This window comes from Equus caballus, chromosome 1 (assembly GCF_041296265.1).
Source record: "Equus caballus isolate H_3958 breed thoroughbred chromosome 1, TB-T2T, whole genome shotgun sequence".
NCBI classification, from domain to species: domain Eukaryota; kingdom Metazoa; phylum Chordata; class Mammalia; order Perissodactyla; family Equidae; genus Equus; species Equus caballus.
In genome coordinates, this window is record NC_091684.1 from 199,365,188 (window position 1) to 199,509,366 (window position 144,179).

General features: G+C 45.0%; 2 protein-coding genes and 3 long non-coding RNA genes across 15 annotated transcripts; 3 read left to right on the plus strand and 2 right to left on the minus strand.

Annotated features, from left to right (window-relative positions):
• Window positions 1–51,285: 51,285 nt before the first annotated feature.
• PTGDR (prostaglandin D2 receptor) lies at window positions 51,286–61,014 on the plus strand. Of its 11 annotated transcripts, none has more exons than XR_011441224.1 (4): window positions 51,715–52,675; window positions 58,060–58,218; window positions 58,579–59,129; window positions 59,208–61,014. XR_011441224.1 is itself a non-coding variant. In XM_023625261.2 (3 exons), the coding sequence occupies exons 1-2, from the start codon at window positions 51,839–51,841 to the stop codon at window positions 58,189–58,191; spliced, it is 969 nt and encodes a 322-aa protein (XP_023481029.1). In that variant the 5' UTR covers window positions 51,715–51,838; the 3' UTR covers window positions 58,192–58,218; window positions 59,208–61,014. The 11 variants fall into 11 exon arrangements, 4 of the variants coding, with proteins under 4 accessions (XP_001496196.3, XP_023481029.1, XP_070131143.1 ...); XR_011441222.1 differs by having other exon boundaries at window positions 58,579–59,124; XR_011441229.1 differs by having other exon boundaries at window positions 58,913–59,129.
• A 2,288-nt stretch (window positions 61,015–63,302) lies between these two features.
• Window positions 63,303–66,114, plus strand: LOC138925304 (uncharacterized). Its single transcript, XR_011441239.1, has 2 exons — window positions 63,303–64,109; window positions 64,254–66,114. It is a non-coding gene; the product is annotated as an uncharacterized lncRNA (long non-coding RNA).
• Window positions 66,115–83,786: 17,672 nt separating this feature from the next.
• On the minus strand, window positions 83,787–91,558 carry LOC106782230 (uncharacterized). The gene is made up of 4 exons (XR_011441238.1): window positions 91,419–91,558; window positions 89,887–90,245; window positions 89,581–89,720; window positions 83,787–86,306 (listed from the first exon to the last, which is right to left on the minus strand). It is a non-coding gene; the product is annotated as an uncharacterized lncRNA (long non-coding RNA).
• PTGER2 (prostaglandin E receptor 2) lies at window positions 90,831–102,013 on the plus strand. The gene is given in 2 exon segments (NM_001127352.1): window positions 90,831–91,673; window positions 101,500–102,013. Coding segments are annotated over 2 exon segments (1,062 nt in total). The 3' UTR covers window positions 101,719–102,013.
• LOC111769597 (uncharacterized) lies at window positions 101,231–113,073 on the minus strand. The gene is made up of 3 exons (XR_002802394.2): window positions 112,922–113,073; window positions 109,832–109,963; window positions 101,231–101,789 (listed from the first exon to the last, which is right to left on the minus strand). It is a non-coding gene; the product is annotated as an uncharacterized lncRNA (long non-coding RNA).
• Between the last annotated feature and the right edge of the window lie 31,106 nt (window positions 113,074–144,179).

Sequence of the window (144,179 nt, forward strand, 5' to 3'; positions counted from 1 at the left end):
ATTTGTTCTCCGGCCAGACGAACCCACATTGGATAGAGGAAAAGTCTTCCTCCCCTACAGTATAAACCTAATTCAGCCTGACTTTGTTTTTTCCAAAAGGACCTGACTGTGGCCATTGAGCATGCATTGTATATCTGCTTAGACATTTCCTATGACAAGAACAAAAGCCCTTGAGATAAAGGTGCAACTTCCCTCCCCCTCCAAACGTTGGCATTTCCTTAAAGATTAAGCACCTTTCCTTAGGCTAGGAACTGTTTGCAGTACTCACCTGTGACCACCCAGCCGGAGACAACAGACTGGCCACCTTGCTGTGTTCACCGAGACAGCAGACCTCCCTGCTATTTCCATCAATTGCTGTGCCAACAGAGCAGTCTCGGGGCTATTGTAAAAGGGACATTTCAATCCTATGTGCAACATCCTCTCTGGGGGTATATAACCACCCTGTATACCCCCACTTCTTTGGAGTGCTCTGTTCCTTTGTGGAAAGACTCTCCCGGGTTATAATCCACACATTTTAGCTCAGAATAAACTCACCCAAATTTTCATTTATAGATTGGTTATGGATTATTTTCGTCAACAATCCTACTACTGTTGCTACACTACCATTGCTCCTACCATTACTATTACCATTACTGCTATTGCTGCTGCGGCTGCTGCTAGGGGATTTTGTGTGTGCTTGACTCTGTCCTAGGGAGTTTGCAGTACACATTCACTTCATCCTCACAGAAGCCTTCTCTTAGCAGGTGCTACTGTGATCCTCATTATCAGGGAAAGAAGCAATGACACCGAGGGTTAGGCTCATGACCACATGGCAACAAATCAGTGTGAGGACACCACTGCTTGTTTGTCCGTCCTCCTGTTGATGGACATCCGTGTTTGGATGGACATCCAGTTATCTGCTGTTACAAATAACGCTTCAGAGAGCATCCTGCGCGTGCCTCCGTGTGCACCCGTGAAGAGTTTCGGGGGCACACATCTTGAAGCAGAATGGCAGCATTACAGGGAATGCGCATTCTCAACCTTACTGAATTTTGCCAAATTGCTCTAAGCGATGATTTCAATTCCCAGCCCTCTGCCCCGGCCCAGCAGTGATGATCCATATTGTCTCCACGGACTCAGGGGGTCAGACTCCTAACTTCTTACCAATATGGTAGGCTTGAGTTGGTACCTCGCTGTGGTTTTCATTTGCATCTCCTTGTTTACCCTCAGGGTTAAACCCTCATTGCTCCATGAATTGTCTGTCCATATCCTTTGCTACTTTTATTGTGATCTCTTTTTCTTTGTTTTCTTTTAGGAATCCTTTACGTGTTAAATACTAACCCTTTGTCCACGGTCTGCTCTGCAAACACCTTCTCCTAGTCTGTGGCTTCTCATTTCCTCCGTGCTATCTTTTGTAATACAGAACTTTAAAAAATATATAGTTAAATTTACTAATCTTTCCTTTATAATTTGGGCTTATGTTATTTTTTAAAAACATATTTTTGTGCTCTGACATAAAGAAATTCTCTTAAAACTTTCTCCAAGAGTATTTGTCTTGCTTTGAACGTTAAGGTCTCCTTCAGCTGGAGTCAGCTTGCGTGTGTGGTGAGATGTGGAATTCTAGTTTTATTTTCCTCCACGTGGTTAACTGTTTTCCCCAAGACCGTCTGCTGCATCCTCCGTCTTCTCCTGCTGGCCCGTGTTGCCATCTCTTTTACTTATTTAGCAAGTTGTCTCATGTGCTCCTGGTCTCTCTAATCTGTCCTGTTATTCCGTTTGTCTATGTCTGCACTTACTTCACACTGTTTTAATTACTTAACTTCATGATAAATTTTGATATCTGATAAGGCATGTTGCCCTGGTTGCTCATCTTTAAAACTTTTCTTGGGTCTTCTTGATCCTTTGCTGTTTTATATAAATTTTGGAGTCAACTTATTAACTTAAAAAACATGGAATTTTTATTGTACTAACATTTATTAATTCAATACTTACTGTATTAACATATTGATTAATTTGGCAAAAATCCACCTTTTTATATTGAGTCTATCTATCCAAGAAAGATAGAAACTTTTCCATTTACTTAGGTCTTTAATATCTTTTGAAAAAATTTCAAAACACTTCAAAGATCTTGTACATATTTGGTTAGATTTGTTGCTCAGTGCTTTGTGTTTCTTATTGCTCTTAAAAATGATGTTTGCTAAAAAATTGCTTTGACCTAATATTATAATAATTTTCTCTGGTGACAGATGGTAACTAGACTTACGATGGTGGTGATTTCATAATGCGTATAAATGTTGAATCACTGTGATGCACACCTGAAACTAACAGGATATTGTACGTCAATTATACTTTAAAAAGAAAAAAAAGAATTGGAGGAAGAAGATAGAGTACCAGCTGTTTCTGTGTGTGGGCATCAATAAAATATCCAAAAAAATTACATTGACCTAACTTATTGATGTAAAGAAATGTAACTGACTTTTGTATACGGATCTTTCATCAAGTAACCCAGATGAATTCCACTATTAACTCTAATAATGTGTCTGTCAATTATCCTGGACTCTCTTCGTACAGAATTCTTTAATGTCCATTAGCAACCTTTTTCTATCTTTCTAATTCTCATATATTTCATTTGATCGATTGATCAATTGATTGATTGATTAACTTACTGCAGTGGCCAGGACACCTATTACTGTGGCAAAAGAATAATGGTAAAGTGATGATCCCTGTTTTTTTGTTTATTGATCTAAAAAAAAGGAATGTGTCTGACTTTTCCCCGTTTGAAAGATGATTATCATTAGGTTCTGATACATAGACTTCATGAAATTCAGGAAGTTCTCATTTACTCCTAGTTTCCTTAGGCTTTATTTGTTTATTCTTTTAGGTGTTAGATTTGATCAAAATGCTTTTCTACATCTATTGAAAGGGTCGTGTGGTTTTTCTCTTTTATTGCATTGAAGTGAAGAATAACATTGATAGATTTCTCAGATATTGGAGCATCCTTGCATTCTTGGGAGAAACTGCTTGATTACAATGTATTTAAATATATTATTGGGTTTGATTAACTAATGGTTTACTTACGATTTTTGCATCTATGTTAATAAGTGAAAATGGTCCTGTAACTTTCTTTGCTTCTCCTTTCCTTATTCAACTTTGGAAACAAGATTAAACCAGCCTCATGAAAAGAGATGGCGCATCTTTTTCTCCTACCTTTTGAAACAACTTGCATTAGACAGGTATCACCTATTCTCTGAAAGTTTAGAGGAATTCACCTATAAAACTGTCTGAGCCTGGAGCTTTGAGGGTGATTCGGAGAGATCTCTGATGAATACTATTTTAATTTCTTTAATGATTATTGGCCTGTCAAGTTATCTTCTTGTGGCAATGTTAGTATTTTACATTTTTCACAGAAACTCACTTTTAGAGATTTCAAATGTATTAGCATATAGTTGTTAAAAATATTCTTTGCCATATGGATGTATTTAGCTGCAAAGGAAGCTGGGAAATACAGTTTTGTTCTGGGAAATAATGCGTCTAGCTAAAAAATGGATAATTTTTTTCAACTCAGAAAAATTGAGAATGGGGATCAGTAGACAATCTGCAGTCATTTCCACAGCTGCCTTGATTGGCAACATGCTCCAAGAGATGGGCTGACGCCAGGGCCTTCACCAGCGCCCTCCTGGCAGGTTTTAGAGGCAGGAGGGAGGGCAGGCCCAGAGCCTGCAGCACCACAGGCAGAATTACCACTCCCATTTCTCCCCTTCCCCAGGCAGTTGGGCCCCTCAGGAGCGCACTCGCCTCTTCTACCCTAGGGCTGTTCTATTTAACGTTTTCTCCCTTGACAGAGGATCCTGGGTCTCAGATGGAGAAAGAGGGTCAGTCAGGGGCTGGATGTCTGCCTGCACCCAACTGCACCCCCTGCATACCGGCTACATCCCCTATAGCTCTCCTGAGGGTTCTGCTCAGATCTCCCGTTCATGTAGTTGCTTGTGTCAGCTCCACAGCATCCCCCTCCCTCTGAGTTCCTCCAGGAATGGGCTTGGAAGAGGGAACCGACGCCCAAGCTGGTCTCCGACTTGTCGAGAACCACAAGAGCCTTGTTTGTGTTTTAATTTGAGGCCTAGAGAAAGCTGCTTGTGTCCCTTTGGGGAGAGGTGCATGGTAATATCAGAGCTGTTTCCCCTCCCGAAAGGAGAAGAGGATTCAACCAGCAGCTGACAAGGGAGATGGAACAAGGACGTGAGCTGAGATGCCGGGTTTCCGAGAAGAGCCGGGAGCAGGCTGCTTCCCTTTCAGGCTGAGTCCCAGAGTCGCCGGGTTGGTGGAACTTTCTCATGAGTCGGGGGCCTCCAGAGCAGCTGCGGCCTGAGAAAGCTGAGAGAAGGGCCCTAGAGAAGCTTGACACACAGCCAAGCCCAAAGGGAGGAGGCCAGCGAGGGCAGAGGCCTCCTCCCCCGGGGTCAGGACACCGACAGTCCCTGGAGGCTCAGGCCCCCAAGAAGCAGAGGGCAGGGGACGGGGACGGGGACGGGGACGCCGCCTAACAGAGCAACAGGCAAAAGCGACTATGTTTAAACCAGAAGGTACTGAAAGGAATCTGCAAGCTTAAGTTTTCTACCGTCAGCAATGCCTGAGCTGAGCCTAGTTACACAAACAGAAAGAAACTCCCAGTTTGTTTGCACGGTCAAACTGAAATGGTGAATTTCACACCAGCGACAACCTGCACTTCGGTTTTTACTTTGTTGGTTTAAACAGTTTTTTACCATTTTAACTTTCTCATTCTGTCCACTTTGTTGTTCAGTTTATTCATCACTAAATTATTTCCTTTTTAAGCTTCTCTGCCTTTCCCACTTTGTCCTCTATTTTACTATTGATTCATCTTTATTTTATCTTCCCTTTTATTAAATGTTTATTAAAATATCACCTACTTATGTTTTGAGGGTTACATATTCTGCAATGAGTAGCAAATACTAAAAAGGCAGTGTCTTCAACCATCAATTCAATACTTTTAAAAATGAAGTGGTGTAAAAATATTTAAAACAGAAGACAAGCCAGGCAAGTCAAGACAGATCTGTATAGCTGAACTGGCAAACAAAATAGTTTGATCCTTTATTTTTTACAGTAAACTTAAACATCCAATATAAAATTTAATGTACAGCAGTAATACTTGACATTTGGAAGTTAATATACAGAGAGAGAGATTGCATTTTACAGAAAAGAGAGTATTTGTTATGACTTAAAATTTATATATTAGAGCAAGTCTTGTTTTACTTGCAGAATACCAGATCAGTGAAGTCGCAGTGGCGTGGTTAGTCATCACAAATTGGTGAGTGAGAACAACGCCCTGTGGAACACAGTTCACGGGTTTAAGTGAACACATGCGGTTTCTACAGCTTGCCTGCAACCACTGTGCTAGCAAACCTCGGTCTCTGCGCGGTCCTGACGCTGCCCACACAGCTCTCAGCAGCGAAGGAAGCTCCGCGCCCTCTCAGCAAACAGCCGTAGCAAAGATACACGTTTGGGATAAGAAGCAGAGTGACTTCAGACTTAACTTACATCTTATGGTGAATCGTGTTGTAAAAATTCACTCACCATCTTCCTTTTCTATCGAAATAAAGGCTAATTCTTAAGTGCTTTCAATGCTTTCTGTTTACAAAAGCACTTAGATCAATGGCTTCTTAAAGTTTTCCTACCACTTCCTGTTTCAAAACAATCTGCCTCTGATGTTAACGTTAATTTTAAATCAAGGCTGAATCAAAAACACTGAGGTGGATAATAATTTATTTCTACATGCACAGTCTTTAAAACAGTTTACCAACACACTATTAATTTCATTAGTTGTGTCTCTAAATCAAAGAGTAGATCACACAAGATTGTGTGTATTTTACCCTGTCCCTGTCATTACACACACACCTTAGGAGAACTCAAACATTGATATTGTAACCCTATCATCTCTAGTGGCCTTGAAAATGAGGAAGATACAAGGAGATACAGACGTAACAAAATGAAGAGACTAAGTAAAATTCCCAGTGTCCTGAATTTGAAGCAGAAGTATCGTTATAAACACATGAGGTATTTTTTCTTTATATTATATATCTGATGTCTCAAAAGTTTTAGGGCAATTTTAAAGCTTAAAATTTCAGAAGTATAAACGTTGTGAGTTCACAAAGCGTATCATTTAAAAGTTGAATGATTTAAGTGTATTTTACACTTGTTTGGTTTTGTGAATTTTGATTAATGAATTTGCCATCTTCAATGACAGGAACTCTTGACAAAGGAAAAAAGTGCCCGCTGTGGCCTTGCCAAGGGTTTGAACCTGAGTCGTATCAGCCTCTGGGTCCACCTGCCCATTTGCAGGACACACAGAGGACCAGGGACATGCGAAGCTTCCCTGTGAGAGCATCAGTGAAGCCCAGGCTGTAAAACGCTGCACGTCCGACGGCCCAGGCTCCACAAGGGGCAAACTGTCAGGAGGAGAACGGCACAGAGGAGACTTACATGAGACTCGAAAGAAACAAACTTCAAAAATGAGCAAGTCTGAATTATGGGGCTAGGGACGCATGCTTGAGTGATAAAACTACACAGAAAGACCAGGAGGCGATAATCGTAAAGGTCAGGGAGGCGTTGCCGGTGGCAGGAGGAGGGCCTGCCCTCGGATGGGGCCCTGGGGAACTCTGTCTTGACCTGTTGTGGTCACGAGGATTTCATCTCAAGATGACTCATTAAGCCACGCATCTGTTCCATGTGGCTTTATGCATCTGTGTTTTATTTCATAATAAACATAATACAGCAGATATGGGGATAATTTAAAACATAACATTAAAAAAGGAAAAGAATACCCACGTATACTATCTGTCTTATAGGTTGTATTCTCACAGGTTTCTAATTTTACTCCTTTTCTAGCTTTGGGCTTTTATTTTTTTGAATTTGCATTTTAATTTACATACAGTCAAATTTATTCTTCTTGGCTTAGAGTTCTATCAGTTCTCACAAATGCCTAGAGTTGAGCAACCACGGCCAGAATCAAGACCAGGTCACTCCCATCAGCCCAAATTCCCTGCGTCACACTCAGTGGTCAATCCTGCTCCCCTCACCCCCCAGAAGCACCGATCTTTCTGTTCCTGTCATTCTGCCTCTTCCAGAGGGTAGTATAAATGGAATAACAGTGCCTGGCCTTTTCAGTCTGGATTTCTTTGCCAGCACGTGCGTTTGAGGTGCATCCCTGCTGCTGTGTGTATCATTTTTCTTCACCACGGAGGAGAATGCTTATCCATCTGCCGGTTGAAAGACTTCGGCTTATTTCCAGTTTCTGGTGATTATTAACAAAGCTACTCCAAATGTTCACATATAGTCTTTCATGTGAACGTATATTTTCATTTCTCTTGAGCAAATTTTAGTAATTTTTAAAAAATTGTGTTATTCTTAAATTTTTGTCCTTTAGTTTATCAGGTGAAATGCAGAATGCTCAGAGATAAGGGGACACTAGTGAGGACAACTCAGGCCCTTCAGACAGAAACCTCTTTCGTCTCTCCTGTGGCAAGCTTTTTAGGCACCCCATAATTGACGTGCAATTCCTTTAGGGTTAAATCCACTGTCTCTTTTGGAAATAGAAAATTATAAGACACACATTTTAAAATTCAGCCTTGGCTAGAAATTATAGCTGAAGCCAGAGGATATGAGCCTCAATAGGCAGTTTATCGAAGAACTGAGATCGTTGACCCTGTAGACAGTTGCTCTGAGGAGACAAGACTGAGCCCATCCTGTCTTACTCAGTAAGAGTGAAAACCGGGGAACACTTAGAGACTTTCGCATTGAGAACATCATAAATATACATATTAAACCACATTGGGGTAACGATCCCATCTTGTCAGATGTGTACATATTCTGTACATTGCGTTCGTACGTTTTTTCTATTTAGTTATGATTGCGAGAGTTCCCTTTAAAGCTTGACTTCTGAGTAATTACTGTGCTCTCAGTAATTCTTGGTCTTGTGGCTAAGCTACACTCAGTTCTTTGCTACGGAACCATTAAGTTTACTCACTATATGTTTGTTATAGGAAATCAAATTTGTTAAAGCATGTTTTTGTAGTATATTTAATTGAAATAAGCTGCCATAAGAAAGTGGCCCTGCTGTGCAGTGGCTCAAACAAGAGGGAAGTTTATTTTCCTCTTGGCTCACAGTCCAGGATGGGCAGACAACTGAGACAAACGCGAGCCTCCATCCCACGGGGTCCCTCAGGGAACCACGATCCTTCTCTCTTGTCCCATAGTCACCCAGACAGGGGTCAGCAAACCCCTCTGCAACAGTCCAGATAGCAAATCTTTCAGGCTTTGTGGGCCATACATTCTCTGTCACAACTTCTCAAGCCTGCGAGCAGCCAAAGTCAATATATTAATGACTGGGCGAGGCTTTACACCAATAAAACTTTATTTACAAAAACAGGTGGCAGACCAGGTCGGGCTGGAGTCATAGTTTGATGTCTTCTGTCCTCGAGCGGTCCTCATGGTTAACGCTCCTTTCGTCCTCTGATTTGTGGGAAGAAATGAAGAGGCAGCGGAAGGCCAGATGTTACTCAGACCTGGGCACATCACTTCTGCTAACGTTCTGGTGACCAAAACTTAGTCACACGGCTACATCCATCTAGTTCCAATAGAGGCCTGGAAAGGTCTCTAGCTGGGCGATCAGGTGCCTGGGTAAAAAGTGGGGGTTGGTTATCAAAGGAAGCAGGAGAGAGTGGACACTGGGGAACAGGTGTTAGCCTCTGCCGCTCCCTCTAAGTCTATACACAGACTAGCACTGTGAGCTTTGACTTACAATTTACGGCCTTCCTGAATTGTTCTGGAACTTAACCTGCTGTTTGTCTTACATCTTAGTCAGAAGGTATCAAGAACCTCCTTGATTTTCTCCCTGTCAGCCTCAGGAGAGTCAGATCCCACCTAGCCGGGGTCTGAACAGAGACTGAAAGACTCGCAGAAGCAGTCTGCACTGAGAGGAGAACGGAGAAGTGCAGAGAGAGACCAGGGCTCCAGAAAGGGAAGAGAAAGATGGGGAGGGTCGTGGCTGATGACCAGTTCCCACGAGGCCTGAAGGGGCTCCCTGCTTCACGCTCTGCGCATTTCCATGAACTCCCTTACACTTGAGCATCCTCGGGGGTATTTCTGTTCCTCACAACCAAAGAAGCTTTAAGAAGCACACATCAACCTGTTCCAATGTATTTGACACCAACTAGAAACATTTCAGCTTCCAGCAGGATTACAAGAAGTTTGTCTCATTTTGTGTGGAAATTTTCCCAAATACCTCTCTCTACAATGAAAGCTAGGTGGCTTAATTTTGGATTATAGAAATTAGGGTTTTGTTTACGACTAAGTAAACAGGATTTATTGTTGAGCTACTTACAGAACATGATTACATTTCCGTTCTTGTACAACATTTTGCCTTTCCTGAGTTAACTGCTTGATTTTTCATTTTCTATGTTTTTCATCTATCTGTCAGTCAGTCCATTGCTGACCCTCCAACGGAAGTGGCCAGTGTTGCTTCGTTCTCTTGAGCCGCTTCCCCTGCATGTGGTCCTGGCTCCTTTCAGGCACAGTTGGCTCCAGAGAACCTCCGATTGTTCCTCTCCATCATCCTGGGAGTCCTGTGACCTTTTCTTGTTTTGGAGTGCCTCTGTTCTGTGTCCTGTGCCTTCTTTCTGCTTTCCTGCCTCGTGTTACTGACATACACCCTCCAGTAGCTTCCTCAGAAGGTAAAATTTTTGAAAAATTGCACATCTAAAACTTCTTGTTCTACACTCATGCCTGATTGATAGTTTGGGGCTGAAATTCATTTTCACTTGGAATGTTGAAGGCATTGCTCCATTTTCATCTAATTTCCAATGTCGAAGTCAAGAAGTCAAAAGCTACTATAGCAAAGCTTTATCTGTATCCTTACTGATCTAAAATTTCATAAGAATAGGCCCTGATGTGGTCTTTTTTCAACCATTTTGCTGCGTTCTCAATGGGCTCTTTAAATTTGAAAACTTGCCTTCTTCCATTCTGGAAAATTGTCTTGTATTTTTTCTCTGATGGTTTCTCCAGTCTGTTTTCTCTGTTCTCTCTGCTTAAGTGCCTTAGACTGATGTTGGACCTCCATGTTGGTCTTTAATTTTGTTTTCTTTTCTCTCTTATTGTCCATTGCTTGATCTTTTTGCTTTGCTCTCAATTTAAAGTGGATGGTATCTTCAACTTTAAATTCCAAATCTTTAAATTTTTATTTGTGTTCTGATTTTTAATTTCTAAAGGCTCCTTTTTTTTTTTTTTTTTTTTCTGTTTCTAGATTTTCCCTCATCCTCTGACATCTCAATTGTTTGATTATGGATAGCACAGCTTCTCTGATCTGAGGTTTTCTGCTGCATTGTCTCTGTTTCCTCCAGGAGGTTTCTCTGAGATTATTTTGTTCTCTGTCTTGAATGTTGGAAGATTTCCTCAAATGTCAGGATGAACCGTGGTGGATGACCTCTTATACTTCAGAGCAAGGCAATAAAAGAAGAGGGACAGGAAGCTCTGTGAGCACGGCCAGGCCTGTCTGGGGAGGGGCTGCTGCCTGAGGAGTGACCAGAGAAGCTGCTTTTACTGCAGAGGATGACTGTGTGTCCTGCCAGCAGGTCTCTGATTGCAGAGTATGACTGCGTGTCTGCATCGGCAGGTTTTGGATGCAGAGGATGACCACGTGTCCGTGTCTACAGGTCCTTTTTTTTTGAGGAATATTAGCCCTGAGCTAACATCTGCTGCTAATCCTCCTTTTTTTGCTCAGGAACACTGGCCCTGAGCTAACATCTGTGCCCATCTTCCTCTCCTTTATGTGGGATGCCTGCCACAACATGGCTTGCCAAGTGGTGCCATGTCCACACCTGGGATCCGAACCAGCGAACCCTGGGCCGCCGAAGCGGACCGTGCACACTTAACCGTTGTGCCACCAGGCTGGCCCCTCTCTAGGTCTTTGATGCAGAGGATGACTGTGTGTCCTGCCTGCAGAGCTTTGATTACCGAGGATGACCGCGTGTCCATGTCTGCAGGTCTTTGACTGCAGAGGATGACCACGTGTCCACGTCTGCAGGTCTTTGATGCAGAGGATGACCGTGTGTCCACATTTGCAAGTCTTTGATTACCGAGGATGATTGTGTGTCCACATCTGCAGGTCTTTGATGCAGAGGATGACCAGGTGTCTGTGGGGGTGGGAATATGGGGAAGAAGGGACAGGAGGTAATAAATCTGACAGCCAACTCTTTGGATCCAAGAGGAGAAAGGGACTAGCAAGAGATCTCACCATTCAGTATGCAACCTTTCACTCAATCCCCTGATTTCAGTAAGGAACATCACTTGCGCTTGCCTTTTAAATTTATTCACTGTCATCCTATTGGAGTTTTGGGAGAAAGCAGAAATAAGTCTGTATTCCGTCTAACATACTTAATTGGTAATCCTGATACATTTCTTTGGAAATAGGAAGCACCTTACTAATTACTTATGGGAATAAAAAACAGATTTCCTGCTTAAGTATTCACAGTTTCAAGAAAACGGAAGCATCACAGTTGTAGAACTCTGCACCGACTCTGATGGGCTCAGTTCCATCTTAATAGCTATTCCACCCTGTTCCTTAAGAACTCTGATTTTTTTCAGTTTTATTGAGACATAATTGATACAACAGTGTATAAATTTAAGGTGTATGGCATAATTACTTGACATACTTATATTGTGAAATTATTACTACAATAAGTTTGGTTAACATCCATCACTTTATACAGCTACAAAAAGTTTTTTTTTATGATGAGAACTTTTAGGATCTACTCTCTTAGCAACTTTCAAATGCGTCATACAGCAGTGCTAACCATAGTCATCATGCTGTACATTACATCCCCAGTATTTATTTTATAACTAGAAGTTTGTACCAGAATTCTAACTTTAATTGAGTGTCTTGACATTCAGCTAAAAGATGGATTTCCCAGCCTCCTTTAGAGCTATGTTTAGCCATGTGAATAAGTTTTGGCCAATGAAAAGGAAACAGAAGTGAGATATGGAATGAAAGCCCTTGCTTTATCTCTTCCAAACATCCAGGCTGCGTCTTAGAGAGGTTTAACTCCCCTCCTCACTCCCAGCGCGTCCCTCTTCCTGGTCGATTCTCTGAAGACGCCCGCCTCTGCAGGCAACCTGATCTAGTGATGTCGGATCCCAGGTACAGCTCAGTCCCACGGTGCTCAGGTCAGACAAGTTAGGCCCAGCAGTGCTGTCACTCAAACACTGACTCCAGACCCATCAGCTGCTAAGCTGCACCTACTGGGTTTTCCTTTAGCCAAAACTCACTAGCCTGTGCCTTTTGGTGACTCATATTCTTCTCCTGGAGTATGGAAAATGCTGTTAGCCACCTACCCACAGCTATTCCTTCTTCATTCTTGATCACAGAATCTCAATTTTGTTTAAGAGGTATATTAGTTTCCTATTGCACCATAACAAATCATCACAAACTTAGTGGCTTAAAACAACACAAATTGATTCTTTTGTGATTCCAAAGGTCAGAAGTCTAAGATGGGTCACCAGGCTGCATTCCTTTGGGAGGTTCCACGGCAGAACCCATTTTCTTGATTTTTCTAGCTTCTAGAAGCTGCCTGCATTCCTTAGTTTGTGGCCCCACATCACTCCAACTTCTGCTTCCATCATCTCTGTCTCTGACTTTGACCTTCCTGTCTCTTTCTCATAAAGACCCTTGTGACTTCATTGGGCCCACCTGATAATCCAGAGTCATCTCCCCACCTCAAGATCTCTAACATAATCACATCTGCAAAGTCCCTTTTTCCATGTGAGGTAACATGTTCACAGGTTCCTCGGAGGCTGCTCTTCTGCCTACCTCATGAGGCACTGAACCCAGTCCCAAAGACTTAATCACGGCTGCTCTAGGCTGTGGCAATCCTGTTTGTCTCCCTTTGACAGTGATGCATCTGTGAGAGGGCATGTGACCCACTCTGTCTGATGAGACGTAAGGAGAAGTCTCAGGTGTCTGGACACGATTTTCCTCCTGACTGGAGAAGGGCAAAAGGAGAGCCCCACTTTTCCGGCCACCTCCCTTCTCATCTTTCTGATGTTACTGTGTGATGACATGATAGTTAAAGCTATTTCAACCACCTCATGACCCTGAAGAAAAGGCCAAGACAACTGTAGAGACACTGACTTGACAGCCTGACATAGTTGAGCCACTGATCTCACTCTGGGTCACTTATCCTCAGACTTCTCACTAAACAGAAGACTCACAAGTTTTTAGTTTCAGCTACTGCTAGCAGGACATTTTGTTATTTGCAGCTGAAGGCATTCCAACTAATACATAGTTCAGATGGAAAACTCTCAGTTGAATATCACTTGGACTCTGTTACTTGCTTGCAGGAATCCTGGCTCGTAGGAAATGACTTAATTTCCAGCCATAGAGGAAAAAAATCAAGATAACCAAAGATGGGTGTATTAGAGATTTTAATCTCAGAGGAATTGTGTTTGGGCTTTCAGATTCCCGTAAAAACGAGCCATCTTCTTTTTATCTTGTTGCCTATTCTTCCCACCAAAGGCACATAGTTGGGGTCTATGTCTGGTTTCAATTACACAATCTATTGGATGGTAAATAAAACAAGATAAGACCTGTAAAGTACATAGAATAGAGCCATATATAGCAGGTGTTCAGTAAATTGTAGCTGCTATTATCATACATTCTTCATGCTTGATGGCTAGCATTTTATTTTGGCAGACTGAATCCCATGATTAATAACAGTGCCACCAAAGCCCCACCTTGAGACAGACTGGACTGAGAAGATGCCTCCTCTATACGCTGATCCTCTCTTGGAGGATTGACAATCATACCCAATATTGAAGAAGTTAATCTCTGAGGAGAGTCTGAGAAACTTCAGTTATTTTCCTATTAGGGGTCCATGTTATAAATTAATAACAGATAGTTTGCTTAACACTAATTTAAAGATGGGTATTTTCCATAATGTTGAGGCCAGGCGTCTCCCTCTAATTCTGATCCTCAAGCAGATCTGGGTGAGTGCATGCTGACACCCTTAGCCAAACTATCCCTACACTAAGACAGAGCGAGTGGGCCCTTGACTCCAGAAGAACCCACGTTATCTGGGGATCTAATGCTCTTCTAAAGACCCTTCTTGAGAGAGGCTTTCCCAGCCTTTCACGCCCACAGACTATTGAAGACTGTCCTCCCTGGGCAAACTTGGGCTTGTCCTTACAATTCCAAGTTGAATAAAGACTGTTGAGGAGAATCCATGATCCTGTATGAACTGGGCAAGCATGCACACAGAACAGCACCAGAGGAATGGCGGCTCCAGGCCACGCACAGAAGACCAGTGGGTTTGGTTTCACAGAACAACATAGAACATTTGGGTATTGTTCCATGAACACTGACCAAGAAAAGGGATGTCAGCCTGTTTCGCGAGCTACTTCCAGTCAGTTATAGCTCTCATGGCTGCACCGCCACTGCCTAGAATGGTGACAGGCTCATGACCAGAAGTAATATTTTAAAACTGAAAGTATGTCCCAGAGGAATATGAGGGGAACGTTTCTATTCCCACGGTGCGCTTCTCCATGCAGCCTCCTGAGTGGGAGACAGAAGAATGCACACTGGCCCTCTGTGGGCTGGCCTCCAGTGAGAGGAAAATGCCCTGAGGGGAATGGCACCTCGCTAAACAGCCTGGACCTGACTTTCATTTTGTACTTAGGAACCGTTTAGTCAGGGATGGGAAATGGCTTTCTTCTCTTAGTGGAAGCAACTGCCCTGTGCAGCCAGCACTGGGCTGAGAAGGGTCTTTAAGCTCTAGTTTTGATGCTGTTACCAACTAGGTCTTGTTGGCAGGTCCAACAAGGAAAGTGGGAAATCGAGCTTCCAAAAGCCAACCAGTTCCCGAATGGACAGCCTCATCTCTGAACGCCGGCTGGCTTCATGCTGTGACTTGCAAGTGCTTAACGAAATAGGGATAGCTGTTAATGGCTGGCAAGATGACCTGGGATAATTTGAAATTATAGCAGCCACCATGGGCTCCTTTTTAAGAGCCAGATAACAGGGAGATTTTTAGAGTCAAGCTCACCAACTTCCAGCACAATGGTTCAAACTAAAGGTTCTGGAAGCTGTGAATATTTACAAAGAACAGCAAAAAAAGTATCTTACCAAGCTTGTTTCATGTCCTGAGGGCTTGGCTTAATAATCATCATGGTAGAGGTCCTGAAATATGGTCAGATGACACGCACTGCACCCCATTTTGCGGTCAGAGATAGTCAGAGAGAAATGTAGGTTGCAGTCCATTCACAGCTAAGAGTCCTACCAAGCTGCTGCCAGGGGAATTCCATTGGCCATTAGAAGGAACGTTCTGATTAGATAAGGTCATTTAAGGTGCACTTAAAAAAAAAAGGCAAAAACTTCAGCTTTCCAATATAATCTTGTTTTGTTGCAAAAACCTAACAGAAAATTAAGTTATAAATAGTGCTTAAAAGAATATATTAGGCCATGACTTTACAGACACTCCCACAATCTACTCTCTGAGCTAATGAAACGCTAGGAGATTTTCTGGGAAACTGCTACGCTAAAGATCGCTGGAACTGTTCAATACAGCCAGGTAGTTACTGTTTGTCCTGGCTGAAACCAACAAGGTATTCAAAAGGATTTAGCAATTTAGGATCAGAAATCTGGCCAAACTGGAAGCTGATAGTCAGAGTCTGATAGGAATTTTCTTCCCAGGTCGTCTTCCCTAAGTTAGGGGGAAAAAAAAGCAAATTAGGGTGATGTGGTTGGACAGGTGTCCTCAACTTACAAATCCCTGTGAGACTGGAAAAGCAGTTCTAGAGGCAGTTCAGATTCCACCCACTTCCTTTATCTTAAAAACAATTATGGCCTCATCTCTCTCCGGGAACTGTTATCTAGCTCATCACCAATTCCAAAAACTGAAGGAAAAAAAAGAAACAAAGGCCAGAAAAACGGCCATAAGGGCACCCTCGCCCAAAATCTAGCATCTTGAGTGTCTTCCTAAAAATATTAGTGAAAAGGCTTAAAACAAAATTTGGATTCATAACTAGGGAGCTTTATGTTACTGTACCTGATTCATGGCAGTAATTTTAAAACAACAGCTGTGGAGACTCTGTGCATGGGTGTCTGTGTGTATGTTACATATGTGTGATATTTCATCTCCAGACGGTATGGACAAAAGAGCTCTGTTTAATTGGCTTAAAGTAGGTATTTACATAAATTCTAAGTGTAATAGAAATTAACCCAATGTCGTTCAGGTTAACATGAGATAAATTAATCTTTGGTAAATGAGAGCTTGTTTAAGTTTGTTGGTTTGATTAAAGTAGGCATGTGCTCAGCGTTATCAGCACTGGGTATGATGCAGACACGGACACGCAGCCTTTATGTTTATTGGTCAAATAAGCTGATGTTACCTCTTACAAAACTGGCTAACAAAAATAATAGCTTTAAATGTCGGCTAACTTTGTCTAATGCCTCACGTAATTTTGTGGGCAATCTAAATAATTACTGAGAATGAGTAAACTAAATTGATGTAAAAAAGAAAAGTGCTGGGTGAACTTTTTAAAATTATGTGTTATGGCATGTATATTTAAATAATTTCAAATTGTAACTTGAAATCTTTAGAGTTTTATTAAATTAGGTTAAATGATAGAAATTTATTGAGTAGGTCATTTTCAAATAAGATAAAATGCTGAAATATTATTGCTAAACATATCTAAGTTTATGTACCTTTGGCTTCTTATTACAGAGAAACTAAAGTGTTTGTGTCTATTAGTGAACACGCCTTGTGTTTTACTACTGTGAAGTAGCATGTTTCTAGAAATTATGAAAAGTGTTTAGAATGCCAATATAAAAGACATTTCATAGTTGCTTACTTTTTAGTTTTTACTAGGGTCTGTAAGGGTTAAAAGTTCTAATTAACATGTAATTAAAGTTACTGGAAATTAATAAGGCAAGCATCTTTGTATACAAGGAAAGTAAAGAAGGTATATGTTTTCAGTAAAGAAGATATGAAGAATGGAAGTATTTTTGTTTGTTGGGTTAAGAAAGATAAATTTGTCTTAAAGGACTAGAAGGGAAGAAAGAAAGCCTAGGACAAATTCTGAATGTAAAAAAAGTTATAGAAGGTTTCTGAAAGAGAAGTTCTGAAAGGAGTTTTATGCCTGGTCAAGTTGGCTAAGATTAATGTAAATCCAATTGAGTAAATGGTTTTAATGTCAAAAATGAGCTGGTGCAAAAATTAAAACTTGGTTTTCTCTCTCAAAGGGATAATTTTCTTGAATTTTGATCTGCTCTTGATAAAGAGGTTATAAAAGAGTTGTCTTTCCTTTTGAGTAAGTCTACCTAAAAGTCAGAAAATCTGTTTTGTTAAAACAATTTCCTATGTTCAGAAGGACTGAGGTCTCTCTATCGAGACTTTTTTACTGTTTTAACTCACTGTTTGCCCTTGACTGTTTTGTTGTCACTTTGAGTGTTGTTTCCTATTTGAACAAGTGTTACCTTTTGGTATTTTTGACAAACTTTCCCCAAAAATATTCAAATCCTGAACAAAGGCTTTCTTTTGACCTAGAAGAAGGAAGAGAATTTCTCTGAGGATTTTCAGAGGGCCCTGGGAGTTCTCAAAGAAATCTGTTCTCTTCCTATAAAGGGAGTGATGCTAATCAGGTTTGTTTGGTGCTAAACTGCGTGGAAAGCATTGTGAAATACATGATGATAAACCTTCTTAGCTTATATTGTGCAGGTAGATATTATTCGCTATTTTAACCTTGCCACCTTGCTTCGAACATCACAAGGGGATAAGACCATGACTGTGTTCTATTATTTAATTGGTTTATAGATGGGCCTTACTTAAATGATAAGCAAGGATGTTATCAAGCTGGATATGCTGTCCAGCCTGCTACTTTGTATTAACTCTGCTAACCCAGTAAAAAGATTTCCTTCTATAGGATCAGGAAATCGCCATGGAAGAGAACAAATAAAGGTGACCACAAAAGGGGGAAAACAATACTTTTGGAAACTTTCTCCCACAGTGGCTCATAAAGCCTATACTTATTGTGCTATATGCCCAAAATATAATCTAGGGAGACTATTTCATGAATCACAAGGCCGCTTTCCCCTTCCTAAGGGATCCTTTGAGGTATGGTAATTGGACTTTGTCCAAAGGCCACCATCTCAAGGATAAATATCTTGTAATGATCTGTGTGTTCCCACGTTGGGTTGAGGCCTTTCCTTCAGAAGAGCAACGGCTTTAGGTAAATTACTACTGAAAAGGATAATTCCCGTTTGAGGAATTCCTAGTGAGTTACACAGTGACCAGGGAACTCATTTTACCATACAAATAACTAAATCTATTTGTAACATTTGGCCAATAATGCAGCATTTCCAGTGCGCTACCATCCCCGAGCCTCAGGATTGGTGGAAAGAACTAATGGCACAATCAAAATTTAATTGGCAAAGCTTTCAGAAGCATTTACTCTCTCATGGCCAAAAGCTCTTCTGCTAGTGCTCCTTAATCTTAGATCTACACCCTATAGTAAACATCCGCTGTCTCGAGGTAATAACTGGATGGCCTATGCAGTTAGATGAGGAAATAAATGGGCCAACTTTGCTTAAGGGAGATATACCCCATTGTTGTCAGGGTTTTATTGAGATGCTTAAAAGAAGTGAAAGGTTGGTAGCTGATTCTTTTTGCAGAGAGCCCCTAGACCTTAAGGATCATGGACTATAACCTGGAGAATTTATTTATCAAAAGAGGCATCAAACAAAATACTCTTTGCAGCCTGTTGGAAAGGACCACACTGGGATGAGAAGAAGACGGTGTCTGTTATAGACAGCTGTCCCAAGACTCCGGACCAGTCCTGTATTCCCAACTTTGTATCTGCATTTAAACCTTTGTTATGCTTAAACTGTATACCTATTTTATAATTGTTCCATTTAAGCTTTCAAAATACCATTATACTTAAAGAAAGTGACTGATTTGGAACAGACTGGTCTTGAAGGCCAGGCATTTATTGGGTGGTTCATAACGGAACTTAGATGTTATGTGGCACAAATCTCTGGCCTTGGCTATTGCCTGGATGGCTAAAACACTGCACCCTGAGTTTCCCTTGGATGCAGGAAGGATTCAGACTGAGCTGACATCTGATGCCTATCTCCCTCTCCTTAAGGCTGGATGAGTTCATTCAGTGTTCCACGGGTATAATTACTGAGCAACTGGCTATAGCTGTTCCTCCTTTGGGGCTAGAGGATGTCGTATCACACACAGAAGCCCTTAACAGTAATAAACCAGGAGTAGCCTTATTAGATACTGAGAAGTCTTTAATGAGAAAGGCTGGCCTTCAAAATAGAATGGACTTAGATGTTCTTACAGCATCCCAAGGTGGTACATATACAATCATTCAGACTGAATGCTGTGTTTTTATATCTGACGAGTCCTCCAATGTATCATCTCTGCTAAAGCACATGAAAAAAGAGCAGGTAAATGTCTGAAGCCATCCTATACCTGGTCTTGATTTGTTTAGTTGGCTCCCTTCCAGTATTGGCTTCCATTTGCGACCTGGATTGCAATTCCTATTTCTATTACTCCTTGGAATTCTTATATTAGTCATAATATTCAAACTAATTACTGTTTCTCAGTGTTGTATGACTGGCATGCAAGCTAGAGTAATGACTCCTCAGTGACTTGAGATGGTTGATGGATCTTATAACCCTGAATGAATCCCCTTTTACTAAGGTTATGCCTAAGAGTTCATTTTAAGCTAATCATTTCAAGCATTGGATTATCTGTTCTATGATTGCTATAAACAATGTAACTATAGGAAGTCATGTAAAAGCACATGTGCAATGCTTGTACAATAATCTAAAAATAACTGACAAGTTACATAGCCTATAAAACCTTTCCCCTGTTAATATATACCTCTACGCTTGTCCATTATATCTGACTATTTCCCCCAGTGTGGATAACTGAGCAAATCAATGAAATAAAAGCCTAGCACCAAGGGACACGATGGATCTAGGGCAGACAGCAACCACCCTGGCACCAAGGGACAATATTTTGATCAGCAATGCTTTCTATTGAAAGATTATTGATCAAAAGGGAAAAATTACAAGAGATTTTCACATATTGAGTTATATGGGGTAACTACTCGAGTTCAAAACTGATTCAGCTTGAAGTAGAAAGCCTGACTTATGGCTGATCAAACGTACACTGTACATCTGCTTATCCACTAAAGTAAAAAATGCACTCTCTTAGGATAAGAATGCAGACTTCCCCTCCTACGCCCTATTGGTGATGCCCTATTGGTGACGCCCAGATTAGTCCCTTTTCTGGCATTGTGGTCATGTTGACCTGCTAATTTGCAACTGAATACCTCTTTGCAAATGTATCCTGGATGTGTTCAATGTATCTTCTTTGTTCTAAAAAGAAATAAGACTGTACTGAAACCCACGCTTTTCCAGATCGCCTTCTAAGGCTTTCCTGGGTCATAAACCTCACTCTGGCTCATGATAAACTCAACCCCGTTTTGATTTGTAGGTTGGTTATGGATTATTTGCATCAACAAGCGGTAACTAGACAAGACGTTCAAGATGCCTTCCAGTTCTAAAGTTTTACGAAGGAGGTAGGAGGAGGGGTGGGAGAGGCCGTCTGTGTCGTACAGCAGCATCTCCTCAGCCAGGGCTTGCTGGAATGCAGACTCTTGGCCCTGTCCCAGAAGCCTACTGAAGTAGAGTCCGTACGTTAACAAGACCCAGCGCTTCATAGGTGCATGACGTTAGACAGCCCCTCTATTGCAGAACCAGGATGGAAGCTGTGTGCCTACGTGTCAATCGGTCGTTTTCCTGCGCAGCGTCTGTGACTTGACCAACCAACCCGGGAACACATCACAAGGGAAACAGCTCCAGCTTTGGGTGACACCTCTTACTGGCTGCCATTCTCCTCAAAGAACGGGAGTTTGGGATTTTGCACCCCTCTGTAGGTCCCTTTCCACACTTGTCTTAAGTGCCTATGAAGGCAAACGAGTGAGGCCAAAGGGAGAGAGAGCTAGGCTGTCTGTGAGCACATGCGTGTGCATGCATGTGTGCATGCGTGTGTGTGAACACGTGTGTGGCATTATTCTTCCACTTACTAACCAGGCAAAATCTCCCAGGTGTACTTCCAGAGGCGACACTGACAGTCTCAGGGAGAAGGAAATTTTGCCTCCTGTTGCGCTGCTGGCCCTTGATTAGGGCGGAGAGAAACCGTACAGGCCGCTCGCTGGGGCAGGTGTTTGCTATTCTCATCACATCCTATCTTGAGAGCTGATCACCAACGAGGAGAACAAACACTTCCACACAGAAAGGGCTTATTTCTGCTGTTGGAGAAGGGAGAGGATTCTGATTCACAAAATTCAGATAGAGTAAAACACAGAATTTAAAAACCAGGGGAGAAAAGGATTTTAAAAAATCTTCCCAGAAGAAAGTCAACCGCTACTTTTTTCTCAAGAAAAACACCCAGCTGTATTCTTTCCTGGCATTCCACTGAAATGAAGTTCTCGGAGAAACCTGAGACGTCCGGTGCCGGGCTGGTGAGCCTTCATCAGAAGCAGCGGATGATGTCCGTCCTCTGAACACAAATATGCCTTCTGCTGTTGTGAAGATGTGCCATTTTTACTTTCTTTTCCAAGCTAAAACTGGACTTCTATGGGATTTTTTCCCATAAATTTAGGCTTATTAATCAAAGGAATTCCTGATATGACACAGGAATAACGTGGACAACTTGCCCAGGTTTGTAAAGGAAAGAAATCGGTGTCTAAGCAGCATAGCCCGGTTTTATCTCTACACCCCCAAGTCTCACTCCCGCAGGCTGCCCGGCCCCAGGACTGAGGACAAGAAACAGCCTTTCCCACCACCGCCGCCCGACCCCCGCCCCACTCCTCTCAATCCCCCTCCCTCACTTTCTTGTTTCCTAAGGTTGGTGAGCCAACAGGTCATTCACAACCGCAGTACGGTTTCTGAGACCTCTTTCTCTGGGGACTCAGCAGGCTGGAAGGGATGGGAGGGAGTCTGGCAGAGGGGGCAGGAGAGGGGAAGCACAGAGCAGGATGTAGGACAGGCTGTACTCTGCCGCGGACGCCCTGGAGGTGGGGGGTGGGGGGTCAACTGCGGAAAGGCCCGCGGCTCTTGGGAGACGAGGTCAAGGAACAGGCCCGTGCCAGGCCGTAGAGAGGTGCGGAAAGGCCGGAGAACACCGAGGGTCTGCGCCCCGTGCCCGGGGTCCTGACTGCTGACCGGCCCCCGCCTCTGGATGCGCGGGCGGCTCCGACCCAAGGCCGCTTTCCCTAGAGGCCTGCGCAGTCGGCGTGAGGGATGCAGACCTGGGAGGATGTTGCCAGGCCCGATGTTCTTGACTCAAGCCTCAACCCTGGCTGCGTTCTCTTTTCTCATTTCAGGTATTATTTTTTAAATGAAGAAAAATCCAAGTTCTGTTTTATTTTAAAATACTGGCAAACGTGTGTTGAACGTATGTCGGTGTTCAAACATGAGTGTTCACGTCGCGTGGACTTGCGGATGCGCGAGGTCTTCTTTCCCACCGTCTCTGATGTGTGCACGTCTCTATACGGAATATTCAATAAGGGCTTCTGCAGCCTGCGAGGTAACGTTTCTGAGTCCAGCCCCTCACCACCTCCTGGGGCCGCGCAGCCTCCACTGGACAGCGCTTTAAAAGATCACCTCTCTCCCCCTCACATTGAATAAAAATACACTTCCGTGTAATGTTCCCTTTTTGATCCTCGTTCTGCCCTCTGACTCCAAACGATAAATCGAATCTTCCTTCCACGACACAGCCCTTGAGATGCTGAAGAGGAGGATCAGTGGCTGTTTGTGAGTCATCGTTAACTTGAGTGCTTGATTTAACCATCCTTAGTTCATGCAACCCAATGAAGGAACTAAATCCTAGAAATTCTTGTGAAAGCCTGGGCGGGCGCTCTCCCTGATAAATCCGGCTGGTAGGGCTTGTTCCCCACCCTCCACCCTCCCTGAGGCTGCCTGTCTTCACCGTCACAACTGTCCTTGGCAGTTCGGCCGCTGTTTAAGAGCACCCAGACCGGGCGGCTTAGACCGCACACACTCGCTTCCCGCGGATCTGGAGGCTGCGAGGCGGGAGCTCGGCCGTGGTCGGGTTCTGACGAGGCCTCTTCCAGGCGGCAGACAGGGAACGACTTAGCATAAAGATCTTGCTCCGGCCCCACAGGGTGGTAGGTGGGTAGCTGCCCCCATCCCAAACGTGTCCAGCGGGAAGGCCCCAAAGCCGACGAGCTGCTTACACACGAGATTCCAAGAAGCAGGCGTGGGGACGTGTCCGCGCGTCTCCCGACATCACGTCGAGGTCCCAGCCGCCTGTTTACTCCGGTTCAGCCTCAGCTCTGCTGGTCTCAGCATACCACCGATCCCTCTCCTGCCGGGAACGGTAGTCGCCAGACCCTGTGCCGTCCTCGAGGAACGGCTCCTACTCTTCTCCTGTGCGTCATGCGTCATACTTCTTGGCGGCCAGGCCCGTTCCTCTGGCGTCTTGGGGTGGGCCCCGGGAGCACGTCCTTGTTATGTGGGAGGCTGTCCCTGCGCCCAACAGCCGCACGCTCCGTTGCCCTTTGCAGCCATCGGTTCCCCAGGACCCCGCCTGGCCGTGGCCATCTTCATCTTCTTCCCTGGGAACTCTTTATTTACAACAGTTCTAGCCCTAATGTCTATTTAAGACCCTGTGGTGCTAATTTAAGCTACGACTTTTTTCCTAACAGAGCAAAAGAGGAACGCAATTAGCAACGTTCTCTTTCCTTTTGTGAGTGGGATGGTGCGTTGCTCACGCTTATTTCTTAGACTAACGAGTCTCAACCTTGTTAGTACATTAAAGTTACCTGGGGAGCTTTTAAAAACCATGATGCCCAGGCCATGCTTCAGACCATTTAAATCAGAATCCCTAGGGGCAGAAATCAAGCGTTAGTATTTTTTAAAGCTCTCCAGAAATTCCAATGTGTGTGCAAGGTTGAAAAACATCCAGAAGGGAAAAAACAGGGGAAGAGCTCTGGTGAAAGGCCAGTCGGTGTGACAAAGTTGAGTTTTGGCTGGTTGATCTGATGGTTGGTTGAATGAATGACTGGTGGAAGGGAGGGAGGGCCCAGCTCTCGTTGTGATTTGGGGCTGAGACCCAAGTCGGAAAGGGTATCAAAAGGCCCACTTTCAGAGCACATGGGAAGGGCACGGCTGCAGACCCGCACTCAGCCCTCACTGGGCCTGTCCAGAGCCTGCAGGCTGGGAGGATTTCTCCTCTGCCCCTTTCCTGCCACTGCACTGCAGGCCTCCTGCTGGCCGCTCCACCTTCCACGGCTGCTCCTGTGCCCCTTGTGAAATGGCAGCCACGGGACGTGTGGCTCTAATGGTGGCCACAGTGGGAAGACAGGAGGGTAATCTGCTGACTTTTGACTCAGGCACCAGAGAGGCAACCGTGTCACCTGGACGTCAGAAGCCCCTGCACTTTAGCCAGCACTCAGCTCCTCTCACTGGCCCGCCGAGCCAGTTCCCTTGACGTAACTTCAGTGCTCTGCACAAAGCAGGCGGTGGCCCAGAAGTGTGTGTTATATAGACTTGACACCTCTTCTTGTTTTCATAGCACTCAACGCACTTATGTCTGCCAACCTGCCAGACTGAAAACTCCACATCTGCTTTCTTTCCTATATTTCCCCAGCACCTATCAGGTGGCTGTCAATAAATATTTGCTGAATGATGAACGAAATAAATCCTTCTTTTGAATATCATACAACATCCACTATGATGCTAACTCCAGATAATATTTGGTTATTGATGTTAATCCAAAGCAATGACGTTACTGGAAGCCAAGACCTTTCTGGAAACTTGCAGTGCCAAGAGTCTCCGTTATTTCTCTGTTTCCGGCTCACTGGTGAGGTTTTGCGGTTCCCTGAAATGTAAAGCAGCATCGGGAATGTGCATTAGGCTGGGAGGAGTGCTAGCAGAGTAGGGTGGGTGTGAGTAAAAAGAGCACAGCCGAGGAGCGCTCAATGGAAGTGGTCAGAAGAGATCGTTTCCTGCTGCTCCTGGCCCATGATGTGTGTGCAGGAAATACACAAGCAAAAAGCTTGTTTTAAGAGATAATGACTCAGTAGTAGGCTTGGACTGCTAATGACAAAGCAAGAGAAATTGATTAAAACAGAGGAAAACGTGTTTTAAGAGACGTCTATTGTTGTACAAAACGATGTGCTCAAGTGAGACTCTGATGAGGATGGGGGTCCTTTGGCTCCTGACCCTAGTAGAATGTCCCAAAGTGCAGGTTAGCATCCTTGTGACCATAAAGTTAGAAAGCCCCTCGAGCAATCAGCTGGGTTTTGTTCTTTCCTCAGTAGGGCAAGAGTCAAGTGTGAGAGGGATGGAGGGAGGGAGGGAGGAAAAAGACCAGACTTAAAAAAAAATCCTAGAATAGTATCTAACATTTTCTTTGGAGGGATTCTTCATTCCCTAGTCAGACAAAAAAAAAAAAAAACAACTTTGTTTTTGGTTCACTGAAACCCATGTTACAATTTAAACCTGTTCCCTTATTTGGTTCTTGATAGCAATGGAAAATATAAGTTAATTTCTTCTTCCTGATACATCAAGCCAATCCAAACAATCCTAAACCATTCAACTTCTCCTTCTTAAATCCATCATCTGTAATCTTTGTCAAAAATTCTGAGTTAAGATTACATTCTGAATACTAAAATCTTAAAGACTAATTCCTGAAACCCTAAAAGAAATTTAAATGTTTTTATAATAACTAATGACTTGGGAAAGCAGAGCAATAAAACACATTATTAAATGTGCAATAAAAAAGATGTTTAAAATTATTTACAGAAACTTAAAGTCCATACAGGGAATTTTGCTTATTCGATATTAAAACATTCTATCAAACCACAAGACATTAAAGCAGTGCGGTGCTGGCGTGTGTGCAGATGAACAGATCAACAGAACAGAATAGAATCCAAGACAATCCATTACTCTTGCTGCTACTACTAAGTCATAATGATGCCCAACATATTGACGTTAGTGAACACCCTGTTGGTGCCGTTCACACATAAACTGTCTCCAGGAATCCTCTCAACGGCAGGGAAGAGGCAGACCTGGTCCTCAGCTCGCAACCCGGGCCACTCTGATCCCCAGATCTGCACTGTTAATGAAAACACTCCAGAGCCTTCGTTTCAAATCAGTAGTATTCAAAACTGAAGAAAGGGCATTGGAGCAATTGGCCAAAAATGTGAGAAAAAGTAAATTCCTTAATTTAATAATTATTGCCTCACATCATTAAAAAAAGTGTTAGGTGGACTAAAATATGAAATATAAAAAAATAAAGTGTACTATATTAAATATAGAGCAGTTTTATAGCGTGAAGGAGGCCATTCCTACAATGACAGACACCCAGGTCAGAAGCCTAAAAGGAAAACGGACATGTCTGACCACTGGTATGGAAGAAGGCACTACAAAGAGAGTTAAACAAACCTAGGAAAACACTTGCAATGTATATGAGAAACAAAGAGTTAACATCCTTAGTTATAAAATGCACTTACAAATAAATATGAAAAATATCAACATCCTAGTCAAAACTGGGAAAAGGATATGAACAGACATTTCACAAATGAAGAAAGATAAATTGCCAGTAAACATACGCAAATAAACCCAGATCCACTATCAGAGATGTAAGATGCTGAAAACGCCCAGGCTGGTGAGAACGTTCGCACAGGACCAACTGGCACAAACAGATACATTTCCTCATCCAGGAAAGTAAGGAGGCGGGTAAGAAATCCCTCAGAATTCTGAGTCTGTTTTTCTGGGTTGTGCCAATGATGCATTACAGTTTTAGCAATCATAAAATGTATTTTTATAGAAACAAATTACAAGATAAGTTTCCCTGTCTAGTGGTTTGGGTCTATTTTGAGAACTTACTAACTCATATGGACAGCTTCACTGCACTGAACAGCATTTTCCGAGGCGTTGGTTACGCCAAGCTCATGGCAGCACCGTGCATCCCAGAGGCAGCCGGGCTCACGGCCGCGGGCACCGAGGAGCAGAGAGAGAATGACGACGGGGGATGCTGTCCCAGAGCCAAGCATGGGCTGTGGGAGCACCCGAGACAGAGGTTTAAACCAGACATGGGGACAAGGGCAGTGGGAAAGATTCCTCGTAGGCAGCAGCTCCTGAAAAGAGTCTGAAAGGACAAGCGGGCACCAGGCCTCCGAGGCGGGAGGCCACAGGGAGGGGGCAGCGAGGCCGCACAGCAGACCCTGCAGCTGCTGAGCCCCAGGAGGTGCTGGCATTTGCGGGGGCTGCACAGAGCAACAGCCCGGAGCCAGGGGAGGAAGGAATGGGTTTTATTTGTTACCTTAGAAGCCTGGACTTGATTCTTATGGTAACTGTAAATCATTTCAAGCAGGGAAATAGCCTAATCAGATCTGCACTCGAGCAAAACCACTCTAGGAGACTCCCATTTCCAGTAAGACAGTAGACTGTGAATGCCAGAAAAAATTCCAGATGCAAAAACATGAAATGGGTAAAAGGTATGACACTAGTTTAAAAGCGTAGTCAAAATCACAAAAGCAAAAAAACAAAAAGCAAACTGGGATTCCTAGGTACCAAACACAAAGAGGGAGCTAAAAATTGGGGTGGTGAGTGCCTGAGCTGCTGCATGGACGGCCTCCGGTCTCCGTGGAAGATGAGATTCCGTCCTTGTGTTTCAGGGGCTGGAGCCTAACTCGCCCCCAGCGAGGCTCAGGCCTGGAAGAAGCAGGGAGTTTAGCTCAGCCCCTCTGAAGAGCTTCCCCTCAGTGACCTCGCCCTTTCTCACCTCCTCAAGGTCATCATTCCCGCAGTGCTTCACTGGCTCACATCACAGTTTCTTCTCTTTACTGGATCATTCCCATCGGCTTGCTAACATGCTGTTATCTCTCACATCGTAAGAATCCTTTCTTTGACCTCAGTTCCCAGCTACTGCCCCACTTCTCAGTTCCCCTTTGCAACAAATTTCCTCTGAACTTGCCTATAGTGAGCCTCTTCAATTCCTGTCCTCCCATTGTCTCTTCATCACACTCCAGTCAGGCATCATCCACACCCCCATCTAAAACTGCTCCTGTCAGAGCCATCAGTGAGCTTCACCTGTTGACGCCCGTGATCCTCCGTTTATGTGATCTTGCAGTGTCACTGACATTCTCAGTCACTCCTTTTCTTGGGCACGCTTTCTTTACTTGGTTTCCAGAACACTGCATCCTCTTGGTTTTCCTCCTACTTCACCCGCCACCCCTTCTCAGGCGCTGTGGTTGATTCTTTCTCTTCTCTTCCACTCTGCCTGCTGGAGAGCCCCAGTTCCCTTCTAGTTTCTATCTGCACTCACGGCGTCGGTGATCTTACCCAGTCTTATGGCTGTAGATACCGACTGTTCATTGTGGTCCTCCAAGAAGTAGATGCCAAGATGGGATTAGATGTGCAAGAGGCTCATGTGCCGTGAAGCTTCAAGGAAGCAGGAACAGGCCAAGAGAGCCTTCAGATCACCGTGATACCTATGAAGAGAGAAGGGAGGAAGGAGTTCTGGGGAGGAAGAGACTCAAACTGCAGCACAGCTCTAAGAAAGTTTGACGAAGCTGATGGTGAGTCCTTGAGCCAAAGTTTCCCGCTAGAGTTATTCCACGACCTATGGGAATGGGTCTGCCCCAGTGCCCCAGCAGCGCTGTCATGGCTAGAACAGCCCAGGGGCATCAAGGCCCTGTGTGAACGTTCTGGTGGATCGGAGGGGTGTCAGTCAATTGCACTCCCCACAGCAGGAGCTCTGAGCAGTTTGTTTCACGGCAGCCACAGTCCACCCCTTAAGCTGCATGACATCTACTTCTCCATGTGGGTTTGGGGAGCTGCTCCTCCATGGTTCCCCTGGCCTCTACTCTTAAGGGAAGACTTAGAGGAGGGGCATTGTTGGTGCTGCTACCAGGGCATAAGCGGTGCTCATCACTTCCCACCTCCACCATCCATCCTAAATTCCCCTCTCCCTTGGCTATCACCTCAGCAGGTCCTGGTGGCTTCCCTGGTGGTGTGAACCAACCTCCATTCCTGAGGCATCTTCTCAGGTTGTGTTGCTACACGTGTCCGCTCACAGTTACGAGGGGCCAGGGAGCACGTGAGGCTCCCAATGAACCATCTGGTTCCATGTGTATTCCTTCCACCCATGCTCCTTGTGTAAGAGCAGCTCTACCTCCTGCCAAGATAGTGACACCTCTTCTTGCCTGCTTGGCCCCAGATACAAGGAATCTAAAGTGCGTTGACGGCAGCTGTAGTTTGCCATTCAATAGCCTCAGACAAGGAAGCTATGTGAGGCTCACTCCATGGGCAGGAAAGGCAAAGCACACCCAGAGTAAGTGTCTCTCCCTGTGAAAACCAACAGCCGATCCTCCCAGGATGAAAGTGTCCTGATGTAACTGACCTGCCACTGGGCAGCTGTTTGCTCTTCTCGAGGAGTTGTAGCATATCCAGGTGCTCAGCATTGGTCTCTATTGCTGACGGGTCAGATACTCAGAGGCAGCAGTATCTTGATTTTGCCAGCAGCCTCCATGTCAATCACTGTGGCCACTCCATCCATGTGCCCATCAGGCCAGTTCTGGGGTGGCTGACAATGAAGCCTGGCTAACATGAACTGGCTGAGTCAGCTTGTCTGCTTGGTTGTTCAGAGCCTCTTCTAGGCTGGATGTTTTCTGTGGGCATTACGTGTGACACAAAGATCGTCACACTTCATGCTTACTCTCATAGGTCCATCCATATTCCCCTTCACCAGGTTTCCTTGTCTCTGCTCTTGCAGTACATTTCCCATCCAGACAACGAGGACACTGGTCACTGCCCAAGAATCTCTATGCATTCTCACCTCAGGCCACTTCTTCAACACAAAGTAGATGACCAAGTGCACCTCTCACAGTTCTGCCCACGAGGAAGATTTCCACTCTCCTCTGTCTTTCAAGGCCACTCCTGAATGTGGCTGGAATGCAGCCCCTGTTCATTTTCAGCTTACATAACATACCAGTCCAATGCATCGCCAAACCCAGCTTGGGATTATGCCTCCTCCTTCAGCTGGTCATGTGGGCCTCACCATACGGCCGTAAGTGTGGGCCGGGGCAGGGGCACTGGTGCATGTGTGGAGGGGATGTGGGGTCTGGACTCCTGCTCACAGAGCTGACTCATGCCCTCTGGTTCTACTCAGCTTGAGATGCACCATTTCCCTCTTACACAGACTGTGGCTGGGCTTATCCGACTTTAAGACTTGGTGGGTTTGATGACGGGACTCTTGGTCGGTTTTGTTCACTGATTTATTTTAGATGCCTGCAATCTAACAGGAGATCAACAAATATTTGTTGAGGAAAAAAGGAGAGAAATGAATGTAACAGAAAACAAAGAAAACAATTAAAAGAATTTTTTTTAAAGTTAGTTCCTTGAAAAGACTAATGCAATTAATAAAACTTTAGCAAGATCTATCAATCTAAAAAGGAAGATGGTGCAAATAAACAATATTAGGAATCAAAAAATGAGACAGATGTGCAGACGTGGTAGTTTTAAAAATTAGTAAACCACTTCAGATCTCTAGTCTTCCAAACCACCTTCCTAAACTTGTACTTGTTTTTCCTACGTCCAGTCCGCCCCTTCCCCAGTCCACTTTCTACACAGCCAGCAGAATGATCTCTTTTTTTAACTTTTTACCTTAAAATAATTTTAGACTTACAGAAAAGTTGTAAAAAAAAGAGCTCCCGTGCACCCTTCACCCAGCCTCTCCCGTCACATGACCACAGCACAATGATCAAAAGAAGAAACTAGCCTTGGCACAGTACTGCTAACTAAGCTGGACACCTTATTCAAACCCCATCTGTCTTCCCACCAATGTTCTCTTTCTGTCCCAGGAGCCTCTCCAGGCCCCCACGTTGCATTTAGTTGTTGTTTTTCCTTAGTTTCCTCCAATCAGTGATATTTCCTTAGTCCTTACTTGTCTTTTATGACCTTGACACTTTTGAAGAGTACTGAGAAGTTAAAGAAATAAATTATATCACCTTCAGAGAGAGAGAACCACTAAGAAAAATTTCACAATAAATTTGAAAACTTGGATTCAGGAACAGGTCCTAGAAAAACAATCTAGTCAAAGCAGACTCAGCAAGAAACCCTGACCAAGCCTATAGCTATTAGAGAATTAACATCTACCCTCCAAAAATGAAATACAGTAAACAAACACTAGGTCAGTTTGGTTTTATAGGTGCATTCTAGCAAACCTTTTAGAAAGATGTAATCTCCATCTGTTACAAACTGTTCCAGTGAGGAAAAAAAGGAGGCAGCTCCCTCACCTCACGTTATGAGGCAAGTATATGCTTGACACCAAACCTAGACAAGAGCAACATGAGAGAAGAAAAACGTAGAACAACCTCCCGAGGGAAGAGAGAAGTACGATTCTTGCCCATTACATGGGTCAAAAAATTGTGATCATCTCAAGATATTTAGGAAAACCATTTCATAAGAGATGACGCAGATGTGTGACTTCTAAAAAAATCTCTTAGCAGGCTAGAAATACATGGAAACTTGCTTAACTCGATAAGGAGTATCTACCAAAACCCTAAAGTCAACATTACACCTAAGGATGAAGCATTAGAAATGTTTCCTTTTGGAAGTAAACAAGATGAAGCTGCGAGCCGTCAGTTTCCACCGGACGTTTTACTGGAGGCCCAAGGAAGAGACAAAAAGGCATGTTGGTTGGAAGGAAAGAAACGAGACTGTCTTATGCACAGATGATATCATGCTTTGCTCAAGAATTCAAGAGAATCTATGGATTAATTGTTTGAAGTAAGAAAGTTCACTAATCTTAGAAATTAAGAAGCAGGTCTGATCTGGTGATTGAGGAAGAGAAGGAAAAGGTAAGGATGCTCTCTGGTGTTCTGGTTGGGGAAAATCTGCGCTGTGGTACCTTTTGCTTAGATTGCTGATTCTTCAGGAGAGTGGGCCTAGAGTTAGGGAAGAGCCATAGGAGGCAGGCAGCTTCCTGGAGAATTTATCTGTGCCCTAAACACCACTGGAAATATAAGGAGGTGGAGAAAATTGTCCTCAGAACTTGTATGAAAGCGACTGCTACATGTAGTTGTAAGGAGTGCTCTGATAAGCCCCTTAGATGGGGTAAGACTCCTCTCCGCACAAAGGAACTTTCTAGTGAAGGTGGAAACTCACCTAACTGACTCCTCAGGAGGGAGGTCCTGATTAGCCACATGGGTTTTGTTTTTCTGAATAGGATATCCAAGTCTGGAGCCAAGCTGATTTGGTCAGGAATATAGAAGAGAAGCAGGGCTTTTGGAACAATTCATTTTCTACCCTTCCTCTCAAAAGCTCTCAGCCCCTCTTCTACATAAAGGTTGAAAGAGTAGAGAGGAGTGGCAGATTACTACCAGCTAAGAGGCCCATGCATCTCAGTCTCATGCCAGGTGGTAGAAGCCAATGATTTCAGCTCAGTATGTGACACGTGAGAGGTGGAGGTTTCCACTTGGTTGGATATGTGTGTCTGGAGCCTGGAAATGCATATTTGAGAGTTACCAGCATATGAAGGAGCTTTGAAACCATGGGCATGGATGGATGGATCAAGTAGAAAGGATAAGAGAACCAAATGAGAAGAGACTGACAAATAAAAATGGCAAGCAATAGGACATATTGGGGAATATGAGGAAGCCATTTGGTATAAACCTAATTCAACCTGACCTTGTCTTTCCAAAAGGTCCTGACTGAGGCCGTTGAGCATGCATTATACATCTGCTTTAGAGATTCCCTATGGCAAGAGCAAAAGGCCCTTGAGATAAAGGTGCAACTTCCCTCCCCCTCCCAACGTTGGCATCTCCTTAAGGATTAAGCATCTTTCCTTAGGCTAGGAACTGATTGCTACACTCACCTGTGACCGCCCAGCTCGAGACAATAGGCTTGCCTCCTGCTACGCCCTCTGAGATAGCAGACCCACTACCTGCTGTGTCCATCAAGCGCTGTGCTGACAGGGCAATCTTGTGACTATTGTAGGAGGGACATTTCAATCATATGTGAAACGTCCTGCTTGGGGGTATATAACCACTCTGTACACCTCACTTCTTTGGTGCCCTTTCTTCCTTCAGGAAGAAAGGCCTCGGGCCATGGTCCTCAGATTTCAGCTCAGAATAAACTCTCCCAAATCTTCATTTATAGATTGGTTATGGATTATTTTCGTCGACAAGACACACTCCAAGAAGGGAGTGCTTAGGGAGAGAAACTGAGAATGGGTGGCAGAGAAGTAGGAAGAACATTAGGGCAGTATTTTGAAAGAACCCAGGAGGAGAGAGAACACTGAGGAGAAATGTGCGTCAGTGACAAGCATCAGCAGAGTGAAAAGTGCTCACGTCAACGTGCTCATGGGGCAAGTCAACCAAGTTCAACATACTCTTGTTGAATACGGTGATCTTAAAGCAAGAAGATTTTACCCCAACAAATTCATTCCTTAACTCATTGGTTCACTCGCAGTTAGCGAAGACCCACTGTGCGCAAGATCTTTACCATTCTCTCTCTTCCCTTCTCCTCTCTCTTTGAGGCAAATTCAGGCTCGCCTGGTTATTTCCTGAACTTCTGAGAACAGGCATGGACTCAATATACAAACTTTCCTTTTACTTGATTAATTTGTAAACCTCTGACTCAGCATTTCATTCCCACGTCCATTAGAATCAGATCGTTTTTCTGAGGTTTGACCTTCAGTTTCCTAAGTATTTCCCGAGTGCTTTGCACTCATTGAAAGCATATGAAGAACCCACGTGCTCATTCTTTCACTTTTTCCTGTTGTCTTGTTTCAGAACTCTCTAAGTGAGCTCCCTCAGTGTCCTCTCGAGATCACCTGACACTGACATTTCCGCAGAGTGTAACACTCTCGTCACTGCATTAGGGCACATGGTTCATATTAATCCATCCACAGCCTCACACTGTTCAACACATAGCGGGTGTTCTTTTGGCATCAAAGAACTTAAAATCTTGTAAGGAAGATAAATCACAAAAGTAAATAATTATAATATAAGGCGGAATATGCCAGAAGAATGAGCAAAAGGCTATGAGACTTCACTAGAGGAGAAATTAGCTTTGGCTTGAGGGACGTGGGAGGGCTTCATGGAAAAGGCGCCATTTAAGTGGGGTCTTAAAGAAGCAGCATGATTTCAACAGGTGAAGATGGGAGGGGGTCCTCCAGGGAGGAGCAATGGTGTGAGCCGAAGCAGCAGGGCAGGAAGCCTGGGAAATGACGTGCAGGCTTACCTGGTGGACCAACACACCCCAGAGACAAGAGAGAGACAAATGCTGATGGCTGACCCTGAACACTTCTACAGCGGGGCAGCCTGCCGCTGAATCCTCACACCACCCAAGGGGCAGACACCAGCCCCATTTCCCTTTAGCAGATGAGGAAATCAAGGTACAGCAGGACCCAAGGACTTGCCCAGCCAGGATTGAAACCCAGTAGGTCTGATTTCAGAGCTGCACCCGGAAGGCGGAGGGACTGTGCAAGAGGTGGGCAGAGATCCAGGACAACACTGGGTCATGAAGATGAAGAGAGGAAGGAGTTTCAAGAAGGCAAGGGTCATTTATAGTTGTAAATCTCTCAGAGAATCCACGGCCAGCCCTGGACTGAGAAAAAGCCTTTGAGAGGAAGCTTAGGAGGTCCCTGGAGACTTCCGGAGTGCTTGTTCACCAAGCGCTGTCAGAGGAACCTGAGGATTAAGTAGGGAGTAGGCGGGGGCCTGGGAGGCTGCGACCACACCACTTCTTCCAGCTGTCTGAAGTCCTTTCCTGGTGGTCAGGGAATGAAGAGATGCAGGATGCAGGGGAAGGCCCAGAGAGCGCAGAGAGGACGAAAGGTAGGAAGGGAGACAGGAAGTGTGACGATAGATCCTGAGGTAGCAAGTCTCCTTCTGAGGACCCAATCGACCCAGGGAAGAAGGGAGCCAGGCCCCGCATTGGAGGCAGACTCAGGAATTGCAGTGAGGGCTCGAGACACAAGGAAAGTCAACACAAGTTGTGCTGGGGCTGGCACTCTTCCCCCTGCTGTGATGGCAGGCCTGCAAGGGCGCCTGTGACAACTCACCTCAGTTGTGCTGTGCTCTCCTTCCGGAAGGAGCCACCTCCACCACGCGGCCCCTATGTCATGCTCTTCCCGCTCCCCTGTTCCAACTCCCTGACCAGTCCCTTCAACAGCCTCACTCCTCACACTTGTGCTTGGTACTGCTTCTGTAGCCCGCTCTGGCTTCCAGCTTCCAGCCTCATTGCAATCCTAGCTCACCCCTCTGAACTCCCTGCTTTGCAGCTAATGCTCGCTCAGTCCAGCCTGGGTCCTGGCGCCTTTGACAGCACGTGCTGGAGAGGCATGCGCCATTGAACGAGAGGGTGTGGAAGGCTGCAGAGCAGCTATGGTGGCCGGACTGGATGGCCTCTGTGCAAGACAGTCTCAGTTTGCCGTCCAGAGCCCCTTTCCATGCTGTTCCACCTGCTCCATGCCCCAGAAGGCTGACCTCTGTGGACAATATCAGACAGGTTCCCTTGCCCTCTGATTTCGAGTTGGGTTAGGCCAGTGGGAAGGACTGGTAGGAGTTTGGGGGCAGGTAGAGAGGAGAGGGCAGGAAGCGTACTCCTCCGGCTCCCGCCCGTGTGCTGCAGGCTGGCAGCAGCTGCATGTCTCCACCGAAGACAACATCTTCTCTCCAGTAGCTTCTCCCACAGCTACAGCCACAGCTCCAGCTCCACTCTCGTGAATCCAGTAAACACTCCTTGCCCATTCAGGACTAAGAAAGCTACTGCTAGGCTCTGGGTGCCCCAATATCCCTGTGATTTTACTTTCCCATATTTGTAAATAGCCTGCTAGCTCCTCTTCAGTTTCCCCGCTTAACTGTAGCATCTCTTTCCTGCCACAACCCAACTGATACAGTTCCAGCCTTGAGTGGGTCCAGTTAACATCATTCAAGACACGCGTAGCAGGACTGGGACTCCAGGCGTGTCAGGATAACCTAGAAGATAGAGACTCTTTACCTGAACGTCCCACTGGTATCCTCAAATTTAACTTATCTAAAATCAAACATATTATTGCCTTCCCCTCTTCCAAATTTGCTCCTCCTCCAGACCTGTCCACTTTCTTCCCACTGCTTCTTTAATTTATTGAAGTATTCACTATTTACAGCATGCTTCCTACAAGCTGGGTCCTGTGCTAGGTGCTGGGGATTCAAAGATGCCCGGAGCAATTCTCCGTCTCTCTGGGGACTCACTTCCAGTGGGGGAAGCCCCAAAGTTGGCCATAACGTTGTATGATCAGACAGGTTCCCTCGCCCGCTGTATGATATATGGCTTTTTTCTTTTTTTTGACTGTAGGGGCTACATGCTGCTGGCAAAGCATAGAGAAAGGACTCAGGATGGGGCGTAGGCCAGAAGACTTCTCCAAGGAAGTAATGTGTGAGCCGAGCCTCAAAGAATAAGGAAGCTTTCAGCTGTGGAGGGAGTGAGGGAGGTGAAGAATATTCTAGGCAGAGACAGCATGAGCAAAGGAGGCAGGCACGGAAGAGCACAGCACACTCAGGAAATGACAGCTGTGCCGCATAGCTGGACCGCAGGATAAATGGTGACTAGGCAGCAGGCTGGGCGTGTGGGGCGAGGGAAGGAAGGGAACAAGTGATAAGGCTGAAAAAAGAAAAGACTAACGAGCGGGCTTGGCTAGATTATGAAGGGCACTAGTTGTAAAAACGTCTTATTGTTCTGACACCTGGTGCCCTGAGAGACGCTGCTGAGGGCTTGGGTGCCCGGCTCCCCCAGAACAGGCAGGTGGAGCTGTCTCCCTTTGTCTTGGGGAGGGCAGAAAACAAAGAGAGGAAGGCCTGGCTTTTGAGTTTCCAACTAGGATTTTGAAGCTCATGTTAGAGCCTACAGTTCTGAGAAAAAAGGATTTCTGAATTTCTAAAATCTTGGGCCCTAAAGGATTAAGGATGTAGTTCATGCCACAAACTCTACTTTTAGGTAAAATAGTTGGAGAGGCACTCTGGGTGGCCTGAGAGCTTTTCCTTTCCCATTTCAGAGGCCAGATGCACAGGCCACAGCTGGGGTGGGAAAGCACAGAGCAGAAGAGGCCTAATGTGAGGGAGCACAGGCTTTCTAATTCCAGCGACTGGTCATCAGGGGAATACCCAGACGGACAGGACATAGGCACACACACCAAGGGAGAAGGAAAAATCATGAGACAGACTTTTTTCACAGATTTCTTTCTTTCATATTTATTTTAATTTATTTTTGCTAAGGAAGATTCACCCTGAGCTAAGATCTGTGCCAATCCTCCTCTATTTTGTATGCAGGTCACCGCCACAACGTGGCCGCTGATGAGTTGCGTAGGCCTGGGCTGGGAACCAAACCCTGGCCGCTGAAGAGGAGCATGCTGAGCTTAACCACTAGGCCATAGGGCCAGCCCCTTTCTTTCAGATTTAGATGTGTCTAATGGGAAATTTATCAATTACTCTAACTGGCATTAACTCCAAAAAGTGCGCAAGTCCACATGCTAGACACTGCCTGCAAATGTCCCCTGGAAACGCGGTCTCGGCTTGAGCACCTTCCTCTGTTTGTTCCATATCATTTACCTAATTTACTAATTCGTGGAGAATATTACGTAACCTTTTAACGTTATTCTAAAGTTGTTAGAGGTCAATTCAAGTTGCATTTCCTTTAGTCAAAAACTACTGCAAGAATTACTTTTAAATGATATTTTTGTTGTTTTGGGCCCAAACGTCTATAAGTAAAGTGATGTAAATGAGAAGTGTTTTAAACAAGTGTTTGTCTATTGTGGGTCCGGCGTGAAGGACCACCCAAGACCAGGAGCCCGTTTCCAGCTTCACAGAGGTTCTAAGGATTCGCTGGGTCTTCTATGCTCTTTGCTCCATCGTGAAAGCAAGGTCTATAAACGTTCACTGGACACACTTGTGGGGTTTTGGAGGAGCTTCAGGAGGCAGGTCGGCCTGCAGAGAGTGTCTGTTCTCTCTCTGGGCCCATTTGTCTCCACGCTTGCTGCTCAGTCCTACTGAGAATTAATGAGACATCTAAACATTTCAGGACAACGTTTTTGCTTTTGATTTATATACTTATTATTAAGTGTAGACAAGGCGTCACAGTGCTACTTTCAGCTGGTGCTGCTCTTTCGAGTTACTTTGCCTTATAAGTTTCTTGGAATTTCAGAACTGCAAGTTTTGGAAAGCCTTAGTCATCACTGAGGTTGCCATAAGAGACCTACCCATTTCCATAAAAACAACAGTAATGAGAAGGGGTGAAGATGGGGAGCTACTGGCCATACCTTTGTGTGGATTGAAAGGCACCCCTTTTCTTTGGGCAGATGCAGATCACAACAGGGCCACGGCTTAGGGCGCAGAGTTAGAAGCTAGACTTCAGCCCCTACGCACTCCCTCAGGCAGGGCGGATTCAAAAGATGCAACCCAGCCTCACGTCAGCTCAGTCCCTGAGGGATTAGGGCCATCTGCCTCACCCTAGCTGTCCACAAAAAGATGGGTGAGCCCTCTCTGGAGAAAGACACGTTCATCAAAGCCTCTATGATATTTTCACATAATGTCCAGCATTTAATCAAAGTTATCAGGTAGGACCAAGAGAAGAAACAGACAATCGAAATGTACTTACAGATGACTCAGATATTAGAATGGCCTTCTATAGACTTTAAAGTAACTGTGATTTAAAAGTTCGATAAAATACGTAATAGATTAGCGAATTTCACAAAAGGACTCTCCACTGAAGCTTGGTTCTTAGGTTTGTTGTTATTTCTCCTGGAGCTACTCACAGGGACTCAGTTTACTTGCACGCCCTAAGCAGTGTTTCCAGGAGGAAGCCTTTTTGTTCCTTGGTGTTCTCTTGACCTCTTGGGGTTAGTGGGCTGTAACCCTTCTTCATCTCCTTAGGACCCAAAGAGTCTGGGCATGCTCCCACCAGCTGATGTTGATCTTCCCTAAAGCATCAAGGATTCCATTGAGCCAAGACACCCGAGGGATGAATGCTCGTGGCTGCCTGCTTGGGACTTTCCTTCGGTTGTCTCCAGGCTCTCATCTGGGCCACGGAGAAGGGAGCCAACCTATAGCTCTCTTCTACTTGGTTTTGAAGGTGATGGATCATCATCATCATTATGCCCTGTTATTTTTCCTTTTTACAGTGAACTCATTTTGAACCACAGATCTATTATTTTGATGGCTCAATGTTTTGTGTACCCCAAAATACAAATTTAACAAAGAAGTTTTCATTGGGTTTTACTATTACATATGCTGCTGATGGACTTTGCAAAGTTGTTACGCAAGATCTACAAAAAACATCTACTCAAAATATGAATATGGAATTGACTATGACCTGAAGGTTCTATTGGGTTCTGTGGGCCTCCATCACTACGTGCCACATGGCAAAGCAATTCTTCCACGGCTTTTCCTTGCAGGAATCAGTGTGAAACATTTCTTCTTACACTATGCCATGACATCACAAGGCCTTGGCACCAAGGTGATTATGAACTGGAATAAGGGAACAGTACTAGGCTACATTGGCTACATAAGCCAGAAGAGACTTATGTAAATTTTAAAAATTATTTAAGTGAAAGCATAAAATTAAAACTTCTGTTGGAACTTGTTCATCTTTGGGGCTATGTATGGGAGTCTAAGTTTGAGAAACGTGCAGTAAAGTTTGCCTCCAAGTGGTCTCTGCCATGGGTCCCAGAGCCTACGCTCCAAGCATTGCTGATGCTCATTTAATGCTGATTGATTTGCCTGCTTCTAGTTCCATTTCTTTTTTTGGTATCTTAACACATTAATTACCAGTTCCTATTCTAGTATTTAAGCACCAGCCTTTCACAAAAGCTCTAGAGTCAATTTTCTAAAGCATTACAAGTCCTTCCCTTTCTGGTTTAGTTTCCTCCCATTTGCTCTATCTCCTCACTGCTGATTGATGTGTCGAAACTTGGGAGAGCTCATCCAGAAAGACCAGGGCAGAAGAGACGCCCCGTTTATCTGTGGTTTGCAAAAAGTGTTTCACTTTTAACCTCATTGTAAATGATACATAAACAGATTCCTGATTTTCTTAGTTTCACTGTACCTACTATGTGCCATTTCTCAGTTTCACTGTACCTACTATGTGCCATTTCTCTCCAGTGAGAAGCAGCTTATTTTTTTTCAAATTAAAAACCTATAATGACTTTAGTTCCTTTACATTTAATATTATTGATGATATATTTGGATTTATATCTATCTCACTATTTGTTTTTTATTGGTCTTACTTGTTTTATAGGGTTTTTTTTCCTTCTTTTGAATTAGCTGAATATTTTATGTTATTGCATTTTCTTCTTTACCAATTATATATTTTTATTATTATTTAGCAGTTACTCTAGAGTATGACATGTATTCTTATTACTGTGTAGTCTATATTAACACTTTTACTACTTCCTAGATAATGCTGAAGCCCAGAACACGTTAACTCCATTTACCCTCCCCATCCTTTTACGGTTGTCATGCATTTAGTTCTGTGTATATTTAAACCACACGAGGCATCATTATTACCGTTTTGTATAGTGTGCATTTATTTAGATCTGCCTGCATGTTTACTCTTTCATTCCTCAGCTTCTGTTTTTCTGTCTGGGATCCTTCTCTTTATGCCTAAAGAATTCTCTTTATGGGGCCAGCCCGGTGGCGCAGCGGTTAAGTGCAACACGTTCTGCTTCTTGGTGGCCCAGAGTTCGCTGGTTTGGATCCCGGGTGCAGACACAGCACCGATTGGCAACCCATGCTGTAGTAGGCGTCCCACATATAGAGGAAGATGGGCATGGATGTTAGGTCAGGGCCAGGCTTCCTCAGCAAAAAAGAGGAGGACTGGCAGTAGTTAGCTCAGGGCTAATCTTCCTCAAAAAAAAAAAAAAAGAAGAATTCTCTTTATTAGCTGTTTTAGTGTAAATGTTCTGGTAATGAATTCTCTTAGCTTTTCTTTGTTGAGAAATGTCTTTATTTTGTCTCTGACCTGAAGAATATTTTCACTGGGCATAGAATTCCACGTTGACACCCAGGTGTATTTCTCTGTCTCCTTTCCGTGTTCCGAGGATGTAAAGCACTTGGCAGGCCCGTGGAGACTCCCCTCCAGCACGGACCGGACCGGCACATCGCGGCTCAGGAGGCTCGGCTGCCTCCTCACCCTGCTCAGGAACGCAGGCGCAGGCCCAGGAAGGCTCTGCTTCCGAGTCTCACCGTCCCAGGGCTGCGTTCCCAGGGCCTCTTCCCATGCTGCACCATATACCTCACCTCCCTTTTCTCTCAGCAACTTCTCCATTAACCGTCAATATTAGTGACGTGAAACCCACGTACCCACGTAATTAGAGGAAAGGTTTTAAGTAGATTGGTATGTACTAAAATTTTCCGTAAAGAAATTTGAGGTTGGGAGGGTGTGCTATGGTTCAGACTAGATAACTCCATGAATATAGAGTAACCTGACCTTCCATCTGATTAATAATTTGATTAGTCAGGAGAAGAAATGCCCGCAAGCTGCTATAACAGCCAAACCTCAGAACCTCTGAGGCCTCACACAACAGTTTACTTTGCGCTCACGCAAAGTTCCCCTGGGTTTTTGTTTTTGTTTTTGTTTTTGAGGAAGATTAGCCCTGAGCTAAGTACTGCCAGTCCTCCTCTTTTTTCCTAAGGAAGCCTGACCCTGAGCTAACAACTGTGCCCATCTTCCTCTATTTTATATGCGGGATGCCTGCCACAGCATGGCGTGCCAAGTGGTGCCATGTCCGCACCCGGGATTTGAACCAGCGAACCCCAGGCCACCAAGAAGAGGAAGGTGCGCACTTAACCACTGAGCCAGCAGGCCGGCCCCCCGCTGGGCTTTCAATGGGCAACTGTCCACATGAAGTCAGGGACCCCGGCTCCTTTAACGCCTGTGCCTCCGTGTCCTCCACTGGTTGCTCTGCAGCTGGTCAGCAGGCGAAAGAAGAGAGTAACGGGAGGATCTCGAAGAGTTGGTTTTCATAGGCGAGTCTGCAAGCAGCGCACGTGTCTTCCACCCACGTTCCATGGTCTGGAACTCAGTAACAGCCACCTCCAAACTGAAGGGAGGCTGGGAAATGCCATCTAGCCGTGTGCCCAGGAGAAAGAGGACACTGGGTTAGTGAGCAGTTGGTCTCTACCACAGTAATTAATGGAAGTTCAATTTAAAATCAATAACTTCTTCCAAACCAAACTCAAGAAGTTAAACATTCTTTATTGTATGTTCAATTTGTGCTCAAATTAACTCATGAACGATAAAAATTAATGTACATGAGCTAGTAAAGTATAATTTATCCCGAGTAATTTTTTCTCTTTAACTAACAAAAATAATAAAACCAATGGCTTTTTTTTTTAATGGTTTTATTTTTCCTTTTTCTCCCCAAAGCCCCCCGGTACATAGTTGTGTATTTCTTTTTAGCTGTGGGTCCTTCTAGTTGTGGCATGTGGGATGCCGCCTCAGCATGGCTTGATGAGCGGTGCCATGTCCGTGCCCAGGATCTGAACAGGGGAAACCCTGGGCCATGGAAGCAGAGCATGCGAACTTAACCACTTGGCCACGGGGCCAGCCCCCAATGGCTTTTAAATAGCCCATTGTATAGAATGTTCACTTACTTGGACCATTATTCCAAAGTTTATGATATTTAACACTAGAGACAGAACACTCCCTGAACTGACCAACGTGTTTCCTTTCCATTCCTGCCTCAGGGTCACAGAGTGTGGACGCTGAGAAAGCAAAGAACTGTGCTGAGGGACCCACTAAGAATTCATGTGAACCTCAGCTGTGCTCTCACGGTTGTTAGTCAACCACCACCACCACCACAACCCCATTACCACCACCACCATCACCATCACAACCCCTCACCATCACTACCACTACCATCACCACCACTACCATCACCACCACCACCCCTCAGCATCACTACCACCACCACCCCACCCCATCACCATCACCACCACCATCCCTCACCATCACCACCACCATCACCATCACCACCACCATCACCACCACCACCATCACAACCCCTCACCATCACTACCACCACTACCACCACCACCACCATCCCATCACCATCACCACCACCATCACAACCCCTCACCATCACTACCACCACTACCACCACCACCACCATCCCTCACCATCACCACCACCATCCCTCACCATCACCACCACCATCACCATCACCACCACCATCACAACCCCTCACCATCACTACCACCACTACCACCACCACCATCCCTCACCATCACCACCACCATCACAACCCCTCACCATCACTACCACTACCACCATCCCCACCACCACCCCATCACCATCACCACCACCATCAGCATCACCACCACCATCCCTCACCATCACCACCACCATCACAACCCCTCACCATCACTACCACCACCACCACCTGCCCCACCACCCGTCACCATCACTAACACCACCACCACCACCACCCCACCCCATCACCATCACCACCACCATCCCTCACCATCACCACCACCATCACCATCACCACCACCATCCCTCACCATCACCACCACCACCATCACTACCACCACTACCACCACCACCACCACCCCATCACCATCACCACCACCATCCCTCACCATCACCACCACCATCACAACCCCTCACCATCACTACCACCACCACCATCACCATCACCACCACCATCCCTCACCATCACCACCACCATCACAACCCCTCATCATCACTACCACCACTACCACCTGCCCCACCACCCGTCACCATCACTACCACCACCACCGCCACCACCACCACCCCATCACCATCACCACCACCATCCCTCACCATCACCACCCCATCACCATCACCACCACCATCCCTCACCAGCACCAACACCACCCCTCGCCATCACCACCACCACCCCTCGCCATCACCACCACCACCACCATCACAACCCCTCACCACCACCACCATCCCTCACCATCACCACCATCATCCCTTATGATCACCACCACCATCACAACCCCTCACCATCACAATCCCTCACCATCACTACCACCACCACCACCACTCCATCACCATCACCACCACCATCCCATCACCTCTCAGAGGTGCCTTACGGCCTTCCCCACATTGGCTCCTCCATTCTTCTCCTAATTACTCATATCCCCAACATTCCTTACTTTCAAGACAAACTCATCACTTCACTCTTCTGTTTTAATTGCAGTTTTATGCCCAATGATCCTCTCTCCCCTTTCCATCTAGGCAGGGACCATATTTCATGTTCACAGTTCTGTCTCCAGTGATATTTGGTGAATGAATCAATGAGGCTATTTGGGGTCATCTCTATCATGTACTCCTCTTTCCAGCTCAAAATACCCCTTTCTGCCTATACACCACCTTCACATTCTTAACTCCTGTCACAGGAGAAGGTGTTTTCTTTCTGTGGCTCATTCCTTCTTCACCACTATGTCCCATCCTAGTATCTTTAACTCTTCCTTCTTCAGTCATCTCTTTCTTCAGCATCTTTACTCTCTCCTTTTCTGCTGGGTTTTCTTTGCCAGCTCTCAAAATATGAACAATTTTTCCTCAGTTTGAAAAAGCCTTTGTTTTGCCCCTCTGCCTCTCCAGCTTTCTTTTCTTCCCTTTCACAAAGTTAACAGCTGGCTCCAATGACTCACGGCCACACACTCCCTCATCTTCTGTAATCAGATCATCACTCTGCTCTTGGCTCTTAAAGGTCATCAGTCACTTCCGAGTTGCCAAATTCCGTTATCTTTTCTCAGCCCTCATTTTCCTTGATCACTCTGCACTATGTGAATTGTGGCATACCAAGGCAGAGACTGCTGATCAACCACCAAATGGCCCATTCTCCCCTTCTTCCCTACTGACACAACTCCTATTTATTCCAAGTGGTAATGTGTGTAACTAAATGACACTATTTCCCAGCCTCTCTTGCAGTGGAGATGGCCTTGTGAACCATAAGCTGACACACCTGTATTTGTTACGTTAATGCCAGCTGCTATAACAGTTAAATTCTAAATTCTCGTCAGCTTAGACAACAGTAGTTTTTTCTCACATAACACCCATAAGGTGTGTTCCTGGCCAGTAGCAAATCTTCTACCTGGTAATTCTGGGACCCGGGTTCCTTCCATGTGTTGGTCCATCCTCTTCTAAGACCTCAAAGTATGCTACATTCAGAGCAGAAGGGGAGGGATGTGGAGAATGGCATGTGGAGGCTAGAACTCAGCTCCAAGAGGATGTGTGCCATCCCAGGAAACGTAATTTATGTGGCTGCCCAAGAGCAGAAAATGGACTTGGTGGGCAACTCGCCAGTCTCTGCCCCACAGCTAAGCCCTTCAGCGGCGGATTCTGGCCCAGCCAAGCAGCAGGCACCACAGCGACAGGCCAGAGTCTCTGCTCCCTGGCTGGGCGCCTTCTAGGGCAGAAACGTCACTTGATCAGTCCTGTAAGCCAAAGAGCAGCATTTCTTCTTTACTTTACCATAACATGTTTATTATTTCTAAGATTTTTTTCTCTCCTTCTTATTGTTGTCATAAACCATGAGTTAATTTGCATTCTGGCACAATAAGAACCCTTCCCAGTCACAATGAGACTCATGAGTCTTTACAGCTGTGAAAAGTGAAAAACACTGAGATAAAGAAATAGATGAGCTATGCTGTACCATGAATTTGTATTTTAAATCCCCAGACTCAAAATTGTAAAATTTGAGTCATGTTGTTTGTTGTCCACAATAACGTTTTCTGCCAAGTACAAAAAAAGTACAGATGAGGTTTGTAAGACATACAGAGATCTCGGCATCTCACTTCCCAGATCAGCGACTCTCCTGCTGTTCCGTTCACTCCATGGGCTCTGACTCAGAGCCCTCCCAGCATCCTTCTACCATGTTCGCTGACTCAAAGGGCGTTTGCTGTCCATCCTTGGCCCGCGGGTTAAGCGGCAGGCCTGTGGAGTATCTCTCATTCAGCTCCAATTACTCTCTAATAAGGAGACATGTATCTGAATTGAATTGAAATGCAAAGTGATCACGGAAGCACGTGAACCAAATAATTTTTCCTCCTCTCTCTCCAGTCTTATTAACAGTAACAATAATACTTCTTTTCTTTCTCTCTTTTTTTTTTTTGAGGAAGACTGACCCTGAGCTGACATCTGTGCCCATCTTCCTCTATTTTATGTGGGACACCTGCCACAGCACAGCTTGACAAGGTCCTTGCTTAGGTCTGTACCTGGGATCTGAACTGGCGAACCCTAGGCTGCCGAAGCAGAACGTGCGAAGTTAACCGCAGCATGACCTGGCCGGCCCCAATAATTCATTCTTAAAGCTTGAAGTTTCCAACTCTTCCAGTTGTTTGTTTTCAAAGCTTTCCTGCCAAGAATGTGTGTTATTTTAAATAATTCATCTTTCATATACACTAGCACAGAAACAGAAACAACTGATTTCAAAAGTCAGCTCAATTATTGCCTTTAGCTCTTCCTCCAGAGCCACATCCAGGTACATGAAGTAATCTTGAGGCCCTAGACTCGCATTTACATACTCATATGTATTTAACCTGGCCTTTCTGCCTGGTAGTTGAATACAGAAGAATATCTTATCTTCTTAGAACAAGAGATCAAAATTGTTCAAGACTCAAGGACAGAGTCTTTCAGGACAAGGAAAATAGTAGAAGGTGTCACGCTTGTTCCTTCACTCAGTAAACACTTGTGCATCCTGTCTCGTGCCCAGCAGTGTGTGCTGAGACGTGAGGGCACGAAGCTAAAGAAGACATGGCCCCTGCCCTTGAGAGACTCACATCCCGACGTGCAGACACACAACACAATCTGATAGGGCAAAGGGCACAGGGCATTTGATGCGCCTGAGAGAGCGGCTGACTTAGGTTTGGGGATGGGGGCAAAGAGCTTCTGGGAAGAATCTGAAGAAGACTGTTGAGTGATTAGAGAGATGAACTAAAAATCCAAGACTATCCTGAGGAAAGCTAGATCAAAAATGGCACCAAAAAAATAACATTGGAATGCTGTGGCCTAGGTATTGGCCTGACTTGCCTGGAATCACCAGAGAACCGTTCAGGGAGGCTCCCTGAACCCTGAGGTGAGCACAGGTGGAGCTGAAGGGCCCAGTGCCTCTGGGGCTCAGCTGGGATGCCCGCCAGCCTGTCCTGGCGGCGGAGGCTGTGATGCGCCCCCTAGGTCCCCTCAGCACTGAAGCACCTGTTCCTCCAGCTGCCAGCCCCTCCACGGACAGCCCGTCTCAAGAGAGCAGCTGCACCCAAGGGCATGCTCCCTGCCCCGGCCCCAGTGCCTGGCCCTCCCCGACTTCAGGACAACTCCAGGGCCCCTTTCAGCTCCCGAGCTTCCAGCTGGGCTGGTCCATGCCTTTCATTGAAACTGCATCACAGCCCCACGTCCCCCTCTGCCCAATCCCGCTTCCGCTCCCTCCCTTTCACAGGTGCTAATCCCAAAAGCACTCCCTCATAAACACCCCACAATCTGTATCTCAGAGCCGGCTTCACAGGGAACAAGCGAGACACACCTGCCAACAACTCCCCTTAGAGCCCCACAAGGTGCTAGAAAATCTCAGTAACCAGGGAACCGTTCCAGCCTGCATGGGTTCACAGGTGTGTTCCCGCCAGTCCTCCGCATCTGCAGTTCCGTATCCAACGACTCAACCGTGGACCGAAAGACCTTCGATGGTGGTGTCTGTACTGAACACGCACAGGCTATTTTCCCTAAACAATACAGCATAACAGCTATTTACTTAGCATTTACAATGTATAGGTATTATAAGCAATCTAGACATGATTTAAAGTATCCGGGAGGATGTGTGTAGGTTCTATGCAAATATTGCGCCGTTTTATATAAGGGACTTGAGCATTCTTGGATTTTGTTATCTGTGGGGGGTCCTGGAACCAACTATTTACACCATTTACTTACTCCCTGTCAACCACACAAAGACATTTTCAAAAAGCCACGGTGACAGGTCAGCCCCAGTGGCCTGATGGTTAAGTTTGGGGTGCTCCACTTCGGTGGCCCAATTTGGTTCCCGGGTGTGGATCTACACCACCCGTCTGTCAGTGGCTGTGCTGTGGTGGTGGCTCACATACAAAAGGAGGACGGTTGGCAACAGATGTCAGCTCAGGGCAAAACTTCCTCAGCAAAAAAAGAAAAAGAAAGTTATGTTGATCTTTAGGGTTTAAACTACAGCCAAGTGAAAATCGAGAGAATGTTTTCTCCAAATCCTGAACATACGGAGATCCTGATCCTGATTTACACGTGGACACAGAAGGTCAACCATGGTCCACCAAGACCCGCCCCCTCCCCAGAATCTCTGGAGGATTTAATTTCTTGCTTTGACAGCAAAAGATATCAAATGGAATTTCTTGCTGGAGAAAGGTTGGGGGACCCTAATAGGCAGGAATCACAATCAGACAAAATGAAGACTTTACTAAACCACCTGCAAACAGTAGCAAATGGATGCTGAGATGACATCCGTGCAGACTTGGCCACAGGACCACACGCAACCAGCAGAGACGTAGGCAGCTGGCAAGCTGTCTGACCCTGGTAGTAGTTCTGCCTCCCGACTTCTGAGCAAATACAGGAATTCACAGGGTCCCTCCTTTCTCTTTCTCCCTCTTGTCTTTGTTCGTTTTCTCCAAAGCAGAGACTTGGGGAATCCAAGAGGCCTCGTCATTTACTAGTTATGTGAAACTGGAGAAGTTGTTAACCTGAGTCTCGTTTTCTTTATCTGAAAGAAAACTTCTCTGGTGCAGCTGTCAGGAATAAAAACTTTCATTAACACCACTGACAGAGCCGTGCAGAGCATGTCACAGCACCGTGCTTAACATTCTAGGCCAGTGGCTCTCACCTTAGCTGCACAGTGGAGTTAACCGGGGGGAGCTTCAAAAATGCTGATGCCTGGAGGGCACCCCCAGAGAGTCTGACATGACTGGTTTGAGGTGCTGAAGCACCAGAATCATTTAAAGCTGTCTAGATGATTCTGAAGTGCAGCCAAGGGTGAGAACTATTGCCCTCTGCAGATAATTGTATTTAAGCTACATAACCACCCTGTGAGTTCCGTACAATTATCTGTCCTCCCCTCGTTTTTACAGACAAGGAAACCGAGGTTTAGAAAGGTTACAAGATTGCTCGAGGTTATAGAGCTGGCAAGGGGCAAAGCTGAGATGTGAATTCACACAGCATGACGCCAAGACCTCACTCATCACCGCCATGCTGCTGTGCTGCCGCCCGGCCCACGGAACGTGAAGAAGCACCTAGCATGGCCTTCAGTCCACAGAAGGGGCTCCAAAATGTAGCCATTTTGTTCTTCCCCTTGTGGCTTTCCTCCTCTCTATTCTCTGCTCTTCACAATCCCCAGCCCAAAATATTGCTTGGAGTTCAGTAGGAGTGAGGGATGGATAAGATTTAGAAGCACAGTTAGGATGGGTCCAGGAAAAACTATTGTTTTTCCTGCACTCCCCTTCCTAAAATCTGGCCGTGAGCATACACATGCGTTCTGTTTAAAATCTTTTAGATAATTATTACAGATACCATACTGAAAATGTCAGGAATCCAAGGAGGAATTCTTCTACCACCTTCTCAAGTTTAAGTGAACGTGTCATGCTTCCAAGGTTGCAACCCCATGCAAAGGCCAGCTGCACTGGCCACGAGGAAGCACGTGGCTTCCTGAGTGGCACCCGTTTGAGGCTGTCAACCTTGGAAGCATGACATATACCAACCACATCAGGGATCCACCGTCGTCCTTCCTCACACTTGGGAGCAGCTCTTGTAGTCATTCCATTCCTGGGCTGTCCCCCTGCACTGCGCTGGGAAGGGGCACGGGGTTGAGGCAGCAGTAGGGAGTAGGCACACTTCAGGGAATGCCCCATACGCACCCCTAGAGGAGGATGCTTAGGCCAGAGGCCACTGTGTCTCCTCCGGGCACCACAGGGGGACTTCAGGAGACTGTGAACACCCTGTACTCGGCGTCTGTCTGTCTGGAGAGGAGACCTCGGATTTCATCAGATTCTTGTGTCTGTTGGCTAGAGGCCTGCTCCTTCCTCCACTTCATCAGCTCAAGCGGGGCTCCTCTAAACCCACCACTATGCGTTAGGGGCTGGAGGTGGGGATGGAGGGGGGCGAGAGCAGAAGGTGGGCAAGGGAACTAACCCTGAGGGAGGCCTTCTATTAATCCAGTCAACAGATGGGGAAGGACTGGAGAGTGCCTAGCAGACAGAAGGGCCTATAAATGTTAGCTCTCATTATCATTGTTACTCCATGCCAAACGCTGCATGCTTTCTCAACTTCACAACAACCTGATGAGGTCAGCACAAGCCCCATATCCTATTTATGAGGAAATGAACTCAGAGAGCTTGAGTAAACTACCCAGGGACACACAGCCAGTGGTGGACTCAGAACTATTATTCCAAGGCTTGACCCTCCGTCTCCTCCCCACAGCCTAAGTCACCAGCCAGGGCTCCCTTAATGCTTTCACATCTGAAGCTGAAGGGTCTTTCTCTCGCCCTGAGTCTGCCCATCAGAAGAGGCACCAAGCCTGAAAAGGAGCTTCTTCAAGCCAAGGCGTAATCCACTCACTCATATAGTGCTCCTAGTCAGTTATCCTACTCAAATTCCACACTCAAGCCAGTTTCTCTCCCAGGGTATCAAGTGCTAATTAAAGAAGTAAATCACACTTAGGGCAATTCACTCCTGTGCCTCTGTGATGCAGCCGAGCCAAAAGCCAGAAGGAAAGAAAAGTTTCCTAGTAGTCACAAACCGGAGCTAGAAAGCTCTGAAACAAATCTACTATTTTCTGGTTTCAAAATCCATGCTAAAAACTGTCGTGAAACATCAGCTCCTAAAACAGCCTTCCCACACAGGTGGGAATCCTGAGAGCTGCAGCTACAGAGCCCTAACTGCACCTGCACTTTGCACTTAGCCCTACGCTGGAAAGAGCCACCGGGCTGGCTGGATGCTCCTGCTTGAGAGGTTCAGCAAGTCCCGCAGGGTGACAGGCAGTGAGGAGCAGAGCCCAGGTGTGACTGAGGACAGCATCCGTCTCAACCATCACCCTTCCCCCGCGTCTACACAACCGCTGAGATTCAGGGACGGGCCCACATCTCCTCTTGGTTTGCCCTGGAGCCACTTCCCTGAAATCTGGCCAACCACGTGGGAGGACAAGCCGCGAAAGCAAGACAGACGGACTCTCTAAACAGAAGACCCGGTTCCAGGTCCAGCGCCGCCCCTTACCGGCTCTGCCACCTTGGGCGGATCTCAGAGGATTCCAGCTAAGGCTTAAGCGTCGGGCACATGTTCTTTACCTGTACTCTCCGTAACCCACTAATTCAAACGCTAGTGTAGCCCTTTCTCAGCCTCCCCTCTGCGCCGCGCTCTGCCATCTTCAGAGCTCTCCTTGGCCACCACCAGCGTTCTACCACCTCCTCCCCCTCGCCCTCCCCATCCTCCCTGGCGGCTGCGGCTTAATTTCCCTCAGTTTCAGTAGCCTCTTGCCTCGCGGGAAGGACTGGCCCTGTGCACTCGGACCCCGACCACTTCCCTTCCTTCCTCCCCGCTTGGCAGCGGGCTCGGCCTCGCGCTCCGCTCGCGCACCGGGGCGGCGCGTCCCGCCCTCGGGGCGGGGTGTGACCGAGAGTAGAGAAAGGAGGCGCTGCTTCCCCGCGGAGCGGCCGGGGCTCCCGCGCACCCGACGCCGGCCGGTTCCTGGCAGCCTCCGCTCGGCCCGCCGCGCCGCCCGCCATGAGGCCGTTGTTGTACCGCTGCCACAACACCACCGCGGTGGAGAAGGGCAACTCGGCGACGATGAGCGGGGTGCTCTTCAGCGCAGGCCTCCTGGGCAACCTCCTGGCCCTCGGGCTGCTGGCGCGCTCGGGGCTGGGGTCGTGCCCGCCGCGCCCGCCGCCCTCCGTCTTCTACGTGCTGGTGAGCGGCCTGACGGTCACCGACTTGCTGGGCAAGTCCCTCGTGAGCCCCTTCGTGCTGGCCGCCTACGCGCAGAACCGGAGCCTGTGGGGGCTGGCGCCCGCGTCGGGCAGCTCGCTGTGCCAAGCCTTCGCTTTCTTCATGTCCTTCTTCGGGCTGGCCTCGACCCTGCAGCTCCTGGCCATGGCCCTGGAGTGCTGGCTCTCCCTGGGGCACCCTTTCTTCTACCGACGGCACATCACCCTGCGCCGGGGTGCGCTGGTGGCGCCGGCCGTGGGCGCTTTCTGCCTGGCCTTCTGCGCGCTGCCCTTTGCGGGCTTCGGGAGCTTCGTGCAGTACTGCCCCGGCACCTGGTGCTTCATCCAGATGGCCCACGAGGAGCGGTCGCTGTCGGTGCTGGGCTACTCAGCTCTCTACGCCGGCCTCATGGCTCTGCTTGTCCTCGCCATTGTGCTGTGCAACCTGAGCGCCATGCGCAACCTCTACACGATGCACCGGCGGCTGCAGCAGCGCCCGCGCCCCTGCGCCCGGGACCGCACGGAGCCCGGCGCCGGCGCGCGAGAGGCGGCCCCGCAGCCCTTGGAGGAGCTGGACCACCTCCTGCTGCTGGCCCTCATGACCGCGCTCTTCACCGTGTGCTCCCTGCCTTTAATCGTGAGTCGCTCCGCGCCCAGGCTGCGGGCCCGGAGTGCGTCGGGCCGCGGGTGCCGGGAGGGAACGCGGGAGCGCGTTGGACGCCGTGGGAGAGGAGCTGCGCCCTGGGCCAGGAGGGTTCTTTTCAGCCCTCCCCGGACCGAGTTCCCTCCACTTCCCGGGTTTGTTGAGCGAGAAGAGGGAAAGTCAGAGAAAGGCAGGGGAAGACCCGGCCCCATAGTGTCCCCTTAGCCCCGCAAGACCTCTCCAGCTGGCAGAACTCCTGCTCTCTGCTTCCCTCTGGGAAGGCCTCAGGGTTATTTTTGCACCTCAGAACTTTGGGGAGCAGAACGTGGTTCCCCCGTGGCAATACAGTCCTCTCCTCCTTCCAGAGGGCTGGGGAACGTTTTAATTCGTTAGACCTGCCCGTGATTTTAGAGGCATCCGAAATGGGAGAATGGCAACTGGGAGTTCTCCGGGGTGTTGGCGTGGAAAGGGAACGAGGGCAAGTGTAATCCTCCAGAGTGATTTGCAGAAGTGAGTGACTAAAAGCAAAGGTTTAGGTTTTAAAAACTCGTGCGTGAACTTCGATGAGCGGCGGATGCTGTTTCTGGAGCCGCCGCCGCGCGGGTGGTGGCGGGCAGGCGAGGCTGTTTGTACAGACTATGGCTGAGGACGTTCCAGCGTGGTGTCGTTTGATAACTTGTCTTGACAAGTCCTGTTTCTATCTCGGCAGGCGAGGCGACGGGAAAGCCATTGTCTCGGGTTTCAATTTGCTAATGAAGGTGGTAGAGATTGAATTACCTCGTTGTTTTGAAGGTATTTCCTCCCGGGGTCCCTGCCAAGACACCCAGGAGTGGCACGGCTTGAGAAAACTTTCTCAGTATTGCTGCCCTCACCGGCCCTGAGCTTGTCCACCAGGAGCGTTGAAATAAACGCACTGCCAATTCACTGTCTTTGGAGCCCTGAGTCTTCGGTGAATAGGGACGTTGTTGAAAGTTTCTTACTGGCAGTGTAGCAGTTTCGGATGTTACTTTCCAAGGCGGATGAACGTGAGATGTAATGCGATTTTTCCCTTAAATGAAGGCCCTAATATGGGGGAAGAGTTGTCTGTAGCATCATGATGCAGGGTTAGGATCAGAACCCTCGCCCCAAAGTAAATAAATCCCTGTCTATAGAGATGCACATAGAAACAGGCGTAGATGTTTAGCAGTGCTCTCACACCAGCAGGCTCAGAGCCATCAGGGGGCTTCTAAAAACCTAGGCGACTGGGCCCCATCCCCCCTGAGTTTCTGCGTCAGGTGTTTTTGAAGAATTCTCGTGTTAGCAAGTTCACAGGTGGGGTGGAAGCTGCTGACTGGGGACCACATTTGGAGAACCACACTGTAAGCAGGCCACAGCCCCAGGCCCAAGCTGCGGGGCCCGCTGTCTTTGCACAGCCCTGGAGTTGAGAATAACTTTTACAAATGAACATTTATGATCAGTTTGATGCCAGGGCACAGGAACTCTGAACAATTAAGTCAAATACTATTCCAAGAAAAAAAAAAAGACTGTCATTCTTCTCCTTAGTAGACATGTATTACAAAAATTTACTTAATTTTTATTACACTTTGAATTTCATCAAAAAAATTGTGGAAATCTGTTTCTCTCTTGTTATATAAATACCAGATATTCGCCTCTTAGCCCATGAAACCTGAAATGTTTACTGTCCAGCTCTTCACAGAAAGTGTCTGCAGACCCTGCTCTGCAGTAGGGGCCTCACGTCCCTGTCGTGATGCAAGAGGACAGGAGCTGAGTGCCTGGAGCGCGTCCTGAGTCTGAATGCGGTAGTAGGAATAATGCAGAAAGCAGCCTAGCACAGGTGGAAGAACACTGCACTTCGGCTCCTCTCTCAGGGATCTGAATAACTCGTGGGGCATTGTGAGGATTGAAGGAGATGATGGATTTGAAAATGGTTTTCTAAAAAACGTGTGAAGTTCCAAAGGTGTGCAGTGCAGACAGCTCTCCTCACAGTCACTGTCACTTTCTGAGGAAGATGGGGCTTTAGCAGCAGACGGGGCTGCAACAGGCTTCCTCCCTGAGTGCCCTCCATAGAGGCGTATTCACCTCTCTAGCCTCACATCCTCATCTGTGAAAGGAGAGTAACCGCACTTACCCTGTAAGATAGTTATGAGATTTGAGTAATGTATATAAACCACCCAACCAAGTGCCTGGCCTCGAAAATTAGTATCACTATTATTACAAATTGTAACTTCCATTCTTCTCCACTGAACATGACAATTATTAAGAAATAGGACCTCAGCAGATAATGTTGTTTTAAGGCAGTGGTTCTCTAACTTGTTTTAATCTTAGGATCCCTTTTTACTCTTAAAAATTATTAAGGACCCAAGAGCTTTTTTAATGTGGATTATGTCTATCACAATTTATTGTTTTAGAAAATAAAAATAAGACAAATTTAAAATGTTATGCAAAGCAAGTTAAAATGTACTTCTAGTGTTTTTATTTGTTTTCTGTTTGTTTGCTTGTTTTGAAGAAGATGAGCCCTGAGCTAACATCCACAGCCAATCCCCCTCTTTTTGCTGAGGAAGACTGGCACTGAGCTAACATCGGTGCCCATCTTCCTCTACTTTATATGTGGGACGCTTGCCACAGCATGGCTTGATGAGTACTGCCATGTCCTCACCTGGGATCCAAACTGGTGAACTCCAGACCGCCGAAGCGGACTGTGTGCACTTAACTGCTGTGCCACCAGGCAGGCCCCTTCTAGTGTTTTTAAATAGGTGAAGGAAAACTTTGGGATTTCACAATGATTTAATGAATGACAATAAAGTCACAGAGATTACAGCAGATAAAATGGGGGAAAAAAGCAGATTGAGAGCACAGGGTACGGAGGACGGTCTCTGAAAATGTGAATATGGATAGGCTGTGACCCTAAGAAGGTCTGGACGCCCTGTTACCCTAGGAGGGTCTGGATGCCCTGTTACCCTAGGAGGGTCTGGACGCCCTGTGACCCTAAGGAGGTCTGGATGCCCTGTTACCCTAGGAGGGTCTGGATGCCCTGTTACCCTAGGAGGGTCTGGTTGCCCTGTTACCCTAAGGTCTGGATGCCCTGTTACCCTAGGAGGGTCTGGATGCCCTGTGACCCTAAGGAGGTCTGGATGCCCTGTGACCCTAAGGAGGTCTGGATGCCCTGTTACCCTAAGGAGGTCTGGATGCCCTGTGACCCTAAGGTCTGGATGCCCTGTTACCCTAGGGAGGTTTGGATGCCCTGTTACTGTAGGAAGGTCTAGACGCCCTATTACCCTAGGGAGGTCTGGATGTGTGGAGACAACCTCCTTCTCATAGCATAAATATTGTGTTTCGTTAAGCTGGTGGAAGTATGTTGGAGTATGATTTTTAAAATTAACTTTGCTATAAACTGGATTAGAGCAAGATACTTAGCTAGATTGAATTTCAACTTTCCAGTTTGATGCAGGAGGAGGAAAGTATAGAGAATCTGGGCAGAGCTTTAGAGGCAGTTTGCAGCACATTCTTTACTGCATATAACAAATTCTCACCAAAATTATTGTTTCTTTAGAAAACCACGATATATTGGAGGTTAGTAGGGGAGCAGTGATGCATGAGAGCGGACGTTTGTGTGTTGATTGCCATAACGGTTGACAGGGTACAAGCCAGGCCGAGATGAGCAAGAGCTTGGTAACCGCATCCTTTAGTCCTGGGAGCCAGAGAAGAGGCGGACAGCCTGCGCGTGCGCAGACAGCTCCAGTGCGCCTGTCCTTTGGGGGGCGGGGCGGGTGGGACGCTCCCTACGGAAGAGGCTGTTGGAGGGATGTCCGCTTTGGTGGGCGGGAGAGGGGGCCCAGCGAAAAGGGAGGAAGCGGATTTCAAGGGCTGGAGCAGAGGGCGCGGTCTAGGGAGGAGGGCGTAGAGGCGAGGCCGCTTAGATCTCGCCCCGCGGGGTGTCCGAGGCCCCGCGTCCCGCAGAGGGCGCGCCTCCCACACGGAGGCTCCGGAGATGCACCTGCTTCAGACGCGCGGCGTCCGCCTCCTGGGTTGTGGGTTATTCCGGCCCTGCTGCACGGCAGCAGTTTAGGAAGTATGTTCTGGAGAATGCTAATGATCGACAGAGGTCTTTCCAAAGTCTAAATTGATATCAAAGTCGAAGTTGATATCTTTTGAAAATTAATAGAATACGTACTTTGATCACATGTCAGGAGTGAATAAATTTGTCATTTTTTCTTAAATAAGACAAACCTCTTTTCTTTTTTTAAAGATTGGCAACAGATGTTAGCTCAGGTGCCAATCTTTTTTTTCCTTCTCTCCGAAGCCGCCTGATAGATAGTTGTATATTCTAGTTGTGAGTGCCTCTGGTTGTGCTGTGTGGGACACCGCCTCAGCGTGGCCTGATGAGCAGTGCCATGTCCGCGCCCGGGATCCCAGCCTGGGAAATCCTGAGCCACAGAAGCGCAAACTTAACCACTTGGCCTCAGGCCACCCCCAAATTTGTCATATTTTTAGTAAACTCAAAAAATAAAAATAAATAAGTTAAATTAAAAGGCCAAGTGTAGAACAATACAATTCTAATACAAATCAAGTAACTTGAAAATACAGATAACCTAATAATATGCAATAGAGTTGGCATAGATAAATGCTGTATGGAAATAAATGATTTGTTTTAATTATATGTGTCGTTCGGTTACCCAGATCCCAACCCGTCAAGCATTCTCAAATAGTTGGAGTTATGTTTTGCTGCCTCCACTTTGAGAAGAAAGAGCAAATGCAAAGACAAGCTCATACGAAGTGTTTGCTTTTTAATCAACTTAAGGGCGGAGCCCATCATCGTCCATTTATCGCTTCAGCCTCCAACATTTGAGACACTGTGACTCATTGAGAGGGATGTAAAATGAGAGAAACGTTGCACCTGCCCACATAAGCTCTAACAGCAGGGGTGGGAACGAGACACTAGGGCCATAGGGGAGTGTGGAGGAGGAAAGGAGTCACTCCTAATGGATAAAGTAGTGATGCTGGCTACTTGCTGAGTTATCATTGTGTGCTGAGACCTGTGGCCAGGTTTGTGCTCTGACCATCGCATTCAAACTTCCCTTCACTGGAAGGTGGTGTAATTATCCCCGTGGTAGAGACGAGGGAGCAGGAGCACTCGCCTGAAGTCACACAGCCACGAGGGGACTTCCTAATGCAGACGGTAGGACTCTGAGGCCGATGTGCTTAGCCATCCCCCCAAGAGGCTTCCCAAAGGGGTCATGTTTGAGGGAGACCTCAGAAGGAGGTAGGATTTGAGCCTATCATTGGTTTCCACGTCTGTAAAATGGAGATAATGATCGTACTTAGTTCATAGGATTTTTGTGAGGATGAAATGAGGTTTTAAAGTAAAGTGCTTCCAACAGTGCCTGGCAGCAGTCAGCTCTCTGTGGCATCAGCCGTTACTCTTCACGTTACTGAGCAGTGGTGATGGGAGAGGGCCTCCAGGGGTCAAGTATCTTCCTAAGTGCACCAGCTGGAGTATCGGATTCCACTGAAATACTCTTTGGAGAAGAGAGAAAAAGGTGAGCTGGAGTTGTGGGCAGACCCGTCTTCCTGTGTTGCTTGATTGCCCCCAGTGGGGCCCGCTGTGCACTGACTCACGCCCTCCCTCTAATGCTGAGTTTGCACATGTTCTGCCCCCCGATCCATTATTGTCGCAGTGGGGATTTAGAATCCCAGCTGGCACCGAGAGAGTGGCTGGTCCCCAGTGGGGTTGACGGCAGCACAGTGCTGGGGCGGACAGCAGTGTGGGCTGTGGGGCGAGGTGGTGTGCGGGCTCTGTGGAGGCCCCAGAGACTCAGGGGAGATCAAGACGGTGGGAGCAGCTGGGCAGCAGAAAGTGGGCTTATATTCTGAGCTCATTTTTTTCCTGGTCTGAAAAGAGGTTGTCACCCGTTGAAAGATGGCCATCTATTCTGAGAAGGAGGAGAGTGTTTATGTGAGTTGAACAGGCCACTTTGCAAGTCTCCTCCGGCATTTTCCTCGGCGTGTGTCCTGTCTCTTCACTTGGATTAAAGCCTTCTGTGTGCTTGGTGTCTCCGTACATGTGACATTGCATGAGTGTGACTTATTTCTCGGCTAAGTGACAAGAGGATAGGCAGCAGGCAGAAGAGAGAACTGAGGGAAACATGGAGAGAGAAGGTCCGTGTGTGTGGAACTGTGGTGACCCTGTGGACTGGATTTGTCCCACTTTGGCTCCTCTGCTTGGCCTGGCAGGGCCCTGGGAACTCCAGCCTGCAGCCGCACGGCAGGTGGGACAGCCACCAGGACCGAGACGGGCTCCCGGGAGTGCCCCATCCCACGGGATACCAGGTGGGCCCTGCCCCTTCCAGGCTCCTCGCCTGCATCCTCAGCTGCACTGGCCTCAGCTGCTTATAAATTACGAGAAATGGTTATTCCAAGCCAAGCCACCGTGTTCTTACAGAAAAGTAAGGTATCCTATGTGAAATAAGTGAACTTACCGTTGCCATCAACCTTTCAATGTCATAACGGGATGTTTTCTCTCCAACAGTACCGTGCTTACCGTGGAGCGTTTAGACCTGTCCTGGAGGAGAACGGGACCACGGGGGAAGCCGAAGACCTCCGAGCTCTGCGCTTCCTGTCCGTCATCTCCATCGCGGACCCTTGGATTTTCATCATTTTCAGAACAGCGGTATTTCGGATGTTTTTTCACAAGATTTTCATTAGGCCTCTTATGTATAGAAATTGGCACAGCAATTCCTGCCAAACTAACACGGAATCCAGTCTGTGACAGGTTTTATCCTTTCTGGTAAGATGTGGAATATATCACATTTCGTGTCAAAGAACTATGACAAAAAAATCCTACAATTTAAATCCTTAAAAGTCATTTCCCACAGCAAAACCTCTAAATGTGTTTTCAAAAGTGTTTGATGTAACAACTTGTTGTCACTCTATGTTCATGATCCCATTCAATGGATTTTTTTCATTTTGAGTTATTAACAGCAACTACAATTTCATGTATTATAAATAATGTTACAAGTCTTAAAGTGATGATGTTAATTGTTCCAATGTTTGTATTTGGTGCCCCTAATTTTTTAGAGGGGTCTTTATTCAAATCCAGTGGAAATAGCACTGTTTACAGTTATGTGATAGGTGTTAAAATTTCTTACCCTGTTCATTTCTAGAGAAACCTGATTTGTTTACTTTGTATCCTAATTACCCCTATTTAATTCTCTTCTTTGCCAACTGCTCCAAGTATAGCGCAAATTATAGATGCTGCTCAGAGGAGTGAGGTGGGAAGTATGACCGGGTGGCGTGTGGAGGGCAAAGGCATAAGGAAGCAGACACAGGTGAGATGGGACTGTGCGTGGAGGCAGAGATGTCAGTCAAAATCAAAATTCAGGAGCGGGTTACTAGGTATTGGCTCAGTTTGTGGAGCCCCATTCGATAGGTTTATCGTATTGACTGATGGATGCTTCGGGGACGGATTATGCTTCTTTGAAGAAAGTGATGCCTGACTTGCCAGAGAGCCGTGTTTGTGCGTTTGTCTGTGTGAAGCAGCGGGCGTTCCACACGGTGAGGAACCCACCCAGGACTCGCTCACCTCCGCTGAGACTGGTGGCAATGACTCCACCTGTTAACAGCCGCAGTAGGCTCCTCGTGGAGCCAGTAAGATCTTACTGCGGTTCCTGAGAGCTGCGCCTTCAAAAGTGGAGCAGCATGTGGCTCAGATGGAGCACAACCGATCACTTTATTGTACCTTTAAATGTTTACAAAAGTGAGCAACACTATGACCAGAGAGGAAGAGTGGGGCAAATGCGCCTGCAGCTAATGAACCAGCCCAGAGACTGAACTCAGCTGCAGGTGAGATCTTTCCCCTGAGGCAGAAGCACAGGTGGGGGGTGAGCGTGCATCTCGGCACCTCTGGAGCCCCTTCTTACCCAACACACCAGACTCTCTGCTGGAGAGTATCTGCACCGAATAGTCCCGGGTCCCCCGCTCAGCTGTGCCTCCCAAAGGCGAGCGTGGCTGCCTTACTTCCAGCTTGGCAGAAACCCTGCTTTTCACCTCTGCTTTGTCTCAGAGATGGTATTAACCTGGATATATGTGTATTTTTTTAGAGCAAAACTGTGAAGTGGCTGAATTAGGAATTCACGAATTATAATTGAGAGTATGGCGTGATGGAAAACGCAATTATTTTCAAGGTTTACCTTGGTTTTTGTTTTCTGTGTGAGTGCATCTGTGTTTACTGTCAGAGGACGTGCAGCTTTGTGTTCTCCTTTGGGAACATGTGTTACAATAACTGTACAGGTATTTGGAAAAGTTCCAGATGATTCAATAAACATAATTTTATAATATTTTGCAGAGAAAATTACTTTTCCACAAATGAAAGCAAAGGGTTTAGTTTTCTCTTTTGAGTAAACAGTTGCCAGGAGTCTTTCATCCTCTAGCAGTGTAACGGTGTGGATTTTTACATGCTGCTCTGTTAGCAATCACATTAAACAAGTTTGCAGGATTAATCCACGAACTTAGTTATCCTTTCTGCTTTATACAAAATGTAGACAGACCATCCTGATGAAATCCATGTCAAGTTAGAAGTCAGCTCTTCAGTGATCGTCTTGATTTCCTCATTAGTTCATTAAATGAGTCGCTTGACACAGACCTTGTGCCAGGCAGCTGGCTAGGTGCCGAGGAGGAGAACTTAGGACTCGGTCCTGGCCTGGGAGCTGCTGCTCGTCCAGTGGGGGCGACGGGCACGTCGGGTTACAGGCAAGCGCACAGTATCAGGACTAAACGTGCACACAGTCTGATTCGAGGAGGCCTGACCACAGGTGATGTGCAGGGCTGTCAGAACTTCACAGTGACCAGGTGTTGGGAATGACTCCAGTTGAAAACTGGACCAAGGACACAAAAGGATACCTGACACAAGAGGAAATCCGTATGGTTAATAATGTAGAAAAATGTCCAGCGTAATCAAAGAAATGCAAATTAAAATCAAATTATCGAGGGCCACATGCAAAAAATCATGACTTTCAATAGCAGAGCAACTGTTATTACGTAAGAGGAATGTTCATGCTCCCCTGGCGAGTTCGTAAATTTGTTCACCTCTTCTCGAGAGCAACCTCACAGTGTGTATCAAGAACCTAAAAGTGTTCCTTTCTACTGGTCCAGTAATTCCATCTAGAATCCTCTCCTAGAAAATAGTCAGAGGGCTGTCATAGTTGTGTGCAAAACTCTTCTTTGTAGCATTATTTGTAATAGAAAAAAATAGAAAATAGAAAAATGAAAAAAATGATCATCTAAATGATCAAAACAAGGGTTAAACAAACTCTTCAGATATAATATACACACGTGCACAAACTTGTACAAAAATTATGCAGCCTTTATATAAAGATGTTTTCAAATAATTTATAACAGTTGAGAAGAAAGCTTACAATGTAAGACTAAGTGAAAAAAGGAGGACACAAGCTATTTTAAGATATAATCCATGAATATATGTGCATAGAAAATACCCTGAGAAAATGAATCAAAGAACCAAAGCGTGAACCAAAGTTTCCTTTTTTTTTTTGGTGAAGAAGAGTGGCCCTGAGCTAACATCTGTGCCCATCTTCCTCAATTTTATGTGGGATGCTGCCACAGCATAGCTTGATGAGCACTGTGTAGGTCCACACCCGGGATCTGACCCCACAAACCCCAGGCCACTGAAGTGTGCAAACCCAACCACTATGCCACTGGGCCAGCCCCCACAGTTACCTTTTTATGTGGACTTTTTCCTCCATAATTCTTTGTATTTTCCAAGTTCAAAAATAAGTCCATATTTCTTTTACATGAAATAATTTTCTAAAAAGAATGAATAGAAATGGACCGAGAAAACAAGGGGAAAAGGCGTGAAGGAAAAACTCTCTGGTGTGAAGGAATAGCATGTGCAAAGCCACCCAGAAGTAAGGGAGCGTGGCCTGCTGGGCTGAGTGCGTGGCTCCACCGACAGAAGCTCCGGGAGTAGGAGGAAAGGCAGCAGGAAAAGAAGCTGGAAGGAGAGGCAGGTTTCAGATCCCGAGGGCTGGAGGGCTGCAGCTCTGAGGCCCCAACACTCGCTGCAGACTTTGGAGCCAGGGTGCAGTGGGAGTGGAGCCGAGGAGGATCGTGCTGGTGGCACGGGCCGTGGATGGGCAGGTGGGGCGGGCATGGGTGCGGTGGTTCCTGAGCTCTGCGTCCGCTTGTGTGGTCTGTGCACGAGACCAGGGCGCTGGTTAAGGAGGTGAGCGGGACTGAAGTACAGCCTGGGTCTGCTTGCCCTGCTGCAGGCAGTGTCAGCTCAGAGAAAGGGCCCCGTATTGGATTTGCCTATCTGGAGGGAGGGCCACGAAGACTCCACATACGCGGGGGAGTGCCCTCCTGCCAGGAGGGACGAGGGGGAGCTGAGTTCAAGCGGTGGTGGGGAGACGAACCGCGCAGGGAGGCAGACCGAACAGGGAGGATTCCAGCTCATGACAGTCTTGCCTGTTCTTCGAGTTGCAAATATTTGACCACTTTCTGCTTTTTACAAGGTTCGTTACGCTCAGGAACAAGTTAGGACAGGGAAACATTCTGAAAAAGTCTGTTCTTTTCCATTTTTTTCCCTTACTTTCCCCGTGCATCTGGACAGAAGGCAGCAGCCACTGACTCCAGTGAAGTCTCAGGGTTATCTGTGGATTGTACTTATATACTACCCAGCCGGGTTAATAAAGGGCCAACAACTAGGACTGTTAATTTCATTCCAGAAGTCCATCAAAGGCTGACTGAAGTGGATATTCCTGAGACTTTAGTGGGGAGACGGGACCCCACAAGCCCTAAGCACATGGACAACCCCAGACACTCACCAGCCATGCAGGCTTCTTGCTCATTTATGAAGATCTCTTGCTGTGGGCCAGGGCTTCTCAAAGTGTGGTCCTGGACCAGCAGCGTCAGCATCACCCGGAGCTGTTGGGAATCCACGTTCTCCACCCTGCGCCAGGCCCCCTGATTGGAATCTCTGGGGTGGGCCCAGCAAGCTGTGCTTCAACACGCCCACCAGTGATTCCCACACACATTCAAGTCTGAGAACCACTGGTCCTCGCAAAAAGAAAAGAAAAATCCACACAAAAGACAAGAAAATGTGCTAAGGACTCCCTTCCTCAAGTTTCTCTGACCTCTGGTTCCCAGATCTTTCAGTGGCGGGTAATCGCTCCCAGCTGACTCCGATAGCGTTTTGTGTGAGGCGTCCTTCAGGCACACAGGCAGCCGCCAGGCCTTTGCTTGTGCTGAATGCTGGTGGCAGCAGTAGCTGAGGCCCCCGGGGGTAAAGAGGCCTCAGATGTGCAGCTTCGCAACCGCGCAGACCTTCTGGGCCTAGGCCTGGCAGCGGTTCTGCTGTGAAAGAAAACCAGCTAACGGGCGTCATTCCCGGAAATGTTCTCAGAGGCTGCATCTGCAGGTGAGCTTTCATCAGGGGTTTGCAATGTTTTTAGCTCTCTGTGGAATAGACCTCTCTGCTAAAATATGTAAAGCTGTTGTTAAACTTCTGTAATTTGGTCTCTTTGTGTATTTTTAGAAATAGATGTTTCATCTTCCTTTCCAGGCTTTAAAAGATTTGAGGACTAGATGTTCACCTGTTTTTCTCTTTTTTCTCCCAATGACTAACATGCACTGTGGAAGGACTATATCACAGATATATACTAAGTAGGAGGTGCTCACTCCTGTGATCTCCCAAAACATAAGTGTGTTCGATAAGAGGCCGCTGAAGCTGGGTCAAAGATCCCTCCGTATCTGGGGCATGTTCTTGCTCCAGCACCTGAGGACTTTTCTCTTAGGCCGTCCAAAGGGGAGCATAATAACTGCAAGAGAAAATATTTTTGCTCCATATTTTCCCACTGTCATGGACATTATGGAGATCAATGTGTTTCACTTTTATCCAAGAAATAGCAACTCATCATTAATAAAATCAACACTATAAAAACACTTGTTTAATAAGCGCTTTTATCACTGTAAGAACAACTCCTCTTACTGTAGTGTTTTGTGCGTTCTCGTAATTCCTCTCGTGAGTGAGACTGGAATGGCTGGTCGGGGTCGCCCCAGTTCGGCCTCGTAGAGGAAAGCTGAGCTCACAGGTTAGGGATGCTGTGAGAGCCTCCTCAGGAAGACGCACAGTGGCCCCCAGCAGGTCACTGAGGCTCAGTGAGAGGGACCCGCACCCTGTGTAGGACGACGCTGCGGGCACAGAAGATGGATAGCGTTTCACACGTGAGCCCCATACTTGTCACAAGGACTGAATCTCTGGCTGCTAGACATCACCTCATGATGCAGCTGCTTTGTGCGAGTGAAACTCTGTATCCTGCGATGTTTGTTGAATAGTGGTCCACGATTCTCCAAAGGAACAAAGCAGGAGCTGGCTGGGGGGTGATGTCGCTGAAGGGGCAGCTCCTGAAAGAGCCTGCTGGTCTTCCTGCCCGGTGTGACCTCGTCCCCTCAGGTGTGAGCTCACCTGGGGACTTGCTTCTCAGGAGTGGAATGCAGCAAAGACGTCTAGACTAGGTAACAGGAGAGACTGTGGCTGTGTCCCAGGTGCTTGGTCTGATGGAAGCCAGCTGCCGTGCTGGGAGAGGCTCGAGGGGCAAAAACCGAGGGAGGTACCTAGCCAATAGCCCCCAACAGTCCCCAACAGCAACAGCCCGCGGGGAGCCGAGCCCTCCAACAACCACGTGAGCCTTCTGGAAGTGGAGCCTTCCAGGTCCAGCGGTGAGGTGGCTGCAGCCCCAGCCAATGCGCGACTGCAGACTTACAGATGCCCAGGACCCGGCTACGCGGCACCCGGATTCATGAACCACAGAAACCGTGAGATAAGAAATGTTGTTTTAAGCTGCTAAATTTTGGGGTAGTTTCTTCTGCAGTCATAGATAACTAACACAATCATTACTATTAAATTAAGGGATATACAAATTATATATAAATCTATAGCATGTTTTATTGATAAATATGACAATGCAATAGCTAGAAACCTTGACTGTATACCGGCTGCAAGGAAGATGTCAGCACATGTGAGAAAGCAGAGACGGAACAGTTTATCTTCCCTGATTAGGAAACACATTTTTATTTAAGTTGAAACCAAAAAAATCTCTCTAATTACTTAGAAACTTTTCTTCTTTTTGTATATATCATGTATACTAAATAGTGCATAAAACATGCATACACAGTTTAAATAGTTGTCTCAAAGTGAATATCCATGTAGACACCATGCAGGGGGAGGAACAAAACATGGCCAGTACCAGAAGCCCTCTGCCTCCCCCCTCCGCTGGAAGGAGACACCATGCTGACTTTTGGGATGACTGTGTCTTTGCTTTTCTTTATTTTACCACCTGCGTGCATCATAATATATGTACTCTTTTTTTTTCTTATGGTAACATTGGTTTATAACGTTATATAAATTTTGGGTGTACATCATTATATTTCGATTTCTGTGTAGATTGAATGATATTCACCACCCAGAGACTAATTACAATCCATCACCACACACATGTGCCAAATCACCCTTTTCACCCTCCTCCCTCCCTCCTTCCCCTCTGGTAACCACCAGTGCAACCTGCGTCTCTATGTGTTTGTCATTGTTTGTATCTTCTATTTAGGAGTGAGATCATATGGTATTTGACTTTCTCCCTCTGACTTATTTCATTTAGCATAATACCCTCAAGGTCCATCCATGTTGTCACAAGTGGCCGGGTTTCATCATTTCTTATGGCTGAGTAGTATTCCATTGTGTATAAATACCACATTTTCTTTATCCATTCATCCCTTGATGGGCACCTAGGTTGCTCCCAAGTCTTGGCTATTGTGAATAAGGCTGCAATGAACACAGGGGTGCATGTATCTTTATGCATTTGTGTTTTCAAGTTCTTTGGATAAATACCCAGCAGTGGAATAGCTGGATCATATAGTAGGTCTATTCTTAATTTTCTGAGGAATCTCCATACTGTTTTCCATAGTGGCTGTACCGGTTTGCACTCCCACTAGCAGTATGTGAGGGCTCCCTTCTCCACATCCTCTCCAACACTGGTTGTTTCCTGTCTTGTTAATTATAGCCATTCTCATGGATGTAAGGTGATATCTCATTGTAGTTTTGATTTGCATTTCCCTAATAATTAGTGATGTTGAACATCTTTTCATGTACCTGTTGGCCATGTGTATATCTTCTTTGGAGAAATGTCTGTTCAGATCTTTTGCCCATTTTTTAATTGGGTTGTTACTTTTTTTGTTGTTGAGATGTATGAGTTCTTTATATGTTTTGGATATTAACCCCTTATCAGATATATGGTTTGCAAATATCTTCTCCCAATTGTTAGGTTGTCTTTTTGTTTGTTGATGGTTTCCTTTGCTATGCAGAAGCTTTTTAGTTTGATGTAGACCCATTTGTTTATTTTTTCTATTGTTTCCCTTGCCTGGTCAGACATGGTATTTGAAAATATGTTGCTAAGACCACTGTCAAAGAGCATACTGCCTATGTTTTCTTCTAGAAGTTTCATGGTTTCAGGTCTTACATTCAAGTCTTTAATCCATTTTGAGTTAATTTTTGTGCATGGTGTAAGGTAATGGTCTACTTTCATTTTGTCTGTGGCTGTCCAGTTTTCCCAACACCGTTTATTGAAGAGACTCTCCTTTCTCCATTGTATGCTCTTGGCTCCCTTGTCGAATATTAGCTGTCCATAGATGTGTGGGTTTATTTCTGGGCTCTTGATTCTGTTCCATTGATTCGTGTGTCTGTTTTTGTGCCAGTACCATGCTGTGTTGGTTACTATAGCTTTGTAGTATATTTTTAAATTAGGGAGTGTGATACCTCCAGCTTTGTTCTTTTTTCTCAGGATTCCTTTGGCTTCTCAGGATCTTTTGTTGTTTCATATAAATTGTAGGATTCTTTGTTCTATTTCTGTGAAAAGTTTCATTGGAACTTCAATAAGGATTGCATTGAATCTGTAGATTGCTTTAGGTAGTGTAGGCATTTTAACTATGTTAAATCTTCCAATCCAAGAGCATGGAATATCATTCCATTTCTTTGTATCTTCTTCAATTTCTTTCAGCAATGTTTTATAGTTTTCAATGTACAGGTCTTTCACCTCTTTGATTAAATTTGTTCCTAGGTCTTTTATTTGTTTTGTTGCAATTGTAAGTGGGATTGTATTCTTAATATCTCTTTCTGCTACTTCGTTGTTAGTGTATAGAAATATAACTGATTTTTGTATTGTGATTTTGTGTCTTGCAACTTTACTGTATTCATTTATTATTTCTAAAAGTTTTTGGTGGATTCTTTAGAGTTTTCTATATAAAATCATGTCATCTGCAAAAAGCAACAGTTTCACTTCTTCCTTTCCAATTTGGATCCCTTTTGTTTCTTTTTCTTGCCTGATTGCTCTGACTAGGACTTCCAATACTGTGTTAAATAAAGAGTGGCGAAAGTGGGCATCCTTGTCGTGTTCCTGTTCTTAGAGGGATAGCTTTCAGTTTTTCTCCATTGAGAATGGTATTAGCTGTGGGTCACATATGGCCTTTATTATGTTGAGGTACTTTCCTTCTATCCCCATTTTATTCAGAATTTTTATCATGAATGGATGCTGTATCTTGTCAAATGCTTTCTCTGCATCTATTGAGATGATTATGTGATTTTTACTCTTCATTTTGTTAATGTGGTGGATCGTGTTGATTCATTTGCAGTTGTTGAACCATCCCTGCATCCCTGGAGTAAATCCCACTTGATCATGGTGTATGATCTTTTTAACGTATTGTTGTATTTGATTTGCTAGTATTTTATTGAGGATTTTGCATCAGTATTCATCAGTGATATTGGCCTGTAATTTTCTTTTTTGTGTTGTCCTTGTCTGGTTTTCGTATCAAAGTAATGTTGGATTCATAGAATGAATTAGGAAGCTTCCCCTCCTCTTCAATTTTTTGGAAGAGTTTGAGAAGGATAGGTGTTAAGTCTTCTTTGAAGGTTTGGTAGAATTCACCAGAGAAACCGTCTGGTCCTGGACTTTTATTTTTTGGGAGGTTTTTGATTACTGTTTCAATCTCTTTACTGGTGATTGGTCTATTCAAATTCTCTATTTCTTCTTGATTCAGTTTTGGAAGGTTGTATGATCCTAAGAATTTATCCATTTCTTCTACATTATCCAATTTGTTGGCATTTAGCTTTTTGTAGTATTCTCATAATCTTCTTATTTCTGAGGTGTCCATTGTAATTTCTCCTCTTACATTGCCAATTTTATTTATTCAAGCCTTCCCTTTTTTGGTGGGTCTAGCTAAAGGTTTGTCAATTTTGTTTCTCTTTTCAAAGAACCAGCTCAGTTTCCTTGATTTTTTAATTGTTTTTTAAGTTTCTATTTCATTTATGTTCACCCTATTTTTATTATTTCCTTCCTTCTACTGATTTTGAGATTTGTTCTTTGTTTCCCAGTTCCTTTAGGTGCACTGTGAGATTGTTTGAGATTTTTCTTGTTTGTTGAGGTAGGCCTGAATTGCTATAAACTTTGCTCTTAGACTGCTTTTGCTGTATCCTATAAATTTTGGCATGTTGTATTTTCATTTTCCTTTGTCTCCAGGTATTTTTTTATTTCTCCTTTGATTTCTTCATTGACCCAATTGTTGTTCAGTAGCATTTTATTTATTCTCCACATATTTGTGTCTTTTCCAATTTTCTTCCTGTAGTTGATTTCTAGTTTCATACCATTGTGGTCAGAAAAAATGCATGGTATTATTTTGATCTTCTTAAATTTATTGAGACTTCTTGTATGGTCTAATATGTGATCTATCCTGGAGAATGTTGCATGTGCACTTGAAAATGTGTATTCTTCAGTTTTGGGGTGGAGTGTTCTTTATATACTACTAAGTCCATATGGTCTAATGTGTCATTTAAGGCCAATATTTCCTTATTGATCTTCTGTTTGGATGATCTATACATTGGTGTAAGTGGAGTGTTAAAGTCTCCTACTATTATTGTGTTACTATTTCTCCTTTTATGTCTGTTAATATTTAAGTGCTCCTATGTTGGGTGCATAGATATTTTACAAGTGTTATGTCTTTTTGTTGGATTGTTCCCTTTATCATTATGTAGTGCCCTTCTTTGTCTCTTGCCACAGTTTTTGTTTTAAAGTCTATTTTGTCTGATATAAGTATTGCTACCCCAGCTTTCTTTTCTTTGCCATTTGCATGGACTATCTTTTTCCATCCCTTCACTTTCATTTTGTGAGTGTCTTTAGGTCTGAAGTGTGTCTCTTGTATGCAGCATATGTATGGGTCTTGTTTTTTTATCCAATCAGCCACCCTGTGCCTTTTGATTGGAGCACTTAGTACATTGACATTTAAAGTAGCTGTTGATAAGGATGTACTTACGGTCATTTTGTGCTTTTTTTTTCTGGGTATTTTCCTAGTCCTTCATTGTTCCTTTCTTCTTCTCTTACTCTCTTGCCTTGTGGTTTGATGGCTTTCTTTAGTATTATGATTGGGTTCCTTTCTCTTATTTTTTTGTGTATTTATTATAGGTTTCTGGTTTCTGATTATGATGAGGTCCATATTTAATAACCTACGTCCATAATGATCTGTATTCAGCTGATAGTCTCTTTAGTTTGACCTCTTGCTAAAAGCTCTACTCTTTTACTCCTTTCCTCCCACATTTTATGTTTTTGATATATTTAACCTCTTTTTTGTGAGTGTGTATTCATTACCCTCTTATCATGGAAATAGATAATTTTAGTACTTTCGTCTTTTAACTCTTTGTCATATCAGCTTCATAAGTGGTTGATCTGCTACCTTTATTGTGTATTTGCCCTCACCAGTGATTTTGTTGTTTTTTTTGTAATTTTCTTATTCCTATTTGTGGTCTTCCCTTTCCCACTTAAATAAGTCCCTTTAGCATTTCTTGTAAAGCTGGTTTCTTGGTGAGAAACTCCTTTAGTTTTTGCTTGTCTTGGAAACTCTTTATCTCTCCTTCCATTCTGATGATAACCTTGCCAGGTAAAGTATTCTTGGTTGTAAATTTCTACCTTTCAGCACTTTAAATATATCGCACCACTCCCTTCTAGCCTGTAAGGTTTCTGATAAGTCAGTTGATAGCCTTATGGGGTTTCCCGTGTATGTAACTTGTTGCCTTTCTCTTGCAGCTTTTAAGGGCTCTTTGTTTATCTTTAATTCTTGACATTTTCATCATAATGTGTATTGGTGTGGGTCTCTTTAGGTTTATCTTGTTTGGTGCTCTCTGGGCTTTCTGTACCTGGGTGTCTGTTTCCTTCCTTAGATTAGGAAAGTTTTCAGCTATTATTTCTTCAGATAGATTCTCTGCCCCTTTGTCTCTCTCTTCTCCTTCTGGGACACCTATAATATGGATGTTAGTGCACTTGATGTTGTCCCAGAGTTCCCTTAAACTCTCCTTGTTCTTTTTAATTCTTTTTTATTATCTGCTCAGCTTGGATGATTTCCTCTAGTCTTTCTTCCAGCTTGCTGATCTGTTCTTCTGTATCATCTACTCTGCTGTTGAGTCCCTCTAGTGAATTTCTCATTTCTGCTATTGTATTCTTCAGTTCTGATTGGTTCTTTTTTTATATTTTCCAGTTCTTTGTTGAAGTTCTCACTGAATTCATCCATTCTTCTCCCTAGATCAGTACACATCTGTATGACTGTTAGTTTGTACTCTTTATCAGGTAGATCGTTTATCTCCATTTCGTTCAGTTCTTTTTCTGAGGATTTGTCCTGTTCCCTTATTTGAGACATATTCCCTTGCCTCCTCATTTTGCCTCTTTATCTGAGCTTATATCTATGTATTAGGTGGGTCAGCTACATCTCGCCATCTTGGAGAGGTGGGTTTATGTAGGATATGCCTTATGAGGTCCACCAGTGTGCTTCCCTCTTGTCACCAGTTCCAAAAGTTCCAGGAGTTACTCCTGTGTGGGCTATGTGTGTCCTTCTGCTGCGGCAGGCTCACCCTTGCTGTAGGTGCCTGGGGAGGCTAGGCTGTCCCCCGGGCTGATTGGTTGTAATGCTTAGTTGCGTGTGGCTGCTATGGACCCTTTAGTCACTTTGTTGGGCATGGAGCGCCCCAGCACAGTTGGCTGCAAGGTCTAATAGCACACTTCTGTTGCAGTTTTTCTGTTAAGTGAGTAGGCCCCCAGCATAACTGTTTGCCAGGCTCTGGCCTGGAAGGCTGTTGTCAGTTCTCTCAGGATTGCAGCTGAGTGGGGCTGGCTCCCAGGCATGGGAGACCCAATTGTTTCATGCTTTGGAAGGTGGGGCCGATCCCCTATGTGGCTGTTAGAGAAGCACAAGTGAGCTGCAGCTGACAAGCCCCACCACAGGGCCACACACCCCGTCAACACAGCCTTGCCCTGTGCACACACCCTGACCACTGAAGTGGACCCACTCGCCCCACTGCAGAGGTCTCACCTCACCACCTGTGAGTGGGGTCAGTCCCAAGGGCAGGCTGCCTGCCCTGGCTGAGCTGGATTAAATTGGTGCTTTAGTGGGTTGGGAAGTCCCTTGGCTAACAGGCCAGGGCAAGAATTCCAATGGTGTCTGCCGGTGTCTGTGTCAGCACACCTGTACTTGGTCACAACAATGGCTGCTGCCAATGTCTCAGTCCTTGGAGAGGTCTCACCTCTCACCAAGATGCACCCAGAGCCTATCAGGTGAGTCTCTTTTCACCAAAGGGCTGTGCAGGTTTCTTTCTGGTGATTTTAGGTGGCTTTCCAAAATGGGTGAATTTGTGTGTGGGCCCTTTAAGAGCTGGCCTTTATTTCTCTTATGACTGATAGCTTTTCTGGGGGTAATCCCTGTTGTTGTTAGTAGCCAGAAAAGCCAGATATTATGAGACTCTCCCCTGCTCAGCTCCCCGACTCTGCCAGGGAAGGCTGTATATTTAGGATTGCTCCTGGCCATGAAGTGCTGTGGCTCAAATGTGGCTTTTTTCTCTCCAGAAAGGAATTTTTGCCTCTTCCACTGCAGTCAGCACTGTCCTTTGTTGTGGGGGTTCTTTCAATCCAGTGTTCTATTCTCTCTCAGGGGTAATTGTTCCAGGGGTAGTTGTAAATTTGTGTCTGTGGGAGGAGGTGAGTTCAGAGTCACCTATGCCGCTGTCTTCCCCTCAGTCCATTCATGTACTCTTTTCTGTCTTTCTCTCTAGCTCTGCAGTATGTCTCATGTCAGATTCCTCACATGCAGAGGCGAGGACAGGGACGCAGGTGCATGTGGTTTGTGGGGCTCTTGCTCTTAGGAGGAAGGTGGTGGAGGGAGCAGGACTGGGCAGGGATGGCAGCTAAGCAGGGATGAAGTCTTAGCTTCAGCCTGGCCCCAAAGGGGCTCTGGAGCATATCAGTAAGAGGTCTTCAGCCCAGGTATACTGAGGGTGCCCTTTAGGCCAAGGGCAATGCCCAGAGAAGGGGCCAGCTGTGAGCCATTAGCAATCAGCGCTTAGAGGACCTGAGGGGCAGATGCACTGGCCCGGAAAAGGGGATCTGGACAGATCCATGACATGTTATGTTTGAGACTTACCCTCACTGTGTGTGTAGCTGCAGTTCGTACATTTTTACCATTAAGAGTATTCTACTGCATGAATATATCATGATGTCAGTGAACATTTGGGTTGTTTCCAGATTTGCCTATTACAGATAATGCTGCCTTGACTTTTCTCATCATGTATTTGTTGAATGTGCAAAAGAGCATGTCTAAGGCACATACCTATAGTGGAGTGGCAGGATTGTAGGGTGTATACCTCTTCGATTTTGCTATATTATAAAAATTGTTTTCCAGTTTACACTCCCACCAGTATTGTTTGGTATCTCCCATTGCTCCACATCTTTGCTGACACTTGCATTTTTGGACTTTTTGTTTTAGCCATTCTGGGAAGGTTATAATGGTATTCCACTGAGGTTTTAATGTGTTTTCCTTCTAAATAATAATGAGGTTGCACACCTTTTCACACATTTATTGGCTGTTTGGAAATTCCCTTTTTATAAAGCTTCTGTTCACGTCTTTGCCCAGATTTTTCTTATCAGGTCTGTCTTTTCTCTTTGATTTGTAGATGTCCTACCTACTGCCTCTTTGTCAGTTATGTGTGTTGCAAAAATCTTTTCCTGTTCTGTAATCTGTCTCTTTCAGGTGACTTTTAATGAACAGACTTTTTATTTTATTAGAACCTAATTTATTAAGCTTTTCTTTCATGTTTAAGGTTTTTATTTCTTTTTGAGAACTTTTCCTAACCTGGAATAGTGAAACATTTTTTCTATATTATTTTATAAAAGTCTTTATCGTTTTACCTTTCACTTTGGGGTTTTAATCACCTGTAATTTATTTTGTGTATGGTGTGATATAGATAGCCAATTTTGTATTTTTACCATATAGATATCAATTATCTCCAACTGAACTTTTTATTGAAAAGTTCATCCTTTCCCCATTGATGTTAAATATCCTTAAATGTCACATATCAAGTTTCCAAATTTGTATGTCTGTATGTCTGTTTCTAGTCTCAGTTCCTGTAGTTTTACAATACCTGGTCCTGCCTCCTCCTCCTTTTTAAAGTGGGCCCTGCTAATCTTAGTGCTTTGTGTTTCTATATGAATTTTAAGTAAGCTTGACAAATTCCACCAAAAACAAACAAAAACCTGCTGGAATTTTTATTGAGATTGTACTGGATCTATTGATAAAATTGGTATTTCTCTAAATTTACTTATAGCTACCTTAATGTCTCTTTATATAGAGGTTTCAAATTTTTATTGATGTATAATATACATACAGAAAAAGTATACAAATTTTAAGTAGACAGTGGAATGAATTTTCAAAAAGTAAACATGCCTAAGTAATCAGCACCCAAATCAGGAAACAGAATCCACCAGAATCCCAGACCATTTTAGCTGCTCACCTCGCCCACGAGGTAACCACTTTCTTGACTTCTAACATCATATAATTTGTCTGCTTTTGAACTTTATGTAGTCGCCCTGTGTGTCCTTGGCTCTTTTCACTCGGCATCATGCTTGTGGAGTTCACCTGTGTTGTTCAGATGGTTATGTTTTATTTATTCTCATCACTGTGGGGTGTAGTCCTCACTGAGTGAATTTACCACACAAGATTAATCCATTCTTTTGTGGATGGACATTTGAATTGTTTTTAACTAGGGCTATTGCAAATAGTAACAAGTATTCTCTATGCGTCGTTGGAGGAACATGTGCGTGCATTTCTATTAAGGATATAACTGAATGTAATTGCTCGGTCATAAGCTTTGTCCTTAGTAAACACTGCCAAGCAGGCCTCCAGGATGGGTTGTGTCAGTCACACTCCTGCAGCCGTGTGTGCAAGTTCCCGTCGCTCCACGTGCTCATCAGTACTTCATGCTGTCTTTCTATTTCAGGTTAGCCATTCTGGGGCTGGACAGTTGTGGTTTCAACTTGCACATCCCTGATATGCACCTTTTCATATGTTTCTTGGCCTTTGGATATCCCTGTCTGTGAAGGATCTGTTCAAGCAGTTTCCCCATTTGTGAAAGGTTGTCTGTCTTTTGCTTATTTATTTACAGGAGTTTCATCATCTGAATCTGTTAGGTTCTTGAGTTTGGGGGTTTGAATAGTGTGTGGCAAAATTTTGTACAGTATGGAAAGTCTAGTAAATCCAAATCTATTTTATTCCTGGAATTAAAATGAGAATTTAGATAATGAAGGACACCTGAGACCATTGTGGGCATGTGTCTGCTGGTTCTTGCTTATGGTGCCTCGTTTCCTGGTGCACCTGACTAGCTAACAGCTCAGATTCCTGAGATTCTTTGACGCCTAAGATGCCGGTGCCTCCCGTCAGTGGGATGTGAATCCACTAGCACCCAGGGTCAGTTCTGACTGCTTTAAACCAGCTCAAGGCATAAGGCTTTTGGACTGTCAGGTGAGGGATTGGGGTCACAGACTTGCCGGGGCTCCTGGGACAGGGTTTCGCTGTTCAACACCAAAGCATCTTCTTCTTACAGTCTCCTGGGGGCAGGTGTTAGAGAGTGAGAGTAGGTTTACTTCTGATTCCTTCTTAACCAGAGGAAGCAGCCCTTTGGGATCCTTTCCTTTTGGAGGAAGGTTTCCTACTGCACTCCACCTTTGCCAGAACTCAGACTGGACTTTCTGACCTTGTGGGCCCCCTGAGAAGACATGAAAAATGAAAACCAAGTTTCCTTAATTGGCAGATGTCCTCAGAGGCAAAAGCAACGTCAGTGTTCTCCTTTCCCTCTAGGTTCCAATTTTCATTTGGATTTTGTCCTGCTAAATCCTTGCTATCTTATCTTTTTCATGCTTTCCAGATTTTTGAAATTTTGACACAACATTTCTTAGTTGTTTTCAATTGTAGGATTAGTCTGAGTGGTCTCGCCTGCTATTACCCAAAATATAACTTCTTTAAAGTTTCCAGACTATAAAACAGCTATACGAACAGGCAGGGAATCCGTTAAATAACTAAAATTGTTTATTAAATAATTAAAATGATCAGTTAACATAAAAAATGTATAGGATGTAGTCAATCCTGTAATTTAGAGGTAAATCTGTGGCAACAAGTACTTTTAATATTAAAAAAGAAAAAGGGATTACATTATTTACAGTTTTAGAAAAAGAACACAGATCCTAAGTAAAATGGGATTAAAAATGATAAAGATAAATATATGAAAGAATGAGAAAAAATAAAAGTGAACTAGAAGCTGATTCTTTGGGTGGGGAGAGGTAGGAAGAGAAACTTAAACTAATTGAGAAAATAACACAAAACAAAATTAAAGGTAAAAGAGAGATGATGCTGATAAGAATTTGCAGTGGTAGGAAGATGCTTAGCACCAGTGGTTTTCCAACTCTGCCCCCAGGGGAGCAGGCGCGTGAGAGGAGCAGGCAGCAGACCCGTCAGGAGGGCCTGCAGACCCTTCAGACAACACCAGGGATGCTCACAGCTGACTCAGTACCCAAAGCTTCTATTGAGGATTGGTCACTAGGCAGCCTCTGCCTGGAAGATTCCAAAATTCCAGACTCCTAGAACAAAAGCAGGTGTTTAGCATAAACCGAATTGCTTGCACAAATGGTCGAGGCGAGGGGCCCACGCTTATCAGGTAGGGATGGTGGGAACTCCCCAAACCCGAGTTCCCAGGCACAGGCTGGGAGCCAGCCTTGCTAGCAGGCCCTCCTAAGGGTGCAGTCCCAGGCTGGCTGTGGTCATTCTTTGTCTTCACACAAAAGTTTATAAGAAAGAAAAGCATCATTCTTAACTGGTATTCTTGTTCATCTGGAGAACACAAAGGAGTCAGCTGATAAGCTGTTGAAATGGATGAGCTTATAGATATACATGGCTTAATATATATAACACACAAGTACATAAAAATCAGTACCATTTTTACATACTAGCAGCAACTTATACAGAAACAAACAAGCCAAAAAAATAGGCCCTGTTTGCAAGAACAACTAAAACATATGATGCCTGAGAATAATCTTAACAAGATATGTAGTGATGGCATGAAGAAAAAAATACAAATATATTAAAAATATAAAAAAATACTTGAAAAAAAGTAACTGGATGGTTATTCCTTGTTAGGAAGACTGAATATGAAAATAACTGTGTCTAAATTAATATATAGGTTTAATGTAACACCAAAATCTCTACTACTTTGAGTTCCTTCTTTAAAAGAAAAATAATTTGTTGCCTACATTGACAGAATGATCCTAAAGTTCACTTGAAGAATAAAAAGGGAAGGAAATTATGAAAAAAATTATTTGTGGGAAGATTAGTCCTATTCTGTTTTAATAGTCTTACAAAGATATGGTAATTAAAACAATGTGGTATTTGTACAAAGAATAGACTGGATCAATGAAACAGACAAGTCCAAATACAGATTTTACTACATGAATGACAAATAATGCAGCACAGATTCTTGAGGAAGAGAAAGATGAGTCAATATGTGATGTGCAAATAACTGTTTAATAATTTGGAACATGTTAATCTAGGCCCTAAGTTGTTTCTAGAGAGATAGAACATGTCGTATCTTTTTATTACTTCAGATGGCTATTATGTGACACCTAGTCAGAGCCAAGATGCGTTTGGCTTTGAAAGAGATTTACAGTTAAATTATTATTACTGTTGTTAAATTTTAATTATTATGATACGCTATATATATTATGCTACTTCTGCAAGTCCAACAAATAGCTAAAATAGAAGGGAAGACAGGCCTGGGAAAAATATTGCAAAGAATTCATATCTTTGTTATAAAAATAAAGATGTATTAGATCTTTACGTTGAGGCCGAGGTTGTAATAGAAACTAACCTGCTGGAGCTGCGTGGACTTGGGTGAGGTACTTGCTTCTCTGAGACTCAATCTTCTTCCTCCTTTCAGGGTTGTGGCAAGGATTAAAAATATATGTAAGGCTTTTAGCACAATGTTTGACATATTATGGTTGCTGAACAAATGATAGTGTTAGTAGTGGTCATGATAGCGAGGGCTCCCTAAGTAAGAAATTATTAAGTCTGTCAATGATAAACAGAATTTTCAAAAGAGGAAATAAAACTCATAAATCTAGAAAAATGTTCAACCACCAGAAGTCAAAGAAATGCAAATCAAAATGAGATAGCATTTTTGGTCTACCAAATTATCAAAACATTTTAAAAACAGTGGTACCCAGTGCTGGGAGGCGTGCTGAAACTGATGTTCTCATGCATTACTGATGATAGGATCCTGTTATGAAGTGATGTAGAAACATGTAGTGTCATTTCAAAAATGAGCATGTTCATTGATACAGTAACTCCACTGCTGAGGTTCAATCGTAGGACCACCTCAAACATGGAAGCACTACATCATAAAAGTGTTAAGTGTAGTTGTTGCTGGATAATTGGAAACAACCCAGCTGTCCAGCAACAGGACGAACGATTAGGATTTACTCAGTGGATGTGACTGATACTATATAGGAAATATTTGCAATGAGAGGAAAAAAAGCAGGATGCAGCATTCTCTGAGTATTGTATAGCAGACAAAACTGGAAGGACATATTTCAAATTAGAAACAGGAACCATATTAAAGTGGTAAACTGGTATGATTATGGAGCATTCTATAATTTAAAAATTATAGTTAATTAAGACTACATTTTCCTGATTATTTCCAAATGGGTTCTTTCTCTTAATAACATAAAAATTTAACTTCAGAGCTGGAGACAAATGCAGACAGCTCTGATTTTTTTATATTGCTCCTCTAGAGGGAGCAAAAGTGCTTAAAATACACCATACACACAACTCGGTCTGTTACACTCAAAATAGTAAAGGATTTCAGAGCTGCAAAGAACTTCAAAGATAAACTAGTGTTTTCTTTAGTCTTTAGACAATTTCTAGCTATAAATCATTTAGTTTTCAGAATAATTGCTGCTCTTAAAAAACACAGACTTTCTCACATTGAGTATATAATCTTTTGAGTGGAAGTTCCCAATGGAGACGAAGATGGTAAAAAGAAAAAAACAAAAGCAAGGATGCAAACTATTCTCCAAGCCCTAATATTACTGACATGGAATCATAATCTAGTGACAATCCCCTGAAACTCCAAAGAAAAGTGCTGTTGGCCCATTTAATGGTTTTGTTTTGTTTTTGTTTTTGATATCCTCTTAAGGTTGGGCTCCACAGAGCACCAAGAAAAGGAAAGAATTTTCAGCTTTGATGTGTGGTTAATTTGACTGGGGGTCTATCCGGCAGGAAATCCGATCAAGGGTCCACTGTGGGCCCTGAAATGTGCCTCTCTGGCTGTGCCGGTTGCCAAGGAGCTGGGGTTTCGCTTTGCCCAGTCCTCAGCCTACATCAGGCTCAGCCAGTCTTGAGCTCTGAGTTCACTCCAGACTTTCTTGTCTGTTTGTGGATTTAAGTGTCAAAAGCTCTAACTGAAGCGCGTAATCTCTCTCGAGTAACCCAGTTTTGCCTCAAAACTGGAACCAAGAACAAAGTGAAGAGTCACGACTTCTTCAGAGGTGTTTATTCCTCCTTCCATCTTTATATCCCTGGACAACAAAGGCAACAGAAGATGGGGGTGGTGGGAGCCTGAAGACCTTTTTCTGGTACTCGACCTGAAAGATGAAAATCTTCAGAGAACATGACAAGTCCCAGTAGCTCTTCAGGCTCGTGGAAGAGCAGCAGGCAGGGCTGGTTTTCCAGAGGCTGGGATCCAGAGGTAGAAATGGCCCACAAAACTCTTCTGCTTGGGCATGTCTTGCTCAGGAATCATTCCCTCTGTTGGGTGCAGTCTGATGGGTGAAAGAAAAGGCCAGGATGCTGGACCTCCATCCCAGCTGTGGAAGCTCTGCCCCAGTGGAGGCGCTGTCTCTGCTGCCTGCCCCCAGGGCTCCTCACCTGTTGTCTTCTCACTTTCAGGCTCCTCCTCCTCCTTCTTAGCATTCTTCTTCTTATTTAAAAGATGAGTGCATTGTAGAAATTTACACACACAGAAGAGAAACAAAACCGAAATAACACACCATATTCCTGCCACCAAAAAATTTGCATTATCAACACCTTAGTGTATGTCCTTCCAGATATTTATGTATGTGTGTGTTTTACCAAAATGAGACACACTGTGCTGTTTTGTTATCTGCTCATTTTACTTAAGGTTCTCCCATTTCCGTGTGAATGCATTTTCATCTTGCCTAATGCCTTCTCCGTATTCAAGGCCCACAATTTGTTCCCAAATGTCCTTTACAGGCCTTAGTCCAAACCACAACCCAACCCAGGACACACTGTGCATCTGGTGATTACGTCCCTCTGGTCTCTTGATCTAGCGCACTCTCCTTTTTTCTTTTTAATGAATCGTGCTTGTAGAAGAATCCAGCCAGCTGTCCCACTTTCTGAGTTTGTCTGCTGGCCTCTTTGTCATGCCATTCAACTTCTTCAACCCCTGAAATTTAAATCTGAAAGTTAAAAGTAAAGACTTGATGAATTCAAGTTAATTTTTATTTCAGCTAGAATTTGACATAGATGACGTTGTAGTTCATGTTGCATTTTCATCATATCAGAGAAGACACACATTAACTGGTTGCTAGGATTCACCCTGGTCAGGGCAATAAATAGTCTGAGCCTTTTATTGACCAGTTAACACCCCTTTGCAACAGGAAAGTGGTCTCTGTGGTACTACTTGTGGTTTTATAGGACTGTCTGGTTCCCTTCAGTCATGCACCTAAATGTTTTAATAGCAACTGAACATCTTGTCTGTGTCAGTAATTTTAATAGGGGTGACAGAATGATGGCTTTCTAATTCTGTCACTCCTTCTACATTCTTGGCCAGCATTCCTCTGTAAAATAGAACTTTCTCTCATCAATTGAGCCTATTTGGTGTAAGATACACTTCTTACAGGACAGGTTGGATAAATGCTTAAGTGTTTTTCTTTAGTTACCAATTGTCAAGCTAAGAAGTTGATTTACAAGCCTTCTTAATTGGTGACTATGGGTTCCCTTTTGGCTTTCTCTTTTTCTGAGTATCTTTATGTAGACCCATGGATTTTTATAATTCGGTGTGATTGAAATCCACTAAACCATTATTCTTTTTGATGCTCAAATTGTTGCAACTTTAGGCAGTGCTGGGCTCTCTATTTTGACATTTTTTAGCTTAGATTTTACGGATAATGTTCCATCTTCTGGGTACTGTCCCAGTCCTCAATTCATGCTTAATATTTTTTGCTAATGTTCTCTGTCATTAATTTAGGCAATACTCTTTATTATATATCTGTGCATGTTTTGTGTAATATAAACAACTTTCTACCTTTTAGTTTTCAACTTACAGATCATGATCATAGAAAGTATTTCTCTCTGGCCTGCCAAATCAGTAATTTTTTGTCCATTTTTCTTTTCAATTTTCAGAATTTTCTTGCTGTTGTTTCTTCCCCTATTATCTTCGTCTCCATCGAGGGGTAGGAAGGAGCCTGAGCAGGACGGGTCTTATGTGAGGAATTTAGACTTTAACTCGAAGGCGAGGGGGAGACACTGACCAGTTACAAGCAGAGGGGTACCATGCCCAGATCTCCTTTTTGGAATTATCACTCAGGCTGTAATATGGAGAATTGAACTCGAAAACCAGTCAGGAAGCTTTTAACCTGCAGTCTGTCAGGTAACCAGAGCTCAGACGGTGAGGTGGGGAGAGACAGGTGGACTGACCAGAGAGGGAGGGGAGGAAGGGAGGGGGCGAGTCCAACACGACCTAGGTTTCTGGCCTGGGCAACTGCATGGGCAATGATGCCATTCACTGAGACAGAGAACAAAGTCTGAGAAACCAGCTTGAGGGGTGCTCCATGCTGTGAGCTCCCCGCAGCTTGTCCTAACGTAGACAGAAATGGCCACGTGTTGCGTTTTGGTCTTTCCTGCTCTGGAGGCCATTACACACCGTTTCTACTTGAAATCACCCACATTCCTGCTTCCTCCTCTCCAGGACAGCCTCCTCACCTTTATGCAGTTCCGCCCACCCGCCTATGTCTGTGCCTCATCCGCTGACACCCCTGCAGCTTCAGGGGGAGAGGTGTGCCCACCTTTCTCCTCGGCCCCTAAATCCTTCTCTCAAAGTTCTCGAGGGCTCCGCACTGGCAATTACTGATTCTCTCTCCTGTGTCAGCTTTCTCTTCCTCTCTACAGGATGATTTCCATCTCTATGCTCTCACCCATTTTAAAAAGGGAACTCCACGACCCTTCCAGTACCACTGAATTTCTCAGCCCCACATAGCTCTCCAAATGCATTTCTGCTGTTGTCTCTGTTCCTGTGTTCCCTCTCTCACCTTTGGTTCTCTCTCCTAGCTCCTCTCATCTCAGGTTTTTGTCCTGACCACCCCACCAAAAGAGCTCTTAGCAGGGTCACCAATGGCGGGCCTCCTGCCAAAGTCACTGGCCGGTTTTCTGCACCCACTGTATTAGACCTCTCAGCAGCACTGGCCCAGCCCACCATGCCCTCCTGTATTCATTCAACACTATTTACTGAGTGCCCACTCTATGCCAGGCACTGTTCTGATTTTGGGATACATCGATGAATTGAAGAGACAAAGACCCCTCCCCTCTAGGAACTGGTCTGACATTCTATCAGAGGGAGATAGTTAACAAGCAAAGAACAGGAAGCAACTAAGTTGTGTGGTGTGCGGAAAGGCAGTAAGGGCTGTGGAGAAGAGAAAACGTAGAGTTCAGCAATGCCTTGTGGAATCTCCCTTAAACACACAATTATCACCATCACAAAACACTCTGTGAGAATATTTAATATCAAATCAAATTATAGGCCATGTCTGTATATCCCCACCTAGTAAAGATGAAACACACATTCATCTGCCATCTTTCTTACGTCACTACACTTCTCCTCCTGGATCTGAGGATGCTGGAGGAAAGAAAAAGTGGGAACTCAGGAGAAGGGCGAGTGGGGATTTGTATTTCTTAGTTTGCGATGGTATGTATTGGGTCCTGGGGGCAGGAAATGGAAATCAAAAATGGAAGTGGCTGAACCACCAGGGCAAAAGCTGACTCATTTTCACCCCTTAAGAAAGTCGTGTCAAGTGATAGCTACTTTCTGACAGTGAAGACTCAGTCAGGAGCTCAAAGTTTAACAGCCTGGTCAAGGAGTGGAATTTTCTCTGGGTAATACTTTTTGTTCTAATCATAAAGAAAATAAAGCTACTATGTTAAGAATAGTGATTGTAATAAGTGTAGATTTCGTAGTAGGTGTAGCAAATTGTTTGCAAATGGCTTCAGCATTTCCTCCCTCCTCACACCAGCTCCCCACATTAGGAGGGAGGGTCTATTCCCCACCCCTTGAGTCCAGACTGGCCTTGGGACTGACTTTGACTAATAGACAGTGGTGACATGATGGTGTGAAACTACCAGGACAGCTTCCACTTTCACCCTGTGGAACTGAGTGCCACCAGGGAGCAGCTCGGGCTAGCCTGCTGGAAAACGACCAGCCCTGCCAGCTGAGGCCCCTGGACCAACTGCTCCCCAGTCTAGCCACCAGATGACCTCAGCCACAAGAGCGATCCCATACAGACCAGCACAGAAAGCACCACCGGGCTGAGTCCAGTCTGACATTACTAATCATGAGACATAAAATGACCTTTTTAAACCATTAAATTTTGGAATGGTTTGTTACACAGAAATAGACAACTGATACAGTAGGTATTAAATATTTATTATTTATTAAGATGATAAAAACTCATTTTAAAATTGAGCATTGATCCTTTAATAAGCCAAATTTTAATAAGTAATTTAATATTTATGAAGAAAAATAATAGTTGGGAGTATATACTGGAACTTATTTTTATATGAAAAGTTCACTAACGATGTATCTCAGTATTTATTTCTTGGAAATTAAACCCTATTATACATAGTGTTCCATGACTCACTTCACTCATAGTTGCACAACATCCTATTGAACAGGAACCTCTAATGTGTTTACATAACTCCCTTTTACTTGGCATTTAGGTTAGTTCCTACAGCAACATATAAACAATCCTGAAAGGACCTCCCTCGTACTTACAACTCTGAGCATTGGTCCTTCCAGTCTCAGTTTGCTCGTCTGTGAAACGACGCCTCTGACACTTCCCATGGAACTGTTCGAGAAGCTAACAAGAGGGTGCGTGTGAAGCCACCAGCAGTTTAGCAGATCTAGCAAGCCCTTAATACACTGTAGTCTTTTCATTATTACTATCATCTGATTAGGAGCTGCATTAGGGCAAGGACCATACTAGGTTACTCAGGACCTTGCTCAGCAATAACAGGACTGACCCCTGCTGAGTGCTAGCTGTGGTCAGGCTGAGTTTAGCCGCGACCTGTGAAGTAGGCACTGTTCTTATCCCCGTGTGACAGATGAGGAAATAGAGGCACATAGAAGCAAGATAACTCGCCTAAGAGCAGAACTAAAATTTGAATTCAAAGCAATCTGACTCCAGACCCCATGCTCTTAAAACTATACTGTGCTGCCTCAGTAAACAGATGTCTTAATGAATCATTGTTGCGTGAATAAATAAACGGATTATAGATTTCTAGAAGTGCGGTTTCTGGGTCTCAGAGCATGCACATTTTTAAGGCCCTTAATACATATTGCAACAGAAGCTATTCATTATAAAGTTTTTAAAAAACCATATAAAAATTTATCTATAATATATTATCACAACTATGGAAACAAAAAAAGCTGCATAGAAGAAAAATTGAAGGAAATGCATCCAAATGCTGAGTGGTCAATTTTGATGGATACATTCACGGGTGAGTTTTCTTCTTCCTTCCGTTTTTCCAAAGTGTCTGTGATGAGTTGTTGCTTTAAGTTGAATAACCATTGCCTTGCTTTTGTGTTACATGTGCTTTTCTCTGTCCCTGGAAGCAAATCTTTCTAAGAAAAGAGAGTGTTCATGATTATGCTGGGTTTTCATCTACCAGTCTTAAAAAGGAAGTTAGAATCCCAAGTAATTTGCCTCCTAGCATCATCAAGTGACTCATTTCATCTAACTCCTGGCGCTAATAAGCAGTGTGTGGATTTACCTTTCTGACATTTCCTGCCTGAGGACAAGAGAACTGTTGTAATCTTACAACCATTTGCAATGCACTTTTTATTGACTCAGGGATTTGCGAAGACTTTATCAAGCTGTTTGTCAAACACTCCTGTGAGGTTGTGATAAGCGACACACACATGCCAAATGAATGCAGATGTAGCTGGACACTAATTGGACATGTTTACTATGTATTTTTTGCCCAGTACTTCCTGAAACTCCAGATCTTGCCCCAGTTTTAGCAGCAGCTGGGGCGTTCTGTGCTGACTGGTTCAGAGAAAGGACAATGCAACGGAACACAGGCATCAATTCTTGGCTTATGACTTTCGAAACACTAGGCCTAAGAAGACCCAGAGGAGACGATGAGGAGCAAAGTTGCTCCACTTCCCCCAGCTCGTTCCATAGGCTGCAGAGGAGGAAAATGAAGTGCAAGAGAACAAGAGAGCTTAGATGTCAACACGTGGGTTTCTTAGATAATGTGGCCTGTACCCCAAATCTCAGAGAGGCTTGAGGAATCTGAGAGCATAGAAAACCCCTGCTTCGCTTCTTGGGTGGAAACAGGGCGCGCAGCAGGAGCCGAGTTCTCTCAGCCTCACACAGCGTGGAAGGAGTGAGAATACTTCCCACGAGCACAGAAGCAATGACGACATGGAAGGAAAGGCGACCCGATATGCCTAGTCTTTCTTCTACCACCTCCAAGTTCTGTAAATTGTAGTTCTAGAATTTCCATTTGGTTCTTTTTTATAGTTTCCATTTCTCTACTAAGATTCTCTACCCGCCCACTCACAATTTCCCTGAATTCTTTGAACGTATCTCCAAGCTGGTTTCTATTGACTGCTCTTTTGTGGTTTTGACCATTTGACTTTTTGTTACCACCTTTATGAGAGAGGGACTTTTTGGTGATAGTTGTGTCAGAACTGGGTTAAGCAGTGACCCTAAGGGATGACAAGAATCTAATGTCACAGCAGTCACTTGAAGGGGGCAGGGCATGATCTCATTAGAAATGGTGCACAATGTGTGATGATTTCCAGTCTTCAAATAGGAAGGACAGTTGCAAAACCCGTGTGAAAAATGTAAGGATAGCATCTCCAATCTTCTTGACCAGGATCAAGCAACTGGCAAGACCATCTATTCCAAATGTAGAACTGGAAGAGAATTTATTTTTCTTTATTTATTTTTTTATTTTTTAGTGGAAGATTAGCCCTGAGCTAACTGCTGCCAATTCTCCTCTTTTCTCTGAGGAAGATTGGCCCTGAGCTAACATCCATGCCCATCTTTCTCTACTTTATATGTGGGATGCCTACCACAGCATGGCTTGCCAAGCAGTGCCATGTCTGACCCCAGGATCCGAACTGGCAAACCACAGGCCACTGAAGCGGAACAAGTGCACTTAACCGCTGTGCCACCAGGCCAGCCCTGGAAGGGAATTTAAACATTAGCACCTAACTCCTTGCCTTCTGCCAAGTAGAAAAGACAGTCTCCTCTAATGATTAAATATTTCTAAACAAAAAGCAGCTTCCTTGAATTTCCTAATATAAAGGTAATACATACTTACAGAAAAATCAACCAAAGCAGACAACCATAAAGAAGACAGTATTTGGGCGGCCCTGTGGCTGAGTGGTTAAGTTCTGCGCTCTGTTTCACTTGCTCAGGGTTTCGCTGGTTCAGAGCCTGGGTGTGGACATGGCACCACTCATCAAGCCATGCTGAGGCAGCGTCCCACAGAGCACAACCAGATGGACTGACAACTAGAATATACAACTATGACTGGGGGCCTTTGGGGAGAAGAAGAAGAAGGGGAAAAAAAGAAGCTTGGCAACAGATGTTAGTCTGTAAAGATGTTAGCTCATCTTTAAAAAAAAAGATTTGAGGAACTTGACAAAGTTAGAAAAGAAAGAAGAAAGTATTACCCAGAGAAATTACCATTGAAACTGCTGTTCATCATACTTCTAGATGTTGCTCTATGCAAATAATTACACATATAATTTTATATGAATGGAATAATATACATGCTTTTAACTCAGTATGTGGTAAAGACCATTATTAATAAATGCAGATATGCATCATCCTTTTAATGACTATATTCCATTGCATAGGTATAGCAAAATTTATTAAACCAATCCTCTATGGAAGGACATTTAGTTCTAGATTCTTGCAATAATGAACATTCTTTCTGCTCCGTGTGTGTGTGTGTGTGTGTCTAACATCTTTGTGTACTTGTCAATAATGTCTCCCTAGGGCAATACATTTCTATAACATTATTTCTGGGATGAAGCATATTTGAAATTTCTAATAATGAATAAACTTTTCCCACCAGAAAGGTTGCACTCCCACCAACGGTGGCCCATTTCTATCTTTGGTCATACTGGGTATGTGCAATCTTTTCAACCTTTACCAATGTGTCAGGCAAAAAGTGACATCTGAATTGTGTTGAGTGATTTGCCAATGAGTTCTGGTGTAGCACTGAGGATGGTTATCTTGTTATGTGTGCCTTTATGGCTTTAAATGGACCATGTGTGCAATATACAGGGGCCTGGGATGTAAATAAGATGGTCTGACTCCCATACTGCTAGCTTTATTGCACTAACTCTGTGTGTCTTTGGGTAAGTCAACCTTTCTATGCCTCAGTTTTGTCAAACACAAATGAAGGACTTGGAGTGGGTGTTCTTGAACGTTCCTTCCAGCCATAAGGAGGGGATGGTGGGGAACGCACTGTGCATATCTCAGCAGACACCGTCAGTTGACTAACCCATGCCAGTCCCAGCCCCTTCCTCCTTGCCTGCCTCTGCTCTAGAAGAGGCTGGAAATGCTCAATACCCTGTTTCTAAGCCTCATCTGGAGCTAAGGGGAGGCCATTTTACCAAGTTCTGGCTAATGAGATATGAAGGGAAGTCTATTGGAGTGCTTCTAGAAAACCTTTTGCTTTCCTAATGAAAGAAACAGGCACAGGAGAGAGCAAGCTCATGGTGCTGTCTCTCCCTTGCTCTCCGCCTTCAGTGCAGACTTGACACCTGGACCTGTGGGACAGTGTGGTGACTTTGTACTGTGTCAGCTCAGCTATGCAGGATCCCCTTTCCAGAATCCTGCATGGTTTCAGGTTAATGTTGGCCATGAGAGAGATGTTGCATGAGATCTGGAAGGCAGATGCAAAGCAACAGCCATGGTTTCCATGCTCTGAAGGACACTGCGGGGCTCCAGGCAAGGGGGTAACTCTGGCACACTGTCACTGATCTGCTGGCACACCTTGTTGGCACGAGACCACACCCAGACTCCAGCTGCTCCAAGTCCTAACCCAAGAACAGGTGCAGCTCCGTGACAGGGGCAGCTTCTCTTGCAGTACAACTGTGTTACTGAGTTTGAAGGTAATGAGAGACACATGTGGATCCAGACTGTCTTTGAGGATTCCAGTTGTTCATGAATTCCAGTTTGTCCTGGCAGGCTCCAAGTCTGTTTTTGCTCTCATGCACATCCAGCTTTCTACCCTGACTGAACTTCTGGCTGACCTATGGTGACTTCAGCCTCAACATTCGAACCAAAGACAGCAAATAGACCTGCACAGACTCCTCCATCAGCTCCCATGATCACGTAAGGTCTAATGCAGCACTGTCCAACAGAATTTCTGTGCTGATGAAAGTGTTTTATATATGAGCTGACCAATATGATAACCACTAGTCACATGTGGCTATTGGGCACTTGAACTGTACCTAGTGCAACTGAGAAGCTAAGTTTTTATTCATTTCATTTTAATTCATTTAAATTTAAATAGCCACATGTAGCTAGTGGCTACCATATTGAACAGCGTAGGTCTAGTGCCTAATAATAAATCTCTTGGGCTGGCCATGTTCCCGAATGGTTAAGTCCCCACACTCACTTATGTGGCATAGAGCTCCCTGGTTTGGATCCTGGGTGCGGACCTACACACCACTCATCAAGCCACGCTATGGCAGCATCCCACACAGAAGAACCACAGCGACCTACAACTCAGATATACAACTATGTACTGGGGCTTTGGGGAGGGGAAAAAAAAAAAAAGAGGAAGAGTGGCAACAGATGTGCACTCAGGGCCAATCTTCCTCAAGCAAAAAGAGGAAGATTGACAACAGATGTGAGCTCAGGGCCAATCTTCCTCACTAACAAAAGCATACCTTCCAAAAAAAAAAAAAAAAGAATCTTTCATTCTTTGTCACTCATAGTGGTTCTGTTTCTCTAGTTGAATCCTCATGATACAGGCAGCACTGGTGACCACGTGGGGAGGAGCACGTAGACAGAAGGCCAGCATGTTAGGAATGACGGGCTGGAGGGGAGTCCTGGGAGGGCCACCAGCCGGCCCCACTGAACTTCTTATATGAGAAAAATAGGCCCCCTGTGAGCGCGCCCTGTTGGGAACCCCATCACTTCCCGATCCCCAGGGCGGATTACCAGGGGGAGCCGACATACTCCTGGAGAGCAAGCTGGCTGTAGTGAGGTGCGCTCCTCAGCGGGCCATCTTCCCTTTACGCCAACATCGCGACGTTTTTCCAGCCCAGTTCCGCATGCGGATCATTCCAGTCCTCCCTTCCCTGAGTGAAAAGAACCTTCCTTACACAATGTAATTACCCACATCATCTGTCAAACCGGAATTTTTTTTGTTTTAAACATCAGCCCATTTTCAGACTCTGCAATTACGACAATAGCTGGTCAGCAACCATTTTTTGTCAGTTCCAGTCTCTGAAACTGGCCACTTACCAATAAACTTTACCAGGAATGGGTCTTCCGGACGGTTAACTGAACGTGGAAAAAATTAACGGCTAAACATTTTCTTTGAAGACTGAGCTTGAGTCCAGAGCAATGTGCAGTGGTGTCAAGCTGTGTCCGCAAACACAATTCTACAGAATTACAAGGAACGTTTCTTTTTTCCTTTTGTAAATGGTTGCTTAAACAAGTGGTTGTCACTACGATGTTGACATAGGAAAAGGCGAAATGACGGCGAGCAGATCGAGCAGTAGCGCAGCAGGCGCTGGGCGCGCGGGTCGGTCCCGGCTGGACCGGCCGCTTTCACTTCCTCCCTCACGGGTCCCGCCCTCTTCGGTATCTTCCTGAGAATGCTAAAAAAAGAAAGAGAAGATATGGGTCTTGCTGTAAGCCGTCTTTGGTGTCCGTATTTTCCGTCGTTTCCACTTCTCACGGGTTGGGGCCTCCCCACTTCCCTGCCGTTTGCTGAGTCGCTTTGCTCTCCGGTCGCCCCGCCCTCGGGGAACTCCGCGCAGACCCGCACCGCCCGCGCGCGCCCAGCCCTCCGCTTGAGTAAGCGCCGCCCGGCGGGGGCCAGCGGCTCCGAGCCCCGACCGCCACCCGAGGGGCCGCCTCCCGCTCCGGGCAGCTGGCGGGCGCTCCCGGGACAGCTGGGCGCCGCGCGAGCCCGGCCCCGCGAGGAGGCGGAGGTGGAGGTGGAGGTGGAGGCGGCCCCTGGGCGCGGGCGCGGGCCGGCGGAGCAGCCTCGAGCGCCGCCCGGATGCTGCAGCCCAGCGGCCTCTCCGCGAGCGGGAGCGGCTGCAGACCGGCCGAGCCTGCCCTCCGCCCGCGCAGGGGCCCGGAAGGGGCTGCGGCTTCCATCCCTCCGGCTCTCAGACCCTCCTCCCCCCAGGTACAGGCCGGGAGAGGAGGACCCGTCTCCCTCTTGACGCCCCACCATGGGCAATGCCTCCAATAACTCCCGGCCCGGGGACTGCGAGTCTCGACAGTGGCTCCCCTCGGGCGAGAGCCCAGCCATCAGCTCCGTGATGTTCTCGGCCGGGGTGCTGGGGAACCTCATCGCGCTGGCGCTGCTGGCGCGCCGCTGGCTGGGGGACGCGGGGCGCAGCGCCGGCCGCGGGAGCTCCGTCTCCTTGTTCCACGTGCTGGTGACCGAGCTGGTGTTCACCGACCTGCTGGGGACCTGTCTCATCAGCCCCGTGGTGCTGGCTTCGTACGCGCGGAACCAGACTCTGGTGGCACTGGCGCCCGAGGGCCGCGCGTGCACCTACTTCGCCTTCGCCATGACCTTCTTCAGCCTGGCCACGATGCTCATGCTCTTCGCCATGGCCCTGGAGCGCTACCTCTCCATCGGGCACCCCTACCTGTACCAGCGCCGCGTCACGCGCCGCGGCGGCCTCGTCGTGCTGCCCGCCGTCTACGCCGCGTCCCTGCTCTTCTGCTCCCTGCCGCTGCTGGGCGACAGGCAGTACTCCCAGTACTGCCCTGGGACGTGGTGTTTCATCCGGCATGGACGCACCGCGTACCTGCAGCTCTACGCCACGCTGCTGCTGCTGCTCATCGTCGCGGTGCTCGCCTGCAACCTCAGCGTCATCCTCCACCTCGTCCGCATGCACCGCCGGGCCAGGGGAAGCTGCTGCGCGCCCGCCTTGGGCAGCGGCCCGGGCGGCCCTGGGACGCGCAGGAGAGGCGAACGGGTGTCCATGGCGGAGGAGATGGACCACCTCATCCTCCTGGCTATTATGACCATCACCTTCGCCGTCTGCTCCTTGCCTTTCACAGTAAGTCGCTCAGTCCGCAGCCCTGCTCTGCGCAGCCTTCCCACACTTCCCCTCTCACTCCCACCCGTTTGGAAACTTGTAAACACATGTCCTGGTTTGTAAAGGTCTGTAGCCTTCCCTCTCTCACCTTCACCCCGCTTCCTTCCTGCCCTAACCCTGGCGTTTCTCAGACGGTCACACAGTCCCCCTGGGAGGGAGCCTTGGCCCTTGGCTAAGCCAGCCCTGCGCCCCGTCCGAGAGTCGGAAGCCCCTGGAGAGGGCCCCGTCCCACCAGGAACAGCCTGGCTCAGGACCTGCGGCGCGGGCAGCCCCTTCCGCCTTCGGAGGTTGTCAGCACAGCCCGACTTCCTGCCGGCTCATGCCATCCTCCTGCCTTGTCTGCTGTGTCTCCCAGGGCAAGTGTGGTACCCAACCCATAGGGGTCAGAGGGGGCCCGTGGCCAACGTTCAGAGCATTTATTATTTGCCCTAAAAGTTCAACAAACACCTAGTTTAAAGGTTTCTCAATTTACATACTGGGAGTATAACTCTCTGTGGCCCTGGCAATTCACAATGTGTCCATAGTGATAATTAGAGGACAAGACCTTGGCTTGGAGGAACCCTGCTAAGCTTTGGAGATCCTTCTGGAGCAGACGTTTGTATCCTGTTACAAAACATCCTCTTGATGTTACTGTCACACATGTACAGGTGTTCTTGAGTGTACAGCTGTGCACTTTAGGAGCACAAAGCCACACGCAGGAGTGGCTGGTTCATCCTCGCACCTGCCGTGACCCAGCAGGCCAGAGGCGGCCCTGGGAGCTGGAGGACAGGAGCCTGGGTTCCCGGGTGGGTGCTGGCCTGGTTTGGGGCAACCCCAGCAGTTAGTTCTATGATGCTCCCTAAGGTGTAACACGGGAGCAGAGCCTGGGGTCTGTCTGAGCATGGCGGGCCTCATAGAGAGCAGTGAGAGCTAGAAGTTTTGGTAGCTTTGCTTGCTACTCTTCAAGAGAACAAGACTGACCCTGCAGGGGGTAAGCAGTCAGCAGAGACTCCCACCTGCCATAGTTTCAGAGGAAAGAGAGATGGACAGTGCCTGCCATGAGCAGGTATGGTCTGTAAAGGCTGAAGAAGTAACTTCATCCTCCCTCCTGCCCCCTTCACTGCTTTTGATTCTCTCCGTACGTTCATCCTCGGGGTGGGAAAGGACACAGGGCCCTAAACCCTGGATATGACCTCTCCCAGATCAACTCTTTCTCAGCTGTGTTCTTTTCTCCCTGGTCCCCACTGTCCTCACACTTCTACCCTGTTCTCTGTCAGGGTATAGGCGGGTCTGAGTGCACAGGGGGAATGAGATGGAGGATGTAAAAGGTACGCTGTTATCAAATGAAGTAGGACCATGCGAGCCGCATCTCCCATTACACCCTGAGCCGGGCAGTTTGTGCAACGGGAATGCTAAGATATAGAAACCAATGTGGCTTCTATGCAGTTGTTTTCTTTTACTGGTAGAACCTTTCAATTATTTTAGGAGCTAAATCAAGTTTTTGGGGGCTGGGACTACGATGCAGAACATGTGTCTGAGAGAAAGCATTTGAAGTTCACTAAACAACTTAGAATTCAACTTGGGAGACATAAACCATTTCTGAACTGGGGAGTGCCTGCCTTGGACTGGTGTGGATGGGGATGTCAGTCCTTGGAGTTCTGTCTGTCCTCCGCGAGTGCATGTGTAAAAATATCCCCCACCCCAGCTACGTAAACAGCCTTGCGATGAGCTCGGAGGTGGCCACATACTGGTGAGGAGGGTTGTTATTCACTTTCCTAAGCCTTTAGACAAGAACAGGAGGGAGAAGGTCTCACCTTTGATTGTGACTGACCCTCTGCACAAACTGTATTTTTAAGATAAAGGCAGTGATTTTCAACAGGTTCCCGTTTTCAAGTAAATTTGCCTTTTATCCTGAATTCTATCATTGCCACATGTTGACTTTCAAATATATGTATATGTATCTCCCCTTCATTTAATATTAAGCCGGGGCAGCTCCAGAGGTGCCAAGTGCAAGAGTGGGGAGTCTGCTCTGGAGTGGGAGAGCAGGTTTTCTCTGAAGCTGTGTTTTTCTTTGAATGCCTGTTCATGGCCTGAAGGGCCAGAGGAAGATTATGAGGGGGCTTCGGCTCCCCCAAGCTGCTGCTCAGCATGGACACTATCAGCACACGTGACCCAGGTCTGCTTCTGCAGATAGGCACGGCGAGGACTCTGAGCAGGAGAGCCTCGTGTGAACACACTCAGGAAGACGGGCGAGCTGACTTCTTGCCTTGGGGCCCAGTGACACACTTTCCAGATGACTAGGTAGCCCACTAGGCACCAAGCAGATATTGGAACCCACCTTAAATGAACCCACCTTAAATGGGAAGTATCGACGAGCCATTGACCAGTTCTGTTCTGTCAGTAGATTCTTGGTCCTTGTTAGTGTCTTTTGTTTACGTAGCACTTTAAACCTTATGAAATGCTGCAGTATCCTTACATAGGTAAGGAGGGCTTATCTGATGATTCAAAACTCATGGCCACTGTTTGGTGAGTTTGTTCTGCTATTTCAAATGCCTGTTGTGTGCTCCAGGGCACTTTCCCCCAGGTCCCTTTAGTTTACTTGGCTCACACCAAAACTGTGGTCAGAAATGGCCTGTCCAGTCTCCCACCCGAGGCAGGAATCATTTCCGCATGTCCTGACCGGGGGCACCATGAGATTGCCTTGAGTTCTCCTGTTCCTCTAGCAGAGCACACGCAGCCCAACAGAAATACAGCATGAGCCACATATGGAAACTTAGATTTTCTAGTGGCCGCTGAACAAAAGGTTGAAAGAAACAGATGAAATTAATTTTAATCAGTAATTAATTATACTGATTAATCAGTATAATTTAATCAATATAATTTACTTAATATATCCAAAATATCATCAATTCAAAACGTAATCAATGTAAAATAATTATTAATGAGCTGTTTGAACTAATTTTCTTCCTTGTGTCCCAGAAAACACTGGCAGTTTACCCTCTCTCTGCCTATTCCTTCCTCGGGATAACAGAGCTGCTTTCTGTGCCCCTCAAAAAGGGGCCGCACCACCAGCCCAGTAAGGAGGACAGTTCACGGCTGAGTACCCGGTGGGACACCAGCTTGGTCCAGCCCTTCAGGAGCGGGGACTTGAGAAACCTGGAGCTGCTGCTGTCAGCCGTTGTCCCAGTGGGTGGGCAGGTTAGAATTACTGCTTCCTCCAAGAATGCCAGTCTAGGACTTCCAAAGTTTGGAAATGAAACTATCAAAATGCAAAATGCCAGTGCCCTGTAGTGAAGTCAAGGTCAACCTCAGACACCATTATTATCACCATCCAAATGGCTAACGTCTCTGAGTGCTAATGCTTACTGAGACGAACCTGTTATCTTCATAACCACCTGTAAAATATTCCCATTTTACAGATGAGGCAAATAACTTACCCTGGGTCCCCCAGCTGCTGAGTGTTGGAGCCAGAATTCAAAGCCAGGCAGTTAAGCACTGAGGCTGTGCTCGGAACCACCACACTCTCAGGAGAGAAAGTACTCATCTCAGGGGTAACACGAGAAGATTAATCCAAGATTGTGACGATGGACCACCTGGCCTCTTAATTCTAACTTGTTCACTTTAAAAATAAAATGGCAAAGACCTTTCTCTCCCTGTCAGATCAAGGGCCTGAGCTGAGGCCAAGGGTGTGACCCTTTTTTCTTCTCCACAGACCTATGAATTAAAAGGCTGAGACCCATATTTTAGGAGGTTCCTCATGTAAATGCTGGTCTAAATTAAGAAATAATCAGATTACCCCTCAGATAAAATCTTCCATTGGTACACATAAAACATTTCTTACGTGATAATAAAAAGCATGTGGTGTTTAGGAAATGACATTATTTTGGCTGTCCGATATGAAATCTGCATGGGACCAACGTATTCCAAACTGTTTACCCACTAAAGGGATATTGTATAAATTAATAAATTCCTCCTTATGTTAATCAGTGCTGTCATCGTTTCACAGAGATAAATAGAAACTTTCTTCCTGAAATGGAACAGAACACAGGAAATATATCAGACCTCCATCCTTGCATAAGATACTATTTGTGTCTTAATTTCCAACCTACACCAAGCTGCCTTCACGCAGCTTTACTAATCATTGTGGGTAGATTCTGTCCATTTTAAACTGTTCTCCACATGCCATTAGGATAAAGTGCATTTTAATTTGGTTCTAAAATTTCAAGAATGAACCATTGACTCATCCTAAAAATATCTTCATCTTTAGAAATTCTTTAGGGCTATAATTTCTAGAAAATCTGATCAGTAGAAATATGATCTTTGCAATACAGAACAAACTCAAGTAAACAGTACTGAAGTTTTCTCTTCACTCTTCGTAATCTTTATGTAGAGTGTAACATGAATGGGGGCTATAAAACTGATAGGAAGTTGGTCAGTTACATACATGCAAAATATCACAACTCTAGTAGGGATGAAAGAGAAATCCCAAAATCTGTATGCATAACCACAGTGAACTTGCCTGGCAATGTGTGAGTTGATATCCAGGAGCTACTGCAAGGTCCTTTATCATTTAGGACCATTGACGATGCGTTGGGGGATTGTTGAAAAGGTTTCAACACATGACCTTTAAGAGAAGTTCCTCCATGTGTGTTTTCACTTGACATCTTTAACTTTGCCATTTGATGTTATGAAGTGGTGGTTGTGAATAAAGACGCAATTACACTGAGTTTTTAAAATTTAGAGAGTAAGAAGCATAGTCCTTTTCCCAGAAGAGAAGTTGTGCATGGTGTCTACACCCTTGGCCAAGGCGTTCTTCACTGGTGTTTCAGATGAATACGGCCAGGTCCTCAGCTTAAAGAAAAACAGCTTTTGGGGATGGTATACTTCTTTTCTGGCATGTCAAGAGCCCATCACAATATTAAGTTAAAAAAAAAAAGAAGACTAGAAGTGGTGGTGACCTCTGGAGATAGCATTTCAGGAAGGCGGTCAACATGTCTCTTCAGCTGAAGGCCTGAGACCCAGGCTGATCTGCAGCTTCAGCTGCCAGGCGTCCGTGGCTTCTCCTGGCCTTTATTTTGAAGTTTCTGATCACCTCTCCCTTTCTCATTTTGAGCTCAGGTCCACTGTGCCTCAAGTTATATCACCAAGGTGTCCTACGCTTCATTTTCTTCAGAATATTTTGCTGCTTAAAACTGTTCCCCTCTAACAGAAAACTAGGCTTAAGAATTCTGCAGTTGGGACACACATGTGGTGGGAGGGGCGAGGGTTAGGGAAAGTGGTTCCCCAGAGGCTGAAACACCCTCTCTGTCAGGCTTCCTAATGCGCTCCATGGACAGTGCATGGGCCACTTTGAAGCCATTTGCAAAGTTTTGTGTTGATCTGAGTTCTGAGTAGATGGTTCATTGTGTCCATCATTTTCCTGAAGGGTTAAGAGCCACCCCCTGGAGTCTACAGGCCAGAGCTCTAAGCCCTGGCGCTGGCTCTCTGTTGTGGCCAGTTCTGGGGTCACCTGAAGCAGAGGGGCCACGCTCTTTCGTGCTGGAGCCGTATGCATGCGCCAGTGTTTGCTTCTGCAGGGAAGTTGGCTTCTGTTCCCTCCACCACAAAGCACCTGTGATTTGGGGAAATGGGATTCCTTAAAACATTGTATACCTGGGGAATAATTTCCCCGAGAGAGTTTTTGAAGGAATGGGTCATGCAGCGCCCATAGCCGGGGCGCCCCAGTGCCTTTCACGAGGCGGATGGACATGGAGCGACCTCCCTGCGGTGCCGCTTCGGGAAGTGTGGAGAAAGAAAGGTCCCGAAGAAAGTCACGCAGCTACTTAGATATAGTTATGGTTCTAAATCTAAACAGGAACAGTGATACCCATTACCCTTTGTGACACCTTTGAAAAGAAGTCCCCTCCGAGCCCTAACTCGGGCCGTGACGGTGAGTTTCTGAGAGGAGGCTGTGCATCGCAGGCTTCGTATGCAGACGGCGCAGCTGTGCAGTGGCTGCGGGAGAGCGAGGTCCCACAGCCTGCGTGTGGTCTCGCGGCTTCCATGCTTCAGGGAGTGTGACTGGGTGAGGTGACGCGAACCTTCGAAGTGTGGTTTCCTCCTTACGAAGATGGGAGCAATAGCAGTTTGCAGGTTCGAGTAAGGAGTAAACAGAAGCCACAAATTGCTTGGCACCGTGCCTGGCACGCATAGTTATTCAGGAAATATCAGCTGCTGTCTCCATGGGGTTCAAGTTCCGAAGGCAAATCCGTTCTAGGAGCTGAATTCCAGAAGCTCAAAGCTTTTGCTTGATTGGCCAGGCCCAAGTGAGTCTTTTGTTTTGGGGTGTGATAAATGAGCGATTTTTAACTATTTCAGCTGTTGGCCGAGGTTCTAAGTGCTGGTTCTCAATCTTGGCTGCACGTTAGAATCCCCTGGGAGCGTCTAAAAGCTGTGGTGCCCACGTTACAGCCCAGATTGGATTGATCAGAATTGCTAAGGGAGAGTCTGTATTTTAACGCTCCTCATGTGATTTCAATGAGCAGATAAAGCTCTCATTTGCTCTCAAATTCTGAACGTGCTGGGTGGCTGTATTGGGTAGGAAAGTCTCGGGAACAAACCATACCCAGCCAGGGCCACGAGGACGTCTCCGGGGGAGGCTGTGAGGATTCTATAGAAGATGAATCTGAAACCCGCTGGTTTTCATCTGTGCCGCTGTGTAGGTGTCACTACGAGCTCTGTATTCTTAGCAAAGCCCTGTAGACAGAGCTGGAACAAATGTAAGCTCACTTGACCTGTGGGGTTTAGCGCTTGATACTTTTCCCAGAGCAAATTCATTGGTAGTTAATGCAAAAACATACGCATATGCTACCAGCGTCTGAAGCTGAATTCCAGAATATCTTTGAAACATTGTTAATTGACTTATATCCATCGTGTCACCCTTTAATTGAAATACAGGATTGGCTGGTGGGAGAGGGGAATGTAGAGTTATTGTTTAATGGGGACAGTTTGGGAAAGTGAAAAAAGTTCTGGAGATGGATGGTGGTGATGGTTCTGTTCTGGGTTCTTTTATGTGATGGTCAGTCAGGTGTGGCCACAAGAGGAGAACAGAAGAGCTCAGGAAAGCAAATTGTCTTATACGCACAGGTCCTAGAAACAGGAGGCACTGTACAACACGAGGGCCACATGGGAAAGTCCTAGGGCAGGTCAGGAGCCTGAGGGAGGCTGGGCCCAGCCTTTATTGGAGTTTCTGAGGAAAGGCAGGGCAGGGGGAATGGGTTAGGACTGGCTGCAGACTCTGAGCCATGGGGGTGCCTAGTCGTCTGGCACCAGGCACCGGGATGATGAAGGCAGAGGATTACTCTCTTCCTGGGCACAGGCCAGATGGAGGAGCTGTGGATTGGTTAGTTTGCACATCAAACAGTTGCTCCTGGGTGAGCCCTTGGCTGTCTCCAGGAACTGGCCAGCCCAGGGAGTGGCCATCTGTCCCTAGCCTGAAAGGTTTTAACACGTCAAAACATCATAATATACAGAAAATAAAAAATATAAACAATAGAGTTGCACTACAATGTGAAGTACTTAATACCACTGGTTATACACTTGCAAATGGTTAAAATGGTAAATTTTATGCTATGTATATTTTACAATTAAAAAAACAAACAAACCAGGATCCACAAGATCAAAAATGGTGAGCTGTAGGCAAAAGACAGGAACCAAAGAAAAAAAACGGGAAGATAGGAGAAGACAACACTTACATCAAGAACTTTGTCACTGAATACATCCCTTTTCCAAGTGTAAAAGAAGAAATTGTCTTCCACAAAATAGTGGCCACCTCCAGAAATGCAAGTTGTAAGCATTTCTAAAAATTACCCAGCATAGTGCATGAAAAGGACAGGAAGCAAATAATACAGAATTGCTTCATTCTCTAGAATCATTTTGCACTTCTCATGGCTCTGTCACACTCTCCAGGGATCAGGAACTGTGCTGTGGGCTGTTCTCCACTGAAAACCTGACTCGTCTCATGTGTGAAGCTGTGGTGCTGGGTCGCTGAGCCAGCCCGCACTACACTGCCCGTGCGGGGGCCAATGCAGTGTTGCCAAATTCTTTGGTGAAACTAGATCATAAACTCAGCTACCTACTTTTCCTACAACGAAGGGCTCGTTGTGTGTGTGTGGAGTCGGGGGGGGGGGCAGGGTGTGAGTAGTGACTAATATATTTTAATCTATCAGACTTACCTACACTAGTATCCTGAATTTCTAAACTCAAAACTCGCTCCTTAAATACACCATATAAGTACTGTATATTTCTCACCCAAAATAGTTCAGCTGACAAGAAAATTATTGCTCTATTGCATATCCCTACCTAACTCTTCTCTCTATAATCAGGGAAACCCTGATTTCTTCTTTTCCCTTACTTGTCTGCCAAGTCTTTTCTCCATTCCCTATGCCAAGATTCTCTGGCATAAACACCTGTGGCTGCAAACTTTCCTACTATTGTCCTGACGTAAGCAGCCAGAAGATGACTACTCTTCTCGCTCGCTGCAATTTGCTTTGTATATCCAGTTGCCAGATTCCTGTAGCGTGAGTCTCAGGGAGAGGAAATAAACCCTTCCTTCTTCTGGCAAAGGAGAGTGGAGGCCAGAGGGAATAGCTCACTAACCCTTGGGCCACCACTGGTAAGGAAGTCCCTGGAGCTTTAGAAGAACAGATTTTCAATGACTGAGTGTGATTGACATGTGTTTTCCTCTTTTCTGTAAACCGGGTAGAAGTGGTTGATCTTTGTTGAGTGTATACTGTTCCATTCCTTTCAATCTAACCAAAAAGTTGTGTTACCCCCTAAATATCCAAGGACTCAGATGAGAGCTGGTATCCCAGTGAAAACATTGGCTAGTGTGTGAAGACATGTCAGCTTTCCCGTGTTTAGGACATTGTTCTGAAAGCCTTGGCCCTAATCTCGGCACCTAGATGTAGTGCACAGTGAGCACTGCGCTGGTGTGGAGGGGGCTGGAATTTGTGTCCTGACTTGGCACTAACCAGCCCTGGGAGCTTGGGCCAGTCACCCGCCTCCCCTGCGCCGTGGTGTCCCTGGTGGGAGATGGAGATGACGGCAGGAACACTGAGGATCTCTTAGGTGAGTGCTGTGCTGAGTAGTTCACACATGTTACTTCCTGTTGTCTCCCAACATCCTCTGAGGCAGGTGTCACTGTTATTACGGCCCGTTTTAAGGATTAGAAACTGAGGCACTGAGAGGTTAATTTTCTTACCTACAGTCCCAAGGCTGAACATGGAGCCTGGATTCAAACCCAGGCAGTCCAACAGCCAGAACTGTGTTCCCGAGGAGGGTGCTCTGGCATGTACCCTCTCTCACCGAATTGTGATAATTAAATGAGATTAAGTGTTTGAAAGTAAATGGAACATGTTGTTATTAACTTTACTAATGTTCACTTCCTCATCTGTCAAAGGGAGACAATACTTTGTTTCAGACTAGAAATAAAGTGGGTTTAGTACCCAGTCAATTCATGAGACATACATTAGGTTATTAATAAATGGGAGCTACTAATATTGTTATTAGCATTCGAAGTGCCAAGAATAGTTTATTCATTTTCCTCCATCCCCAGTGACAAGCTCAGGACATGGCACCTATGTTAATGTTGAGTACAATTACAGAAAACGTGACTTCATTCTTTACGATCCGCACATGGAAGAAGACTGCGGTTTTCCTGCCCGCCTTCCACCACCACACACGCCACGCCTTAGGGAGGTGCATGCCGTCTAAGCCTGTCCGCGGCTGCAAGGTAACTGACATCTCTTTTCCCCTTTGTGTCTTACAGATTTTTGCATATATGGATGAAGCCTTTTCCCGAAGAGAAAAGTGGGACCTCCAAGCCCTTAGGTTTCTGTCGATCAATCCGATTATCGACCCCTGGGTCTTTGCCATCTTTAGGCCGCCTGTGCTAAGAGTGCTGCGGTCCGTGCTCTGTTGCCGGGTGTCATTGAGGACACGAGAGGCAGCACCGACTTCCTGTTCCACACAGTCCCAGTGCCAGTAAGTAGCTGGCCCTTGTGGATAGTCGCTCAGTAGTGCTGAGTTAGCATCTGGAAGAACGTTTTGAAATGATTCCTTGGAGAAATGAAAACCGTTAGTTTATAAACAAAATGAAGCTACCCTAATAAAACAGACATTTCAGCAGTGCTTGGGCCACAGATGTGCTGACAAGGCCCTTCACGGGAAGTGTCAGAAGATCTATACAACCTGCCCTCCGAGAGCACGTTACACCGCCTTTGAGGAACAACCAACAGTGTTTAAGATCCATTGGACTTTTAAGCTTTCCTGTTGAATGAGAAAGCATGTGGTTTTGTAATTTGTCTAAAACCTTAAATAGTTACCGTGTTTTCTGTTTTAATCTTATATGCTACTACTGTATTAAATACACAGTGTACAGTCTGACCAGATAAGGCTTCATGTGTATTCTCCGGAAAGTCGATCTGTGGAAGCAGCCAAGCCCGGTGCCTTGTGCCTGCCTGACAAACCCTCTCTGATAATGAGGTTGCAGATCGCGGGCCCCTGCTGTGCGATGTCTGTCGGTGGCAGTGCTCCCTCAGCGTGCAGCATCACGCTCAGATGAGTGGGCTCGGTTGGTCACCGTCAGCTTCTTCACTAACCCCCGGAATCTATGTGTCCAAGTGCCAGGTTATTTATTTTATAATGCCCATTGTGCTAATAGTAATCCAGAGGATTTTAGGAAATTTCCTCTCAACAACAAACAACAGGATATTAAGAGAGGTAATTCTGATTAATGCTCTTCATTCTGTTTCTGGGGGAGGAGATATGAGGCTACACCTAAAGCCAAATAATAGGATTAAAAACCAAAAAATCGGGTCAATTCTTCGGATACATTGGAATCCTTTTAATGCTGATGTTGAGTTCATGACTCACATCTACTTATTAAGATGACTGTGTTGTAGCAAAATTCAAATGTCCATATTTTTAACTGGGACACATGGTTGACTGGTACTATATAGGAAATCATGTGAGTCATATCTTAATATATTTCTAAATCTTTGGCATAGTGTCAACTCAGCATCAAAATGTTTCAGTGAATTTGCACTGTTTAATCATATCTTAATTACTGTGTAAACTCATCTGAAATGTTACAAAAATAAACTATAAAACAGAAATTTGAAAATGGAATAGTATTTGACGAATTCCCCCAAGTAACATTTTATAGTGTAGATATAGTATTTTTTAAATGAGGTAAAAGTGGGAGAAAATATGTTTAATTTGGCAAGTTTGTAAAGTGTGGTTGCATTGTAAATTAGAGTTTAAAATATTCAATTAGTGTTTCATATTAGAGGATTATTTTCCTTACTGCATGATCTTCAAAATACTAGAATCACCTTATTTTTTTCGCAATGTGTTATTACTGAATAGCTGTTTGAAAAACCAAAAAGGGATGCTATTTTTTTCCCAAGTCTCGTTGAGTTGCTTGCGCAAAACCATTTCCTATAGTAGTTATCAGTCATCTGATGGCTGAGAGAAAATGTGAACAATCCAGGCCTCGTGTGTCTTGACACAAACAGTCTATGTCAAATCAGCTATTTTAAACAGAATAAATAAATGGTTTGCTTTTCTACTAAATTAAACAAACCAGGCAAAATTTAACTAAAATCTGGACATGTAAATAAATCTTCCTGTCTACCAAGTATTCTGAAGTTAAGAAATTGTTTTAAATAGGACTAATTAGGCTCTTGGGTTATTCCTAAACATAAAATCCTGAAGTTACAGTGAATCTGGAAGACTGATTTCTTTTTATCACATATTTTCCTTCCTCCAAATGAAAACATTAACTACAATCCTTCACCATGCCTTGCCGCCCCCCAAATTCTGGAATAATGCCTGAGACCCTCAAAAACAAACTTGGACGTGATATCACTAGTGGGAACAAAATGATTCAGTCTGGGGCCCAAAATATAAGTTTAAGCCTTTTATTTAAGAACTGGCCGATTTCCAGAGCTTTGCTTCCTCATGTGCCCTGTTCCTTGCAGCGTGTTAAACGACTACATTCTGTTACTTCATTTGCACCAATATATACATAGAAAGAATTGAAAGTAAATTGCCTACTATTAATGGCAATTTAAAGGTAACAGAAAAATTACTTCGATTAGATATGTGAACACTTCCCTTTTGAAAATCCTGTCACATCAGACGTACCTGTGTAAGTTGACTGACTCATTTCAAGTTAAATAAAGAACATGGAACTTAGCCTGGTGTATTGGAGAACTGAGCCGTGATGAAAGAAGACCTAGATTTTACTCTTTGCCCTCATGAGCCAGTGGAATGAAAAGGAAGAAACTATAGTCGATATTTACCTCAGAATGCCAGCCCCAACTTCAGGTGTCCAGAAGCACGTGGGCTGAAGCCCTCTCTCTGGCGCTGAATTGTCCCAGGTCATCCTTCCCAAGAGGAGCTGGGAAATTCTGGAACCAAATCATGGCCTTGGATCTCCAAAGACCTGAGAGGACCTGAGTTTGCTCAGAAGTTACAGAAAGCCCCCGAAAGTGGAGGGGACCTCAAAGCTGAATCTCTAAGAGGCTTGGACCTATGAGAACCTAGAGCCAGACCAAAGCTCTAGAAACCACGCCACCCCAAACTGCCAGGCTGGAGGCGCTGCAGGCTCTGAGCCGCAGGGCGAGTGACTCCGGCCCACATTCTGGGCGTCATTAAGTTAATCTCTCGGTGCCCCTGCCTGTTCGTGTCTGTGCACTTTGAAAGAAGGATTGCCCTAATGCTACTGTGACGTCAGCTCTGATTTGAACTGAGAAAAACAACATATTCAGGTTTAGAATTTGATGACTTTGAAAGGCAGGGAGGACAATTAGCATGCACTTCAGCAGAGGTTTATTTCACTTGAGCAAATCCAGCGGCTTTCTGAATTTGGGAAGAGCCCCTGCTTGAGTCATTCACAGGGAGCAAAGCAGGCTTGGATCTGCTGTCCTACTCGTGACATGGTATTGTGACTCCGGTATTTGATGACTGTCTGCCTGCATCAAACACTTAACTCCGCTGGATTTCCTCTGCGTGCACATCTATAACATGCCTCCAGTCACCTAATAGCATCATAATTGTTTTTTTAAATTTACGAAATATTGTGATCACCTGAAATACACACTATGGAAATAGATATTATTTTAGCAATTCACAAAAGCTATTGTCTACTTTACACATGGGACCAAGGCCATGTATTGGGCATTAACTTTTATTTCAGCAAGTTACTCTCTTTTTTCCTGGTATCTTTTGTGATTTTTTAAAATTATAGGTAAATTTTCCTGAATTATTTATTTCCTATAAAATGTATGTAATATTAAAGTTCACTTTGAGTGGTTTGATTCTGTGATCCACGTATTTCATTTTTTAAAGTCTATCAAGAGACAAATGTATCAGCAAAGATTCCAGCAGAAAGATGGCACATTCAAAGGGTAACTGAGCACCGTTGAATGAAAGGAATTTTACAGAGGGCTGGGCAGGGTCAAGGAAATCACCAAGGATGGGGAAGGATCTCTTGGAAGCTGTTACCACTCCTAGGCAAGAGGGGACAAGGGAGAGATGGCAGAGATGCCACCCAACAGGAGCTGTGGGTTTAAGCAGGGAAGCACACTACCGCCAAACCATGGGGCGGGGATGAGGGACTAATTCCTAGAGGTCATCTCCTCCTACTCTCTACTCCTCTGCCTGTTCCTTCCATTGGCCAAACCCAACTGTAATCCAGGGTGAAGGGGAACCTGGGTGAATCTGCCCATGAAGCCCTATGACAGGTCGAGGGTCAGTCTGAGGAGCCAATGGAGAATATCCAGAGTACACAGATTAAAAATAGATGTTCTCTTTTTTAATTACATCAACACAAAAATTGAAACTGCAAAGTGGGCAGCCTCTCTTCCTGGCTTCTCCAAATACATATTCTCTAGCAAGCTTGGGAATCAGCACCATCTGTATGGAAAGGGGTAAAAATACTGTAGATTCTTTCACCAAAATATTTGTTCTAGACCCTGCTTCCCTGAGGCTCAGCATTTCCATTTATCCAACTTGGGGGGCAGTTTACATCATAGGGGGAGAGAAAGGAGATCAGACCGAACTTCTTTCTGTTTTCCCTGCCCGTGGTGGTGCAGCATGATAGCTGTTCCTAGATGGAGCAAAGGGAGGTAGCCACGTATCGCTCATGTGGAATGAGAAAAATCTAGGAAAACCTCACTTAAGCCATATACCCAAACTTAACATAAGCTGGGATAGGTCTACACAGAGTATATGTAGCAACTCAGCAATTCTGCATAATTTAAAATGCTGATGAAAATATCAGGAAGAAGCAAGTTTTAACAAATGGAAAAAGATTGGACAAAGTAGGGCTCCCAAGGCCATCTGCCCATGTTGCCCTTTCTGCTACCACAGGATGTGTCTTTACCTCGTCTGTACTCGCCTCCATTTGTCCCTCCTGGAGCACACTTCTAGCACAGACCATCTCTTCTCCCCACTACCACTGGGTCCTGTCTTCTCTGATCACACACCCAACCCTTCCCCTCTCAGGAAACTCTAGATTTATCCAGGAGGTAGTACAGATTTGTCAGACTGCTGGTGTTTCTCAACAAGTTATTTAATCTCTCTTACTCTCAGCTTCCCCATCTATAAATGAGGATAATAAAATTATCCATCTCAATTATTTTGCAGATTAAATGAGTAAATTCATGCAGGACCTTCAGCCCAGTGCCTGGGCATGGTAAATGCTAATTAGGTGGGGTTGAGTGTTATCTCAGATGCCCAGTTCAGTGGCCGCCATGACCTCTTTGTAATGTCTGGCTCAGACTGCTTATTCTTGGCAGAGGTCGTGGTGCTAGGGGTCACGGTATCTATTTGTTAACTCTTGGTAACTGTCAGGAATGATGACCATAAGAAGCATGTGGGATGAGTTTGTATTTCAGAGAATGCGATGAAGATTGGCATACATGGGACAATACAGAGGAAGGTGTAAGCATAAAAGAGAGGAGTCCAAGGGAGACAGAAAGACAACAGGACACACAACATGGTCCCTGTCCCCTTCATGGAGCCAAAGAGCAGAGTGAGAGGGATAGCACCTCAAATGTTATTCAAACAGGACATGCTGTGTGTCAGGAAACACAGCTCTATCACAAAGCTGGAATCGAGCAGGTTTCGTTCACACATCATCTTCTGAAGATCTCAGAATAAGTCCAAGTCATGTGCCACAGATGATCTTTCATTTTCCTGAAACCAGCACCCAAGAATTCTCTTTTCTAGGCAAAATATTCTGATTCCTCAGCTGCCCCTCATGTGACACCTCACTGTTTCTGTGCCATCCTCTAGATCTTACCCAAGTTATCAACATTCATCTTAGTATGTTGGGCAAGAACCAAACACCAATATTTCTGAACTGGTCTTACTGGTATTGAGTGCTGACATGTCAGTTGCTGGCTTGATCTGGGCATTCTGTCTCTATTAATGCATCCTGAGATTACAAAGCTTTATTAGCAACCAGGTCATGCCTTTATAACCTTCAACAAATGGAAAAAGCAACAGGATTCCGCTTTACGCAGAGGACAACTGGACACTCGGGTGGAGTGAGCTGCTCTCTAAGGACATCCTCATAAGGTGCCCTGTGGCAATGATGCTAACCTTCTGCCTGAGACCACAAGCCATTTGGTTTCTCTCTTGCCCATCGATTCTTGGAATGGCTCTGTAGACTAGGGATGAGGAGCTCTGAGTTTATCAGCTGAACCTGGTCCTTTGCATTAATAACATGGCCCTCAAGGTGACGTGGAACTAGATGCCGGTGCCGAAGCTCAGAGAATAATTTTCCCTTGAAGATGGAATTCACTACTTTTAGTTATCAACTGATATTTTTGCTAGAATTAACTGGCCAACACTCACCTCAGTCCTAAGAGTGTGCCTGATATGTCGTGATAAATTAAACATTTAAAAATTGCAACAGCTGCACATAAATCTTTGAAGACATAGTTGAGAGTATCTTTCAGCTCTTAGAGAGCTTCTCAATACGTCCACTTTGTGAAGAGCTCAGAGGAACTAGCCGAAAAGCCCTCGACCTTTGAAAACTCAACATTAACTTTTTATATTTTTAAAATAAATGTCCTCATGTTGTTTGTAAAATGAAAGACATGATAACCAAAACATGGCAGGATGCGTACTGTGGTGTACTACTCTTTGACCTGTTAAAATAAATTTTTCTGGTGTGAGTAGGCATTCTGATAAGAGAAGAGCAAGCATAACGATAAACTAGAGGTCTTTCTTCTCTTTACTACCTATTATGGTGACTGGGAATCAGATGCCCACTTCTGAGAGAAACACTAGCTCAGGCATTCATGTCTTTCCATGAAATGCCAGTTTGGAAAACGAAAGAAAGTGGGGAGTCAGATTCCCATCTTCCTTCTACAAATTTCTTCTGTGTTCTCAATGAAGTTATAGTGAACCACAATGGCTGCGGAGAAATACTAAGTGAGGAAGCACAATTATTCTGTTTTCAGTATTAAAGCTTTTTAAAATAAAGTCTTGCCTTTAGTTTATCTACTGGACCATGTTAAAGTACTACTGTTTGGAATGCTTTGTAATAGGAATTTAAGATTAAGAGACAAATCACATGGAAAAAACCCCGAGAGCTTTAGTTTTAAACCAACACATGGAAAGGTTAGCTAAGTGCCGTGAGCCTGCGCTGGAATGCAGATGTCTCATGGTGAGCTCATCCCTTGGTGATGGGGCCCCATTCCCTAGGCACACCCCCCACCCCCTCCCTGACTCCAGCCCCGAGCCTGGAGCACACCAGCAAGTGCCCACCTCAGGCTCATTGCCCTGCTCTGTCTCCACCTGGAATAAATGCTCTTCCCCGAGAGAGCCCTGGCTCAACTCTTCACGTCCTCACCTCCTCCAAAATTTTACTCCAGTGACGCCTTCTCAATGAGGCCTTCATTGACCACCCTTCCTAAAACTGCACCCCTTGCACTCCAAATTCCCTTTACCATATCATTTCCAGTATGAATACCTTGAACGCGTCTCCAGCTAAAGTATTTCTAACTTTCACCGCCCGTCTTCTGTGCTAGAATGTGAGTTCCAGGAGGCAGAGATGTTGGCTGCGTTACTTTGATGCCTCACGTTTTGCTGTTACAGTGGATAGATGGAAGTGTACCTTATAGATTTCAGAGCCTTCTTCTGTTTTGTTATGTACTCAGTATATTGTGCACCCAGAGAGGGATTAAATGAGTTAATATATGCACATTATTTTGAAAATAATCCCATACTATGTTTTGAGTATTTTCTATATACATCTCATTTAATCCTTAAAACAACACTGTAAGGGAGGTATTGTCCTCATTTTACAGATGACAGAACAGATGTTCAAAGTCAAGGTCACATGGCTTTCAGGGAAAGTGAAAAAATTTAAACCATTTTCTGATTTCAAGCCCAGGGATCATTCTACTGATCCCACAGAACTGGAGATCTATAATCTCCCACCACTTCTGACCGGATTCCACTGGAACAAAGACTCCATGGGCATGGTCAGGGTTAGGGTTAGGGTTGGGGTTAGGGTTAGAGGGTTAGGGTTAGAGGGTCAGGGTTAGGGTTAGGGTTAGGGTTGGAGTTAGAGGGTCAGTGTTAGGGTTAGGGTTAGAGGGTCAGGGTTAGGGTTAGGGTTGGGGTTAGAGGGTCAAGGTTATGGTAGCCTTGGGGTTAGAGGGTCAGTGTTAGGGTTAGGCTTCAGTGTCAACTTCTCTGTCTTGATTGTTGTGTTGTGGTCACCTGGCAGATGGTCTTTGGACACTGAAGTATTGACAATTATGATGCCTCAATGCCAAAACCTATCTCAAATAATTCAAGCAGTAAAGTTATATGTGCTGTGCTCTCAGTGTTTCTGTGAGTTTATGACTGTTTCAATGTCTAAAAATTATAAAATAAAACAGCAGGCCCACTCCCTGTAAGAGGAAGAAAACGAAAAAATTTGTACTTTTTGTACATAGGGAGAAATTTATAAGGTAAACTAAAATCACAATCTAATTTCTCTCACTCTGATTCACTTTTTCTCATATACTTTGTTTTTGAACTGTGCGTGAGTGTCTATGAAATAAACAATACTAAATATTGATAGATCTTACCTGCTGAGATTGTGGCGGTCCACAAAGCTGCTCTTTAGAAGAGCCATTGTCTTAATCTTTCCAGCCTGTTCACCGATCAGCTTTAACATGATGCAATGGTTTGGATTAAAGGATTTACATATCTGTCATCACCTTTGCAGTAGGAAAAAAGAAACCAAACACATTTATAACTATGAACGATGATTAACTTTACATGAGTTATTTTGGGGGAAACATGCAGTTATTTCAGCATCGAATTAATGATAATTTCAGGTATCACAGGAGAAAATGATTGTGTCCAGAAGGAAACATGGTTTATTGCCAGAGGTCCAGCCCACGCTGTGATTATTTGAATTTGTGGGCTTTTGCAGCTTCCTCAGTATCACAAGTTCACTCTTGGCTATAGAATGGCCCTGCTTCCACCTCCTTGTTTCTCAGTTCGACCTGCACAGGTGTAACAAGCTTTTGAATCTCACAAATGGAGATTAATTATCCTTAAAGATGAATTTCCTCATAGGAAGTCTGTCTGCTCCCTTTTCCTGTCAATCATAAGTCTATGTTCAAAGCACCGAAGGATGATGTTTACTCTGGAGACTGTAACAGGATGCCCAGGTGAGGGCTCAGGGTCAGGAAATTAGTCAGAAGTGCTGCCTCCTGTGTAGCCCTCGTGTCCTCCCAGCCTCCGAGCTGCTGTCAGCGGCATCACCCTTAGAGGCAGGACAGCACAGGGGCTGGTAGAAAGTTTAGGCTCTGAGGTTAGCCTCATTTCAAACACTCACTGTGTAACCTTGAGCGAGTTACTTAGACTTTCTAAGCCTCCTTTCTCAACTCTGTCATGAGGGTAGTACTTGCCCATCTCACAGAATTTCTGAAAGGATCAAATGATATGTCACATAAACACTTAAAACAATGTCTGACACATGGTAAGTGCTTTTAAAAGTGCCAGTTGTTATTATCATTATTGAGTCGTTAAATGAATGTCCGATTGTGTTATTAGGATCCCATATTTATAGTGTATTGACTTCTAACTCCTTGCTGTTCAAACCTTTTTTATTAGAAGAGCCACACATACCGACCACCACCACCACCAGTACCAACACCAACACCATCACATTTGTGTCCACTTAATGACTTTGACAGACATTCCCAACAAGCCTGAGGTTGACCAGGGACCCTGAGGAGTCCAGTGAAATCAGAAGGGGTGCAGCTGACCGAATCCATGTCCACGTTTACAGCAAGGAATCACCAAAGAAGCAGGACTTGAGTAACTGCCCACCGTCTTCACACATCCAGACATTTGGAGGCACCCATCCATAGCTTTTCCCCCCACAGTCTCATTGCTCGTTCTCTCATTTCATTCAGGTCTCTGCTTGAATGTCACCTCCACAAGAAGCCTTCCCTGACTTATATAAAATAACTCTGTAAAATATCACCATCCTTCTCACAACCCAGCGTGTGTGTGTGTGTGTGTGTGTGTGAGTGAGTCTGTGTAGGGGTGACTGTGTATCTTATTTCTTTCTCTCCAAGTAGAAAAAGACATCTCCATGATGGAGGGTCTTTGTCTTTTTTGTTTACCATTAGAACAATATCTTATATAGTAGGTGTTCCATAGATATTTATTAAATGAACAAATGAATGAGTCTAATTGTCAGGTAGCAGTTTAGAGACAAATGACCATAATTCTTAATTGAAGTCAAAGGTCTTTGGAAAAATAAAATATTCACATGTTTGCTACAGGGAGACTGACAAGGAAAGGAAGCCAACTTCAGTGCAGTTCATGCAAAACAAAAGGTAGCCTCCATGGCATAGCTCTTAACACGCATTTGTAAAAATGTATGTTTGTTTTATTCCTTTGCTGTTTATTTTCATGATTGGGGTTTTTCTTCTTATGAATGGGTTTCCATGAATAGAACCCCACTCTATAACATTAAACCTATAGGACCTAGGAGTCTACCCTGTGATTATTGTCCTGAACCAACTCATTCCTAAGTCCTCAGTTTCCCTCCATCATTGGCTGCCCATCACCCCAGGGTAAGATCCAAGCTTTATAGACAAGGGGGCCAGGGCTGCCCACTCCCTCCCCTCATCTCAGGGCTGAGAAACTGCCCGTTTCCCATCTCCACGCCTTGGCTCGTGCTGCCCTCGTTCTGCAGTGCCTCTGTGTCCCTGTCCTGGGACACGCCCATCCATTTTTAAGTCTCCGAGGGAGGTATTGCTGACCTGCTCTTCCTCCATGACATTCAGAAAATCAAACTAATTTAACATTATGATGAATAACACATTTGTAAACCTTGGCTAAACTGATTCAAGTAACTACAACTAACTCAGCCCTTGCTTTTTATATAAAATTCTACTTACCTTTGAAGGCATATCTTTAAATGTTTTCTTTTAATTTATTAAAAGGAATTCATTCCATGCCATATCAGCTGTACCTTCTGAGATCCCAATTATGATGATATAATATGCATCTCACCAATTGTACCATGATCCAAATATGCCAAAGAAATTACTTACAGATAGAAAAATACACCTCAGACTGGTTGTTTTACCCCCTGCAAATCATCTTACCAACAGTACCCAACTTTTAAGAAAAAGCAAAAAACACTTAACATGGATTTGGTCAGATGTACTTCTGTGAACCTACCGTATCATCTTTTAATTCAGCAAGAACTTTAAGGAAGCCCGGTTTGGTCATTTACAAAATTAGAGATTCTGGGAAGATTTCGAGAGTATAATTTATATCTCAGAAATAATGGTTTATACTTAGATACATTATTTTACATGAAATTTCTCCAGGTAAACCATAAAATAAAACTAGTATCATTTTGCATTTATTATGCAAAAAACAGTACCCCAAGGACTAACACTACAAGCTGTAGTTTGAGGTTCCTAAGAATTCAAGATAAGATCTCAAAATAGTGACATAAATAATACACTAGTCCACATATCATATTCCACACCTTTTGTTAGACTCTCACTTCAAATCTTTGTCCAAAAACTTTGTTTTGTGTTCGGACTGTTTTGAGTGAAAAATCCCGACCAAGAATCAGTATTGACACAGGCATCCAGCCTTGATTGAAAAAGAAACAAAAGAGAAATTAGCAAATGCACCTTAGAGGAGAAGTCGTACTTCCCTGGGAAGAGGCCACTATGACCGTCCATCTTGTGTCCAAACAACGAGAAACAGGAAGTGCCCACGGAGAGGACTCCTCTCTGGAAATGAAACAACGGGAAACAGGAAGTGTCCACTCGAGGACTCCTCTCTGGAAATGAAACAACAGGAAACAGGAAGTGTCCACTCGAGGACTCCTCTCTGGAAATGAAAGTGTTGAGTCAGAGGATTCTTCTTTGGACGTTGCTTTGGAAAGTCTCGTGAAAATCAAACGTAGTCATGGAAATATCCTGTTTTGTTTTTTTATCCCATGCACTTCCAAAAAGGATATGAGGAAAGCTACAGTGGCAAATCACACATGTAACACAATCGTGTATAATTATGTGTATACACACTGTTTTAGTTAGTTAATTAAATGTTTTGCCTGTCTCTCGTGCTGATGATGTGGTACATTTGTTATCTAACGTGAATAAGGAAAGAAAAATTCAACTGCTACCCATGAGGGCCTCTGGGAAATGTGAAGGACGATGTCCAATGTTGGAACAAAAGATAGATTTTTCAAATTAAGCCTTAATAGACTTTTATTAAAAATTTTAAAATTTGGCTAAGCGAAGGTATTCTGTATACAGTCAAGAGGATGTGATATACATAAGACGCTTTCCATCTAAGAGACAATAACTGTGGTAGCTTTTTATTGTCAATGTAGTTAAGCTAGAACCGTGTTTCCCAGAGTTCCCTTCTCTGCATGGTTTTGGGCACAGGTTGGCCACAGGAGAAATTTTTACCAGATTTGGGAGGCAGAAGCGAAGCAGCAGCCATGTTTATGCTTAGAAGGTCGGTGTTAGGTCAGGCACCATTGCCACGCATGCATGTTGCTGTGGATTTGCTAGCTCACTTTGTTGGTGTGGGAGGGCAGTGGCTGAGTCCCCAGTTTCCACCTCCTCCCAGATCTCCCTGAGATGGCGGTTGGCCCCACTGCACCTCAAACAGGGGCTGGATTTCCTTATTCAGCTGTGGGACTCCCGGGCCAGGTTCCTGTGCGGCTCCAGAGTCCACCAGGTCTTCTGCAGGGCACTCCCATCATCGAGGATGCGGTGGGAGCCCTGTAAATGTATCCTAGACATCTATGCTGGACATCCTAGGCTGATTAAAGAGATCCCAGAAAAAAACATAGTGCTACTATTAAAATTTATTTGGCTTATTGCTCCCTTTGGGGATTTTCTTAATTTCATACCATAAACAGGGTTTGTAACGGAAAGCCCACCAACTTTCCAAAGGAGGCTGTCTTTTGGACAAAGGCAAACAGATGGCACAGAGATGGAGGATCATTGTAGAAAGATCTTTGTGGAACTGACCGTGTAAAAGAGGTAGCTGGTCCCCATGGCTTGAACAGTACAGGTTGTTTCATTGTTCAAAACAGGAAAGAACATGTAGAACTACAAAGCCGGCTGACCAGAACGAGAAGGGAACACCATCACTGCCTGTTCTACTGGCCTGGAAGCTTACCCACTGCACTTAGACAAGGCACAGAGAGCAGAGGGCGAGGACTAGAAGGGAAGACACACCGTTTGTTAATCACCATTGTCTATATGGAAAATCCAATACGCACTTTAGGCAAATTAGGAGAAAATTTTTTTAAAGTTGAGCAAGTTTGCTGGAAAAAAGATCAATTTGGAAAAACCTATAGTGTTGCTATATACAGACAATGACAAATGAGAAAATGTAATTAAAAAAATTCTGTTCCATGAAAAATAAAAACTACAAAGTACCTCAGAATAAATCTATCAATCAAAAGATGTGGAAGACCTTTATGGAGATAATTAGAATACAGTTGTCTGTCTCTTAATGACTGGGACGCATTCTGAGAAATGTGTCATTAGGCAATTTCGTTGTTGGGTGAACATCACAGAGTGACTTACACAAACCCAGATGGGACAGCCTACCACACACCTAGGCTACATGGCACTAATCTTATGGGACCACCGTCGTATATGTGGTCTGTCGTTGACCAAAGGATTATTAGGCGGCACATGACTGTACTTAATTAAAAGACTGACTAAGTGTACAGGTATATTATGCTCATGAATGAGAAGACTTAATAAGCTACAGATATCACTTTCCACCAATTTATCTATGAATTCCATACAGTTCCAATCAATACTTTCTGTGGAATTTGTGGATGTGTGTGGAACTTAATAAAATTATTCTAAAATTCATGTGGAAGAGTAAAGAGCAAGAGTAATCTAGCGTAATAGTTTCCTGTAATAAATTACCACAAACTTAGAGACTTAAAACAACACAAAGTTAATACCCTACTGTTCTGGAGGTCAGAAGTTCAAAATGAGACTTACAGGGCTAAGATCAAGGTGTCAACGGGGCTGCGTTCCTTCTGGAGACGGGAGAATCCTCTCTTGACTTGCCCAGTTTCTAGAGGCACCTGCATTCCTCGGCTCATGGCCACCTCTGACCTGTGCTTCTGTCATCATCTACTCTAACACTGACCCTCCTGCCTTCCTGTCAAAGGACCTTGTGACTACTTTGGGTCCACCTGGATAATACGGGATATCTCTCCACCTCGAGTGTTAACTTAATCACCTCTGCAAAATCCCTTTTGCCACGTAAGATAAGAGGGTTCCAGGGATTCAGACATGGACATTTTGTGGGGAGATTGTTTTATCCACCACAGCAGGGCAATTTTAAGAAGAACCAGGAGAGAGCACTTGCCATACTACATACTGAGACTTATAATAAAGCTGTAGTAATTAAAATTGGGTGGTACAGGGAGAGGTACAAACAGAAGCCAGAACAGGGCTATTATATATGAGAACTTGGCATACGACAGAGGTGGTGTTACCGATTAGGAGAGAAAGTCAATAAACATTGTTAAGACAATTGGCTATCCATGTAGAGAAAAAAAATAACTAGACCCCTACCTTACCATATATATAAAAGTAAATTCCAGATAAACTGTATGGGCCTAAAGTTTTCATATTTTCCTCAAAATATGAAAATACAGGCAAATAATTTTATGATTTCAAAAAGAGAAAGATTTCTTAAACAAACCTGAAAAGTACAAATAATAAATTGTGTACATTAAAATGTAAAAAATCTACACAATAAAAGACGCCATAAACAATGTAAAAAGACAAATCACAAACTCTAAAAGACCTTTGCCACCCATGCAGCCAAAAAGCATCATATCAAGAATATAAAAAAGAAACGATCTGTAAGAAAACGCAAACAACACAGTGGAGAAGTAGACAAGGACACGATCAGGCGATTCATAGGACAGAGAATCTGCAAGGCCAAAACAGTATGAAAAAGTGTTCCCGGGATCACAAGGAGATGTGAACATAAACGCCCATAATCGCTTTGTTTGCTATCGCCAAAAGGACGGGAGAGGAAAGAACTTTAAATGTGTGGATAAACATATTTGGGAATAGTCCCACAGCAGCCAGAACGAATGGATAAACTAGATCTAAATGCTTCCTACGGATAGATCTCAAAAACAATGTTGAGTGAAAAAAAGACAAGTTTTGGACTGATTTACAGGTTAAATTGTTACTTGTGTAAAATTTTAAAACGCAGAAGTGAACCAAATGTCGTCACTGCAGGCATCTGCGGTAAAGTACAGAACCTTAGAAGCAAAGGCTGCCCAGCGACTTCCCAGGGGTGTCTGTCTCAGGAGTGGAAGGAGGGGAAGGGGTGGCACCAAGGGACACTGGCTCTCATTCTTATGTCTTTAAAACACTCACCCGAATAAAACACATTGTTTATATGTGTTAACTCTGAAGAGCAGGCACCCACATCTTTGTTATTACTTTCCTCGCTTTCTGTGAGTCTGAAATTTTTTGGAATAAAATAACCAATAGTCTATTAATGTGGAGAAATAAAGTAAGAAGCAACTTTGCAAAGACTGAATACATAAATGTCTAAATTTTGCTATGGCGAGAAAATTGACTAGGTCTTTGGGGTATGTTTGGGAGTGAGACAGAAAGAGAGATGCTCCATGCGATGGACACAGCCACGTTGTGTTTCTTTGGAGCAGAGACCTCACAGCCACAACTTCGGTGACACTCCCTCGTCAGAGATGCCTGGACAGGGCAAAGCCCAGAGACTCGCATGGTGGCCCAGGACAATGTGTGCTGCGGTTGACAACAGGCACGTCCTGTTGCTCTTCCAGAGAAGGCAGTCAAGTGACAAATCCAGAACAAAAACTCTATCACCGGCTCCTGACTCACCCAATACTTTTCATAGATCCTGGGCTCGTTTATTTGCTTATTGACTTAAACCTGATATAAGACATAATGCTATTGGTTGGCTAAACACAGTACTTAGTTTACTTTAGCTATTATAATTACTGCTGTGATTTCCAACCCGTCTACTTTTGAGGCTGTTTCCTGACACCAGCTCACGTTTCCTGAAGGGTAACAAATGGAAACTGTTGTCACCACTCATTTGACAGACGATCTGCTGTTGACTTCTGGGCTGTATGTTCTGAGTTTACATTCAAATAGCATTTGGAAATGCTGGCTGCTCGACAAAGGGGCTGAGAAGTCCAGGGCCTCACAGTTCAGATCCTTCTTGACGCGCTGCATCCAGAGCGCCCGCCTGCTCAGCACGCAGGAATGCTTAATTTACATGCTACTTTTTCCAACTAATAAACACTCCTTCCTAATGCAGGGCTTGCTGGCAGAAGCCCAGACTTAGTGTTCTTGGGGTTTTTTAACCTTACCACAGGAAATAAAGCAGGGAATTCTGTTCCTAAGAATCATCACAATTTTATAAATATTGTGTGTCAGCAATGCTACACTAAGATAGGACTTCTGTTTGGTCTGATTGCTGCCTGCTATTGCACACAAGCTTTCTGAAACAAGGAGAGGGTACTCACTCCTTAAGCAGAGTACACAATACAATTCATAATCCTTTTCCTACATCTCATCATTCAAAATTTTCTAGAATACAACCTTCCCAGTTGGAATATACACGTGGTGGGGGAAGAACTTAGTCCCACTTATTTAGCACCTAGTCAGCACCTGAGAGCATAGTGCACCCTGAAGATGGCCACATGGGTTACGGGCTGCGTCAACCAACCAGGACACAAGAAGCATGTCTCCCCTCTGGTCTTGGGTGACCGAACGAGAAGACAACAGCAACAAAAAAGAACTAAAAGACTAGGACTCCAATCCTCCTCAGTCAAGACAACTGTCCTTTTACACATTAAGAGATAAGTACAGTGATTGTGATTTTGGAAAAAGACAACTCACACTAAAATCTGTAATGATAAATAGTTCATGAACCGCTGACAGCGAGCAGTGGACTCGCTCTCTTCACAACGATTTGAGCCCATCAGTCATGAGTTAGGATCCAGAAAGGAAGTTTAGTTAGATTAGCCAGCATAATCGAGATGATGGCAGACTAATGTCTCAAAAACCCATCTTCAAGGATTACAGAATCTTGAGCCAGTTACGCAGGGAAAATGGGCAGTAAGAAGAGGGTTTCCTTCAGGCGTGACAGACTCCAGGGCCTTTGATTGTTCCATTCTTCTGTCAGCTGTGATGGATGCCTTGTAGGTGTGTTTCCCTGTGGTCAGCCTGTTCCTGGAGAGAAACTCATAGAACAAAGTTTTAATTTATCAAGCTATCAGGGAGCACATAAGTGGAGGCCATAAATCAGGAAAGCACGTGAATTTTTTACAGTACGTGTAGAGTAGCGAGTAGTCAAACAGAGGTGGGGCTGGCGCCCTTTAGCGTAACACGATGGCCTCGCTATGCTCTTACACAATTACCCATTAATCTCTAAAGAACAGTTCTTTATACGGAAGGACAAGAACCAAGGTATTAATCTTTAGTGTCTACATACACACACAACAGGAAACACCTACTTTCATTTATAACCCTTAGCTTCTGAACTTTAGGCGGATGAGACTCGGTCCAAAGGCAGCCGCGCCTTGCCAGGCAGCCTGGTGGGTCTGGGTGTGTAAGTCTGGCTGAGACCATCGGGGCAGGCCGCGGGCCTCGCGTCACAGCAGAGAGGGGATCTGCAATCCGACGGAGGTCAGCGCAGAGCAGAAATGCATCTGGACAACAGAAGCGCCCGCGACAGCGGGGGTGCTGCGCAGAGAAGGTCAGAGCGCTCCTGTGCAGCCGGCGCCAGGGCAGGGAAGGGCGTTGGCAAACAATGGGCTAGTTAGTGCTCAAGCTGCTCGCCACGGGATTCACGACGTAAAATGCCTCCCCTTCTCCTGAACCAAGTCTTCAGCTCACATTGCTCCTTAACACTTTTCTGCATGAGAGAATTCTAGTTTAGGATCTAAGAGACACGCTCAGTTCTGTTTCTGGGTTTACATGGAGCAACAGCGAGAGGGGACACAGGGACAAAGGAGGCAGAACCTGGCGGTTCAGCCAATCCCAGCAGTCCCTTTTGGGGTCTCCTAAGCACCTCAGGTTTAACAAGGTCAAAGCAGAAGTCTGTTCTTCCACCCCAACCGCGCTCCTTCCCAGACGCCGCTCGTTATTAATCGGCGCCCCGGAAACACACCACAATCCTCGCAGGCCGCCGCCTCTTCCAGAGCCACATCCCCCGGGAGCAGCTGCCGCGGCCTCCTACATGGGCCTCCTCCCTCCGCTGCCACCGACCACCCCGCTCGTGCTCGTGCTCACGGTGTCTTCCCGCAGCCCCCGCAGTGACCCTGGCGGCGACTCAGACCGCGTGCCCCGTGCTTAGAGCCCCGCTGCTCTTTCCTCCCGCTGGGAGCGCAGTCTCCCCTGGGGCGCCTCTCCTTTCCCTCTCCTTCGCTCGGCCCCTGGGCTTCTGCTTCCCCCGCCTTCCCGCAGAGCATGCCCTCTTCCTGGCGTGGCTCTTCCTCGAATCCTGCAGGGCTACCTCCTTTTTCTTAGAGGACCTCAGCTCAAATGTCACTTCCTCAGAAGGCGGTTCTCGTTCTAATGCAGCTGCCTCTCCCAGACACTCTCCATGACAGGACTCTGCTTTATCGCCTTCGTGGCCCTTAGGACAGCTGAACTTTTTTTTGCCTCTGTTTCCCACCTCTCCTCACCAGAACGCATGATTCGTAAGGGCAAAAGCTGTATTCACTACCGTATCCTGGGGCAATGCCTGGCTCACCCCAGAAATCAGTAGCCGCTTGCTAAGAGGCAGCGTGGCATAATGGTGGGACATCTGACCTCCAGCTGGAGGCAGCCTGGGCTTGAGATGCAGCACGGCCACTACTGGCTGTGAAACTAGGGTTACTGACTGAGCCCGGGTATTTCCTCCTCTGTTAAACAAATCGATGATAGGAGCAGTTGCCTCGCAGAGCCTCTGTGTGGATTAAATAATCTTAAATGTTTTGAGAAATTCCTAGCACATGATAAGCATTACTATTCGTTTCCTCTGACCTGTCCTTAATTTCTTATGCATAGGCAGAAAAAATCCTGGATCTTCAGATTTTTTAGTTCATTGACAACCACCAACATACACCCAGTGATTTACATACTTTCCACTCCTCTTTATAGCAGCCTAGAAAAGAGTCAGCAAGGGGCCTGGCTGCCCCCACTCTGCGGCTGAGAAAGCATCCAAAGAGCACAGGACCAGAGGCGTCTGAGGTCACAGACCTCACGGAGGATGTGGGACTTGGGACTGAGAGCAGAGCCTCAGCCCCCAGAGAGCCAGCGACTTCCTGTGCAGGTGCAACAATCAGTGATTCTCAAACGTATTCTTATCAGAGCGGAATGAGACCTGCCACACTACAACACGCAGATCACTCCTCCCAACAAGGAAGCTTCACGTTGGTGGGGTTGCCAGATAAAATGCAGGGTGCCAATTAATTTGAATTTCAGATCAGTAACAAATAGTTTTTTATTTGAACTTCAAATTTAGCTGAACGTCCTGTATTTTCATTTGCTACATCTACATTCTGGAGACTGAAGGGCAGCTCTGCAACAGACAGACCTGGGATCAAATCTGAATTCACGGATGTAGTATGGAAACAACTTTGAGCAAATTGCTTGACTCTCACTGAGTTTCAATTTCCTCGTCTATCAACAAACCTGCCTCACCCAGCGTTTACAAGGCTTTACTGAGTGAGGCTGTGTGAGAGCACTTGGCAGAGCACCAGAGGGCTGGAGCCATGGGAGACTGGCAAGAACACATTAATCCGCCTTCCTCTCCTTCTGATGCTGCAGGTCTGATCTCTGGCTGAGACGCTGAAAGCCAGTTTTCATCTAGGATAATTAGGATCAGCCTTGAGGGCAATTGAATTAAGGAAATAGAATTATATTTGAACATCACATTCCCTGGATCAATGATCTATTGCCACAATAATGCCGTGTAACAAACAACCACAAAACCTGAGTGGCTTTCAACAGTTAGCATCTATTCTTGCTCATGAGTCTAGGGGGTGGCTCAGCAACTGTACCAGCGTGAGCCGGGCTGGTGGGGTTCACTTATGCATCTGTGGTCAACTCTCAGGTCAGCTGGGGACTGGCTGGTCTAGGATGGCCTCAGCTGGGATGACTTGGCTCTGAGCTACAGGGTCTTTCATTCTCCAGTAGGCTGGCCTGGGCCTGCTCTTAAGACAGGGATAAAGGCCTGAGAGAAGCAGCAGACATGTGCAAGTGCTTTTACAAGACCATTTGCATCAGATTTGCTATTGTCCCACTGGCCAAAGCAAGGCATGTGGCCGAGGTCAGATTAGGTTAGAGGTGCATGACCAAAAGGTATAAATATATAGAGGCATGAAACAATGGGTCCATTATGTGATTGATCTACAATGTCCAATCCATTGAACTTATAGAGTAACATTTGAAACGTAGGAAGTCAATGAATGAAGGCATGAACAACATGGTAGACACGTGCTGAGAGGTCTGTGCTCCCCTCATCTCTGGGATCCACTCAGTCCTTCCACAGGGGTGGGTTCCTGGCAGCTTATGCTGTGTGACCCCACACCCTGGTTTTGGCTGGCCAGCAAAGGGGGAACCCCTGACACAAGCTGACCTGGTCCCATTCTCTTTCTGGAATTTGGAAATGGAAGAAGAGAGTTGAGTCGGCACCTCCGTGTGGCAGAACCTGCAACGTGGAAGCTTGGGCGCTTTGGGGAGGCTGTGTTTCCCACATCAACTGAGGAGCGGAAAGAAACAGCCAGTCTCTCAGCCAGTAGAGAGAGACAAATGAAGTAAACGCTGCATAAATTTCCTACTGATGCTGTAACAAATTACCATAAACTTAGTGATTATGCGAGTAAGTGTCTTAGTGTGCAATTCTTGAGGTCAGAAGCCTGGAATGGGTCAGCAGGGCCACGTCCCTTCTGGAGGCTCCAGGGGAATTTCGTTTTCTTTCTTTCCCACCTTCCAGAGGCCACCTCCGTTTCTTGGCTCATGGTCGCTCCTCTACAACCTCTGCTTGCATTGTCACATCTCCTCAACTCCGACCTTTCTGCCTCCCTCTTTTAAGGACCCTTGTGATTACACTGGACCCAACTGATAGTCCAGGATAATCTCCTCATTTCAACATCTTTAACTTAATCATGTCAGCAAAGTCCCTTTTGCCTTGTAAAGTAGTATTTTCACAGGTTCCAGGAATTAGGATATCTTTGGGGCCATTGTTCTGCCTTCCACAAATGCTCAGAGGTGAAAGGTGGAGAAAAGCTTAGCCTTCTGCTTCTTGACAGAGTGGAGGCCTTCCCGCTCTCCTGCACCTGGTGCCATGATGCACTCCTGCACCTGGTGCCGTGACGCACTCCTGTATCCCGATGAGGAGGCTCCTGGGGGACAGCCGCCTGTGGTGCTCTGCTGGGAAGAGTCCTGAAGGCCTGTGGAACACCTGATCCATTAACAATGTTCCACACACGTCCCAAACCAGAGAGTTATGTATGTGCCATAAACTCACCATCCTTGCTCTGGGTTAGAAATTGTAGGGTTAGCATAACTGAGTAATGAATAACTTTTTTCCTTATCAAGGTGGGGCTTAAACTATGAACACTTAAATCCTTTTTAGCGCAGCAGAACCTGAATTAGGTCTCGCTCAGGAGACTGCCTGTAACACGTAGCATGTCACCACATACCAGATACCTACACCTAGAAGACAAAAAAAATCAATTTGGGGATTTTTCTACCCAATGCTTTTCCCTTTGAACAAAACAGATGACAAACCTGCATCAAATGCCATCGCATTCGGTGCCCCATCCTGAAGTGTGGCCACGGCTGGGAGGCATCTGTCACTGTGCAGAACATCCCTCCTTGTTAGAGCACTTCTCACATGAGACGTCACTGGTTCAGGAGCTCCGAGTTTTGTTCCTGCCAGTTCTGTTGGTGCCATGTGCCAGGAGCCCACTCATGCTGGGTCCCTGGCCTGGCTTTTACAGGGAACTGGTCTTGAGTGATGCTTCTCCTCACTGACGCCCATCGGTGTTCTCAGTGACCTCACGGTGCTGACATTACGGTGTTGTGTTGACACCAGACAGGAAGAAAGATAAGAGGGGCCTGTTGTGCCCAGAATTTAGCAGGAACCAGAGGTGGGCTGGAGGGTGTTGCTCTATTTTCTAAGTGGCATCACTTAGTGTCTCTCAGAGTCAGTGAGAACACAAAAGGAGAGAAGACAGACCAGAGACCTTAAGCAGAGCCCCCTTCCTGCTGGCTGCTGTGGAGTTCTCTTTTCATGAAGAATCTTTTCCTCTCTGGAGGCTTAAGGAGGCATATGTGATTTAATACCCCGTGGCTTTTAAACCCTGCAGACTGTGTGTTTACAAAGTAGGATCTTTTACTAGATATTGTAAAAGAGATTTCTGTGCAGACGTTTTGCCAAGAAATTAAAATCTAGTCTTTTCCAGGGTCATAAATATACTTGACAGAATCCAGAGGCTCAGTAGCAGAGATAGAAGTAGCTGTTCTCTTCAGCCAATTGCTCCCACTTGTGACCAACACCCACCCTCACCCGGGTGAGTTCTCTCCCCTCTGCCATCGGCTGGGGCAGGTCTCAGCCTCTGGCTCTGGGAGGCATTGAAGTGAGGCGCTCTGAGCCACGTAACCACATATCTACGCTGCTCCAGATGCACACACACCTCAGGGTTCAATTATCAACCTGAGAGAATTCATCTCTCAGCAGTCTGATAGTCTCCTCTCCAGCAATGACCAAGTTTTCAAGGAAGACATTTATATTTTAACTATGTCATTCTTTTTGCTGCTTTAAAATCAGATTTGATTTTCTTCAGCTCGCTGGGCTTTACACAAATGTTGGTAAGCTGAATGGGGTGTCAACACTTGGACCGGTGACCAGTTCACTGGAGACGTCTCAGCTCTCCCTTCAAGGGAGCACCCAGGGACTGCTTTGTAACTGCTGCTTTTCAGGTTCCCCTGAGCCCTTTGTGTGTCCCTGAGGACTCTCAGCCCCGGAGAAAGCCAACCACAATGGTCTGATTCCAAGGAAACCTCTCTGTTCTTCCTTTTCCCATGGCATGTGCCCAAAACCAGCCGATTATCAGAAAACTAAAAATTTTTGTAACCCAAATTTAAGATTTTTTTAACTAGTTGGAACATGTTAACATGATTTAAAGGTCAAAAAAGCCTAACATTTCAGCAAAAACTTGAGTCTTCCTCAGTAACTAAAATTTGATAATATTTCTTGGCAGTTAATTCAATTTGCTCTACGTACTTGACAATACTACAGCTGTATTTCTTTTAAAAATAGCCTATAACGCTTTTAAAATTACTCAGTTGCTGACTTATTTAGAACTCCAGTTGTTTGTGTACTTGTCTCGCTTTTCCTCGGAACTGTGGGTTCCTGGAGGGGAGGCCCCTCGAAGCCTTTCCCCAGGAAACCAAGTGCCACGCAGTCCTTCAGGAGCTCAGGCAGCGCAAGGGGCGGCCACACAGTGCTCTCCCCCTCTCTGAGGCCTCTTCTCTTCCTCCTTCCGCCCACTGCTACCCTTCCCAGAAACAGAAGCATTTCTTATTATTCATTATTTAGCTTTTGTTGAAAGCTTCTACGAAAAAAGCAGTCATGCAGATCCTTTTTGAAAAAGAGTAGTGTACGTTATAAACCGTTCCTGTAGGGGCCCAGTGGCGTAATGGTTAGTTCACATACTCACCTTTGGCAGCCCAGGATTCACAGGTTCAGATTCTGGGTGCAGACCTACTCCACTCATCAAGCCATGCTGTGGTGGCATCCCACATGCAAGACAGAGGAAGATTGGCAACAGATATTAGCTCAGGACCAATCTTCCTCATCAAAAGAAAAAAAAGTCATTCCTATAAATCATAATAATGCACAGTAAAGGTGCTGCTTGGAATTCTTAGGGCTGGGAGTGGAGTAGAAAGAAGGAGGGAGGTCTCTCCTAAGACAGTGACTGGAGTAATCATTGGCTCTAGGGTGATACTGTTGTTCACGCTTTAAATTAAAATTGCACATTGCAGATTCTGATTATAAATTAGTTTTAAAAGTCAGACATCTTGGGGAAACGTTTTTAGTATGTTAGTAATATTATTACTGAGATCTTTCCTGCAAAACTACAAATAAAGCGCCATGGTTCTGCCCATTTCATGTCTGACAAGTAGTTACACAAACAAAATTTCTTTTAATAAACCAAGCAAGTCAAGTTTATTTTAGGAAAAAGCAAAAAGTAAAATAGAAACAAGTTGAAACCTACTATTAAGATTTTTCAGATGATAAAACATTTAACTCTCTTCCACCTTTCTTTAGCAAACAACACACCAAAACTTGGTTTATACATACAATAACCTAGGAAATTCTTCTTGGATAATGTGAAGTAAAATTTCCTTACATATTCAATTTTTCTAGCTCTATTAAGCAGTTTTAAAACATAATTTTAGTATTGTATGTGTTAAGTTAAACAACGTATATCCTCATGGGAAACAGCCTCCCTTATGAGTAAAACACAAACCTTCCAAGATTTTAGCAGAAAATGACAGTTCCCAGGAAGTCACTCCAGAAGGGGAGTCCCCTTAAATTTCCCGCACGTTAATTCCCCTTGAAGTTGTGACTCAAGAATAGACACCCCACATTCTTTAGTTCCCCTTGACCCGGTTGAAAGTTAGGTAATTTTATTTTGATACTTGTGAATGTGTGTACCCGTGCCGCTTCTGATTTCGTTCTTGTGGTTTATCACTAACCTTAAAAACACTTGACTAAATAAGGGAGAACATAAAAAACACTTGTTGAAAATCCAAACTGAAAAAATAGGCACATTTCCAAAGCACACATTTCTGATCCTAAAATAACCTCCCTCTAGCCCTAGAGGACCAGCAGAGCTTTGCAGACACCTTGCCCAGCTTCCATCCAGCTCCCTGCACTTCTCAAGCTCGCCAGGAAGTCTCGGAAGCTGTACTCACAAGAACCAATCTAAAATGATGTATCTTAGACACCAAGTTCAGTCTTTTCCTTTCATTTCCTTCCCTTCAATTTCCTTCACCCCTAGACTCTCCACTTAAGCCTGAGGAACACAATGATTTATAGGAACATGACGATTAGAATCACCTGTCCACACCTTTCCAGCCCAGGCCACCGGCTCTGTCCACTTTTGTAGGAGACTGTGATTCGGTGACAGCTCACCAGATATAGAGCCCCCTGCATATCCCCAAACTGGACAACAGCCATCGCGTGCACAATGCCATGGCTTCTCCACACCACTGCCCGGAAGGCTTGGAGTGCAGGGGGCCCAGGTTGCCCAGGTCTCGTCCATAAAACCATTCACATCAGCTGAGAATGCAAAGGATAGAGTCCCCGAAGACTGCAGGAACAGATCATGAGACACTTGTAAAGAAGGGAGCCGTAGGAACGACCGTTTGAGCAGCAAAGAGTGTGTGGGGCCCCTAGGAAATGAAACTTCAGATTAACAGCCCCAGGAGAACTCAGACTTGACCACGTTGTTTATGGCAATGTGGAATGTTACCAAATTCCATCCATGGACTTTTATTCATATCTGAAACATAAACTAGGGAAAAGAATCCAACAATCAAAAAACTAGCAACAAAGGCTCAGTAATCAGAACAGGGTCTACGTTCCTGCTTTTTGTAGAAAAACTATAGCTTGAGAGTGGTAGCATCTTATAAACTAGGTAACTCCAATCCCAGAGAACATAGCAGAGACCAAAGTCGGGTGAGTTTCCATTTTCTCAGATGGGCTCTTGACATCCTTTCCTTCTCTTGGCTGCCATGCTTTCCCTCTTCTTGAGTTGAGATGTGCATTGAGAGTAAAGATGTCTTAATGAGGATGGTCTTTTTACAAATTGGTGTTCTGATCTTCACAGACTTGCCACGAACATAATCCCTTTCACGAGATCCAGCCAAACTTTCCTTCCAGGAACATCTGTCTCCTGAAGCATCCCACCGCTGCCCTAAATTCTAACGGGTGGCTCTAAACCAGATACTCACATCGTCTGACCTCAGAATTATCTTCCATGAAGGATGTCTGGCTAAAAGGTAAGATTTTCAATGTTTAAACGTGGTATTTCTGAATGAGATTTTTTTCTTCAATGGCTTGTGATATTAACATTTTAAACTATCTTTCAAGAGAAAAGTTTGTATCCAATTAGTTATTCAAATATCTCTTACCAGGAGTTGAATAGAAAAGAGCCTGAAATTGGTAAGATTTATATAATCTTAGCACAAGCCTTCAATACACTTTACATTATGACACTCCTGTAACTTCTCTTGGCCCTGAGAATCACTTTGCGCAGTGATGAAGTGAGGGCGAGAAGCACGCTCTGAACAAAAGCTGACAGCAGAGGAAGGGGACCAAGTGCTGGAGCTTTAGTCAAAGTTATTATCACGACAGAGCTGACATGAACTACTTGGCTCTTGGGCGCGTCCACCTCCAAGGGGCCACATGCTTGTCTGGGCTGTTTCTTGGGTTGCATGATCTGTTAAGGAAACAGATATTTGTTTTGATCTCTATAATAAGCCAGACACTAATTAGTGTCAAAGAATTGTATTCTTGCAATAATCATACTGGGTTTTATTTTTATTTTGTTTTCTTTCTGATAGGTGTTAAATGTGTTCTGATGCTCACGATACAGTCCTTTTACTGTCGTCCCGGGGGTTTTGCACACACAGAACAGAACCTGTCACTAGGCAACAAAGCAGCCCTGGCTGCAGGTTGTAGGAGCCAAGTGCCTTTTCAGCCGGTGTTCACCATGTATGCTGCTTCTGGGCCTCTTTGGCTGCCCTTTCCTTGGGACAAGCCTCCACTCTTCATACCAACAAAGACTCACAGCCCTGCAGTATTTTTCTCCCAAACACATGACTTTGAGTTTGTGCACAGGCCTAGAAGCAAAGTGTGAAATACTGAGACTCTGAGCTGGCAGTCCGTCTGGCTGGCAGTCTGTCTGACTGTCAGTGTGGGCACCCCCAGAGAGAACTAAGGCTTGACGTGGGAGAGCTGTCTCACCAGATGTGCTTATCTGGAGCACCTGAACCTTGACGTCCATAATTACGGCTTCCCAGCACTGTTGTTCTTATAAAACGTCTAACGTCTATAGAGCACTCATAAATGCAGGCATTTATGTAGACTTATCTCACTCAGTCTTCACCACATTCCTATAGGGTGGGTTCCTAATCTTACAGATGAGGAAAAGAGGCTCAGAGAAGTTCATAATTGCTCAAGATCACACAGCTAACTGTTAGTAGAGATGTGGTTTGAGTGCAAGCAGTTTGACTCCAGAGCCCGTAACCAGCTTTTGGACAGTAGCTTACCTTGGAATGAAAGAATGTAAATAAACTAAATTAATAAACAAACAAATAAATAAATAACAACAAAATGCACACAAGAGTTCTTTAACTCAGGCCTTTATGTGAAAATCATAGAAGAATTAGTTGAGAATGACTGGGATTAATCTGAAGTATCCCATAAACTATGTAAAAACGTGGTGAGGTTCTTACTCCACGGAGTCGACGGGGAGCTTTCCAGGAGGGGTGAAGAGAGCCGTCTTTCTTCTTGTCCCGTCTAAGTGCTTCTCTCACTGTTCGCTCCCCCAGACTCTATTTATCTCATGTGTCCTTGCCCCAAGATGATCTGGAATTGCTCAATATAAACATTATAAGTTTAAATAAAAAAGTAATAAAAATAGTTACGCATAGGAGAGGTAGGAAACAGAACAGAAGGATCAGGGATGCAGGCAGATCTGCATTAAAGGAAAACATGAGTGAATTCATTTAAAACTTGGCAATGAGGAAAACCTTTTTATCTAGGACTCAACATCTAGACATAATAAAATAAAAAAAGCTTTCATGTGGCAAAAAGCTTCACAGGCAAAGGAGAGAGACAAAGCACAAATTGGGGAAACAGTTGCAATGCTTATTGTGGAGCTAATCTCTGTGACATATAAAGATCTCTTATGAATCGAGAAGAAAAAGACTAGCAACCTGGCTGAGGGACACGGGGCGACGTTGGTCAGAGGTGCAGACTCCCAGGGGTAAGATGAGTCAGTTCTGGGCATCCACGTGTAGCACGGTGACCCTAATCAAGACACCGTGTGATAAACTTGAAAGTTGCCAAGAAAGGAGATCTTAAACGCTCTCACAACAACGACAACAACAAGGTAGTCTTGTGAGGCGATGGGGGCGCTAACTACTCTCACTGTGATAGTCATTTGCAATACATGCGTGTGTCAAATCATCCTGTTGCACGCCTTAAACTTACATAATGTTACATGTCAACCACATCACGATAAAGCTGGGGGAAAAATGACTGACAGCCTGATGGAAACTTTGGAAGAGACATGAATAGATAGCTTACAGAAAAATAAAAGCAAATGGCCTTTAAACATAGGAAAAAACTCAACTTCACTCACCCTAAGAAAAATGAAAATTAAAGTGCAATGAGATATTATTTCCCTACCAACAGATTAGCAAAATCCAGGCTCCTACAGTCCACGCTGTACACCAGGTTGTGGAGAAACAGGCACTCTTATGCACTGTTGGTTGGGAACGCATAATTGTGCAACCTTGTAGAGTGGAATTCAGCAATGATTAGGAAAACAATATGTACTGACCCCTTGACCCAGTCATCTCACTGTTAGAAATGTATCTCAAAGGAAAAGATTTACATTATATATACATAAGTTATTTGTTGTGACATTACTTATAATAGCAAGAGATTGGAATCAACCCAAATGTCCATCAATAGGATATTGGTTAAAAAAAGCTACAGTGCATCCACACAGTGAAATCGATGCAGCTCCAGAAAATATTAAGGCAGTACTTTATACATTGATATAGAAAGATCTTCAGGATACATTATTTAATTGTGATTTTAAAAATCAAAGCGCAGGAAAGTGTGAGTAGTATGGTATTTTGGGGGTAAGAAAGGGAAATACATACATATATGTGTGTATATATGCTTATATATAAACATATAATATAAGCACTACAAGTTTAAATAAAAAATTAATGAAAATGTTTATGTGTGGGAGAGGTAGGAAACAGAACGGATGGAGGCATATTTCTCCTAAGCTCCTTTGTTATAGTTTGACCAGGGTTTTTTTCTTAACTCATTCAAAAAGTAAAATTAAGTCAAAACGAAAAGAGAAATCTCTATAAATTGAAAGCAAGCTGAAATAGTTGAAGCTAATCGTATATTGTGTTGGTAGCATAACCTCACAGAGAAAGGAAAACCTTCGAGTAACCTCAGAACACAGTAGTTTGACCACCTTTTTTTTTTTCTTCTTCTTCTTCTCCCCAAATCCCCCCAGTTCATAGTTGTATATTCTAGTTGTAGGTCCTTCTAGTTGAGCTGTGTGGGTCACCGCCACAGCATGGCATGATGAGTGGTGCTAGGTCTGCGCCCAGGATCCGAACCTGCAAAACCCCAGGCTGCTGAAATCGAGCATGCGAACTCAACCCCTCGGCCACGGGGCCGGCCCCTAATCACATAACCTCAGTGGGATATAGTCAGTAATTGAAAATAAATTTCAACATCATTCAGCAGTTTTGTTAGCAGCAGTAGCATATTCATATTGTTGTGACTGTTATTTTGAAACTGTTTTACATTTTGAAGCATAAAGTAAATAAGCAATTATATTAATATAGGGAACCACCATTTTTAGGATAAAAATAGACACAAGAATAAAATCAAACAAGTTAAGTAAAAAATCTGTAATCGTATTTTAATTAGAAATATCAGTATGGTCTCATTTTTTAAAATGTATTTTTCTGCCTCTGACCACTGAAAAGTCCTGTAACAATGAACGCCTACAGCACCCAGAGTTAGGTCTCTAAGGACCATCCCCACCCCAGGGAAAATCAAAATTCTAAAGAGGATCCTTGGAGGAATGATTAATTCCAGGTTTGCAGAGAAAAACAGAAAGAAAGAAAGAAAATGTACGATATGACTCTGAGCCAGTTTGTTGTTCCAGAAAGTAATGAAGTGTTTTGAAGGTGAGTGAGTCGTGTGTAAAGAACAGGGAGCAGCTTCAATGTGTTCCCCGCAGTCCATTTGAGAATCAAAAGAATCAAGACTAAGTGATCGAAATCGCACTAAATATTAAAAAATCCAGTTTACGATGACACTTAAAAAAGAGAGAGCCTTCAAAAAAATCTGTGTCCACTGGAAATAGCTTCTGCATTAACTTTCTATGGCGGTAATTAAAAGGAAAGAATTAGGCATTTAGTGTACTTTTCCTACACAAATTATATTTCAAAGTATCCAAACAGCCCTATCTGATGTCGGAAAGTGCCACTTTACAGAACACTTCCAGCTGATAAGTGCAGAAGGAATGACAGAATCCAAAAATAGCTATTTTAGAGTCCCTAATGGAATGCTCCATTCGGGCTACAGTCATCAACAGATGTTAAAATTCTAGAAGAAAGGTCAAGGGGAAGCAGATGTTTGCAGAGTGCCAAGCACTGATGGCTCCTTGTTATGAGGAGAAAAGAAAACTTATACTGGAGAGCCCAGGCTGACTCTTGTTGACACCAGGAGCCGTCTGAAGGGCATGGCGCCCCCCAGGAAGTGTTCTTGCCAAAAAGTTGATCCTGAATCTAATCAACTGTAGAAAGACTTTTTTGCTTTTTACAATTGTAAAAAGACACTCACAGAAACTGAAAATAGACGATATTAGATGGAGGGATTATTGTCAATTCTGTTAGGTGCAATTAGGAAAAGGAGCTTTTTTTTGTGGAGCTGTGTATTGAAGTATTTAGGGGTGAAATGTCATGATATCTAGGATTTGCTTTAAATATTTCGGCATATAAAAATAGATTAAAAAGATGAAATACGGCAAAATGTTAATCACTTTTGACACTCAGAGAGAGGTACTTGCATAGAGAGTTCATTAGATCTGGCCTTGCTTGGAGAAGTGATGGTCAAGCAAAATGCAAGAGAAATAAATGTATTGTTCCCCAAACGCAATAGAATCTTAGCTGCTCAACAAGAGAAGTGGCTGAACTATTGGCTGCAAGAGAGGACAAAGGTTAGGAGCTGGAGCCAGCTTCCAGGGGGGCCCAGGGGTCAGTCAGCTGTGGACAGTGCCTAAGGTCACAGAATCTCTAGGACCTACACAGAGGCCGTGTTGTGTTAACCTGGCAGGACAACCTGCTCCATTCCAAGCCAGAGCAGAAAGAGGTGCTGAGGCAGGGGGAGAAACTGGGTAGGACTTCCTGCATGGAATTGGTGGAGCTGCGTCCGCAGAGGGAGAGAGCCGAAGGGCCAGTGGGAAAAACGGAGGAAGAGGAGGACTAGGGAATTAGCCAGGGGTCACCCAAGCACAAAACATCTTGGAGAAAAGGACACTCCAGTTTATTTACAAACAACAGTGCATTACTTGAATTCCCCAGAGTAGAGTGAACTATTAACTACAAGTACCTCTAGACTGCAAACTTTTCTCAGAGCAATAATAAAGCATCTCGTTGGTAAGGGTTAGGATTAAGGAGAGGGTGACGGTAGGGTGAGGATCAGGTTCGGAGCCAAGGTCAGGGCCAGGGTTAGGGGTTAGGGTTAAGGTTAGGGTTAAGGTTAGGTTTAGGGGTCAGAGTAGGGGTTAGGGTCAGGATCAGGGTTCGGGGTGAAGGGTTAGGGTTGGGTGTTAGGGTAGGGTTTAGGGGTAGGGTTATGGTTATGGTTAGGAGTAGGGTGAGTGTGAGGGTTAGGGTCACAGTCAGGGTCAGGGGTAGGGTTCTGGTTTGGGTTTAGTTTAGAGTTAGATTTAGGGTTAGATGGTTAGGGTTATAGGGTTAGGGTTAGGGGTTAGAGGTATGGGTAGGGTTAGGATCATTGTCAGAGTTTAGGATTTGGGTTAGGGTTAGAGTTAGGGTTAGGGCTCGGCCTAGGGTGGTTAGGGTATGGGTCAGGTTGACATACTGGTGGGAGAACCAGGATCAGTGTCTGGCTCCAAACTTTAGGTAGGAACCTGTATGTATGTGGGTTGGGTTGAGCTCATAGTGAAAACAGGCATGGTAAAGTGCATGGTCTGCTTGAATTCAGAAGTTTACTTCACACATACACATTCCGCTGTGAGTGAGGTGGGGAGGATTTCAAAATCTACAAGGTTTCCACATTTATACTTCAGGTACAATAATTGGCAGAGTTTCCAAGATGCAGAAATGGAGTAGGAAGAAAAGAATCCTGGGTAATCTAGATAGGTGTGCTGCCTGCTCACTCCAGTCGATAGTGTGCACCTCTTCCGACTCTGCATGGGTAATGACACACTGGTAGCTTGGAACTGGGCATGTAGGAATATTTACAGAAATTGGTTTATACCACAAATCATGATGTTCCCCTCTCTCCCCACCAGCAGAGCTGACTGTTAAACACTTACATGCTCTATTAGTTGGAATTCTTCAGAGAAACCAAACTATTACGATATATAGATATAAAGAAACTTACTATGAGACATTGGGTCACACAATTATGGAGGCTGAGAAGTCCTGTAACCTGCCCTCCACACCTGGAGGCCTGGGAAAGGCTGTGGCATAACTCTGTTCTAAACTTGAAGTCCCGAAATCCTGGAGCACCAAAGTCCTAGGACAGGAGAAGACTGTGCCCCAGCTCAGGCAGACAGCAATCCGCCCTTCCTCTGCATTTTCGTTCTATTCAGGCCCTCCATGGATTGGATGATGCCCATCCACATTGGTGAGGGGGGTCCTGTTTACTCAGTCAACTGATTTAATGGTAATCTCTTCTGGAAACACCCTCGCAGACACACCCAGAAATAATGTTTTACCAGCTCTCTGGGCATCCCTTAGCCTAGTCAAACCAACATATAGAGTTAACCATCACACCTGCACATCACTGGTGGTACCTGTAATCCAGGTGGACTAACATGATCGTCTGAGAAGGCTTTTTCCCAGGTGACACTGTCTCTGCCCGGGGCCGGGGTTCTGAGGCTGACTTGCTGACAGTAGAGCAGGGCCTGACAGAAGCACATCGGTCTCAGGTAAGCTGGCTATGAGCAGGAGAAATGCCAGGCAGTACAGGAGACATTCTCATCTAACGACTGGGGAAGGAGGACTGTAGAACCCATTGTCAATGGAGCCCCACAGTGTGGGGGGCAGAGTGGAGGGTAGTTTCATATGGGCAGACTCTACAGGGGTCTCAGAGCTTGTACTAGTTCATTCTCCCAGGGGAATGATGATTTGTTACTAAATTCTACCTTATGTGCTGTTTAGAAAATGTGGGAGAAAGTAAATCCACCTGCACATGGTGCATGAGCAGGAAACCTTGTCCTAAATCCAGAGTTGGCTGGGAAATCTTCTAGGAGCAGAGTTAGCATCATCCCCATTAATTTGGGGGCCCTTCCACCACACACAGACATAACCTTGCCACGAGTCAGATAAGAGCAGTCAGCCCTGTGTCTTTTGGTCTATCTCTCCATCTTCTTGATCGGTGATTTACACATCTGCCCACCTTTCAATGTGGTGAGTCCTGAGTGAGACCTGAGTTACTTCACAGGCATAACAGGACCTCTAAGCTAGAATTAAATCTCTCTCTTCTGCTTCTTTAGCACCAGGCCAGTAGAAGAATAATGCATAGGGATACAGATCGACTTGAGTCTCATACTTTTGGTGATAGGAGTAATTCTAGCTGTGAATAGGATCTATAGGATGTGGAAAACTTCACTAAAACCTGGGTAGACATGGGTTCTTAGGAAGGCTGCACCAGAGGGAGCCATTGCATTGCAATTAGTGATCTACTTTGTGTGCTGGCCTGTTGACACAGTCTCTTGGGAACTAGTCTGGGGTCCAGTGAAGGTGATTGGTTTTTCTTTCTGACAAATAGAAATGGCAAGTACTAGGATATACTGGAGAATATGAGGAAGCCATTTTGTGTAAACCTAATTCGGCCTGACCTTGTCTTTCCAAAAGGGCCTGACTGAGGCCGTTGAGCATGCATTGTATATCTGCTTTAGAGATTCCCTATGGCAAGAGCAAAGGCCCTTGAGATAAAGGTGCAACTTCCCTCCCCCTCCTAATGTTGGCATTTCTTTAAGGATTAAGCATGTTTCCTTAGGCTAGAAACTGATTGCTGCACTCACCTGTGACCACCCAGCTCGAGACAATAGACTTGCCTCCTGCTATGCCCTCCCCTCCGAGAGAGCAGACCCACTACCTGCTGTGTCCATCAGGACAATCTTGTGACTACTGTGGGAGGAACATTTCAATCATATGTGAAACATCCTGTTTGGGGGTATATAACCACTCTGTATACCTCACTTCTTTGTTGCCCTTTCTTCCTTCGGGAAGAAAGGCCCCCGGCCATGGTCCTCACATTTTAGCTCAGAATAGACTCACCCAAATTTTCATTTACAGATTGGTTATGGATTATTTTCTTCGACATTTCTGAGGTAGCCTATAAAGGAGAGAGCCTGATGCAAGTGACCTGGAGCAGTCGGAAAATACTTCCAGTCAGCAGATGAGTGCATCTCAGCATCAGGATACTTATGTGCCCTTTACTGGGAGAAACCATGATCAAAATCCTACCCAGCATCAGGTCAGGGACCTTTGACCTGTGACCCAAGTGTGTTACTGAGTTGTTGCTAGAGACAGAAGTGTCAGAGGCAGACAACTCTGTACTTGAGCTCTCCAGGCCAAACCAAAGCAAATGCAAACAAACAAGCCCGGGACTGTGGCAGGATGTGTAAACGCTTCCAAGTGGGCATTCTAGTGAGCAGAGGGCAGGAAGGCAGTTCTAGCTGATGTCTTAGTCACTTTCCAGAATGCTAGGGGGAAAAGTGTCTTTACAACCTGAAAATCTATGCAATCGGGAAATGAGTCCAAATCTTGTTTGGATCAGTTTCAGGATCAAGCTTTACGAAGTAAATTGCTCTAAGTGTAATTAGAGTATGATTGCTCCCCCTCTTCCCACAACTTCTTTTCGTTATTAAAGCTGAAGGCAAGCTGGGAGAGGGTAAGAAAACATTCCCTAGAAGGCAAATGACACTGTTCAAGGTCCAAACCTACCAGTGCCCATGAGAATATATCAAGACAGATGTGAGTTTCAATAGCAGTGTGATTTCCCTTTGAGTGGCCCCGGGGAGACACTCAAGGTGCACCACCTCAGTCAGTTGTCATGCACCCGGACAGCGAAGCAGTACGGTGACAGGGAGAAAACTGTGGCTGCAGATGGCAGTATTAGTTCTTTGAAAAACATAGGTGACAGCTCCAGATTTAGATTTGGCTTTATTTTCCTTTCTTTACTTTCTCTTCTCTTCTCTCCTCCTCTCTCTCCCTCTCTCTCTCTTTCTGCTAAGGTCTGGAACCTCTTCATATCTGTGTAATGGTATCATTTCATTGGAATTTCCTTAACAAATAATAGTAGTGTTCAGCAGGTAGATACTGCCACACTTATATGCCAGACACAGAAAGAGCTCAGAGGTGTAGATATTTCTGATTGCAATGAATTCCAATGTTATTCTTTAAGTGCTGGCTCAACACTGTCAGCAGCAGGACGACACCCGACAACTGGACACCCTTCCTTTTCAGTTCTGTGTACTGATGCAAGAGTGGCAGAACAGAGAAGCGAGTCATTATCTCCAATTTCTCTCATATCTAGAGTATTTGGAGTATTCCCAATATCAAAGCCTAAAAACTGAGCTGGGAGCCAATGTGTTCAGAATGGGAGGAAAACCTATGGAAGAAACCCCAAACCAGAAGAAACGGTTTCTCTATCCGCGAGGAACACAGGATAGAGCCCAGTGAACTCTGGACATTTGGGGAGAACTCTAGGGATACATATTGCCTGGAAACAAGAAGTCGAAGCAGCACATTGAAAATCTGCAAGTTAGCAGTGGAATCTCCATGACCTGTACTCTATGTGCATATATAACCACTATTGGTGGTGGTGCAGGAAAAAGAATCAGACAAAATAGAGTTGCAGTAAAGTGAATGAATGCATCACACCCTGAGTTAAAGATGCCTCAGGCTCTTTACTCGGGAATCAGTGGACAATGCTGGATGTAAGTGATTTTAGCAGACACCCAATAGCTAGTGAGGACAAACAAGCAAACAAACAAAATCCCAACCACAGCCTCCTGTACCACTGCCTCATGCAATTTATTCATGTCCTCAATTTTATTAATTTTAACTTGGAGATATGAATTTCCTTGAAGTGTTGTTATTATTTTATTTAAATACCATGATGTCTTCAATAAGATGCTAAAAAAGCACAGCAAAGCTGTTATGGGTGCTAGCTTCCTCACGGTGTGCAGGTTTAAGACGTCTCTGGATAAATACTGACATTCCCCACTTCTATGAAATATAGGGGGGTAGTGACTAAGCACTTGCTGAGCACCAACCCTGAAAAGTATACACCATTGCTGATTGGACTTGACCTACTAATCACAGAAATTACAAACATTTGGGGGGTTAGTGGCTACTAAGGGAGCTTTGAGGAGTATAGCTTGAACATTAAGTGATTCGATGACTCACCTCACAATTTTGAAAAGAAGGCCTGGTTGCATCTAAGAAAGAACAGCCTGCCTTCAAGACCTGTGGATATTTTAGAAACTTGGGAACGGACAGAAGATGCTGACAGGCCCTTAGGGTACTTGAAATTGTCTTTTAATGCTCTGGTTGAGCTTCCCTGCATCTTGCTAACTCACTATTACTACAGATGGCAGCTTTGAGAACGTAGAGAAGGTAATCTCCATCAAGATAAGGCTGGGAAATGGATTCCATTAGACTTTGCTAATTATGATCAGTCTGAGATTGAGACTCAGTTCTTTACTTGGAAATTAGAATTCTTGGCCTTAATGTTGGTCATTAAGACAGATTTTAGAATTTTATGAATTGGGCTCCTTTGAGGAATGAACTTATTAACTTAATCCACTTGTACATAAAATCTGTGTCATTTCAGATGCTGAGGTTCAGTGATGAGTGGCCATAAAAGGAACTTTAATTTCAGGCCATGTCTTAGCAAACAAGATTCATAGGCCATTTTATTTGTCCCATTAGTTGGACACGGGAGTAAGTTTCCATGTATACTCATAATAATTAGCATACTCACATTCTTATTCTTGGCAAAGAGAAAAAGTGGTACTCATGCTGGAAGAGACAAGACCAGAAGCACACCCCAGTAGATGCCAATCAAATAGGGAGTAGAAAGATGGACCTTGCATTTCTAGGACCAGGGAGACAGTAGATGCTGCCTCAGCACTGAGCTGTCAGTGAGGGAAGACTACCAACCGCCCATGGCTAGTGTCTGCTTCGTCATCTGCTTCCATTCCTGACATGTAATGTGTGCACCACATCTATGCAATGATATGGACAAGGTAAGCTCAGGGACACAGTATGTTTTGGTGAGAATGGACAGCCTCAACACTAACTGACAAAGCTGATTGGACACAATCAGGCAGAAGTAGGTACTCTGTGACATAAGGTGGCAGTACAGACGCAGCTCCTGGTACATCCTCCTAACTTATCACAAACAATTGTTTTCAAACAAATGACCAACCCAATTCCAAAATACTTTCCCAAGGTTCAGTTCTATATCCTATTTCTAGTATCAATTTTCTTAGCCTAGATCCTCTAGAAAACAGAGTCTCAAGTAAGGAGTAAAGTGCTGAGAGGTATTTGGGAAGTGCAAGTCTCTGTAACCCAAGCCTCTTGTCTTTGAGACCACCCTCCTCACTCACTTAGGAGTGGGCCTTTGGCAATGAAGTATTTTGTGATCCCATTGCTCTGGTCTAAAGGGGACCAATGTTCACAGAGGAAATAACCCATGTGTCATCAGTGGGGAAGCTGTGGGGCATTCACACAGCAGAACACTCCTCAGTTGTGCTCAGGAGCAGATGCTGACACACACTTCATGGGTGAATCTCACAGATGTGATGCTGAGGGAGGTGAGCTGGACATAAAACATGAATACTACAGGGGAAGGAGGTCCGCTTTTCTCTTTTTTTTTCTTTTAACATACTAGGTGCCTTGAATCAGGCTCTTCATTGGCAATATCATGTCATGAAAGACTAACAGCTTGAGATTCAGGAGACCCAGGTTCTGGCTGAGCTCTGATTGCCATGGGCAATCTTTGCTTCAGTGTCCTAAGTTGTTCCCTCTGGTCCATCACTCCTCCGAAAATACTAAGTCTACATCTGTTCATCACTGTGACTCTAATTTTAAACCATAACTGACGACGGTGTACCTATGGTGTCCTGGTGCCTCCTGTTTTATCCTTATTGGCTTTCAAGATGTTATGGCTCACATTGAGTTAGGAATCCTATTGTGGTACCAATGACAACTTGTGAACCATTCTCCTGGTGAACATCTTTCCACCACAGACACATGGCTTAGAATCTTCTGCTGTGAACTGGGTGGTCAATCATGGAGAAGTTTACTTCCTGCAGAGGAGCCAAGTTCTGTGCTAAAGAGCTCTTCTCTCCCCCCTATTGCCCCAGACAGGGCCTTATGAACCTTCCCCAGTCAACTCGTGCGGAGGAGGGCAGCCATGGTGAATGTCACGCCATTGGCCTTGAACAGAGGGAGCACCCTGGCTGAGAAGTCAGAGGGAGGGGAAATCCCTGGTGCTGCCTTCAGGCTGCAAGGTCTGAACCTCTTTCCAGAATGGTCCTGTTACATGTGGTGGGCAAGTTCCAGGGCAGCAGAGTGCTGATTCAGTTACACTGGGGCCTGATCGATTTCCAAACATTCTGCTACACGTTACTTCTATTAAAAATGTGCGGCTACCAACCAACTCATAAACAGGATGATAGAAGGTAACTCTTCCATAATTTGGGCTTAGACCACCTGGCACAATATTTTAAAATGACTGTAGTATACCGAATTTTAAAATAAGTCCTGTGCCCTACCTTAGGCAAGATTCATTGATGAATGCAAAACTGTGGGTGAAATTTAAAGGAGAAACTGTGTATTTGCAGAACCTCAAAGTATCTCCCTCCAAATATTTACTATAACATTTTTCTCTTAATTTCTTTAAAAGACCTATGACTATTTAAGGCAAGAATTTAACACTGTATTGTGGGATTAAAACATAGGTGGATGTGGAATTCATGCCGACAATAGCACGAAGGGTAGAAGGAGGTCGATGCTCTGTTCTGTGGCAGGGCTCTCCATTTTGACATTGATGAAACTAGGACACTATTAACTCCAAGCAGATTGTGCTATGTTAAAGACACATATCTTGATTCTGGAGCAGCCACTAAAACTATGCAAAGGAGTTGACTTAAATGCTAATAAAGGAATGAAATAGAATACAGAAAAGTATTTGTACAAGAATGTTCACAAAGGAAATAACCCAGGTGTCTATCCATAGGAAAGCTGTGGACAGTCACACAGCAGAACGGTCCTCGCCCGTACCAAGGAGCCAATGCTGACACACACGGTGGGCAAGTCTCATAAATGTGATGCTGAGCGAGGCAAGCTAGACGTAAAATAATCCACGTATCATTTCAGCCTAAATGAACCTAGAGTGGAAAACATCAGAACAGTGGCTGCCTCTGGGGGAGGGAAAAATTGCCTGCGAAGGAACATGGGGGTCTTTTCTGGGGATAATGGAAATATTCTATTCTTAAAAGGGGTGAAGGTATATGGTGTATTTACTTGTCAAAACTGTACAGTTGAGATCTGTGCCTTTCAATGTATGTACATTTTGCCTCACAAAAAAACCCTAAAACACAATAAAGCGAAGGGTGGGGAATGGGTTGAAGTACAGATGAAACAGAAATGGCAGATGAATAGTAGTTGTTGAAGCTGAGTGACAGGTCTACTGTGCTATTTTATTATGTATAAGTTCATAATTTTCTGTAATAAAACACTTCTATAAAAAGAAAACTGACCTACAGTGTTAGCTGGTGAGATGTTGGTACCTTTGGGGAGGAGGGAGGGGGAAAGTGATGGTGGGGGGCATGAGTGAAGCTGCTTCTAGTTCTTGGTTACACACGTGCATCCACTGCCATAACCCTCCAGCTCCACAGGAATGATTTCTGCCTAGATTTCTGTAGGCAGGGTCTACATCAATAAAAAATTTAGATCCTACATATTTGTCCAAAAATTCTACGTTCGACATTTCAGAATAACATTAGTGTGTTGTTTCGTTTCATTTTAAAGTGGAACATGTTCATTCCTGACATCAGGATGGATTTTAATTTCCAAAGTATCTACCAATGTCCTCACCCTTGCGTGACCCCCTGGGTCTTTCTATTTTTGACTCAATTTGGTAAGTGGCATGGTTTTGAGTTATTATGATGCAAGTTTTTTCCAGCAAAGTCCACCCCCACAGTGAAGCTCACCAAGGCCACGGCAGCTAGTACAGTGCCGCAGGCACAGCATGTACTCAGACCTGTGGGACCAGGGTGAATGAGGAACAAAATGAGGCGCAGGGGTTGGTTCCTGCAAAGGGCCGAGAGTAGGTGATGCAGGTGAGACTGAAGGCTCCAGCTCAGCGACAAACATTCCCACATTTATTAGAGAAATCATTTGTAACCCATTCACCAAAAGATGCTGGCTTGAGGCAGAGGTTTCAGCCTTGGCTGTGCACTGCAATCACCTAGAAAGCTTTAAAAATACTGACGCCCAGGGCCCACTCAGGGATGCTGACTTAACTGGTCTGTTGCCACATGGGTGTGGGGGACTGTAAAAGCCCCAAGTGATTCTAATGTGCAGTCAGGGGCAAGAACCACTGACTGGGGGTTGGGGAGGCACCAGCTGCGTGAGTCCACGTGTGGGCTATGAGACTGGCCCCACTGTAGCGTCTCAGTTGGGGTCTTAGACACCAGCTCAAGCTTTGCTGATATCAAAGGACTGCTTCAGACTCACTCAGCTGTCTGGCTAAATGGCAGCAGGGGGAAACGTCTCCTCGCAGGTCTGTCTTTACGTCTCTTGCTCTCAGAGTAAGAGCTTGTTCCAGGCACGGTAGTTTGACTTAGTCTGTGTTGAAAATCATGAATAGCCTACAAATACCTAAAGGGATGAAAAGAATTTGCAGACATGTGGAGTGCATTAGATGTGTTTTCAAGTTTCTCCCATGATTATAAATAAAAAATATATAATGTTGGGCTTTGGTTTCCTAAACTCAGCCCTCTGCTATTTCCCTAAACTATGCCAAATCTTTCCTAAATGTCTCCGCATTCTCTCGAGGGGATAATTCCCAATGGTGAAGAGTGCTAGATGGACGTGAATCTCAAGGGAACTCTGCTTCCACTGCAGAAGCACTCCTCCCCAGAGCCTGGGAGATGAGGGAGGCTGCAGGAGGAGGGTGCTCTGGTGGCGGGTGGCTCTGGAGTCGGGTGGAGTTGATGCTGCGTCCCAGAGCAGCCCCTCAGTAGCTGTGGGGCTTTGGATGAGTTACTCGACTCGGAACAGCTATATAGACCTCATCTGCAAGAAAAGGCATAACAACACTGATTGCAAAAACGTCAGCCATTCTCCACACCTCCTGCATCCATGCCCTTTGCAATGTGGTTTTACAGCTGCTCCCATCAACAGGCAGAATCTGCTCCCCAAACCCTGCATGCAGGCCGCCCTTATCTGCTCTGGCCAATGGAATGCAGTGGGTGTGACAATGTGCCTGCTTCAGGCTGGGCCCAAAGGTCTTGAATGCTTCTGCCTTTTCTTTCAGAATTCTGCCATCTCCATGAGAACAAGCCCATGTTAGCCTGCTGGAGGATGAGATGCTGTGGGGAGGAGGACTGAGATGCCCAGTCAGTAGCCAGCTCACTCCCAGAAGCAGAATCCCCCTGTCAGCAGCTGGCCACACAGACGCGAAGGAGCCCAGCTGAGCTCAGCCTAAACTGCTGACCAGCGCAGCCGTGAGCTAAATTTTGGGGTGGGTTGTTAGGCAGCAATGGCTAACTTGTACAGATACCCATTGCACACAGGATGCCAGATTCAGGGCCATGTTGGTTACAAGCTACTTGGCAAACAGCAGGCACCCCCTAAGCACTGATTTCCTCTTTCTCTTGTCTAAAGTTTCGTCTCTTGAGTTACACAGACATGCTCAGAGACGTGTATGCATGTGATTGGTGCTTAAACGCGTGTGAAGGCCAGACACAGGTCCTCCCTAAATTTCCACGCCTCATGCTGTGAACTTCTAGCACACATTGATGCTGCCTGTGCACCGACTTCCTCCCTGAGCATTAGCTTCATCCCCTCAGCCCGGCTCCCACCTGTGAGGCAGTAACAGGCCCCAGGGCCAGTGACTCCAGGAGCTGGAAATTCAGAAGACTGACGGCCTGATGTTCTCACCTCATCACTTCCTCCCTTCCCGAGTCCGTCTCCAAGCTGTGCTCACCCTTCGTACTCTGCTTTCACTGCTCCCCGTCCATCCTGTTCCACGCAGACCTCCTCCCTCTTCCTGCCACCACTGTACCTTTCTTTCATCAGTTTTGTCCCTTTTCCCGAGTAAAATAACTCTTCTTCCACTCTCTGCTTCATACACTCACTTGGGAAACAGTAATTCACCCCACAACTTCGTTTCTGTTTTGTGAACATTCAGCCCCATTCTGGAATGAGAGTCCTGCCGCCTCCTCCAGTGATGGTCCTTCAGGGATCCAGAGTCTCCTGCCTCCTCCTTTCCTTCTGATTAAACCACTTCTCAAGCACCAGCATTCAAGGTAAATTTTTTTGAACTGTTGTTGGTCATAAAGAGGAATGAAGCGCTGACACGCCACAACTTGGACGGACCTTGAAGACGTTACACTGAGTGAGTGGAGCCAGTCGCAGAAGCCCATGTGTCATAGGATTCCATTTATATAAATGCCCAGTACAGGGAAACTACAGAGACAGAAATAGATGAGTGGTTGCTCAGGGCGGGGCCGGGGGCGTGGGAAGGTGACAGCTAAAGGGTGCAAGGTTCCTTCCT

Coding starts and splice junctions, on each gene's coding strand:
- PTGDR (XM_014734183.3), top strand. CDS start 51,839: ATGAGGCCGTTGTTGTACCGCTGCCACAACACCACCGCGGTGGAGAAG. Junction 52,676..58,912: donor TGTGCTCCCTGCCTTTAATC/GTGAGTCGCTCC, acceptor TTGGCCTGGCAG/GGCCCTGGGAACTCCAGCCT. Junction 59,009..59,207: donor CCCATCCCACGGGATACCAG/GTGGGCCCTGCC, acceptor TCTCTCCAACAG/TACCGTGCTTACCGTGGAGC.